The sequence below is a fragment of the Scyliorhinus canicula genome, chromosome 6 (assembly GCF_902713615.1).
Source record: "Scyliorhinus canicula chromosome 6, sScyCan1.1, whole genome shotgun sequence".
In the NCBI taxonomy this organism is placed as follows: domain Eukaryota; kingdom Metazoa; phylum Chordata; class Chondrichthyes; order Carcharhiniformes; family Scyliorhinidae; genus Scyliorhinus; species Scyliorhinus canicula.
In genome coordinates, this window is record NC_052151.1 from 203909219 (window position 1) to 204046740 (window position 137522).

The 137522-nt window shown below is 47.9% G+C and overlaps 1 protein-coding gene across 6 annotated transcripts; it reads left to right on the plus strand.

Moving 5' to 3' along the window:
- Positions 1-26783: 26783 nt before the first annotated feature.
- Positions 26784-113191, plus strand: LOC119967813 (NACHT, LRR and PYD domains-containing protein 3-like). Of its 6 annotated transcripts, none has more exons than XM_038800823.1 (14): positions 26784-26927; positions 27946-28031; positions 31177-31281; positions 39216-39368; positions 43655-43869; positions 51042-51208; positions 60495-60666; positions 60773-60832; positions 68904-70638; positions 90856-90942; positions 97567-97737; positions 99039-99209; positions 111350-111517; positions 112616-113191. In XM_038800823.1, exons 5-14 carry the CDS (start codon positions 43806-43808, stop codon positions 112701-112703), a joined length of 2883 nt encoding a protein of 960 aa, XP_038656751.1. In that variant the 5' UTR covers positions 26784-26927; positions 27946-28031; positions 31177-31281; positions 39216-39368; positions 43655-43805; the 3' UTR covers positions 112704-113191. The 6 variants fall into 6 exon arrangements, with proteins under 6 accessions (XP_038656751.1, XP_038656747.1, XP_038656752.1 ...); XM_038800819.1 differs by having other exon boundaries at positions 43773-43869; XM_038800824.1 differs by lacking the exon at positions 60773-60832 and having other exon boundaries at positions 43773-43869.
- Positions 113192-137522: the final 24331 nt, after the last annotated feature.

A 137522-nucleotide genomic window follows, 5' to 3' on the forward strand; every position in this document is an offset into this window, starting at 1 on the left:
GGTATAACTGGAAGGAATACTGTTTCCTGAGGAAGGAGCTGCGCTCCAAAATGTAGTGATTAGAAACAAACCTGTTGGACTTTAACCTGGTGTTGTAAGACTTCTTACTATATCTGGAAGACATTCTAATTACTGGCTCATCTGACCAGGAACATTTACACAACCTGGCCGAGGTACTCTGGCACTTTGAGGTCGGTATTCACCTCCGATGGGAGGTGTGATTTCAACATGGCCGGAGTCACATCTCTGGGATACCATGTGGACCACCATAGGTGCATCCCTTGGAAGAGAAAATGTGGACGACCCACAGGCTCGCCCAACGGAGCTTCGCTCATTCTACGGCGTGGTGAACTACTATGGGAAGTTCATCCCATGCAAGGCCACACTTAGTGCCTCCCCATCGTTTTTTGAAGAAGGGTCAACCATGGGAATGGGCCCAAGAGCAACATAATGGCTTTCACCATGGTGAAACAACAGCTATCACCCTCCAAACTGCTGACCCATTTCGACCCTTCAAAACCGCTCTAACTGATGAGCGATGCCTCCCCCTAAGGAGGCTGGGGCCGCCCTGGCCCACGAGACAGACGATGGGTCAGAGCCCCTCATCGCTTTTGCCTCATGGACATTGGCTGATGCAGAATATAGATGTGTGCAGATTGAGAAGGGGTGGCCCGTTGCCTTTGCAATGAAAACGTTCCATCGGTATGTCTACGAACACACGTTCACCATATTCACGGACCACAAGCCCCTGCTCAGATTGTTCAAGGAGGATCGGGCATGTCCCCCCCTCTCCCCACCATGCCTACTCGAATGCAGGGTCCGGAACTGCTGTTAGCTGAGAATGAGGAATCCCCCACGGAGATGCATTGAGCTGCCTCCCCTCCCTACCAGGCCGCCTATGCCGCATCTGCCGATGAGGCCATCAGCGCCCTCCTTTATTGGATTCCCTACCGGTCACGGCATTCTGCATCGGGGTTGGGCCGAGACATACTTGCAACTGTCCCGCATCTGCCACATCATACAGTATGGGGCCCAGCACCACGCCTTGCTGGAAGGTCTAAAAGCCGATACATCCAAGGTGCAGGAGCTGAACATCGAGGACGTTGTTATCCTCTGGGGGTATGGTCCGTACTTACAACACCTCCACAATGGACACCCAGAAGTGCCAAAGACAAAGATGTTAGCCCGCAGCCACATTTGGTGGTCCAGAATCGATGCTGACATCGGACGATTGGCCCAGCTCTGCATACAATGCCAGGAGCACCAGATCATGCCTTCGGCGGCACCATTGCACCAATGGGGCGGCGGGGTCGGCAGTGCTCTTGCCTCCATGTCGATTTTGCGGGACCCTTTCAGGGGACAATGTTCCTCATCGTCGTGCATGCCCACTCGAAGTGAATGGAGGTCCACAGAATGCAGGTGACTATGGCTCGCGACACTGTCACAAGTGCGGATTTTGAGCATTCATGTCCGCATACGGAGTGTTTTATCCCCCATGGAAGTCACAGAATTGGATGTCACGGGATAAGGACTGTCCGGTTTCCCCTGACCTACACATAGAACGAACTTCCCAGTAACGGGGCGGGGCTTCCTCTTAAGAAGGAGAGCTCCCACTTATATAAAGACCCTGACCTGAGTGCAGGTCTGGGAAGGAGGCGCTGAGGAGAGTGGAGACGTGCTATATTTTTAATACACCATTATCCAGAATTTTCTACCTGCTGTTAATGCGTGCCACTTCTTGCGGATTCTACACTTCGGGGAGACCAAAACTTCAAATAACACTCCAGGACCTGAATTTTCCGCCTGCAATAGGCAAAACAATTAATGGCCAGCCAGTGTGAAACACACTCTCTGAAATGTTGAGCACTGCCGGGGAGGAAGAGGGGGAAGAGGGTGGGCGACATGAACAGGGAGCTTGTAGGCTGGCTTCCGCATGTGCTCCCTCTGTGCAGCTGTCCCAGAGAAGTGCTGACTCACGACAAATAAATATTGATGTGAAAACTATTCCACTCGTGTCTAGGCAGCACAATCATTCCAAATATCTTAGTCCCCAGATACATTTATTAATTTAACTTTAGCCCTGACATTACGTCTTGCCGAGGATCCAGTTTGCAGCTAAAACATAAAGGCCACCTGGCTAATTGGCTTGCCCGCCAAACATAAAAGCTGATGGGCAATGTAAAATTGCATTCAACTGACCTCTTAAATGGGCCAAGTTGCCTGCTCGATTGTTGGCAGGCGCGCTTCTGACATGCGCACGCGTGCGCCGACCGGAATAGTGTGTGAGTGCACAACAACGTCGCTTAGCGCACCCCGTGCTTTCTCGCACGGTCTCACGTGCTTCCAGGTCTGTGCATGCCTGGACGAGCAATTTATTCTGGCCCGGGTGCTGTCTCCCCAAGGCCCTATATATATATAATTGCAGTAATACATCTGTACTTCTACTTTACTCAAATCCTCTTGTAATGAAGCGCATCATGCCATTTGCCTTCTTAATTGCTTGCTATGTGATTTTGAGATTTGAAATTATTAATTTGAAATAAACTACATCATAAAAGTTAATTCTTTACTGGACGCTTGTGTCATTGGGCCTCCAGGCCCAGTCATTCTCCTCTTCTTTGGGGGCTAGAACGGTGCCAGAGTGCTGTGCGCTGCTCTGGCACCAAAAACTGGCCCTACATGTCCGGCTCGGGTCTGCGCATGCGCACCATGGCCAGCGTTCATCCGTGCATTTATGCCACGGCCGTCTCTGTGCCGGCGCATGCGTGTGGTTGCCGTCTCTGCGCCGGGCCCCGGGCAACATGGTGAAGCCCTACAGGGGCCCAGCGTGGAGGAACATAGTCCCCCCCCCCCCCCCCCCACGCCCCCCTCCCCCCGGAATGAGCACGCCTGCCGATCGGTAGCCCCCGATCGTTGGCCTGGCCACCGTGGAGGCCCCCCCTGGAGTCGGAGCCCCCGCCAGAACGCCGAAATCCCATCGGGTGGGACCATATGTAAACCACGGCGGCGGGACTCAGCGGGCACTTAGCCCATTGAGCGTGGAGAATCACTGTGGGGGCCGCTTTCAATGGTCCCGACCAGCACCGCGGCGGGCGTGCAACATGATTGTTGACCGGAGAATTGGTGGACCGGCGTCGGAGTGGCGTGACGGGATTCTCGTGCCCCACAACCCCCACCCCCCCCCCCCCCCACTCCCCCCCCGGCAATTGTCCAACCCGGCGCGGGCTCAGATAATCCCGGCCTCCGTCTCTGAGCAATAGAGGACCATGAGTTTGGTGTAGGCTCTGAGGTCCTAGTCTTCAAACAGCTCTTTCTCAATTGACCGAAAACTGTTGGAGCAATGAAGGTGTTCAACCTTGTCATTGATATCTGCTCTTGTTAACAGTAGGCAGCCAAGATGTATAAAGCCTTGGATTTTGATACCCGGGGGACAGTGCTGCATGGTGCTGGCGGTTGGTAAAGGACCTTTATTTATGGATGTTTCGCATAAGACCCATGTCCTCATTCATCATGGTGAACATGTTGATGGTGGCTTGGGGCTGAGCCCCAAATGTTTGCAAATGCAAATACCTCTGCATTCTGTAATTCAATGACAGAGGATGGGATGACCTTAGATCTGGCCTGCAAGCATCAGAGTTTCAATTAATTACCAGTTGTTCCATGGTTTCGCTTACTCCTGGCAGTATGATGGAGCATTGCAGCGAGGAAGATCAAGAAGTGCTTTTGTGTGATGACACAATTGGGTCTGTGGTGGTCAGAATTTAAGCTTTCATATTATCGTGGAGCAGACAGAGGATGGTGGCAAATATTTGGAGGCCGCTGAAATAGAGGAGGACGCTCCATGGTGTCGTACAGTTAATGTGTTGCCGGCGTTTGTGAAGTCAACAAAGGCATTTCTCTTGCAGTTGCTGCTTGGCGGAGATAATGTCCATTGTGCTTATTAATTGGTGGAATCTACATTGCAACTCTCAGAGGAGCTGTTCAGCCTTAGGGCGTAGGTGATTAAGAAGGACTCCTTAATGACTTTTCCAGTGGATGCTAGGAGGGAAATTCCTCTTTTGTTACGGTCGGACTTCTCATCTTTCTTGAAGATGGTCTCTGACCCAGCACCGCACATACACCCCACTGATCAAGCCTAAATCCATACCCCATGGACTAACCCCACACCTGCACCTCACTGACCCAGCCCTACAACCCTACTCCACTGACCCAGCCCCACACCAAACACCATTGACCCAGGTCCACGCCTATGCCCCACTGACCCAGCCCCACACACCCACCCCATTGAACCAGGCCCACACCTGCACCCCACTGACCCAGCCCCATACACCCATCCATAAGATGGAAGCCTCCAGTGACCAGATCCTTGGTGGGTGGAGCTGCAACCAGCTGGATTTTCTCCATACAGCAGCATCCAGGTGATTGTTCCCAGTGCAGTAAGTTCACCCAATGGTTAGACCATTGTGCAGAGACATCTCTTCCCCCCCACCCCGCCCCCCCAATCTTCATCATCTTTTCCCATCAAATATTCCCACCTCCATCATTCCATTTCACATCGACTCTTGCTGCCTCCATCATCTTTTCCCATCGACTCTCCCGGTCCATAAGACCATAAGAAATAAGAACAGGAACAGGCTGTTTGGCCCTTGAGCCTGCTCGGCACGGTGGCATGGTCGTTAGCAGAGCTGTCTTACGGCACCAGGGTCCCCGGTTTCAGTTCTGGCCTCGAGTAACTATCTGTGTGGAATCTGCACTTTCTCCCCCTGGGTTTCTCCTGGGTGCTCCGGTTCCCTCCCAAAGTCTAAAGATGTGCAGGTTAGGTGGATTGGCCATGCAAAATTGCCCTTCATTTCCAAAAGGTTAGGTGAGGTTACTGGGTTACGGGGATACAGTCGGGGCATGGACCCTAGGTAGGGTACTCTCTCCAAGGGTCGGTGCAGACCCAATGGGATGAATGCCCTCCTTCTGCATTGTAGAGATTGATGATTCTTCGCTGATTCAACAGGATCATGGTTGATCTGATATTCCTGCACTTTCTGCCGAACTCTTGATTTCCTTACAGATCAAGAATCTATCTCACTCAGCCTTAAATATACACAACACTGCCCCCACAGCTCTCTGTAGCAAGAGTTCCAAAGAATCACAACCTCTGAGAAAAGTAATTCATCCTCATCTCCGACTTAAATTGGCACCACGTTATTCTGAGTCTAGACCCTCTGGTCCGAGACTCTCCAATGAGTGGAAACATTCTCTGAGCATTTAACCTGTCAACCCACTTTCAATGAGATCACCTTTCATTCTTCTAAATGCAATAAGTTGAGTCCCGACCTATTTAACCTTTGCTCATAAAACAATCCCTCCATAATGGGGATCATCCTATTAAACCTTCTCTGAATCGCCTCCAATGAAATAATATCTTTCCTCAAATAAGGAGCCCAAAACTGCTCACAGTACTCAGGATGTAGACTCACCAGTATAGTTGGAGAAAGACTTCCCTCCTGTTATAGTCCAATGCCCTTGAGAAGTGGACCAACATTTAATTGGCCATCCTGATTACATTCTGCATTTTTATCTCTTTATTCGTTCATGGGATGTGGGCTTCGCTGACTGGGCCAGCATATATTGCCCATCCACGAGGGCATTTAAGAGTCAACCACATTGCTATGGATCTGGAGTCACATGTAAACCTAGTTTCTCACTCTCAGAACTGAATATTACATTCTTCATGTTATAGAATCACAGAATCCCTACAATGTAGAAGAAGGCCACTCGCCCATCAAGTCTGCACTGACCTCTGGAAGAGCACCCTACCTAGGCCCAGAAATCCACCCTATCCCCACAACCCAGTAACCCCACCTCACCTTTTTTAGGCATTAAGGGACAATTCAGCATGGGCAATTCACCTAACCTGCACACCTTTGGAGTTTGGGAGGAAACCGGAACACCCGGAGGAAACCCATGCAAAAACGGGGTGAATGTACAAACTCCACACAGATAGTTACTCAAGGCTGGAACCAAACTCGGGTCCCTGATGCTGTGAGGCAGCAGTGCTAACCACTGTGCCACTGAACCGCCCACATCATTACGGTCATTACTTCCTCGGGGATTTTTTACTCTGAGGTAATTTATTAAACCTGCCTCATTATCCATCGCCAGATCCAAGATAGCTTATTTCCTGGCTGGCTTCATGACATATTGCTGTATGAAACAATTCCTCCATGAATCCGTTGTTGTAGCTATCCTTTCCAACTTGATTAACTCAATCACATGAAGATTAATGTCACCCATAACGTTGCTATATTCTTTTTACATGCTCCTTTTATTTGTTGATTTATACATTTTTCTCCAGTGTGGGTACTGTTTGGGGGTGTATACTACTCCTACCAATGTCTTATTTCCTTTGCTGTTTTTTTACTCCACCCAAATGGACCTTAAATCATCATTGTGAGATTGTCTCTCACAACTATCCTCATTTCATCTTTTGTTAACAGTGCTCGCCCACTACCTTTTCCTTCCCTCCTGTCTTTCCAAAAGGTCGAAAATATTCCAGAATATTAAGTTCCCAATTTTGATCCCTTTTATAACCATGTCTCCTTAATAGCTCTGAGATCGTATCCATTTACCTTAAATTGCTCCGTCAGTTCATCTACCTTATTCTGAATGCTTTGTGTGTTCATATACAAAGCCTTAGCTTGCCTTTTTTCTATTTTTAAAAATCCTAACTTTTCTTTGTACAGTGGCCCTATTTGCCTCTTGCCTTTGATTACCTATCTACTCTATTTTGCATTTTACTGTTCTTTCTTTTATTACTGCCCTTGTTTCTATTTCCCTTGTCACTCTGCTTAGGTTCCCATCCCTCTGCCATTCTAGTTTATGCCCTCCCTAACCACACAAGCAAATATTCGGGTTCGGACATCAGTCCCGGTCTTGCCCAGGGGTAACCTGTCCCACCTGCCCCAGAACCGGTCCTAAAGGCCTTAGGAATCTGAAACCCTCCCCCTTGCACCATCTTTCCAGCTACATATTCATCTGATATATCCCGTTACTTCTACTAGCACATGGCACTGGTAGTTATCCTGACATCACTACCTTTGAGAATCAACTTTTCAACTGAATTCCTAACTCCCTATATTCTGCTTTCAGGACCTCATCCCTTTTATTAGCTATGTCATTGGTACCAATGTGTACCATGACCACTGGCTGTTCACCCTCCCCCTCCAAAACATCCTGTAGCTGCTGTGATACGTCTTTGACATTCAGGGAGGCAACCTACGATCTTGGAGTCTCATTGGCAGTTACAGAAATACCTATCTATTCTCCTTACATATGAATCCCCTGTAAGGATTGCATTCTCACACCTTCTCCCCCTGTCCGGCGCAGCAGAGCCAACCGTGGTAAAACAAATTTGGCTGTTACTGCTTTCCCTGGAAAAGCCACTTCCCCAACAGTAACCAAAGCAGTATGTCTGTTTTGCAGGGGAATGGCCACAGAGTGTTCTTGCACTGCTTGCCTAGCCCTCTTACTCTGGTGGTCTCCCATTCTCTTCTTGCCTGTGGACTCTTGGCTGGCGATGTGACCACCTCTCCATATGTGCTGTCCACAATACCCTCTGCCTCACCGATGCTCCAGTGTCCTCAGCCGCTGCTCTAGTTCTGAAACCCGGCCTTCCAAGGGCTGCATTTGGAGACACTTCCTGCGCACATGTTGGTGCCAGGCACTGGAAATGTGCCTGGCTTCCTGCATGGAGAAGGATGAGCAAACCACAGCTTTGAGCTCTCCTGCCATGACTTACCCCTTTGGATTAAACCTTCAAAGGATTCTTAAAATCAAATAATATCAATTACCTTCAGATCCTGCTTTCTTTGAGCTAGTTAATATTACCCTTACAAAACTATAAAGCACAAAATATACACTTTACAAACTTTAAGCATTAATAGTAGTATAAATATTCACCGTCTGTATTCACCCAATCCGCAGCTGCCACTTTCCCCGCATTACATTGAAATCCTAACATCACCTCAGGAGCTCGGCCTCTGGACTGAGTGCCCTGGGCTGTTCGTTTTAAAGCTTTCCCGCCTGCTCTGCTTGACTGTTCCTCACCAGATTCTCTCTCTCTGACCTCCTGTGCTCTCTTTACTTAGAGTCCCTCTTTCCCCATATGCTCCAAATAACCTCACAAGGACCACCGGGGAACCAATGTTGATCTGCCCATAGGACTGGTGGAGTTCAAGCTTCTCAGATAGGGTCAGAGGTCACCCAGCTGGAACTTGTTACAAACAATCATACAAGCCGCCCTAAAGCAAGGCCTGGTGTGGTTTGTTCTCCCAGCAAGGATTGTACTGGGAGTGGATGAAAAAATGAAAATCGCTTATTGTCACGAGTAGGCTTCAATGAAGTTACTGTGAAAAGCCCCTAGTCGCCACATTCTGGCGCCTGTCCGAGGAGGGTGGTACGGATTGCTGCCTTGAATGCTGTAAATAGTTAAATAAACCTCTGTTCTCTTACTGTTGGCTTCCTCCATTAGTAGACTGGAGATGAGGGATAAAGGAAGCTCTAGATTCTCTCATGGAACCAGCAGGACGCTCAGTAATTAGAAAAAAATATATATTTTTATTGGTTTTGCATTTCGCTTGTACAACATTCCTGAAACAAAGTTAAATATACAACACACAGTATAAAACATAATGAAAACGGGGAAACAAAGTAGTCCAATCTAAATACATGGGTAACATATATATAAATTTGAGGTCTGTTGGCCTTAGCCGCCACTCAGTTGGTTATCCCAACTGCATGGTTTCTCTATTTACTGTGGCTCCATTGTATTAGGACATATCGGGGCTGTCAGGTGCGTCCTCCTGTTGCTGCGACCGCCCCTCCTCGATGTCCTTTGATCCCACTGCCCTGCTTCCCCTGTGCTCTGGGTGGTGTTTTACTCCTCCCTTCTGTGGTCCTTCCCTCCCTTACCCTCCACCTCACTCCCAACCCCCCGCCCCCCGCCCTCTCCCTTCTCTTCATCCTTTGTCTGATTCGGTACCCTCTCCTCCTGCCTCCCTCCCTTATTGGTTGCGGGTCACGAACAGCTCCCCAAACCAGTTGGCGAATTGCTTTCATGTATTGCGGATGCCCTCCTCCGATCGTGAATTTTATTTTTTCCAATCTGAGGAATACTGCCGAGTCGGACAGCCATTCTGTGGCCTTGCATCACGCGCCTAGGGCAACGCACTGATCTCCGGCTGAGCAGGAGTCTGCAGTGGGCAATCTGGGAGGCAAAGGCTAGGGTGTCTGCCCCTCTTCCCAGAACGAGTTCTGGTTTTTCTGATACCCTGAAGACTGCCATTAGTGGGCAAGGCTTCACCCTCACCCCCACAACCTTGGACATGGCCTCGAAAAAGGTGGTCCAGTACTCGACAAGTCTGGGGCAAGACCAGAACATGTGGGCATGGTTGCATGGCCCTCCCTGGTACCATTCACAATTGTTATCCACTTCCAGGAAGAACCCGCTCAAGTGTTTTCTGGTCAAGTGACTACATTTAGCTGCATTAGGCTCATCCCTGCGCATAAGGAGGTTAAGTTCAGCCTATGAAATGCTTCAATCCAGAGTCCTCCCCTTATCTCCACTCCTCCCCCCACATTTCCCTTCCCATCCAGTGGTGTCCTTGCCGCTTCTAGCAGTTGTCTGTACATGTTGGTACAGCTACTGTTCCCTAATTCACCTGCGGTTAGAAGTCTGTCCAGTAGGGAGTGGCCTGGGTAGCTGGGGGACCGTTGTGGTCTCCTTGCGGATGCAATTCTGAGACTGTGTAAGGATCTGGCCAGACCCCATCTGGAGTATTGTGAGCAGTTTTTGGACCCATATCTCAGGAAGGATATGCTGGACTTGGAAAGGGTCCAGAGGAGGTTCACAAGAATGATCCCTGGAATTAAGAACTTGTCTTGTGAGGGACAAGTTCCTCAAACGGACACTGGGTCTGTACTCATTGGAGTTAGAAGGATGAGAGGGGATCTTATTGAAACTCACAAGATACTGCGAGGCCTGGATAGAGTGGACATGGAGAGGATGTTTCCATTTGTAGGAAAAACTAGAACCAGAGGACACCATCTCAGACTAAAGGGACGATCCTTTAAACCAGAGATGAGGAGGAATTTCTTCAGCCAGAGGGTGGTGAATCTGTGGAACTCTGCCGCAGAAGGCTGTGGCGGACAATTCACTGAGTGTCTTTAAGACAGAGATAGATAGGTTCTTGATTAATAAGGGGATCAGGGGTTATAGGGAGAAGGCAGGAGAATGGGGATGAGAAAATAGCAGCCTTGATTGAATGGCAGAGCAGACTCGATGGGCCAAGTGGCCCAATTCTGCTCCTCTGTCTTCTGGTCTTATGGAGAAAGTTCCTTAGTTGAATATATCCCACCTCATTCCATTTTAGGAGTTGAAGTTTGTCCGTCAGTTCCTCCAGGGTCACTATCCTTCCGTGTATGTATAGGTCCCCTACTGTCAGTGTCCCCTTGTCCTATCACCGCCTTTTAAAGGAGGCATCCAATGTCGCCGGGTGTTTACAGATGGGGCCAAGGGGGGCATTGCTACTAGTCCGTAGTGTTGTCTGAACTGATTCCTCAATCTGAGTGTGGCTATCAACTGGGCTCCTTGAGCATTGGTTGGGATGGATGAGAGTGCGGCTGTGGCCAGTGTCCGGAGGGATGTCCATGTGCAGGAGTTCTCCACCATTTTTGCTCAATCCGTTCCGGGCTCCTTGACGCATCTCTGTATTCTCTCTATGGAGGCTACCCAGTGGTAGAGTTGGAAGTTTGGGTCTATGTCTTTCTTTTGGATCAGTGATATCAGGCCTGAGCCAGTGTGGGCGGCAGGGCCCCTCTCAACAGCGAGTTATTGAACATGTCCCGCAGATGCAGGGCCAGTGCTGCCGCAAATGTTGTATAGAAATCCACCGGAAATCCGCCTGGACCCGGTGTCTTCCCCGACTGCATGAAGTTGATACTCTCTATGACCTCCCCCAATTCAAATGGTGCTTCCAGGCTCTGCTTCTTTTCCTCCCCAATGACTGGTATATCCAGCCTGTCAAGAAACTGTCTCATCTTCGAGTCCCCCTCCTGGTGCTCAGAAGTGTACAACTCTCAGTAGTAGGTCGCGAGGGGCTCGTTAATCTTATCTGGAGCTGTGGCATATCTACCTATCTTTCACCTGTACTATCTCCCTTGTGGCTGCCTGCTTTTGCAGATGGTGAGCCAGCAGACGGTTGGCCTGATCTCCATGTTCATAAAAGGTCCCTTGTGCCCGGTGGAGTTGTGGGTCTGCTTTCCCAGTGGAGAGCAGGTCAAACGTTTTACTCTCCGTTGGTAGTTCGAAGGTTGGGGCCATGGATACAGGATACATATCCATTGATGGCTTGTGACATCTTCTCGCAAAACACATTATTCATGAGTAGAGCTTCCAAGGGGGATGGTGGGCCCGGCCCGTCTCCAACCTCACATCCACCGAGTGCGGAGCAAGGTCAGAGATTACTATTGCAGAGTATTCCACCCCTACAGCCCTGGACGCACCAATTTTCTGACTAAAAGAAGTCAATCAGGTGTTGACTTTGTGGACCCAGTATAAGAAGGAGACCTCCTTCTCCCTCAGATGTGTGAACCTCCATGGGTCCCCCGCACACCCGCTCCCCTCATCTCCCCCCCACCCCCCCACCCTCCACTTCCATCTGCTCCATATAGGCTTTCAGTTTCCTCGCCATTGCCGATTGCTTCCACAATCTGGGGACGGATTTGTCCATCCGTGGGTTCTGTAAGCAGTTGTAATCAACCACCTTGATGAGTCGGTGGGTGCCTAGGTTGCGATTTCTGTCATGCTCTTTTTGACAAAGTTTTCATTCACAAACACTACTGGTGCCCCATTCAGGACACCACTGACCATAAAAAACCATCCCCCTGAGTCTGTCACTGTATTCATCGCTGTGGCCATCCTCTTATTAAACATATGGCCACACCCCCCCTGGTGGTCATCCCATGGCCCGTTTGGTACATCTGCCTTAGCCAACTCTTTCTTACCCTGAGTCTGTCCTTTTCCCTCAGGTGTGTCTCTTGTAGGAAGATTATGTCGGCCCTCAGGCTTTTCAAGTGGGCAAAGACTGGATATTATGATTGGGTTGTTGAGTGCCCTGATGGTCCAGGTGACTATCCTGATGGGGGAATTTGTCCTCCCCCTCCTGAGGGGTTAGCTATACTCAACACGTGGATGAGACCCCGCACTCCGGGGTTTCCCTTTGTTTGTACCACCTCCTGTAACCAGCATTCTAAACTCCCCCTCCCATATCCTCCCTCCATCTCCCCCCTGACTCCCGCTACTCTCACTGACGACACCATCCCTGTGCCCCTGAGGGCTCCCACCCCCTGCGCTCCATCTCTTGCCCTTCTCCAACTCCCCTTTCTCCCCAATCTGTTGTTCTTCCCTCCTCCTCCTGCCAGGTGCTCCCTCCATTTCAAGAGCTGGGCCCTGGTCCTCCCTCTCATCTTACCTCTGTGTGCTTGCGCACTCACTAGTCAAGTGGCTGCCCCCGGGACCGTTTCCTCCTGTCACTTTAGAATTCAGCAAAGGTGGACCAAGGGATTGACTATGAAGGGGAAAATACGGGACTTCCGGTGGCAGCGATGAAGTAGGAAGCCGCACATTTGGGAGCTCCCGTTTCAAACGGAATTTTCGGCTCTTTTTAGAGCCCAAAACGGAAATTTTTCGACGTCTCCCGGTGGGAGAAGGTGTGCTGATCGACTTTCTCCGCAGTTCATGACTCGAACTCGGAGTGGAAAGGGGGAAAAAACAGCAGCAGCTCCCCTGAAAAAACGGGGGAAGGAATCCAAGATGGCGGCTGGCGGAGCTCCAGAGGAGTGGAAGCAGTGGGCCCAGGAGCAGCAAGCTGCTCTCCTGCGCTGTTTTACAGATTTCATGGTTGAGGTACTGAGCTCTCTGCAGGAAACGAACAAAAGGCTCTTGGAGATTCAGACGACCCAGGGTGCTGCCATCAAGGCGTTGCAGACGCAGGCCACTGAATGAGAGGAGGAGGCCGTGGTCCTCGTGAGTAAGGTGGAGGGGCACGAGGCACTCCACAAGAAGTGGCAGGACCGCTTCGAGGAGCTTGATCACCGCATGAGGCGGAAAAATATGAGGATCTTGGGCCATGCAGAGGGGCTGGAGGAGTCGGACCTGACAACCTACGTGGCTACGATGCTGAACTCGCTAGTGGGGGCTGGGTCTTTCCATCTGCCCCTGGAGCTGGAGGGAGCCCACAGGGTACTCGCCAGGAGGCCTAAGGAGAATGAACCCCCGTGTGCGGTGCTGGTGAGGTTCCACCGGTTCAGTGATCGGGAGTGTGTTCTGCGCTGCGCCAAGAAGGTGAAGAGCAGCAACTGGGAGAATGGGGTAGTATGGATCTACCAGGATTGGAGTGCGGAGGTGGCTAAGCGGCGGTCTGGGTTTAATTGGACGAAAGAGGTGCTTTACAAGAAGAAGATAAAGTTCAGAATGTTGCAGCCTGCGCGCCTCTGGGTAACATATTCAGACCGGCAATATTATTTCGATTCCCCAGAGGAAGCGTGGGCCTTCGTGCGGACGGAGAAACTGGACTTGAACTAGTGGTTGGGGGTTGCGAGGTCGGTTGTAATACTTTATTGCTGGTTTCTGCTGTTGCTGTGTCCTTTTTTTTCTGTACTTTTGCAATTTTGATATGGTTATTTATGGGGGTGTTAGAACATAGAACAGTACAGCAGAGAACAGGCCCTCCGGCCCTCGATGTTGTGCCGAGCAATGATCACCCTACTCAAACCCACGTATCCACCCGATATCCGTAACCAAACAACCCCCCCTTAACCTTACTTTTTAGGACACTATGGGCAATTTAGCATGGCCAATCCACCTAACCCGCACATCTTTGGACTGTGGGAGGAAACCGGAGCACCCGGAGGAAACCCACGCACACACGGGGAGGACGTGCAGACTCCACACAGACAGTGACCCAGCCGGGAATCGAATCTGGGACCCTGGAGCTGTGAAGCATTTATGCTAACCACCATGCTACTGTGCTGCCCAATGTTGTTCTGTATTTTTTTGCTGTGGGGCATTGTTTGAGTTTTGTATCTTGCGGGGAGTGTTTGGGGGGTTTGTTGTATTCTATGTCGGGTTGGGGGCATGGAGTGGGTCTGGTATTTGGGAGCTGCATCAGAAGGGTGTGGTGGGGCAGTGCGAAAGCGCGGGCTTTCCTCTGGTTTCCCGCGCTGCAGGGCTGGGGGGTGGAGACGATGACGGGGGAGGCTTAACTGGTTCTTCCCTGCGCTGGAGCGGTGCCTGGAGGAGGGATAGGATGGGGGATGATCCTACTTTGGGAGGGGTCGGGTTTTTGGCGGGAGTTTCCAGTGTCAGCAGATGTTAGCTGACCCACGAAAGTACAATGGAGGACGGTTCGCGGCTAGGAGGGTTCCTAGCCTGGGGGGGTGGGCGCGGAGGAAAGGGGAATACCGGGTTGCTGCTGGCAGGGTCAGGAAGGAGCTGGTGGGGGCCGGGGGACAGAGGTGAGGTGTTGTCGCTGTGGGGAATGTGTCGGGCGGGGGGTGCGGGCCTGGGGCAGGCAGTCGACGGGCTATGGCTAGTTGACGGGGCAGGGGGGCGGGACGCCCTCTGATCCGGTTGGTCACCTGGAATGCGAGAGGATTGAATGGGCCGGTGAAGCGGTCGAGGGTACTTGCTCATCTGAGGGGGCTAAGGCAGATGTGGCAATGCTTCAGGAGACCCACCTGAAGGTGGCGGACGAGGTCCGTCTGAGGAAGGGGTGGGTGGGGCAGGTTTTCCATTCTGGGTTGGATGTGAAGAACCAGGGAGTGGTGATTTTGGTGGGGAAAAATGTGTCGTTTGAGGCATCGGAGGTGGTGGCGGATAAGGGGGGTAGGTATGTTATGGTTAGGGGCAGGCTACAAGGAGAGAAGTGGTGCTTGCTAGTGTGTATGCCCCAAATTGGGACGATGCGGGCTTTATGAGGCGTATGTTGGGACGGGTCCCGGATCTAGAGGTGGGAGGTCTGATCATGGGGGTGGACCTCAATACGGTGTTGGATCCTTCACTGGATCGGTCCAGCTCTAGGACGGGTAGGAGGCCGGTGGCGGCCAGGGTACTGAGAGGTTTTATGGACCAGATGGGTGGGGTGGGTCCATGGAGGTTTGTGAGGCCGAGGGCACGGGAGTATTCTTTCTTCTCCCACGTACATAGGGTCTACTCTCGGATAGACTTCTTCGTGGTGAGTAGGGGACTGATCCCGAGAGTGGACGAGGCCGAGTATTCGGTCATTGCAATCTCCGACCACGCTCCGCATTGGATAGAGTTGGAGATGGGGGAGGTGCGGGACCAGCGCCCGTTGTGGCGGTTGGATGTGGGGTTGTTGGCGGAGGAGGAGGTGTGTAGGAGGGTCCGGGCAAGTATTGAGGGGTACCTCAAGGTGAATGATACGGGGGAGGTTCAGGTGGGGGTGGTCTGGGAAGCACTGAAGGCAGTGATTCGTGGGGAGCTGACATCCATCCGGGCACACAGGGAGAGGAGCGAGAGGAGTGAGAGGGATAGACTGGTGGGAAAGATGCTGGAGGTAGACAGGAGGTACGCAGAGGCACCAGAGGAGGGACTGTTGGGGGAGAGGAGCAGCCTGCAGGCTAAATTTGATTTGCTGACCACTAGAAAGGTGGAGGCACAGTGGAGGAAGGCACAAGGGGCAGGGTACGAATATGGTGAAAAGGCGAGTAGGATGCTGGCTCATCAACTCCGCAAGCGGGATGCGGCTAAGGAAATTGCTGGACTGAGAGACAAGAGTGGGAATGTGGTGCGGAAGGGGGTAGAGGTGAATGAGGTCTTCAAGGACTTTTACGGGGAACTGTACCTGTCGGAGCCAACGGGGGAGAGGAGGGGAATGGAGAGGTTCCTCGACGGGCTTTCTTTCCCGAATGTGCTAGTTAAGGGGATCGGGCAGATGCAGTCAGGGAAGGCACCGGGGCCGGATGGGTTCCCGGTGGAATTTTATAAAAAGTTTGTGGACCTAGTGGGCCTCTTGCTGGTGCGGACACTTAATGCAGCGTGGGAAGGGGGGACTTTGCCCCGACGATGTCGCGGGCGCTGATCTCGTTAATCTTAAAGAGGGACAAGGACCCCCAGCAGTGTGGTTCATACAGGCCCATATCTCTCCTCAACTTAGATGCCAAGGTGCTGGCAAAAATCATGGCCACCAGGATAGAGGACTGTGTGCCAGGGGTTGTACACGAGGACCAGACAGGGGGCGGCATTCTCCCCTACCCGGCGCGACGGAGGGTCCAGGAGTAGGGGAGTGGCGCCAACCACTCAGGGGTCGGGCCTCCCCAAAGGTGGGGAATTCTCCCCACCTTTGGGGGCCAGCCCCGCGCCGGAGCGGTTAGCATCACTGCCAGCGCATGTGCAATGTGGGGTTCTCTTCCGCTTCCGCCATGGCGGAGGCCGTGGCGGCCGCAGAGGAAAATAGTGCACCCAGGGCACAGGCCCAGAGTCTGAGCGGGGGGCCACGATCGTGGGCCAGGCCACCGTGGGGGCACCCCCCGGGGTACGATCGCCCCCCGCCCCCACCAGGACCCCAGGGCCCGCTCGCGCCGCTGATCCCACCGTTCCAGAGGTGGTTTAAACCTCGGTGGCGGGAGAGGCCTCCCAGCGGCGGGACTTTGGCCCATCCGGGCTAGAGAATCACCGCAGGGGCCTCTCCGATCGGAGTGGCGAGATTCCTGTCGCCGCCACTTCCCGGGTGGCGGAGAATCTCTGCCACGGCGGGGATGGGATTTTCGGCGGCCCCAGGCAATTCTCCGACCCTGCTGGGGGACGGAGAATTTCGCCCAGGGTTTGTGAATGGAAGGCAGCTGAACACGAATGTGCGGAGATTGTTGAATGTCATCATGATGCCGGCGATTGAGGGGGAGGCAGAGATAGTGGTGGCGCTGGATGCAGAGAAGGCCTTCGATAGAGTGGAGTGGGGTACTTATGGGAGGTGTTGGGGAGGTTTGGATTTGGTGCAGGGTTTATTAGATGTGTGAGGCTGCTATATGAGGCCCCAATGCCTTGCATGGCCACGAATGGGAGGAGGTCGGAGTACTTCCGGCTTTACCGAGGGACCAGGCAGGGTTGCCCCCCTGACCCCTTGTTGTTTGCATTGGCAATCGAGCCGTTGGCAATGGCGTTGAGGGATTCAGAGAGGTGGAGTTTGGTGCGAGGTGGGGAGGAACATAGGGTGTCGTCGTATGCCGATGACCTGTTACTGTATGTGGCGGACCCGGTGGGAGGGATGCCGGGGATGATGGAGCTGCTAGCTGAGTTTGGGACCTTTTCAGGTTATAAACTAAATTTAGGCAAGAGTGAGGTGTTTGTGGTGCACCCTGGACACCAGGAGGAAGGAATTGGTAGGCTCCCGTTTAGGCGGGCAGGGGAGAGCTTTAGGTACCTGGGGGTGCAGGTGGCCAGGGACTGGGGGACTCTTCACATAGATAATTTCACCAGGCTTGTAGGTCAGATGGAGGAGGAGTTCAAGAGGTGGGACATGCTGCCATTGTCGTTGGTGGGGAGGATGCAGTCCGTCAAAATGACGGTGCTTCCGAGGTTCTTGTTCCTCTTTCAGTGCCTGTCCAGCTTCATCCCCAGGGCCTTCTTTAGGAGAGTGACTAGCAGTATCTTGTGCTTTGTCTGGGCACATGGGACTCTGAGAGTGAAGAGGGTTTTCCTGAAGCGAGGGAGGGATAGAGGCGGGCTGGCGCTCCCCAACCTTTTGGGGTACTATTGGGCGGCCAATGTGTCAATGGTGCATAAATGGGTGATGGAGGGGGGAGGGGCGGCGTGGAAAAGAATGAAGATGGCATCATGTAGAGGTACGAGCCTGGGTGCCATGGTAATGGCACCGTTGCTGCTCTCCCCTAAGAGGTATACCACGAGCCCGGTGGTGGCGGCGACCCTAAGAATCTGGGGACAGTGGAGACGGCATAGGGGGGAAACAGGAGGCTCGATGGAGGCTCCATTGGGTGGCAATCATCGGTTCATCCCGGGGAACAAGGATGTGGGATTTAGGGGGTGGCAAAGGGTGGGCATCAGTAAATTGAGGGACCTGTTTATTGGCGGGAGGTTTGCGGGCCTGGGGGAACTGGAAGATAGATTTGGGCTTCCCCAAGCGAACATGTTCAGATACTTGCAGGTAAAGGCGTTTGCTAGGCGACAGGTAGAGGGATTCCCTTTGTTGCCCTCGCGGGGGACGATGGACAGAGTGCTTTCGGGGGTGTGGGTCAGAGAGGGGAAGGTGTCTGACATCTAAAAGGTAATGCAGGAGGTGGAGGAGTCGTCAATGGAGGAGCTGAAGGCTAAATGGGAGGGGGAACTTGGGGAGCAGATAGAGGACGGGACTTGGGCGGATGCCTTGGAGAGAGTGAACTCTTCCTCTTCATGTGCGAGGCTTAGTCTCATCCAATTTAAGGTGCTGCACCGGGCCCACATGTCCGGGACAAGGATGAGTAGGATCTTTGGGGATGAGGACAGGTGCACCAGATGTTCGGGGTCCAGCGAATCATGCCCATGTGTTCTGGGCATGCCCAGCACTGGAAGAATTCTGGAAGTGGGTGGCGGGGATGGTGTCGAGGGTGGTTGGATCCAGGGTCAAACCAGGGTGGGGACTCGCGATTTTCGGAGTTGCGGTGGAGCCAGAGGAGGAGGCGAAAGAGGCCGGTGTCCTGGCCTTTGCGTACCGAGTAGCCCGACAAAGGATTCTGCTACAGTGGAAGGATGCGAGGCCCCCAAGTGTGGAGACCTGGGTCAATGGCATGGCGGGATTTATAAAGTTTGAGAGGGTCAAATTTGCCCTGAGAGGATCAGTACAAGGGTTCTATAAACGGTGGCAGCCTTTTCTGGACTTCCTGGCTCAAAGATAGGTATCTTGGTCAAAGATAGGTATCTTGGTCAATAGCTGCAGCAACCCGTGGGGTGGGGGGGGGGGGGGGGGTTCTATATATTTTTTCGCTACGGTTATGTAACTTAACATTGTGTTAATTTATGTTGTTGTTAATATGTTGGGTTGTTCATTGAGGAGGTGCGAAGGTTCATGATTGTTGTCATTATTGTTATTGTTGGTATGTTAGTATGGCTTGATGCTGTTGTATCAATTCAAAATTTTTCAATAAAAATTATTTTTAAAAAAAAAGGGGAAAATACAATTTGAAAGTAAACGAGCCGGGAACATAAAAACTGACTGTAAAAGTTTATATAGGTATGTAAAGAGAAAAAGATTGATAAAAACTAATGTAGGCCCCTTACAGTTAGAAATTGGGGACTTCATAACAGGGAACAAAGAAATAGCTGAGGAACTAAATTTGTACTTTGCTTCTGTCTTCACAAAGGAAGATGTGACTAATGTACCCGAAGTTCTGAGAAGCAGAAGTTTTGGTGAGGAGCTGAAGGAAATTATTATTAGTAAAGAAATAGTTTTGGGGAAATTACTGGGATTGAAGGCAGCCAAATCTTCAGGGTTTGATAATCTTCATCCCAGAGTACTTAAGGAAGGGCCCTAGAAATAGTACATCTATTGGTGGTCATTTTCCAAAATTCTTTGGACTCTGGAATGGTTCCTCCAGATTGGAGGGTAGCCCCAATGTAACCCTGCTACTCAAAAATGGAGGCAGAGAGAAAACAGGGAACGTTTGACCAGTGAGCCTGACGCCGGTAGTAGGGGAGTTGCTGGAGTCAATTAGCAAGGGTTTCAGAGCACAGCATTTGGCAAGCAGTAGTGTAATCAGACAAAGTTAGCACGGATTTACGAAACGAAAATCATGCTTGACAAATGTACCAGAATTCTTTGAATTCTTCTATAAAAACGACCAGCGAAAACTGGTGGATGTGGATTACTTATAATTTCAGTAGGCTTTTGACAAGGTCTCACATCGCAGATTAACTTGTAAAGTTAAAGAGGATGGGATTACGGGTACTGTCTTCAGATGGATAGAAAACTGGTTAGCAGGCAGGAAGCAAAAAATTGGGATAATTTAGTCTTTTTCTGATTGGCAGGCGGTGACTAGTGGCGTACTGCAGGGATCTGTGCTCGGACCCCAACTGTTCACATTATATATTAAAGATTTACATGAGAGAACTAAATATATTATCTCCAAATTTGCAGATGTTACAAAGTTGGGTGGGAGGGTGAGCTGTGAGTAGAATGCAGAGATGCTTCAGCGGGATTTGGAGAGGCTGAGTGGACACTGCCATAATATACATCTATGTATATAATGGGGTGCAGACAGGCAGTGATTGACACACAAGATGCCCAGTAAGCACACAGAACAGAGCAGCCAATCACCAGACAGAACACTACCACTATAAATCCAGAGGGCACTAGGTTTCCCGCTCTCTCTGGACCCAGCCACTGAGACAGTCAGAGCTTGTGAGCTAGCCAGTGCAAATCACCATGTGGTAGCTAGTAAGTCTGGTCAGGCTAGTGTCAGGTCTCCATTCAAGTCAGCATAGTGTCAACCCACAGTTGAATATGTACAATAGTTTAGATGTTAAATAAAATCGTGTTGTATCTCATCAAGAATTGGAAGTCTGTCTCTCGCTACACTGCATCAAGTGCAGTCCAGCTCGACCCAGCCAGCCCAACACATCAGTTACATGCATGGTAAATGCAGTATAATGTGGATGAATGTGAGGTTATCGGCTTCGGTCGCAAAAGGTGAGACTTTGGTGTCCTCATGTATCAGTCGTTGAAGGTAAGTGGCAGGTACAGCAGGCAGAAAAGAAGGCAAATGGTATTGGCATTCAGAGGATTTGAGTGTAGGAATAGAGATGTTTTACTGCAAATGTATAGGGCATTGGTGAGGCCACATCTGGAGTAATGTCTGTAGTTTTGGTGTCCTTATCTGAGGAACGATGTTCTTTCTATGGAGGGAGTGCAGCAAAGGTTTACCAGGCTAATTCTTGGGATGGCAGGACTGTCATATGAGGAGAGACTAAATAGGTTAGGATTATATTCATTGGAGTTTCGACGAGTGAAAGGGGATCTCATAAGAACATAAATCTACTTCCCCTTATTTTGAGACTATGTCCCCTAGTTCTGCTGTCACCCGCCAGTGGAAACAACCTGCCCGCATCTATCCTATCTATTCCCTTCATAATTTTAAATGTTTCGATAAGATCCCCCCTCATCCTTCTAAATTCCAACGAGTACAGTCCCAGTCTACTCAACCTCTCCTCATAATCCAACCCCTTCAGCTCTGGGATTAACCTAGTGAATCTCCTCTGCACACCCTCCAGCGCCAGTACGTCCTTTCTCAAGTAAGGAGACCAAAACTGAACTCAATACTCCAGGTGTGGCCGCACTAACACCTTATACAATTGCAACATAACCTCCCTAGTCTTAAACTCCATCCCTCTAGCAATGAAGGACAAAATTCCAATTGCCTTCTTAATCACCTGTTGCACTTGTAAACCAACCTTCTGTGACTCATGCACTAGCACACCCAAGTCTCTCTGAACAGCGGCATGCTTTAATATTTTATCGTTTAAATAATAATGCCGTTTGCTGTTATTCCTACCAAAATGGATAACCTCACATTTGTCAACATTGTATTCCATCTGCCAGACCCTAGCCCATTCACTTAACCTATCCAAATCCCTCGGCAGACTTCCAGTATCCTCTGCACTTTTCGCTTTACCACTCATCTTAGTGTCATCTGCAAACTTGGACACATTGCCCTTGGTCCCCAACTCCAAATCATCTATGTAAATTGTGAACAATAGTGGGCCCAACACGGATCCCTGAGGGACACCACTAGCTACTGATTGCCAACCAGAGAAACACCCATTTAACCCAACTCTTTGCTTTCTATTAATTAACCAATCCTCTATCCATGCTACTACTTTACCCTTAATGCCATGCATCTTTATCTTATGCAGCAACCTTTTGTGTGGCACCTTGTCAAAGGCTTTCTGGAAATCCAGATATACCACATCCATCGGCTCCCCGTTATCTACTGCACTGGTAATGTCCTCAAAAAATTCCACTAAATTAGTTAGGCATGACCTGCCCTTTACGAACCCATGCTGCGTCTGCCCAATGGGACAATTTCTATCCAGATGCCTCGCAATTTCTTCCTTGGTGATAGATTCCAGCATCTTCCATACTACCGAAGTTAAGCTCACTGGCCTATAATTTCCTGCTTTCTGCCTACGTCCTTTTTTAAACAGTGGCGTCACGTTTGCTAATTTCCAATCCACCGGGACCACCCCAGAGTCTAGTGAATTTCGGTAAATTATCACTAGTGCATCTGCAATTTCCCTAGCCATCTCTTTTAGCACTCTGGGATGCATTCCATCAGGGCCAGGAGACTTGTCTACCTTTAGCCCCATTAGCTTGCCCATCACTCCCTCCTTAGTGATAACAATCCTCTCAAGGTCCTCACCTGTCATAGCCTCATTTCTATCAGTCGCTGGCATGTTATTTGTGTCTTCCACTGTGAAGACCGACCCAAAAAACCTGTTCAGTTCCTCAGCCATTTCCTCATTTCCCATTATTAAAACTCCCTTCTCAACCTCTAAAGGACCAATATTTACCTTAGCCACTCTTTTTTGTCTTATATATTTGTAAAAACTTTTACTGTCTGTTTTTATATTCTGAGCAAGTTTACTCTCATACTCTATCTTACTCTTCTTTATAGCTTTTTTAGTAGCTTTCTGTTGCCCCCTAAAGATTTCCCAGTCCTCTAATCTCCCAGCAATCTTTGCCACTTTATATGCTTTTTCCTTCAATTTGATACTCTCCCTTATTTCCTTAGATATCCACGGTCGATTTTCCCTCTTTCTTCCGTCCTTCCTTTTTGTTGGTATAAACCTTTGCTGAGCACTGTGAAAAATCGCTTGGAAGGTTCTCCACTGTTCCTCAACCATAAAGTCTTAGCTCCCAGTCTACCTTAGCTAGTTCTTCTCTCATCCCCTTGTAATCTCCTTTGTTTAAACACAAAATACTAGTATTTGATTTTACTTTCTCACCCTCCATCTGTATTTTAAATTCCACCATATTGTGATTGCTCCTTCCGAGAGGATCCCTAACTATGAGATCATGAATCAATCCTGTCTCATTACACAGGACAAGATCTAGGACCGCATGTTCCCTCGTAGGTTCCATTACATACTGTTCTAGGAAACTATCGCGGATACATTCTATAAACTCCTCCTCAAGGTTGCCTTGACCGACCTGGTAAAACAAATCAACATGTAGATTAAAATCCCCCATGATAACTGCTGTACCATTTCTACATGCATCAGTTATTTCTTTGTTTATTGCCTGCCCCACCATATCGTAACTATTTGGTGGCCGATAGACTACTCCTATCAGTGACCTTTTTCGCCTTACTATTCCTGATTTCCACCCAAATGGATTCAACCTTATCCTCCATAGCACCGATGTCATCCCTTACTATTGCCCGGATGTCATCCTTAAATAACAGAGCAACACCACCTCCCTTACCATCCACTCTGTCCTTCCGAATAGTTTGATACCCTCGGATATTTAACTCCCAGTCGTGACCATCCTTTAACCATGTTTCAGTAATGGCCATTAAATCATAGTCATTTACGATGATTTGTGCCATCAACTCATTTACTTTATTCCGAATACTACGAGCATTCAGGTAAAGTACACTTATGTTGTTTTTTTTACCTCTGTTTTGAATCTTAACATCTCCAGTTTTATTCCTTTTGTTATTACTGGGCCTATTTACTGAGCTCCCCTCAGTCACTGTACCTTGTACTGTCGCCCTTTTAGATTTTTGACTGTGTCTTCTCTGCCTTGCACTTTTCCCCTTACTTCCTTTTGCTTCGGTCCCTGTTTTACTACCTTCCAACTTCCTGCATCGGTTCCCATCCCCCTGCCACATTAGTTTAAACCCTCCCCAACAGCTCTAGTAAACACCCCCCTAGGACATCGGTTCCAGTCCTGCCCAGGTGCAGACCGTCCGGTTTGTACTGGTCCCACCTCCCCCAGAACCGGTCCCAATGCCCCAGGAATTTGAATCCCTCCCTCTTGCACCATCTCTCGAGCCACGCATTCATCCTATCTATCCTGAAATTCCTACTCTGACTAGCTCGTGGCACTGGTAGCAATCCTGAGATTACTACCTTTGAGGTCCTACTTTTTAGTTTAACTCCTAACTCCCTGAATTCCGCTTGTAGGGCCTCATCCCGTTTTTTACCTATATCGTTGGTGCCTATGTGCACCACGACAGCTGGCTGTTCACCCCCCCCCCCCCCCCCAGAATGTCCTGCAGCCGCTCCGAGACATCCTTGACCCTTGCACCAGGGAGGCAACATACCATCCTGGAGTCTCGATTGCGTCCACAGAACCGCCAGTCTATTCCCCTTACGATCGAGTCCCCTATCACTATAGCCCTGCCATTTTTCTTCCTGCCCTGCTGTGCAGCAGAGCCAGCCACGGTGCCATGAACCTGGCTGCTGCTGCCTTCCCCGGTGAGCCATCTCCCTCAACAGTATCCAAAGCGGTATATCTGTTTTGCAGGGAGATGACCGCAGGGGACACCTGCACTGCCTCCCTACTCTTGCTCTTTCTTTTGGTCACCCATTTTCTATCTCCCTCAGTAACCTTCACCTGCGGTGTGACCAACTCGCTAAACGTGCTATCCACGACCTCCTCAGCATCGCGGATGCTCCAAAGTGAGTCCATCCGCAGCTCCAGAGCCATCAAGAGGTCTAACAAGAGCTGCAACTGAACACACTTCTTGCACGTGAAGGACCCAGGGACAGTGGACGTGTCCCTGAGCTCCCACATCGCACACGAGGAGCATGACACGGGTCTGGGATCTCCTGCCATGTCTTAAACCCTAGGTAAACTTAAACAACTAGAATTTCAAAATAAAAATAAATAAATTAGACAATGAAAAGAAAAAGAGAGACTACTTACCAGTTAAAAGTGCTAGCTTACTGTGTGCGCTGTCTGTCTGTCTTTTATACAGACCTCAGCTAACCGATGACTCAAAAAATACCTTAACTTCAAAGAGAAGAATACAATGTGCCCCTAAACAGGCCTCAGGTGATTGACAGATAACTGCCTCTCAGCAATTGGGGTGGGGGCAGCTTCAACCAATCAGACACTAAGCTTCACACTGCACTTTTAACTGAAAAACAGCAGAATTAGATTTTCCACTTACCTTTGCTGATTTACCTCACTGCACCAAATTACCAAGTTTCAATCCCCACTCTGGATGAGTCTCACTCCGGATGTGTCTCCTGGAAAAGTTTCTCATAGAAACTTACAGAATTCCAACAGAATTAGACAGGAAAGATTCAGAAAGAATGTTCCTGATGGTGGGGAGGTCCCGAACTAGGGGTCATGGTTTAAGGATAAGGGGTAAACATTTTATGGCCAAGGTGAGAAATTTCTTCACCCAGAGTGGTGAATCTGTGGAATCCGCTAGCACAGAAAGTGGTTGAGGCCAAAACATTGTGCAATTTCAAGAAGGAATTAGAAATAGCTTTTGGGGCTAAAGGGATCAAAGGCTATGGGGGGGGGGGGAAGCGGGATTAGTGTATTAAACTTGATGATCAGCCATGATCATAATGAATGGCACAGTAGGCTTGAAGGGCGGAATGCTGTCCTTCTGCTTCTATTTTCCATGTTTCTATGCGAACATATGTGAGGTGGGGGAGAAGGTCGTTAGTGCTGGTGTGGTGGTGGGACGGGTAGGGTTGGAGCGGGGGAGTGGCGATTGTAACGTGGCAGAGTTGAAGGCTAAGTGTGGTCATGGGCGGGGCAGTGGGCTATCTTGAATGAGCCCGGTTCAAGGCGTGATTAAGTGAGACAGAACTGGTGGGAAATGATGGCGGGCTGTATAATGCAGAGTGACGAGTGATTGTGAGGGGGAGCAGGGAGCAACGGGCGTCATTGTACAAGGCCGACCTTATGTTGTTTGTGTTGGACCACTGGAGAATACGGCAGAACCATGGGCCTGTTAAGAGAGGTTTGGGGCCTTCTCCAGGACGTCAGGTGAATGACAGGGAGCGGGGGGCACTTTTGGGGCATTGCAGTTTCAGTTAGTCAGAGAGAGGTTTAGATATTTGGGGCTTCAGCTGATGTGAGAGTGGGCGACGATGCACAGATGGAATCTGACAGTGTTAGTGGAGGAGGTTAAGGGGGATTTTAAGAGGTGGGAAACTTTGCACTCGATGCAAGCAGGTAGGGTTCAGGAGGTAAAGATGAATGTGGTCCAAGGCAGTCTAATGCAAGAAAGCAGCACTCCAGTGCAGTCTCCATCATATTTTTCCACATGGACTCTATCCCATCTCCATTATCCCTTTTCCCAGCTACGTACCCCCATGTCTCACTCCCTCCTTGGTTCCCTTTCTCCTTTTCCTGCCTCATTCTTTAACTTCACTGACATCTCTCTAATGACATTTCATCTCTCGATTACATTTCCCCTCTCTGAACCATTAAACCTGTTTCCACCTTCACAAAACCTGCCGGATCTGACCATCATTTATAATATTTCCTGCATTGAAATCTGGATAAACTAGGCTGAGACTGCATTTCCTATTGGTTCAGAGCTTCTGATTGACGCTGGACTCAGGAATCGGAAAAGCGGTGACATCAGGTCCCGCCCACGTCACTGAGCGGCCGCGAGGTTGTTCGGGTTCTCGAGCCTCGGCCGTTGATCCGCCAATGTGGGCGCGCCGGAGATTTCCGGAGGATCCCGTCATACCTTCACTGCGCATGTGCATTGTATCAGCGGCCGGTGACATGACCAGGAAATCAGAGGTGCTGCGCCATTTGTGGATGCGGAACTTCTGTTTCTGTTGTTGTTACCATTTTCTGATCGTCATCTGATGTGGTCCGAAAAACGTAATTATTTAGTATTATCGTCGGACTATAGAGTATTCACAGGGATGTTATAGAGAGAGTATTAATTTTATACTATATAACAACGACTTGTCCCGACGATTAATGTATTGGAGAGAAAATGGCGCAGTTCTCCCTCCGGCAATGAAGAAATCAAACCCGGGGAGGATGGAGTCAGTGAGATCAGACAGTGTGTAACCAGGGGAGGATGGAGCCAGTGAGATCAGACAGTGTGTAACCTGGGGGAGGATGGAGCCAGTGAGATCAGACAGTGTGTAACCCGGGGAGGATGGAGTCAGTGAGATCAGACAGTGTGTAACCCGGGGAGGATGGAGCCAGTGAGATCAGACAGTGTGTAACCTGGGGGAGGATGGAGCCAGTGAGATCAGACAGTGTGTAACCCGGGGAGGATGGAGTCAGTGAGATCAGACAGTGTGTAACCCGGGGAGGATGGAGCCAGTGAGATCAGACAGTGTGTAACCAGGGGAGGATGGAGCCAGTGAGATCAGACAGTGTGTAACCCAGGGAGGATGGAGTCAGTGAGATCAGACAGTGTGTAACCCGGGGAGGATGGAGTCAGTGAGATCAGACAGTGTATTATTTTCGGAATGGAAGTGCTTTAAAATTTCACCAGTTTTGTTGCTGGAATGTTTTCTGAACTTCAAGTACTTTTAGAACTCTTGGCTCTCGACTACGATAAAGTCCCATTGGATTCACAATATTGGCTCCCTTTCTATCCACAGTAAGAAGTCTTACAACACCAGGTTAAAGTCCAACAGGTTTGTTTCAAACACGAGCTTTCGGAGCACTGCTCCTTCCTCAGGTGAATGGACCCATTCACCTGAGGAAGGAGCAGTGCTCCGAAAGCTCGTGTTTGAAACAAACCTGTTGGACTTTAACCTGGTGTAGTAAGACTTCTTACTGTGCTCACCCCAGTCCAACGCCGGCATCTCCGCATCATTTCTCTCCACAGTTGCAGCCTGATCTGCTAAGTTTTTCCCTCGCTTTGCTTTTATTTCAGATCTCCAGCATCTGCAGTATTTTGCTTTATGGAGAATGATTTTGGGAAAGTGGAAAAGTATTCTCTCGAGTTTGGAAGAATGAGAGGTAATCTCATTAAAATCTACAAAATATTTAGAGGGATAGGCAGGGTAAATGCAGTTAAGTTTTTATCCTAGTTGGGGAGTCCAGAACGAGGGAACGCAATCTCAAAATAAGGGGGAAGCCACTTGGGACCAAGATGATGAGAAAATAGTTTATTCAGAGGGTTGTGAATCTTTGGAATTCTCTCCCTCAAAGGTCTGTGCAAACACAGGTAGAAAGTATGTTTAAAGTTGAAATCTACAGTTTGAGATAATAAAGTTATATGGGGGCGGTTCGGGGGTCGGAAGACATTGAAGTGGATGATCAAGCCCTGATCTTATTGAATGGTGGAACAGGCATGGCATTTTGTTGGGTGGCACGGTAGCACAGTGGTTAGCACTGTTATTTCACCGCGCCAGGGTTCCAGGTTCGATTCCTGACTTGGGTCACTGCCTGTGCGGACTCTGCGCGTTCTCACCGTGTCTGCATCGGTTTCCTCCGGGTGATCTGGTTTCCTCCCACAAGTCCCGAAAGACGTGCTTGTTAGGTGAATTGGACATTCTTAATTCTCTCTCACTGTACACGAACAGGTGCCGGACTCTGGCGAATAGGATTTTTTCACAGTAACGTCTTGGCAGTATTAATGTAAGCCTACTTGCGACTATAATAAAGATTATTGTTCCTGTGTGAGATGAGGAGAAATTACTTCACTCAAAGAGTTGTGAATTTTTGTAATTCTCTGCCCTGGTGATTGTGGATTCTTCATTGTTGAATATGTTTAAGATTTAAATCTCTCAGGGAATCGAGAGATTTAGAGAATGGGCAGGAAAATGGAATGGAACCCAAGACAAACCATGATTATATTGAATGGCAGAGCAGGCTCGACTAGCCATGGCGCCTACTCCTATTTCTTGTGAACAATGACCAAATAATCTTAAATGACTCGACATATTATGTCAGATATACTGGGCGGGATTCTCTGAGCCTGAGGCTAAGTGTTGACGCTGTTGTAAACGCCGTCGCGTTTCTCAACGGCGTCAACATGGCTTCAGGAGAGCCATTCTGATCACTACAGGGAGCCAGCACGGCACTGGAGCGACCCATGCCACTCCAGCTGCCGATCCCCAGCGTCAGATGGGTGCCGCTCCTTTCTCCGCCCTGGCCCTGACACAACATGGCCTAGGGCTACAGGGGCCGGCGCGGAACAAATGGCCCCCAGCCCGAGAGGCCAGACCACAGCGGAGGCCTCACTCTGCTCCGCTCTGTGGAGAATCGGCGGACCAGCGTCGAGATGGCGTGGCGCTATTTGCGCCCGTCCCGCCGATTCTCCGGCCCGGCCCTGGGGTGAGAGAATCCCGCCCACTATCTTCCAAATGAGCGATTTAGTTCAGGTCTGACCTGTCTGTACAAGTTGAAGGGAAAGATCACGGAGCTCCCTTAGAGGAAGTTTAGAGTACATCTCCCAGTCTTGATCTCCAGTAAGAAATTCTAAAAGATAAAAGCCAGATTATCTTCCTGAGTCTTATTTAAATTCTTCAAATTTTAATGTGCAATCCCCCAAACCGAGGAGATATTATCTTGACGTGCACTGGCCAATAGAGCAGGGAAAAGATTTACCTATACTGATCTGGAGTCACATCTGCCGGACTGAACCAGCGACAGATGTGTGAAGTCGGGTCACTGCACACTTGAGACTATAGAACTGCCTCTCCTGTGTATACTGAAACTAATTATTTGTTTTGTGAAATGACGAGTGGGTGGTGCTAGTGATGCACATCAGTAAATGTCAGGTCTGCTGCCAATGGACAAAAGACCCTGGGCAGAGAATCAGCCTTATGAAATGTAATATTTCAGAGATACAAGGAACATCACTATCAACTGATTTTTCATAGAATTCAATACTTTCGTAGCAATTTACACTTTACTGCGCACAGATTTACGTGGTTAAGGCAGTTAGATTTTCAGAGGTGATGAGGGGTATTCCGAACAATATGACTGATGTGTTTCTGTAGATGTGGAGGTGATTAATGTTCTGTACGGTGGGTACTGACAATGAATTCAGTAAATCTGCAATGTCAGTTCTGATGGTGTAAAAAAAAAAATCAGTTATTGGAATTACAACCTCAGCTGAATGTTCAGAGTTAATCATCCTCTTAAAATATCTCAGAACATGTGACGTTTATTTTGTTATGTTTGTTTTCAGTTATTTTCACTGTCTTGTCCCAGGTTACCAACCTGTCAGATCTCAGGAGAAGAGGTGTTGGTTATAATTTATACCTGATAGACCGTGAAACATTCAGTGTATTTAGCAGTCCAGAAGTTGGAAAAATCTAAGAATTTTAATACAATGTCTACATTAGTAAAATAAGATTATAAAGCTGTTGTTTCTGAGCAGTGGATGATATAGATACATCCGAAGGAGCACCCTGCACTATCCCTGCATCCCAATGTACCTTTTGGAAATGAAGGGGCAATTTGGCATTTCCAATCCACCTGACCTGCACTAATCCACCTAATCTTTGAACTGTGGGTGAAAACTGGAGCATCCGGAGGAAAGCCACGCCACACAGATACTGGGACGAAGTGCAAACTCCACACAGACAGTCGCCCAAGGCCGGAATTGAACCTAGGACCCTGGAGTTGTCAGGCAGCAGTACTGCCCACTGTGTCACAATGCCGCCCAAAAACTTACATAGATAAAGAAAACAGAGATTAGGGATGAACGTGAGATTTTTGAGTTGAGAGGCCTTTATTGCAGAACCACAAGGAGCAGAACTTGGGATTCAGATATTTCCACACAATAATCATGACATATTTGAAGGAGGCAAGTCCCATATGCTCAAGGATGCCGATGATGCAAAGTTAGTTCGGCAAGTAAGCTGTGAGCAGGAGACAAGGAGTCTCCAAAGGGACATCAACTGAGTTTGTAAGAAGGTTACAGATAGAGTGTAAAATTCTGAAAATGAGGTTATCCACTTTGGTAGGAAGCATAGAACAACTGGCTATTGTTGGAATGGCGAGAAATTAAATGTTCAGAGGGATTTGGGATTTCTTGTACATGAAACAAGGCAAGTTAAAATACAGATCAAGCAAACAATTCGGAAAACAGATGATATGTTGGTGTTGCTCCAAGAGGTTTGGAATGAATTTTTTTTTTATTCCTTCATAGGATGTGGGCGCCGCTAGCTGGACCGGCATTCATTGTCCATCCAGTAGGGCATTTAAGAGTCAACCACACTGCTGTGGGTCTGGAGTCACATGTAGGCCCTACCAGGTAAAGATGACAGATATCCTTCCATAAAGGACATTAGTGAACCAGATGGGGTCTTATGACAATCGACAACGGTTTCATAGTTATAATTCCGAACTTCTAATTCCAGATTTTATTAAAATTCAAATTCCACCATCTGCCCTGGTGGGATTTGAATTCGGGTACCCAGAGCATTACCTTGGGCCTCCAAATTATTAATCCAGTGACAGTACCATTACACCACTGCCTCCCCTTAATTAATAAATTGAATTAATGGAAAATAAAGCAAGGTAGCACATGGACTTAAGGAATAGTGTTGTAAATTATGATGATAAATAATGCATCAGTACCTGCTGGGTATGGTGCAATACATGTCCTCGGACATTGGAGCAGCAGTGCAGGGGAATATTGGACTACTGAGTTAAAACAGCATTATATTCTTTCTCTTTGTAATCCATCTTGGAATATTCCTCATCAACTAGTTCAACTAATATCATCTGGGGCTGTTTAGCACAGGGCTAATTCACTGGCTTTGAAGGCACACCAAGGCAGGCCAGCAGCACGGTTCAATTCCCGTAACAGCCTCCCCGAACAGGCGCCGGAATGTGGCTTTTCACAGTAACTTAATTTGAAGCCTACTTGTGACAATAAGCCATTTTCATTTTCATTTCATTTCAAGAGGAAATTTGTGCTGGAATTCTGCCCTGTATTGTACGCTATCTTCCACTGGGGGTTGATAACTCTGGGTGGCAATAGGTCACCCCACCCCGCTGACGATTAATTATCTGCGAAGAAGTTGATGATGAATGGTTGCCACCTCCGGGCGAACCCTCACAGTGACCCTCTTGAGGCGATCTTAATCTTCTGTAGACCAAGAAAGCTCGCTGTGTCAGTTAGCCAGGTCTCCTACTTCGGGGCTTTGAGTCCCTCCAGCTACCAGTATTCGTCTCCGGGCTACCAGGGAAGCAAAGGCCAGAACATCTGCCTCTTTCTCCTGGATTCCCGGGTCTTCTGAAAACCCGAAAATCGCCACCTCTGGACTCATTGCCACCCTTGTTTTTAATACTCTGGACATGAAGTCCGCAAACCCCCAGTCGGTGGACCACCTTGAATTGGATCAAGCTGAGCCTGGCGCATGTTGCGGTCGCGTTGATTCTGCTCAACGCGTCCGCCCGTATGCCATCCTCCATCTCACTACCAAGCTCCTCCTCCCACTTACGGTTCAGTTCCTCGATCCATGTCTCCTCTGCCCCCATGAGTTCTTTATAGATGTCTGTGATGCTCCCCTCTCCCACCCATCCCCTAGACACTACCCTATCCTGGATCCCCCTTAGTGGCAGGAGTGGGAAGAATGATATCTGCCTGCGCAGAAAGTCCCGCACCTGTAAATATCTAAATTCATTCCCCCTTGCCAACCCAGACTTCTCCTCCAGCGCCCTCAAGCTGGGGAAGCTCCCCTCTAAAAACAAGTCCCCCATCTTCTCAATTCCCGCCCTTCGCCATACTCGGAACCCCCCCCATCCAAGCTCCCTGGGGAAAACCGGTGATTGTCACATATTGGGGACCAGACCGATGCTCCCACTGCGCCAATGTACCTCCTCCACTGACCCCAGAATTTCAGGACCGCCACCAACGGGGCTGGTGGAGTACCTCACCGGCGGGAACGGCAGAGGTGCCATTATAAATTTCCTCAGGCTCGTGCCCCTACACGAAGCTGGCTCCAAATGCTTCCAAACCGACCCCGCCCCCACCATCCACTTCCTTATCATGGCTATGTTAGCCGCCCAGTAATAATTACTAAAATTCGGCAGCGCAAACCCCCCCCCCCCCCCCACCCACCCGATTCCACTCGAGCATCACCTTCTTCACTCGCGGGGACTTACCCGCCCATACAAAGTCCAGGATGATTTTATTAACCCTCTTAAAAAAAGACCGCGGATGAAAATTTGGAGACACTGAAATACGAACAGAAATCTCGGTAGGACCGTCATTTTGACCGTCTGCACTCTCCCAGCTAACGACAGGGGGAGCGCATCCCATCTCCGAAACTCACCCCTCATCTGTTCAACCAACCGGGATAAGTTCAACTTGTGTAACCGGCCCCAGTCGCACGCCACTTGTATCCCGAAGTATCTGAAACTGTCCCCAACTAACCTAAACAGCAGCTCACTCAGCCGACCCTCCTGACCCCTTGCATGGACTACAAACATCACTCTTTGTCATAATCAGTTTATACCCCGAAAACCGGCGATATTCCCCCAAAATCATCATTATTTTGCCCAGAACTAGCCCCTTCCAGCCCCTTGAAGCTCTCAGAGCAATTACCAGTGGCTCTATAGATAACACAAACAACAGCGGGGGAGGGGAAACCCCTGTCTTCTCTCCCGGTACAGTCTAAAATAGTCCTATTCGTCCTTACACTAGCCTCCGGGGCCTGGTGCAACAGCCTGACCCAGTCGATAAAGCCCCTACCTGAACCCAAATCGTCCCAGCACCTCCCATGGATAGTCCCACTCCACCCTGTCGAATGCCTTTCCCGCATCCATTGCCACAACTACCTCAACCTCCCTACTCTCCGGGGACATCATGATCACATTGAGCAGCCTTCTTATATTGGCCACCAACTGCCTGCCCTTGACAAACCCGATTTGATCCTCCATGATCACATCCGGCACACAATCTTCAATCCTGGAGGCCAAAATTTTGGCCAGCAACTTGGCATCCACATTAAGCAGGGAAATCGGCCTATATGACCCGCATAGCTCCGGGTCCTTGTTCCGCTTCAATATCTACAAAATAGTGGCCTGTGACATCGTTGGGGCAGCACGCCCTGTCCCTTGCCTCATTGAGAACCTTGACCAGCGACGGCCCTAAAATCCCCGAGAACATTTTATAGAACTCTACCGGGTACCCGTCCAACCCCTGGGCTTTACCCGACTGCATTGCCTTCAAGCCCTCAACTATTTCTTCGGCCCCAATCGGGCCCCCAAGCCTATCTAACAGCTACCTACCCACCCTTGGGAAGGTCAGTCCGTCCAAAAAGCATCTCATCCCCTCTGGCCCCATGGGGGGGTCAAGCAGTAGAGCTTACTGTAAAAGTCCCTGAACGCCCTGTTTAGCCCCACTGACTCCCCGACCAAGTTCCCATCCCCATCAACCACCCTCTCTATTTCCCTGACCGCTTCCCTCTTCCTGAGCTGCTGTGCAAGTATTCTGCTGGCCTTCACCCCATGTTCATAAAATGCTTCCCTCGCCTTTCTATGCTGCTCCACTGCCACTCCACTCCACAGGTAACATTCCCGTAACAGCCTCCCCGAACAGGCGCCGGAATGTGGCGACTAGGGGCTTTTCACAGTAATTTCATTTGAAGCCTACTTGTGACAATAAGCGATTTTCATTTTCATTTCATTCAGGTAATGTGGACAAGACCCCGAACTCAGCTTGCAGCTTCCTATGTTCCCTTAAGAGCTCCATCCCCGGGTTCACTGCATACCTCCTGTTTATCTGTAAGATCTCCTTAACCAGTCGGCCCGTTTCTGCCCTATCTGTCCTGTCCCTATGAGCCCGATCAAAATCAGCTCCCCTCTCACGACTGCCTTCAGCGCTTCCCAGACCACCGCTGCTGAGACTTTCCCCATGTCATTAACCTGCAGGTAATTCTGCATGCACTTCCTCAGCCTCTTGCACACCGCCTCGTCCGCCAACAACCCCACATCCAACCTCTATTGCGGGCGCTGGAAGCTCTCCTCACCAACCTGCAGTTCCACCCAGTGTGGGGCCTCCACCCAGTGTGGGGCATGATCCGAAATAGTGATGGCCGAATACCCCATGTCCACCATCCCTGCCAGTAAATCCCTCCCACCTATTGTTCCCTCACCCCCCCCATCCATCGAAACCACTTCCCTCACCAAACCTGCCCCAAACAATCAATTAACATAAGAGGCAACCCAAAAAGAAAAACACATAGAAAACCCCCCAATAGTGTAAATCATAGTGATAAAAGCCCCACCAAAACACTGAAGACCCGCAGAAACCGAATAACTTTTACTTCCCCCTTTTTCAACCAAACTCACCACCACCAGCTACACGGTACATATTCGTGCGACTCGGCCAACGTTGTCTACCTCATACGCTGGAGGAAAGGATGTCCCGAAGCGTGGTACATTGGCGAGACCATGCAGACGCTGCGACGACGAATGAACGGACATTGCGCGACAATCACCAGGCAAGAATGTTCCCTTCCAGTCGGGGAACACTTCAGCAGTCAAGGGCATTCAGCCTCTGACCTCCGGGTAAGCGTTCTCCAAGGCGGCCTTCAGGACACACGACAACGCAGAATCGCCGAGCAGAAACTTATAGCCAAGTTCCGCACACATGAGTGCGGCCTCAACCAGGATTCATGTCGCATTACATTCATCGCCCACCATCTGGCCTGGGCTTGCGAAATCCTACCAACTGTCCTGGCTAGAGACAATTCACACCTCTTTAACCTGGGGTTACCCCTATCTTTGGATCTGTAAAGATTTAATTACCTGCAAATGCTCGCATTCTAAGCATTGTCTGGCATCTTTGAATTTGTCTATATATATGTTTCTGGAACATACCTCTTCATTCACCTGAGGAAGGAGCAGTGCTCCGAAAGCTAGTGTTTGAAACAAACATGTTGGACATCTTACTGAATTCAAATACAGAAGTGAAACGATAATAGAGACATATAAACATCGCTCAAAAAGTTGCAACTTAAAACAAAAAGTTCTCAGTTCAGCACCAGCCCTTTCCTCTTGGCAAAGTCCATCCCGTCTTCGGGTGACTCAAAATAATGGTGTTGGTCCTCGCTTTAACTTGGTTAAAGCCTGCCTTCCCTCTGGCCACCTCCACACTCAGATCCTGGTGGACACGCAAAATGATGTTGTCCCACTTGCAGCTCCGCGTACACTTGGCTCACTGGAGAACACACTTGTCCAAAAATCTGTGGAACCGGACCACCATCACCCTTGGGTGGTCCCCCGGCCGCAGCTTCCTCACCAGCGCTCTGTACGCTATGTCCACCTCCAACGGTCGGCAAAAGCTCCCTCCCCCAGAAGCTTCTGAAACATACTCGCCACAAACGCGCCAGCATCACCCCCCTCTGCCACCTCCGGGAGACCGACAATTCTTAAGTTCTGCCGGCGAGCTCTGTTCTCCAGATCTTCTATCTTCTCCAGCAGCCTTTTTTGCTGATACTTCGGCATCCCCACCTCCAGCTCAACCACCATTTGGTGCTCCTCCTGGTCCGCCAGTGCTTTCTCCAGCTTCTGAATCGTCCGATCCTGGGCATCCAGCCTGCGCTCCAGCCGATCGATCGATTCCTTTATCGCAGGGGTGGGCAAACTTTTCCGTGCAAGGGCCACATTCAGAAATTCACAATTTTAAAGGGCCGCATAGTATATTAAGTAAAATAATTACTTCACCCGGTTATGATTCTGGGCGCCTCATATAGAACATAGAACAGTACAGCACAGAACAGGCCCTTCGGCCCTGGACGTTGTGCCGAGCAATGATCACCCTACTCATGTCAACGTATCCACCCTATACCAGTAAGTAACCCAACAGCCCCCCCATTAACCTTAAAAGAAAAATTAAAAATTAAAAAAAAATTTTTTTTTTTTTTTTTTTTAATGACTTGGTGGGCCGCATAAAGACCTTTGGCGGGCCGCATGCGGCCCGTGGACTGTAGTTTGCCCACCCCTGCTTTATCGGATCAAGACAGTCCCGTTTCTGCCTAGCAAAGCCCTCTTGAATGACATGCATCAACTCCTCCGTTGATGGTTGGGCCGTTACAGCAGGGGACCGAACATCAGCCTTCTGCCGCAGCCTCCACCCAGCCCTTGTCTTCTTATTTCTCCCTTTTCGATCTTTTGGCGTTCTTAGTTCCATACACCAATATGAGGAACCAGTGCCAAGTTGACTTCGCCTTCAAAACCAGCGCTCAAAAACGCAAAAAAGGTCAGGGGGAAAGGTCCAAAAGTCTGGCCAGAGTGGGAGCCACCAAAAGCGCGACTTACTCCCTCATAGCCGCCACCAGAAGTGAGGTCACTCAATGTTAATGAGTGAGATTTATCGACCAAACCTCCCATGGTTTTTGTGGTGGAGGTGCCGGTCAGTGGGATTTCCCGGTGATTGCATCCCTCGTCACCGGGAGACCCGTGCACCAGCGTGGGAGCAGAATATCCCGCTGGCGTGACCAGCCAGTAGATCGCGCCCAAATTTTGTTGTTTCTGTCCCAGGCGTTGCTCAGTGTAGATTTAAAGCTCAGAGAAAGTGTTGGGATTGGATAGTCAAAAATGCCCATAATCTTTGAGGGTAACATTTTGTTGATTTGTTTTCCAATATTGTGGCCTGATGGGCATAATTATTTCATCTGCAATATTGATCACAATCATAGAATTTACAGTGCAGAAGGAGGCCATTCGGCCCATCGAGTCTGCACCAGCTCTTGGAAAGAGCACCGTACCCAAACCCACACCTCGACCCTATCCCCATAACCCAGTAACCACCCGAAACTAAGGGCAATTTTGGACACTAAGGGCAATTTAGCATTGCCAATCAACCTAACCGCACATCTTCGGACTGTGGGAGGAAACCGGAGCACCCGGAGGAAACCCACTCACACAGTGGGAGAACGTGCAGACTTCACACAGGCAGTGACCCAAGCCGGGAATCGAACCTGTGACTATGGAGCTGTGAAGCAATTGTGCTAACCACTATGCTGCCGTGCTGCCCTGCAGATTGGTGTCTTCACCCAAGAGAATTAGGAGGTAGATATGGAACTCAAGGAGAGAGACTGTGAGATTCTTGAGCAAATTGTCATAGGAGTGACAAGGTATTGGACGTGCTGGCAGGTTTAAAAGTGGACAAATCTCTAGGTCCGGATGAATTGATAGGGGCTAAATGGCTGGCTTGTAATGCAGAACAATGCCAGCAGGGCGGGTTCAATTCCCGTACTGGCCTCCCCGAACAGACGCTGGAATGTGGCAACTAGGGGTTTTTCACAGTAACTTCATTGAAGCCTACTTGTGACAATAGCTATTATTATTATTATTATTAATTGTGCTCCAGTGGGAAGCAAGGGAGGAGATTGCAGGGGCTCTGACCCAAATTTTTAATTCCTCTCTGGCCACTTGGTCTGTGGGAGGTAACTAGAGCACCCAGAGGAAACCTGCACAGCATGGGGAGAACGTTCAAACTCCACACAGTCACCCAAGATCAGAATCAAACCCGGGTCCCTGATGCTGTAAGGCAGCAGTGCTGACCACTGTGCCACCGTTTCGGAAGTGGGGTCAAGAACCAGAGATCGTCAGTTTGAGATGATTAGAAAGAGAGTCAAAGGTTAGATGAGAATTATTTTTACACAAAGGGAGTGGTTGGGATCTGGGACACTGCCTGAGAGTGGTGGAGGTAGGTTGAATTGAGGCTTTCAAAAGGGATTTGGAGAAGCAACTGAAGATAAATATATTTCAGGTGTAGGAGAGACTCGGTGAGTTACTCATGCTGAATCAAAATGAGCACGATTTGGTTTCCACATTTTGGTTTCTTCTATGCAGTCACCATTATTTGATTCAAACAGCAATAAATTTCATGTTTTAATGCGGAAAGCCACAGTGCATCATAAACTGCAGTTTTCAATGATGTTGAAATTAGCCAATATATAAAAGAAGCAGGGATTGTATTGCTGGGTAGGCCCCTCCAAATAAACATCAGTTATTCTAGGAGCTTTGAGTGAAACTAACTGGTAATTTAGAAAACGGGAAGGAATTTGTTGGCAACTGAGTGGTTCTATTGTTGGGACAGGATGGACACAAGACAGCTGGTGGCAAAAGGAAGGAAACAGCAGTGATCAAAGGGACACCAGGGCTCTGTTTGTTGTGTGAGATAATTCACACTCTGAATATTTGTCTCCTTTTCTGCTCTGCTTTTAGACCTAACAATGAGGGCAAAGGCCAGAGATGGAAGTAAACAGTGATTGTAGACCGAGGAACAACAGCAGGTGAACCTATGCATGATTGTGAGAGCCCCAACCAGAGGGAAACCTTCCGATTCAAACAGTTTCCGAAGATCGACTGGAGAGAAAGGTAAGAGAAAGTCCCATTTATTCTGATGAACACTAGTCCTGTAGACAGAACGCAAACGCTAAAGGTAAGGCAGGAAATGGCCAAAATGAGCTTGGGAGAGTATGATCACTGAGCACAATTATACAGCAGGAAGCTGTGAAATGGCATGTGAAATGCAATCAGTTTCTGTCTGAAATGACAGTCACAAATGGATCAATAGTGTATTTTGGAGTGAGGGATTTGATTGTCTCCCGTGCACAGCGAGAAACTGGGGTAACATGCAGACCCACCCTTCCTCAAAGACGTAAAGACTAAGAAGGGAATGGGTCTGTAGATGAGGCTAGTGCAGGTGATGTAGTCTACATGGACTTCAGTAGGGATTTTGATAAGGTCTTGCATGGGCAGTTTGGCAAATTCGATCCAAAATTGGCTTAGTGGCAGGGCACCGAAGGTAATGGCATTTTTTTTGACTGGAAGCCTGTGTCCAGTGATGTTCCACAGGGATCAATGTGGGTTCCGAGCTGTTTGTCGTGTACATTAATGATCTGCATGTGAATGTAGGAGATATGATCAGTAAGTTCTCAGATCATAGACTAATCATAGAATTTACAGTCCAGAAGGAGACTATTCAGCCCATCGAAGCTGCACCGGCCCTTGGTAAGAGCACCCTACCCAAGCCATGCCTCCACCCATTCCCCGTAACCCAGTAACATCACCTCACCTAAAGGATACTAAAGGGCAATCCACCTAACCTGCACTTCTTTAGACAGTAGGAGGAAACCGGAGCACCCGGAGGAAACCCACGCAGACACAGGAGAAAGTGCAAACTCCACACAGGCAGTCTTTTAAAAAAAATTTTAAAAATAGAATTTACAGTGCAGAAGGAGGCCATTCGGCCCATCGAGTCTGCACCGGCCTTTGGGAAGAGCACCCTACCCAAGCCCATAACTCCAACCTATCCCCATAACCCAGTAACCCCACCTAACACTGAGGGCAATTTGACCCTGAGGGCAATTTAGCCTGGCCAATTCACCTAACCTGCACATCTTTGGACTGTGGGAGGAAACCGGAGCAAACCCACGCACACAAGGGGAGAACGTGCAGACTCCACACAGACAGTGAACCGAGGCCAGAATAGAACCTGGGACCCTGGAGCTGTGAGGCTGCAGTTCTAACCACTGTGCCACCGTGTCCGCCCCAGATGACAAAAATTGATGGTGTGGTAAATATTGAGGAGGTTAAACTTAGGTTGCAGGACGTTATGGATGGCTGGTTAGATGAACAGAACAGCAGCAAATTGAATGCAACTCTAAAAGGTATGAAGTAATGCATTTTGGGAGGACTAAAAAAAGCAAGGGAATATACAATGAATGGTAGGACCCTAGGAAGTACAGAGGATCAGAGGGACATTGGTGTCCAAAGATTCCCTGAAGACAGTAGGACAGGTGGTTAATAAGGCAAAGGGGATACTTGCCTTTATTAGCTGAGGCACAGAATGTAAGAGCAGGGAGGTTATGATAGGACTGTATAAAATGATGGTTAGCCACAGCTAGAGTACTGCGTGTAGTTCTGGTTGCCACATTATAGGAAGGAAGTGATTGCACTAGAGAGGCACAGAGGAGATTGACCAGATGTTGCCTGGGCTGAAGCATTTCAGCTATCAGGAGAGACTGGATATTCTTGTTTTTTTTTCCTTGGAGCAGAGGAGGCTCAGGGGAGTAACTAGCTCCATTGATAGGGTGGCTAGGAAGAAGTGCAGATTAGATGGGGTTACGGGGATGGGGTGGGAAGTGGTAGGGTGCTATAACAGAGGGCTGATGCATACTTGATTGGCTGAATGGCTCCCTTCTGCACTATAGGGATTCTATGTTTCTAATGGTACAGTACAGAAATGGAGCAATTTCAATTTTTTTAAAATCTGTGCCTTGTTGTCAATCCATTCATAAGTGGTAACAGTATTTCCCTATCTGGACACATGTGAGGAAATGCATTTTGGTAGGTCTAACATAGAGGGGAAATATACAGTAAATGGCAAAACTCTTAGGAATATAGAAAGTCAGATATCTGGGCATACAGGTCCACAGATCTTTGGAAGTGGCAACACAAGTGGACAAGATAGTCAAGAAAGCATTTGGAATGCTTCCCGTCATTGGATGGGGCACCGAATATAAAAACTGGCAAGTCATGCTGCAGTTGTACAGAAGATTAGTAAGGCTGCACTTGGAATATTGTGCACAATTCTGGTTGCCACACTACCAGAAGGATGTGGAGGCTTTGGAGAGAATGCAGAGGAGGTTTACCAGGATGTTGCCAGGTCTGGAGGGCATTAGCTATGCGGAGAGGCTGAATAGACTCGTACTGTTTTCATTAGAATGACAGAGGTTGAGGGGCGACCTGATAGAAGCCTACAAGATTATGAGAGGCATGGATAGAGTGAATGTGCAGGCACTCTTTCTCAGGGTGGAGGGGTCAGTCACAAGGAGGCTTAGGTTTAAGGTCCGTGTGGGCAAAGTTTAAAGATGCGTGAGACAGGTTTGTAGACAGAGGGTGGTGAGTGCCTGGAACGTGCTGCCAGGGGAGGTTGTGGAAGCAGATACATTAACGGTGTTCAAAAGGCACCTCGCCTAATACATAGATAGGATGGACATAGAGCGATATGGCATTAAGAACTGCTGAGGATTTTGGCCAACGGTGCTCTCATGACATGTACAGGCTTGGAGGGCCGAAGGGCCTGTTCGTGTGCTGTATTGTTCTTTGTTGTCCTCTGTCCAGATCCCTCATGATTTTGAATACCTCTTCCAAATTTCCTTTAATGCTTTTTTTCTCTCATGACAACAGTCCTTAGTTCTCTAATCTCTCTTCATAACTGAAGATCCTCATCTCCAGAATCATTCTCGTGAATCTTTACTGCTCTCTCTAATTCCTGATCCCCTGCGAGCAGGTTTGTGGGTGGGAGGGAGTGTAAAATTTCTCAGCTAGCCTTCCTGCCAGATTCACTTTAATACTAAGATGAGCGAGACGCATGCCGTTCCCTATTGGTGCCCTTAAGTGTCCACATATTGACTGAAGGTGGGCCATTTCTCTCTCCAGCCTCAAATTTCAAGCTGGAGGGAGGAGTTCCGGAGCAGACAGATTGCCTAAAAGTTAACCAGGTTCAAACCTTGGATGCAGGAGGTGGATAGGGGTGCATCTCCATCAGCAACCCCTTTTTGACATTGACTACGGCCTCAGAATGTCCCCTTCCCCCCCCCGGCCCCTTGCCTTCCGCTGGGGCTCACCTCCCCTCTGCTACTTTAGACAACCAAAAGTTCCTTACCTGGAACCCAGGGACCTAGCCTCTAGGAACATGCAGTCCGAGACCTGTCCACTCCAGCTTCATTGAAGGGACTAGAGAGCTACCAGCTAGTTAGATGGGCTGGCAGCTCTCTGGGACTGGATTTCTGAGTGAGGGATGGAAGTCCTGTCTCCAGTCAAATGACTTCAGGGTGGTAGCAATGTGTTTTGTAGAATCTTTCCTGTTTATTTCCTGTATTTTCTTTCATCTGTGGACCCATATTCAGGATGTGCCTTTAAGCCGAGGAATGAAGCTGAAGCAGCCTGCTTGTCAGGACATTGTGTTCCTACGTTTTGTATTTTAGAGAGGAGAAAAAGACCCTTCGGCGTCAAGTGAATCTTAGGAACTGGTTTTGGAGGAAGTTGGTTTGATTGGTTGGCTGACAACCTGTGGGTAGGCCAGGTGCAATGTGCTGCCTGACAACAGTCAGTGATTGGTTGCTGCGTGATGTCTTGGAAGTGAATCTCTCTCTCACTTTCACACACACACTTGCTGCTGCAGTAAATAACTTTATTGTTCTAAAACCAGTGAGTGCGAGGCACACCTTTGCTGTAAACTTGAAATAATCCTTAATGTACAGAGAACCATCGCAACACTAGAAGGAAGAAATACCAAAACAAAAGCATGAATGTCAGAAAGGCATTGACTGAAAGCCATCGAAGTGCATCAAAGATCTTTTATCCTGTTAGTTTTATTAATATTTTCTTTACCTCTCAATCACCCTTTCCCTTCTGTGTTGTTTGTCTGTGCGTGTGGAGAGTGGAGGTTGTTGGAAAGGGGTTGGGAAGGTGTTGGGAAAGGGGTGTTAGGTAGTTACATTTTTCTGTCACTTTAATTCCAACGCTATATGTAATAAAATAATCCTTGTGTTTAAATGTTATGAACCTGGTGCCGGCAGTTAATTGGCTCAGCCATGGACCTCCGGTATTTTAAAATAACATCTAATTTCTCTATTTTTGTGACTCTCGGTCAGATAGGGCTGGAATTGACTGCACTAGCCCAGAGTGTCGTGACAATTTCCTTCTGACTGCTGGGTTGGATGAGAAGGGAAACTCTGCCAAGCTGAAACCCCTGGTCTATATTTCTTGCAGAGCATCAGAAATCTGGGAACGGCTGTCACCACAATGGCTGAAGGTCCAAACTGGAGAGAAAATTCAATATCTTCAGGAGCAATGAGAACGGGTACAGGTAGGCTCACAGTATATTTGGAATCATGATTTCTGTCCTGAAGCAAGATGTATGTTTTAAATAGGATCCTGCAGCTCAGGAATAGAGAGCAGGTCTGGAGCTGAGTGGAAATAGGGATGTTAGTGACCATCTGATAGACTTCCATCAGTTGCTTCCTTTCTGGCTCCTGCAGGTACACTTTTTCCTCCCCAACCTCTCCCATCCCAACGTTCGCACACTCTCAGATCATTTCCTGAGTCTCACCTTGCCTCCACTGGTCCCTACACCTACCTGGTCCTGGATGTCCAGGACATAGGCTCTGAGGAATCATCTCCACTGCAGCTTCTGGCACTCCTGGGACTGGAGAGCTGCTGTCCAATCAGAATGGACGCTGTATAACGAGTTACCAGATTGGATATACGAATGTATGACAGAGATGAAGGTATATCACTGACATCACTCTATTATGTTGGACTTTCTAAAGAGAAAGAGGTTGGAACACCATGTCCAGGAGCAACATGCCTGCTCTGTAACCTGTTTAGTTGTAGAACTAATAAACAAGTGTTTATCAGTTGCCAGAGTACGACGACAATGTGGCCAGTAACAAAATACTACGCCTTGAGCCCTCAAACACAATATAGTGGCAATGTTGGAGATGTTGATGTAGAAAATACAATGGTTAAATTAAACTCAGTGGCAGCTCATACTTACAACTGCAACAAAATGAGGAAGTTAATGAGAGCGATAACAATAGAACAGTACAGCACAGAACAGGCCCTTCGGCCCTCGATGTTGTGCCGAGCAATGATCACCCTACTCAAACCCACGTATCCACCCTATATCCATAACCCAACAACCCCCCCCCTTAACCTTACTTTTTAGGACACTACGGGCAATTTAGCATGGCCAATCCACCTAACCCGCACATCTTTGGACATCTTTGGACAATAGGCATACCTGGTGAAGTCCCTGCCCTGTTTGAATGTCTCAAGGACCTGCAGGGAGGCCAAAAGTAGGAGTTATGGAAATTTCCTTTACTATCATGCAGCATCAAGCTTTCATACTGAGGAGCAGAAGCATCTAGTCCGTTCCTTTCTATATGCTTTAGGTTGAGTAACAGATTATATACTCCTGAGGCAGGAACTGGAGGAATCTTCTGCAGACTCTGAGACCATTCTCAAAGCCTTTGGTACCTATTTGGCCCAAAGCGAAACTTGGTAATAGAATGAATTTTTAATCAGAGGTTGCAATAATCTGGGAAACTACGGAATTATTTCTAACTGACCTATATTGCCTAGTTAGTTCTTGCAGATATGGGGCACTGAAGGCTGAGGTAATCCATGATGGCATTCTGTGGGATCCGAAATCAAAAACTCTCCAACTTTCTGCGGATCAAAGATGATCTCACTTCAGATCGAGTGGTCCAAGGAGGCAGGCTGAGCTTAGATAATTTAGCTGGACTGTCATTCGGTGCGACGCCCATGTTGCATGTGACTCTGTTTCCTGAGTAGGCCCATGGGCAGCAGCAGCACCCATAAGAAACCTCACAAAACTGGGCGAAAGGATGGAGCACTTCACACTGGCTGCCAATTTCAGAAGCCTGTGTTGTGGCAGAAAGACCAACATAGGCACCTTGACTGGCCACAACGGGACGCAGAATGTTTCCAGTGAGACCAAACCAAATCAACAATTTTAGTCAAGGTATAAGATGTGAAAGTATTAATGAAACACATTCCTTCCAAGAAATTGGAAATCAAGATGAAGACAATTAGAGTATTGTATTATTTTAATGATAACCATGGCCTTATTTACTATATAAGGGGCTGGTTTAGCACACTGGGCTAAATCGCTGGCTTTTAAAGCAGACCAAGGCAGGCCAGCAGCACGGTTCAATTCCCGTACCAGCCTCCCCGAACAGACGCCGGAATGTGGCGACTAGGGGCTTTTCACAGTAACTTCATTGAAGCCTACTCGTGACAATAAGCGATTTTCATTTCATTTCATTTCATAAGATGCCACATAAGCTTATTGAATGGCAGAGCAGCTCGAAGGATCAAATGTCTTATTCATGCTCCTAATTTCTATGTCCATGTGTTTGTAATGAAATGTTTGTTGTTTAAGGTTTTTTTGAGTTGAAGTGATGTAAATGTAGTTAATGGGTTTTTATTAATGAGTGTTTTGATGTTCAATATTGTTAGGACCCCTCGTGTGAATCCTGGTTGGACTCTTGTTTCTGTTTTAATTCCTGTTCTTTTGGCTGTTATAATTCCTGCACCTGGGCATGCCTGGGGCCCACACCTCTAATTTAGCAAAAAGCTGGAGCAGGAGATGCTGACATAAGTAGTGACACGTCTTGACAGACTTGGCTACCAGCCAATTCCCTATTCTAGAATTCCGGATCTTTTCATATTTGCACTAGTGATAAGGTAAGTGAGCACTTCAGAATGTTCTGGAGAACCCAGGCAAGCCATTTTGCAAAGTAGTTTCACTTTTGTGGTTTAAGACGGAGGCAGCTCAAAGCAGATCTCTCTTCCCGCTCTCAGCTCGTCAATTTAAACTGGTTCCAGCCAATCATTGAATTTTAGAATTTAGAATTTACAGTGCAGAAGGAGGCCATTCGGCCCATCGAGTCTGCACCGGCTCTTGGAAAGAGCACCCTACGCAAGGTCAACACCTCCACCTTACCCCATAACCCAGTAACCCCACCCAACACTAAGGGCAATTTTGGACACTAAGGGCAATTTATCATGGCCAATCCACCAAACCTGCACATCTTTGGACTGTGGGAGGAAACCGGAGCACCCGGAGGAAACCCACGCACACACAGGGAGGATGTGCAGACTCCACACAGACAGTGACCCAAGCCGGAATCGAACCTGGGACCCTGGAGCTGTGAAGCAATTGTGCTATCCACAAGGCTACCGTGCTGCCAATCCTGGGCAAAGTCCCTCCTGTTTAAAAGCCTCCAGGCTGTTGTCAGGACTGGCAAGGTTAGTAATGTGAAACACTCTATCAGCTCAGGCTGGCAACTAAATTACCCTCCAGCCCGCCTGTGAATGTTACACTTCTGAGTAAAAGGCTGGGGAACTGAACCTGACTTTTTCAACTGATAACATGTGTTTAAAGACCTGTTTTCCTCTGCAGTCAGTTCATCTTGTGGAAAGACTACCTGCAGGTCCATCGCCACCTGCAAGAGGAAAGGGTTGTTTAAAAACATCGTAAAATCCTCAGGTGAAGAATTCCTATATTGCCTCAGTGGGTCTGAGAGTTAGACTGGCAGAGGTCCGGCAAATGCGAGTGACACCCTGGAGGGAATTCTACCGCCTTCATTTCCTAATTGAAGACAGCTAATAGGAAAGGCAACCCAGCCGAGGAGTTCGATACTTCATGTCCTTGGATGATCGCGGAACACAAATAAACCACCTCCTCAGCAGCGAAGATCCTCAAATCTCTCATACTTCTTATTCCCAGTTATTTTTTAACCCTTTCTGCCCCTTTTACTTGTGTGTGGCTGCAGGGGGAGGGAGAAGATGGGGGTGGTGGTTTTGGGAATAGGGAGACTAGTAGACCATTGTTTTATTATTTCCATTATATGTGTATCTTTTATTAAGAACAAATAAAAGTTCAGCACAGGAACAGGCCCTCCAAGCCTACACTGACTGTGTAACCTAAAACCTTCTACTCTTCTGGGGTCTGTATCCCTTTATTCCCATCCTATTCATGTATTTGTCAAGATGCCCCTTAAGCGTCACTATTGAACCTGCTTCCACCACCTCCGGCAGCACGTTCCCGGCACCCACTACCCTCTCTGTAAAAAATCTTTCCTCGCACATTTCACCGAAACTTTGCCCCTCACACCGTAAACTTAGGTCCCCATAGAATTAACTCTTCTACCCTGAGAAAATGCTTCTGTTTATCCACGCCCCTCATAATTTTGTAGACTTCTATCAGGTTGCCTCTCAACATCTGTCGTTCCAGTGAGAACAAACCAAGTTTATCCAACCCCTCCTCATAGCTTAATACCCTCCATACCAGGCAACATCCTGGTAAACCTCTTCTGTACCCTCTCCAAAGCCTCCGTATCCTTCTGGTAGTTTGGCGACCAGAATTAAACACTGTATTCCAAGTGTGGCCTAACTAATGTTCTATACAGCTGCAGCATGACTTGCCAATTTTTATACTCTATGCTCCGGTTGACGAAGTTAAGCATACCATGTCTTCGTGACTACCTTCTTCAGCTGCAATGCCAGTTTCAGTGACCTGGATCTGTTCATCCAGGTCCCTCTGCCTGTCAATAATCTTAAGGGTTCTGCCATTTATTGTATATTTCTCACCTGTATTAGATCTTCCAAAATCTATTACCTCACATCTATGTCCATTAGCTTCCAAATAGGAGTAAATCCTGTGTCGAAGAATCCTCTCCAATAATTTCCCTACCACTGTCATGAAGCTCACCGGCCTGTAATTTCCTGGATTATCTTTGCTACCCTTCTTAAACAAACATTAGCTATTCACCAGTCCTCTATGCCCTCACCTGTAGCCAGTGAGGATACAAAGATTTCTGCCAAGGCCTCAGCAATTTCCTCCCTTGTCTCCCTCAGTATTCTGGTAGATCCCATCTGGCCTTATAGAACCTATCATAGATATCATAGAATTTACAGTGCAGAAGGAGGTCATTCGGCCCATCGAGTCTGCACCGGCTCTTGGAAAGAGCACCCTACCCAAGGTCCACACCTCCACCCTATCCCCATAACCCAGTAACCCCACCCAACACTAAGGGCAATTTTGGAAACTATGGGAAATTTATCATGGCCAATCCACCTACCCTGCACATCTTTGGACTGTGGGAGGAAACCGGAGTACCCGGAGGAAACCCACGCACACACGAGGAAGATGTGAAGACTCCGCACAGACACTGACCCAAGCCGGAATCGAACCTGGGACCCTGGAGCTGTGAAGCATTTGTGCTATCCACAATGCTACTGTGCTGCCCCTAGAACTTACAGTGCAGAAGGATGCCATTCGGCCCATCGAGTCTGCACCAAACCAGTTAAGCCCTCACTTCCACCCTATCCCCTTAACCCAATAACCCAACCTAACCTTTTATGGTCACTAAAGACAATTTATCATGGCCAATCCACCTAACCTGCACGTCTTTGGCTTGTGGGAGGAAACCGGAGCACCCGGAGGAAACCCACGCAGACATGGAGAACGTGCAGACTCCGCACAGAACGTGACCCAGCAGGGAATTGACCCTGGTGCTGTGAAGCCACAGTTGTTCTACCGTGCTGCCCACTGATGTTTTTCTACCTTAATGTTTTTCAAGACGTCCAACACCACCTCCTCTTTAATTTCAATGTGACCTGGACTATCTACAAACCCTTCCCCCAGACTCATTATCCACCAAGTCCTTCACGTTGGTGACTACTGATGCAAAGTACTCATTTAGTGCCTCACCCATTGATTTGGGGCTATAAGAGGCATGAAGGCAGGTTGGGGATGTTTGGGAGAGCATACTTTGGCATGGAGGCCAGAGGGCTTCTTTGGGGGTCATACCTTAGGACCGTAGGAATTAGGAGCAGAAGTAGGCAATTCAGCCTTATGAGCCTGCTCCGCCATTCAATCAGACCATGGCTGATCTCTTCCTGGTGTCAAATCCACCTCCCTTTAACCTGTTTTTTAAAATCAAAAATATATCTTTCTCCTTCTGGAATCCATTTAATGACTCAGACTCCACCTCACTAAGAGGCAACGAGTTCCACAAAATCACCACCCTCTGCGAGAAGTAGTTCCTCCTTATCTCCGTTCTAAATCTACCACCTCTCAACCTATATCAGTGACCTCTCATTCTAGATTGCCTTACAATGGGGAACACCTGGTCTACGTTTTATGAATCCCTTTTAGTACCTTATACCTCAATCAGATCCCCTCTCATTCTTCTAACCTCCAGCGAGTAGAAGCCCAAATGATTCAATCGCTCCTCATATGTCAATCCTTTCTTTCCCGGAATCAATCTGGTGAATCTCCTCTGAACTGCATCCAATGCCGCCACATCCTTCCTCAAATAAGGAGACCAAAACTGGACACCATACTCCAGCTGTGGTCTCACCAACAATTTCAACAACACTTCTCTACTTTTATACTCCAGTCCTTTTGCAATAAACACGAGCATTCCATTTGTCATATTAATGACATGCTGTATCTGCGACTTTCTGTGATTCATGAACAAAGACACCAAGATCCCTCTGTCCAGATGCATTTTCAATCTGCTTTCCATTTAGATAATAATTTGCCTTTCTATTATTTTGGCTAAAATGGATAACCTCACACTTACCTATATTAAATTACCATCTGCCAAATTTTGGCCCAATCGCCTAGCCTATCTATTACACCAGTAAAATCTTTATCTCCTCTTCGCTGCCTGATTTCCCATCTATTTTACCATCTACAAATTTTGCGATGTTACACTCTGTCCCTGCTTGCAGATCATTTACATAGATTGTGAAGTGTTGAGGTCTGAGGACAGACTTCTGCAGCATCCCGCTAGTTTGCCAGCCAGAAAAGGACCCATTTTTCCTGACTCTCTGCTTTCTGTCAGTCAGCCAATCCTCAATCCAATCTAGTGCCCCAGTCTCTGGCGATCCCCCAATCCCCGGCAACCCCACCTGATGCAACAGTCTTTTATGCGGCACTTTGTCAAATACCTTGCCATGGGGTTGTTTGAGAGTGGCATATCTTAACATGGAGAGCATGAGGGACCAGAGGGATCTTTTTCCGGGCCATAGCTTGGCATGGGTCATGAGGCTCCATGAGGGACAGGAGGTGGCATTGATGGGGCATGGCTAGTGCATGAAGTGGCAGAGTGTGGAGAAGCTTGGAAGATGGAGGCTTTGCAGGCTCAATCCCGCAGTAGAAATCTAGGCCTTGTTATCTGTATTTTGAGGAAAAATTGGTGAACATATTTAGATACAAGGGATACTCCTGGAGGCTGGAATTCATAAGCTAAAGGTAAGCTGTGCTTGACCATTTTGATTGTTTTATTAGTCACTGACCAAACGTTAATGGAACGTAGCATATGTGGTTTGTACAGGTTTTAAAGTAAAACATGATTCAAATGGCTTCTCGCTTGTTCAGAATTAAAGCGGATTGAGTGTCAAGTTGATAATGTGTTTCATCTTTGTTTATGTTCACAGACCTAAACCCTACATACACCAAATTCTTGACGAAGTGCAATAATTGCGAGCTGTTTAGGTTGACACAATTCTACCGGGACAGACTAGAACAGGCGATTGAGGAGGAGGTGGATGGAGTCAGCAAATTGATAACATACAAGAGGCAATTCAGTGGACAAGAACATGCGGTAAGTGAGAGGGATGCAGATTTTAAAAAATAAATTTAGCATAGTCATTTTTTTCCAATTAAGGGGCAATTTAGCGTGGCCAATCCACCTATCCTGCACATTTTTGGGTTATGGGGGCGAAACCCACGCAAACACGGGGAGAATGTGCAAACTCCACACGAACAGTGACCCAGAGCCGGGGTCGAACCTGGGACCTTGGCGGTGTGAGGCCGCAGTGCTAACCCACTGCGCCACCGTGCTGCCCAAGAGGGATACAAATTGAGTTTGATTATTTTCCGATCACAGAAGAGACAGATGCATGGTTAGATGTGGGAGTAAAATGTCTGTAAGGGTGACTTTCTGCAATGATATTTTAAGTTATTGTGTAGATCGAACGGGAGAGAAAACAGGAACACAAAGTAGGGTAGAAATGAACGACTGGTTTATTACGATAAGCACAAGATCAAAAAAACTACTATTCCTCTCCCCAAAGGATCACATTGCTGGTGTACGCGACCCCGTTATCCGACACCAGCAATTCCGCTGCTGAAAGTGTGTTGCAGCATATCGACTGTAGTCTTTGTTGTCACAGTCTGCACCTTGCGAACTTTGAGCCACTTTGAGTGGGCATCTACCATCAAAATGAATATTGCCCCCTGAAATGGCCGGTGAAATCTATCTGGACGCAGGACCACGGTTTTCCTGGCCATTTTCAAGGGTGTATTGGCGTAGCTGGTGGGGCCTTCTGGTTTTCTTGGCACGGGCAGCAGCGCTGGGCCACCTTCTCAAAGTCCGAGTCAATTCCGGGCCAACAGACACAGCTGAGGCAAGCATCTTCATCTTGAATACCCCCAGGTGTCCATTGTGGAGGTATTGTAACAAGAGCACCCGACTGTGTTCCCGGATGACCACATGTGTCCCTCACCATAAGACGCCGTCCTCTATGCTTAGCTCCAAGAGCTTTGACGGAAAGGCCCGCAGGTCATCGGGCAGAGCTTTGTGCTGGCCCCCTACTAGATCCTCGACAGCTGTGGGTCCGTCTGGGTCCATTCTTTTATGGAAGCCTCCGTGACCAGCAAGGAATCCATGAAGTGGAAGGCCGCTACTACTTCTGCTGCCGAGGCTGGGAGCTGGCGGTTTTGTGGAGAGGGACGGGTGGTTCAATGTATTGGCATGTGGGATTTGTGTGCCTGGGCAGTGTTCCAGAATGTACTTTATGCTGCGAGGAGCAATGCCCATTACTGAATCCTGACAGATGCGAACAGGGGAAATTACCATCCTCCTTGAATAGCCAAGTAAAAGTTTCTGGTCGGTATAGACCGTAAATACACAGAGTTACTGGTGGAACTTGCCAGGTCTTCGTTCTGCGTCGGCCAGTGTGCGCGTCGCGAAAGCTATCTGTTGCTCTGATCCATCGGGCATCCGGTGTGCGAGAATGGCTCCGACGCGGTTGGGAGAATCGGCGCACTTCAGTAGAAGTGTTTTCTCTGGGTCGAAATATATCAGCAGCTTCTCGGATGACAACTGCCTTTTTTCTTCTTGGAATGCCTTTTGGTGTGGGAGATTCAATTCCCATTGTTGCCGTTTTTTAAAAAAATGGTGGAGCGGACTAAGCAGCATGGCGAAGTTGGGGATGAATGTCCTGTTGTAGTTGATAAGTCCGAAGAAGGAACGGAGTTCGATTGGGCCTTCAGGGATTGGAGCTGGCCGGCTGGTCCGCAACTTGTCTTCCACCGGGTGAATCCCCCTCATGCATCTGGTACCCTAAATAAGTGACATTGGGCTTTATTTAAGGGATTTATTGATTCATCCACCCTGCGGAAACATCGGCCGATTCACACTCGGGAGAAGTCATTCACCTGCTCCCTCTGTGGGAACGGATTTCATCGAATATAGGATCAGGAAGAGGCCACTTCACCCTTCGAGCCTGCTCCACCATTCATTATTATCGTGGCTTATCATTCAACTTGACAGCCAAATCCCGCTTTCCCCTCCATATTCTTTGATCTTCTTCGCCCTAAGTGCTATATCTAACTGTTTCTGCCGTGTGGGCAACATTGTGCACAGTGGTTAGCACTGTGGCTTCACATTGCCAGGCTCCCGGTTTCGAATCCTGGCTGGGTCACTGTCTGCGTGGAGTCTGCACGTTCTCCTCGTGTCTCCGTGGGTTTCCTCCGGGTGCCACGGTTTCCTCCCACTAGTCCCGAAAGGCGTGCTGTTAATTTGGATATTCTAAATTCTCTCTGTGTACCCGAACAGGCGCTGGAATGTGGCGACTAGGGGCTTTTTCACAGTAACTTCATTGTAATGTAAGCCTACTTGTGACAATAAAGATTATTTGTATTATTATTCTTCTTATTATTATTATTTAAAAACGCACTTCACCCTGCAGAGGCAGACAGCAGTCTGTTCAAAATGCAGGACGACTTTGGCCAAGTTCTCTATATGTTCTTTTTCTGAGGCCCTGGTGATGAGTACGTCATCCACGTATACGGCACCCTGGGTAGGCCCCGCAGGATGTTTTCTATCACATGTTGGAAAATTGCATAGACTGATGAAACCCCGAAAGTCAGTCGGGTGTTTCAGACAATGCTGTGTGGGTGTTTACTGTCACGTACCTCAGAGAGTCCGGATCTAAGACCAGTTGCAGGTTCGCATGGCTTATGTCAAGCGAATGTTGTTTCACTGCTAAGTTTTGCGTGCAGGTCATCAATGTGCGGGACTGGGAAACGGTCAAGGCGAGAGACCTGGGTTACCGTGTAATTGTAATCCCCGCAGAGACGTAGGGACCCGTCGGGGTTTTGGCACCAGGGCAGCTGGCGCAGCGAAGTCGGCGAAATGGATAGGGCAGATGATGCAAAGCTTTCCAGCTCTGCGTTCAGATCGCAGCGCGTATGATACTGGGTGGGCGCGGAACGAGCGAGGTTGCGGGTTCTCAACCCCACTGATTTTTGCCAAAGCTTTTATCGTCCCGAGGCCTTCCACGAAAACAGCTCGAAACTTTGCCAACACTCCTGGGCGGTTAGGGTACATACGACAGACGCATTGCCAGTCCAATTTTAAGTGATGTAACCAATCGCGGCTCAGCAAGCTGGGTCCTCCTCCACGGACTACCACCAAGGGCAAACATGCAGACTGGTCCCGATATGCGACGGTCAGATGGGTGGTTCCCTCAATGGCCAACGGTTCTCCAGTATACATCGTCAATTGCTCATCTGTGTCTCGAAGATCCGTCTGGAGACCGAACTTGATCATGGTGAATATTCGGCAGTTGATTACAGAGACTTCTGCTCCAATATCGAGCTGCATTCCAATGGGTTGTACATTCACCTTTAATGCAATTCGGATGGGTGCGCCCGGGGAGGGGGGGGGGGGGGGGGGCTGCTGTAACGCAGTGCAACTGCTGGTACTCTTCCCCTTGATCTTCCACATAGTATGCTTGACCTCTAGGGGGGCAGTGACACCTGGGGTTTCGGCAGGACATTGGGCCCTCCCAGGCTTGTTCGCCTTCCGGGCCCTGTTCATGGCACCTAGCCATGTGCCTGCGGCTGTCATCTTGGTGTTATATTTCGAAGGAATTCTTCCAGTCATGTCCAGGTGCGCCGTCACAATGGCCTCTGGTCCTGTGGTCACTCCTGCTTCGCAGAAGCTTGCATTCAGGCCCGGGAGCAGTTGGTCTGATATTGCTCTGGCAAACGAAGTTTAGGACCAACGAGCTCTCTGAAACACAATCCCCCGTTCTGTGCTCTCACGCAAAATGGCAATGTCCACTGCCTTCTGGAAGGTTAAGCTGGCCGACATAAGGAATCTTCTTTGGGTCTCAGCGCCTTGGACCCATAGATGAAACGGTCCCATAAAGATTTGGACAGTGCGGCCCCAAACTCACATGAGGCGGTGAGCATCGTCAAGAACACCAAAATATCAGCATTTGATTCTCCTTGGGCCTGCGAGGCCGAGTGAAAACGGAACTGGCAGACCATTATCGGGAGCTATGGGTTAAGTTGTGCCTTGACGAGGGACACCATGTGGCAAAAGGCTTGGAGTCCGGTCTGTCCGGGTGTGTGAGGTTCTTGATGAGTGCATAGTCCCGCGACTGCCACGAGCAGGATAACAGTCTGGCGTTCATCTCTAAAGACCAAGAAAAATTGCACTCGCTGTACGTATTGGATCTAGTCATCTGCACCGGTGTCGAATTGGTCACGTCTTTCGATGTGTGGCATCTCACCCTTCAGAGTGGAGGCCTCTGTGGGTCTGAACAAAGTGGTTGGCAGTCAAACGTACGGTGGCTGCGGCAGCTCCACTTCACCCTCGTTGCCAGTGTAGAACCCAAATGGGAGAGGCAACACATGATAGGGTAAAATTGAATGACTGGTTTAGTGCGATAAACCGTGTACCCAGGTCAGGGTTTTTTTTTAAAAGAGTAGTTTCCCCATATTAATTAAATGGGGAGTTCATACTCAGCTGTGTAAGGGGGAAATTGAATGGAGCACAGTCCTTGGCCCCCAAGGGTCAAAACATATTGATTAATGATAGTAGTCAGTTCATCCATAACAAACCCACACACAAAGTGAGAAAAACCCCAGTAGAAGATTTAGAACCTGTTTCTCCCAAGAAAGTTAGAGATGTCACATTCCCAATTAATCACATGCTACATTCCAAAATGTTGTTTTCTATTTGACCATTAGCTCACTGAAATGTGGACACAATTTTAACTAAGTGAATGAGTTTTAATTGAGATAAAATTTAATCTATTGTTTGCTAGGATTAGTTTCTATTCACCACAGTTGCCTCCTAGACTCCCCACCATTTAAGCTGAGGCAAATTGTCTCTTACAATCTCTCTTTGTTCTGGAGGGAGAAGAAACAGCGTGGACCTGATTATGCATTTCCAAAACAGGACTGCAGCCAGATAATCACTTGAGGAGGATTGTTCTTTCTTGAACCTGCATCAGTGGTTTTAATTGCAGTTCTGAATTATTTTTTATTAGTATTATATCTTTTAGGATAACTAGTCAATTTATAACATTTCATTCAGGTAAAGAAAGTATAAGTGTCAGTCTTAACACAGTGGGTTTATTGGTTGGTTTAGCGGTGGGCTAAACAGCTGGCTTGTAATCAGAACAAGGCCAGAAGCGCGGGTTCACTTCCCGTACCGGCCTCCCTGAACAGGCGCTAGAATGTGGCAACTAGGGGCTTTTCACAGTAACTTCATTGAAGCCTACTTGTGACAATAAGCAATTATTAGGGACATAAATTGAAATTAGTAATTAGATTCTAAAAAAACAAAGTGTTTATTTTAGTTCATAAAGGAACATCTTAGATTAACCACCTGGGTTTAGCACACTGGGCTAAATAGCTGGCTTTTAAAGCAGACCAAAGCAGGCCAGCAGCATGGTTCAATTCCCATACCAGCCTCCCTGAACAGGTGCCGGAATGTGGCGACTAGGGACTTTTCACAGTAATTCATTTGAAGCCTACTTGTGACAGTAAGCGATTTTCATTTCATTTCAACTCTTGTACAGCGTGGGAACTTCAGGACATGTCATGTGTTTTGGGGAACTGGGTAAGTAGAAAGGGTCTTCAACTCTTGAGCTCAAATTCAGAATTCTTGAGCTTGAGCAGCCACTAGAGTGACGGCGTAGCTTCAGAGAAGAGGAGAGTTTCTTCGTTCATATGTTCCAGGAAATGGTCACCCCAGAAACAGTGAAAGTTCAGCATAGCAGATGGATGAACATCTGGAACAGTAGGAGCCTTCAGGGTGTATGTGATTCCTAAATTAAAACAACGCATTGGAGATTGTTGGGAGGGACAACACTTTTGAGGAGCGCAGACCAGGGCATTATTGAGCAAGGGACTCAACATGGGGAGCAGCAAAGAATAGAAATACAGTCCCAAAGTAAGTTCCATAGTTCGGGGCCCAACAGACATTTCTGTGAGCCATGTGTTTGCTGCATGATGTGTTGCCTCCATGTGCCATGATTAGCATAGAGAGGGTGCAGAATATTCTGTAGGAGATGAGGGTGAGCCATAAGTTGTGACCATCTCGTGTATGGAACGATCTGTCTGGACTGCACACAGAATAATACTTTTCACTGTAATATGACAATAAAGCAATTTGCTTCTCAAGCTCGAAAATCCTGAAGTCGAGACATTTGCTACATACCCGGTCCCCCAAAACACCTGACGTGTCCTGAAGTTCCCATGTCATACAAGAATTTGCAGGTGGCAAGTCTCAGTTGCTCTTTTATGATCTAAAAAAAAAACATCAGTAGCAACGGTAAATAAGGAGAAGGTATTGGAATTCTCCAGTCAGACTTTCAGGAGTTAGGGAGAAATTGGAAAAAAGTAGAACCTTGAAGGTGGTCATTACTGCCACAAAGGTTGAAACAGGAAGTTAAGGAGAATTGCTGCATGGCTTGAGGCATTGTGCAGGAGGGCTTCAGATCCTTGGGGGCCAGGCTTTATTTTATATGATTTTGCTGTTAATTGCATTTGCGTCCAGTGAAGTATTGGGATGACAAAAGCCACTGTCTACTCTTCCCAGTTCACACTGTCTCATCACAACTTCATTTCATGCTCCTCTTCGGCCACTGTCTGACATTGAATCAGACTATCCATCATCTCACATTCAAACCTCGAGTTGAACTGCCAAGCCCATCGAAATGATCATCTGCCTCTATCCTTGTAACATTGCCTGTCTCAAGTCCTGCATCAGCTCACCTCCTGCTGAATCCTCGTACATAACTTAGTTCGCTCCTGGCTGGCCCTCCATTACCTCTAATTTTGAGTAACTCAAAAATTCAGCTGCTTGTCTCCTAATCTTCCTCCGGTCCAGTTCAAATGTTGTTCACCGCAAATGGCTGCTGGTCTTTGAAATGTGTTGTTCAAAATTTCCATCCTACTGTTTAAATATCCTTCATGGCCTTGATCCTCCCTATCTCTGCAACCTCATCAAGCTCTAAAACTCTCCTGTGCCAGTGAAATTCTCTGTTGCTGTGATGATGATCTCTTGTACGCTTCACACCATCACTTGTGCAGTTTCAGTTGTCTCCTTCCGCACTCTCTGAAATTCCATCAATCAATCTTCCTCTGCTGATTAAACCATACAATTTCTGTTTTGGTCACTCACGCTAATATATCTTGCTTTGTATTGGATTCATCAATTGATTCCACCTCTGAAAAGCTGTGGCACATTTCTGGCTGTAGGAAATGCTCCATATAATTCTAAGCTGGTGATGAACACCCTGATTACACAAGGTTCACTAAAAGACATGTGTTCCTGGTTACCGAGAATTTGCACTGACGGGGGAATGTCCAGGATAATGAATTAAGATGTTTTAGTAACTGAGGGAAGTGATCACTTGGTTGGATTTCCATCACTGGCAAATTTATCTGACCAATCGAAACAGTCATTTCTTTTTGATATTTTACCAGTTTCCTGGCTGATTTTCTCAGTCCAGAATCACTGCTTCCCTGCCACTGAGTTCTGACTCACTACTATTTTATTTCTGAGTAAATCAAAGTGTGACAGCAGGGAATGAGTGAGAAACAAGTGGATCATATTTTAAATAGCTAACCTGATGTCATGTTGAACACAGCATGAGAGAGAAAACTAATTACATTAAAATTGCTGTAGATTCTAATTCCTCACACACCTCAAAATATGTTTCTGATTTCTGTTTTCATTTCATCAGGTTTAATTCCTGTTTTTGACTGAATCACGATATTTGCAGAATAGTCACCATGCTCACATAGATCAGCACCCAGCGCAGTGACTATTTTCTGTGCTCAAAACAACCGGGAAATCCCATTACTGAGCAGATTGTTTCTTTCTCACTCTGTGTTCATCTTTCACTCTGCTCATCATTATTAATCATTATTATCCCGGGCCCTCGGGAGGCCATATTCAGGGTGTCGGACCAGCCGGGGTTCGAAACGGGTGCGGAGTCAGATAATGTAGCCTTCACCTCGTTGATCGCCCGAAGGTGGATCCTGTTAGTGTGGAGATCAACCTCTCCGCCGTGCGCTCTGGCGTGGCGGGGGTACCTGCTGGAATTCTTGACGCTTGAAAAGGTCAAATTTGAACTGACGGTGTTGCCTTTTCTGTGGCTTTGCTGTAACTATGGCAATCAGTGAGGTTGCCCTCCTTTCTTTTAATATCTATATTCCAACGCTCAGAGTCGCCAGGTATCAAATGATACCACCACAAGGTTCAACCGGCTATCGATCAAAGAGCCAAACACCAGTTAGTTAGTTCAAGGTCAAGGGTACTTTATTTTCACACACAATTAGTCATGCAACATAAACACCACTAGTTAACTACACCTATCAACTAAGACAACCTGTACTTAACTTCAGGCACCCAGCTTAAGTCAGAGGAACAGTGGCTGCTGTTCGATTCTGGATCTATCGAGTCTGTAGAAGTAACTGCTGCTCAGCTAGGCTCATCCGTCTTGAACTTGGACTTGCTTCTGGTGGTGCTGCGATTGGAGATGGTTGTTGCTGGGGCACCAGGTCCAAAAAAGGACAAACACATAGTGGACTCTCTTCTTATGCTTGGGTGATTTCGCGCTCTTTTGGGCGGTCCCTCAGTTTGGACCCCACTAATTGGATTCCCTAATCACTATGTTCGATTTCAAACCAATAAATTGGGTGTGCCTGGATGTCTGGGTGTGTCCCAAGCAGTCACTAACCCTGTTGTTTACACTTCCCTAGTACAGAGAGTGGCGCCGAAATGTCTGGGACTGTACCAGTCGCTCAAGTACCAGTCCTTTGTCTTGGTGGAGATGGGCCATCAAATGCTAATTGGTCCATCAATTACTAATTGGTCGGGGTTCAATACCGTCTGGATTCCCTACTCCGCAAATATACATTTTCAGGCTCTGAGTCTGCCTGAACCCTGCATTGTCCAATTTACCCACTATGCTTTGCACGCTACTCTGTTCCTCATTGTAAGTGGCCATCCCAGATGGCTACAAGGGGAAGGATGGAGGGGTTCAACATTTCGGGTGCATTATTCATTGTGCACTTTCGAGACTTGGATTACATCGAACATTGGGTGGGGGGGGTGTTGGGGAGAATGGTGACTATGGGTAATTTCTGATTCCTTTTTGTCATTTGTTTATGTTAACATGCGGGCTAATATTTGGGGATTTGGTGGGAGGATGGGATCGTTGTTATTGATATGGGGATTGACATGGCATTTGTTACTGATTATTGTTTATTGTTGGGTGTAAATTTGGGAGACAATGTGAAAAAGGAGGAGAATAAAAATATATTTTTTTAAAATTCATTATTATATATTACAGGAAATTATTAAGCTCGCAGAGATCGGAAACCGGAGGGAGAGTTCCAAATTGCTCCTAAATCTGGTGATGGAGAAAGGCGCTTTGGCTCGAAGGGTGATGTGGGAATCCTTTGTGACAATGCACCGTTCTGTACCAAAGTTGGACAAAATACTGAAAGAAATGCAGGAACTTGGTATGGTAAAATCACACAGTGAACTCAATTTCATATTCAAACACTGCAGTTATTGCAATAATGTTATGCAGATCTGATTTCATGAAATATGAATTGATTCAAACAGATTCTGATTCGTATATGAACACTAAGCAAGATCTTTCCAAAATATCCAATCACCTAAAAGGTAAATGATGAAATGGAGATTGTGAGAATCATTTGTTGAGAGATTGTCAGAGGTTGGACAACAGGATTGAATGTACTTTGGCTTTGTCATAGATTCTCTCCTGCATAAAGTTACAATTCGCATCATCTCTGATGTTTCCTACAATAGAAAGATTCCTATTACTTGTGAAGTGTCGGACACACCTTGCAGGATCCAGATACACTGTGAAACCCTGTACAAGCTTGGCAGGATCCTGATGCACTGTGACACCCTGTACACACCTGGCAGGATCCTGATACACTGTGAAACCCTGTACACACCTGGCAGGATCCTGATACACTGTGAAACCCTGGACACAGCTGGCAGGATCCTGATACACTGTGAAACCCTGGACACAGCTGGCAGGATCCTGATACACTGAAACCCTGTACACACCTGGCAGGATCCTGATACAGTGTGAAACCCTGGACACAGCTGGCAGGATCCTGATGCACTGAAACCCTGTACACACCTGGCAGGATCCTGATACACTGTGAAACCCTGTACACACCTGGCAGGATCCTGATACACTGTGAAACCCTGTACACACCTGGCAGGATCCTGATACACTGTGAAACCCTGTACACACCTGGCAGGATCCAGATACACTGTGAAACCCCGTACACACCTGGCAAGATTCTGATACACTGTGAAACCCTGTACACACCTGGCAGGATCCTGATACACTGAAACCCTGTACACACCTGGCAGGATCCTGATACACTGTGAAACCTTGTACACACCTGGCAGGATCTCTATACACTGTAAAACCCTGTACACATCTAGAACATACATAGAACAGCACAGAACAGGCCCTTAGAATGTGTACAGTGTTCAAATATGGAACATTAATCCATGGAGAAATGTAAAAGACAAATGTTGACAGTAACTTGAAATTTAATGAGTAGCTTTCCGATGGATGTTGGTGAGAGTCTTATTCTTACTCATTTGACACTGAGAATGACCTTTCATACATTATTTTTCAAAGGTCAAAGGTAATGACAGATATATTTGTACTTTCCCAAAGCTGCAATATTAGAAACTCAGACCAAATTTATCCATAGATCAGTTGAAATGCGTTGTAAATGTTTTAGTCTGAACAGGATGTGATGAGGTGGACTGGCATTCTTAACTCGTGCTTATCGTTGATGTGAAGGGGCTGTTATAAGATGGGCTCAAGCATGATACTTTTTAAATGGTGAATAGCTACAAAAAGTGGAGCATCAAAGACATTGGGGAATTTGGTTACATAAATCATTGCAATTTCATGAACAGAAAATAATGAGAAGATCTGATGGAATCCTGACCTTTATAGCTAGAGGATAAGTGTATGAGGGGTAGAGGTCATGCTGTTTAAAGCCCTGGTTCGATGACACCTGTAGAATAACCAGCAGCCCATCGTATTGACAGAACAGCTTAGGAAAGATATATTAGGCTCCAAGTGACTGCAGTGTAGGTTTGATATCCAGAATGATAACTGGGGTGGTATTCTCCCCTACCCGGTGGGACGGGGGGTCCCGGAGGGGTGGAGTGGCGTGAACCACTCTGGCGTCGAGCCGCCCCAAAGGGGCTAGGCCCGCCCCGGAGTGGTTTGCACCGTGCCGGCCAGCGAGGAAGGGGCTTGGCGCCATGCCAATCGGCGCCGAAGGGCCTCCACCGGCCGGCGCGAGTCAGCGCATGCGTGGGAGCACCAGCGTATGCTGGCGTCATCCCGGCACATGTGCAGGGGGCTTCGCTTTCGCAGCGGGAATGGCGGAGGACCACAGCCTCTGGTGAGGAAGGATAGAGTGCCCCCACGGCACAGGCCCGCCCGCGGATTGGTGGGCCAGGCACCCCCCCCCCCCCCCCCCCAAGAACCCTGGAGGCTGCCCGCGCCGCCAGGTCCCGCCGGTAAGGGACATACTCTAATTGATGCCGGCGGGTGGCAAAGAACAGACGGGACTTTGACCCATCGCGGGCCTGAGAATTTGTGGAGCCCCGGGGGCCATTGAGTTGCGACGGTGCCCGCCATTCTCCAAGGCGGGCGGCGCGACTCACGCAATTTTTGGGGGGGGGGCGAGAGAATTTGGAGGACAGCGGGGGCGGGATCACGCCAACCCTTGCCAATTCTCCGACCCAGTGGGGGGTCAGGGAATCCCGTTCCTGAACTCCAAGAGTTTAATTACGAGGAGCGGTTTCTCAGACCAGGTTATCATTCCATGGAATTTAGAAGATGAAGAGAGAAATTGAATCATAGAACTTACAGCGCAGAAGGAGGCCATTCGGCCCATCAAGTCTGCACCGGCCCTTAGAAAGGGCACCCAGCATAAGCTCACACCCTATCCCAGTAACCCATCTGACCTTTTTTTTGGACATGAAGGGCAATTTAGCATGGTGAGTCCACCTAACCTGCACATCTTTGGACACCTTGATCAAAGTTTTCAAGATTTTACGGAGGACTAATAGGGTAGATTGAGAGAAACTATTTCCTCTGATTGTAGGGTCTCAGACTTGGGTGAATCGTCTAAAGATTAGAGCCAGACCTTTCAGGAGTGAATTCAGGGAACACTTCTAATCTTGTGAATTCCATTAAAACATTTGAATAGCAAGGTCTGTTGAGCAAGAAAAATCCATCAAAACCCTTAACCGTCCCACAATTCTGACTTCTATTACATTGATTCACTGACTAAAGCAAGAGTAAAATACTCTGGATGCTGAAAATCTGAAACTAGTTTCTTAAACATTTAACAAGTATCTATGGAGAGAGAAACTGAGTTAACATTTCCAATTGTTGATCATATGGTTCTAAATCAGAATTACCGACATGAAATATAAACTTTGTTCCTCTCTCCATGGATGGTCCCTGATTTTCTTTGTGTTTACAGAATTTTCTGTTCTTACTACGCTAAATAAATAAATAAATAACCTTCATTGTCACAACTAGGCTTATATTAACACCGCAATGAAGTTACTGTGAAATGCCCCTAAGTCGGCACATTCTGGCGAATGTTCGAGTACACAGAGGGAGAATTCAGAATTCTCAGTTGGTACAGGAATTGAACCAGCACTGGTGGCCTTGTTCTGCATCACAAACCAGCTGTCTAGCTCACTGAGCTAAACCAGCCCAGGGGAAATTTTTCCACACAGTTCTGGCTGAGGCGAGAAAACTGACGTGCAGTTCATTGGCGGCACAGTTTCCCTTCTCCCCAGAAAAAGCAGTATTCTGTGCAAAAAAAAAAAAATAATTGGCAGGCATGGCCCATGCCGTCTCAATGGTGGGGTGCGGTTAGAAAAAGCCAGTAACACTAGGAATCCCGTGATAGGATACCAATTAAAAAAATAAGAACTACTCCCACCCCTCCAGGATGAGGGTCTCTTCTCTCCCCCCCCCCCCCCCCCCCCCAGCAATGGAGCCCATCCGAGACAGAGCCCCTTGGCACTGACCCATGTATGCACTACCCCGGAACACTTGCATTGCGTGCTGGCAGTACATCCAGGGTGCCAATGGGCAGGGCCAGGGCACTGCTTGGACTTCACCCCTCTCTCTCCAGGGGCTATACTTACCTGTGTGCCCACGGCCAGTTCCTTTCACCTGGTTCCCATTTTTGAAACACAGTTGTACACGTGATGTACACACATACAAGGGGGGATTTTCCTAATGTGAAGGGTCGATTCAGTGGGGAATTAGATGGTAATTTATTGAAATGAAAGGACAGGAACCTCATTACCTCACCAGCGAGGGGCAGAGAAAATCAGAAAAGGTGATCTTGCCGGCAAGATTCCCTTTTCTGACTAGGGACATATTTTGCATCCACGTCACCATTTGCCAAGAGTCCATTATCAGAGTCTATATCTTCAGAATGACAGTAACCTTTACTGGTGGTTTGGTAACTATAAAACTGCAGATAATCCCCCAGATAACCTTCCTGAGTGCTGGAACAACAATGTATCCCTTTTTATTCTCCATTTCTTTTGTTGCGGAGGTACCTCCTTGCTCTCTGCCTGCTATTGTGCCTCCTTGCCCTTCTCACCATCCCCATGCACAACCCTCCTTTCACATTGCTTGCCTTTGTCAACCCCACTCACCTCACAACAGCACTCCACCACCACCACCCTCCCACCCAGTCTGTGAAAGAGGAGGCTACATGAGTCCCACAGCACTGTGCTATCCAGAGACAGGGTGCGGTACGTTTCAGCGCCGCCGTTTCAGCGCAGCTGTTTCAGCGCTGCCGTTTCAGCGCCAGGACATTTCAGCGCCAGAAAAAAAAAATTCTCCAATGTTGTCATATAGTTACGGCAGAATTTTTTTTGGCACTAAGCAATTTACAAATCTGTAAGTTCATAAAATGAAATAAAACTCAAGTGTTAACTAAATGTTTTTATTGTAAAAGATCCACTTATAAAGATCCAAAAACAGTACATTAAAACAATTTACAAATCTGTAAGTTCATAAAATCAATCATTAAAAGGAAAGTTCATTGGACATTCATTGGATATTCATTGGAAAAAACGCATTTAGTTTGTTAAATTGTGCCCTATTGAACGAAGGTAGTCAATTTCATTCCTGCTGCCATATTCGGAAACAATTTTCAATATCCTCTCATCAGCTTTTCTATATTTAAGTAATTTTAATTGAGGTTCATTGCCAGCTAAACGTTTCTCGAAGTGTTCATCTCTTCCCTTTTGAACATGCTTAAGGACATCAATGAACTTCCAGATAGTTGGGTGTGACATTAACAGTTCACTTTTCAATCTCCTGTTGGCCGCCTCAGCATAGTTATTTGTTCTGTCATCCCCATCTAATGTTCTTTGATACATATTCCACATCTCGGTAGGAAATAAAGGACTTCGTCTGCCTGCTCCTCGGCGATTAGGACGGCCGATATAATTGTCTTCGAAATAGTTTAAAACCGGAATTAACTCCTCCGGTAAATTACCTGCTAAAGAATCCACGTGACTGTCAAGGTCGTCAACTGGCACAAAACATAGGGCAGTTATCATTTTCGAATGTAATGCAAAATCGGGATTGCTCTTATATAAACGCATGAGACCAAAACCAGTTATCTGCCTCAGTATATTTTGAGAGAGATGAAAAAGGCAGCCTCTTACTTCTATATTGGGGAAGGAGTCTTTCATAGCAGTAAAAGCAGCACGTTCAAAATCACAATTGATAATGGCAGGTCCTGCATTTGTAATCATCTCTTTTACCATTGCAAATAACATCATATAGGTCGCATACTGTTTGTTTTGTAAAAGCGCGTACAATACAGGGTGAACTCCGTTATTTTTCCTAACCATGATAATATAAACTTGATAAAATAGGTGTGGTGCTACCGCAAATGTTCCGTCAGCATACCAAGTCGTGGAAGTTGCCATGTGTTCTAACCAACTCTCTCTCCCAAATATAATAATCCGTTCGTTGTTCGTACCACTATCCTTTAAACAGAAATTTTCCTCGGTTTCTGGGGTGGGTTTATACATCATGTATTCATGAGGTAACTGAAGCTCTTGAATCGATCTTGGATTATCGGGGACCTGATTAACTTCGTCTCATTTTCTATGAATAATTTTTCGCATTGCCTGCCTGTTTGGTAACTGTGCCATACCTGCCACGGACATTTTTTCAATGCACTTGTTGATAATCGTACTTGGAGGCTCACAAGTCTTTTCAGCCCGGTCTCTCGCATCAGTTATGACCTTTTCCACTTCGATAGCAACTACAGATGGGGGATGAGTGTTCGTTGATCTTTCCGATCACCTCTCTTTCTAACGTGTGAATGCGGGCCTTGCACCTACCATCCTCATGGCATCGCCAAAACTTAACTTGCTTTTGTTTCTTGCTTTCTTTGTCAAAACGATATATAAAACCTTCATGACAGAACTTCTCTCTGCCTCGCTTGCTTTTCACTGATTCAGCCATGGGTTTAAAGATATGGAACTTACCAAATTTACCAAAAGGAATTTACCAAATAGCTAAGTTAGTATAAAAACTTGTTAACTAAACTCTAACTTTATCTAAACAGTAATCATAATAAAACTCCAACAAAATCTAAAGACAACCAAATAACTAAGTGTAAAAGCTGGTATACCTGTGTCATACCTGTGACCATACTCAAGAATGATTTCTGAATGAATGAGCGCTGAAACGTCCTGGCGCTGAAATATTTGGCGCTGAAATATTTGGCGCTGAAACGTCCTGCCGCTGAAACGGCGGCGCTGAAACGTCGGCGCTTAACTGTCCCATTCCCCCAGAGACAACAGTATCAGGCCCCTTCTGTGATATTCTGTGTCCTATTTTTCAATTGTGCAGAAGTTTAGTATCAATGGCTGTTTCTGAGCTTGTCCCATGAGGACAGTACTTCACAAACTTTACTCCCTGTGACTCCCTGTAACAGTTGAAATTAACGTGACACGAGCAAAAGTAAAATCAGCAATCCTCAGCACCTCTCCCCCACTCCCTACAGCAACACACACTGAAATCAGCCCCTTCTTCCCTTCCATCCAATTCACACTGGAATCAACCCCTCTCCCCTTCCCCCAAAATATTCTTTATAAAATCAATTTACAGGTTGTGGGCGTCGCTGGCTAGGCCAGCATTTATTGCCCATCTCTAGTTGTCCTTCAGAAGGTGATGCTGAGCTGGCTTCTTGAATCGCTGCAGTCCCAAGGTGCACCCACAGTGCTGTTAGGGAGGGAGTTCCAAGATTTACCCAGCGACAGTGAAGGAACGGCGCTATATTTCCAAGTCAGTATGGTGAATGACTTGGGGTGGGGCGTTCCTGGGTACTATGGGAGGCGCTGGCGTAGTGATATTGTCCCTGGACTAGTAGTCCAGAGACTGGGGGCCCAGGTTCAATCCGCACCACTGCAGATGGTGAAATTTGAATTCAATAAAAATCTAGAATTAAAAGTCTAGTGATAACCATGAAACCATTGTTGATTGTCGTAAAAACCCATTTGGTTCACTGATGTCCTTTAGGGAAGGAAATCTGCCATCCTTACCCCGTCTGACCTATGTGACTACAGACCCACAGCAACGTGGTTGACTCTTAACCGCCCCTCAAGGGCAATTAGGAATGGGCAATAAATGCTGGCACAGCCTGCGACTTCCTCGTCCCATGAACGAACACACCCCCTCCCCCAAGTCACACTGCTCAGACTCTTCCTTACCACACCATGCCCCACCTCCCTGCCCACTGCCTCTCTTTCCCCCAACACCGCCACATACCCTCTCTCCAGCTTTTGGTCCAGCAGAGTTACCATCCTGGGGTGAAGGAACCTGAGACAACAGCTAGGTTGCAGCAGGAATGTAGCAAAGTGTGAACTTCCGACAAACCTTTCTATCTCTGCATCATGATGTCCCGTATTTCCTGTAACTGCAGATACGTCAGTTAGTCTGATTTGCCTATTCAGCCCTCCCGCTAAGTCAGTGTCAAAAAACATCCTTGGCCAGCTCGCCATTCAAAGTGTTCCCTACGATTCAAGTGCACAAGATTCAAGAGCATTTTGGGCTGTGTGGCGGCATTGAGTGAATCCATGACTGGGGAGTCCGTCTCCCCTTCACTGTCAGAAAAGCTGCCTTGGAAGAGAGGGAACTCATGATTTCTAACAATGTCTGTGAACCCATTGGGGTCACAACTCACAGCTGAGGACCATCTTCACTAGAACTCCTCCGCATGGCTTCTAACGAGGATCGTGTGAGGATCTGTAATGCATTGTTTGTCGAACAGGACAGGTCACATAGTATTAACCATTAGAGAGAAAATATCACCCATATAGAAATATCCATGTTCCGCCATATGGTGACCATTGGAGAGAAAATATCACCTTAATAGAAATCTCCTTGTTCAATAAAAATTAGAAGAAAGTGAGGATTTAAACTGTTCCTCGGCCACTGGTACCTCTCAGGCAATGATTCCAGAAATTGAGTTTTAATTTGTACATGTACCTCTGTTGCAACTGTGAACTAAAACTTGTCCCATTTTACTGAATGCTGAAATAGACTTGGGAAGTTGTTTTTATATCAAAATAACAAACATTGAAACCCACTTTTTGTCTGTTGTTCTAATTGAAGATGTTCAACATAAACACAAGGAGACACTCCGGGTACAAACTGAAACACTGACAGTGAACACTATCCTCATAAAGGAGAAGGTTAAGATTTTGCAGCTTGTTGACCGATACGCTGAGCTAACGATCATTTCTACTGTTCGAGATCGGACACTTGTAGAACATGAACTGCTGGCAAGAGGCCGAGACCATGAAGAGTGGAGAAAGAAACATCTCCGGAGAGAACTGGAAAAAATCCGAACTGATCAGTTGTTCCAGAGCAGCTTTTCCCCGAAAAAATCTAACCCCGGCAGTTCAGCAGCAGTGAGTGGAGTCCCAGGAATTGGAAAAACAACAATGGTACAAAAGATTGTTTATGACTGGGCCACTGGGAAAATATACCCACACTTTCAATTTGTTTTCAGTTTTAAATTCCGGGATTTGAACACCATTAACTGCAGAATAAACCTCAGAAATCTGATTCTGTTTTTCTATCCTTACTTTGGGAATGTTCTGGGAGAACTCTGGAAGAACCCCGAGGGATTGCTGTTTATATTCGATGGTTTGGATGAATTCAAGGATAGTACTAATTTTGCTGACAATCATAGAAATCCAGAACCTCAGTCAATGTGCACAGGTCCCGAAGGCTGGTGTGAAGTGTCTGACATTGTGTACAGTTTAATACAGCACAAGCTGCTCCCAGGATGTTCAGTGCTAGTGACCAGCCGTCCTACTACATTCCATTTATTGGAAAAGGTTAAGATCAATGTCTGGGCTGAAATCCTGGGGTTTGTTGGTGATGAACGGAAGGAATATTTCAACAAGTTTTTTGAAGATCAGACAGTGGCAGCAGCTGTTTTCAAACACGTGGAGGAGAACGGGATCCTGTACACCATGTGCTACAACCCTTCCTACTGCTGGATCCTCGGTCTGTCACTGGGTCCCTTCTTTACACAAACAGACTGGAGACAGCAGCAAGTTCCCAAGACCATCACCCAACTATATTCCTACTATATTTACAACATTCTGGAAAACCATAGACGAGAGATTGAAAGCCCCCGTGATGTGTTACTGAAGCTTGGTGAGATGGCCTTCACAGGAGTCTCCGAGAAGAAGATTGTGTTTAGAAATGGAGATTTGATCAAGTACAATCTGCAACCTTCCCAGTTCCTGTCTGGGTTTCTGATGGAACTTTTGGAGAGAGATGATTCTGCCCAGAGTGTGGTTTACACATTCCCACACCTCACCATCCAAGAGTTTGCAGCTGCACTCGCCCAATTCTTGACTCCAAATCCCAGGGACATCCAGAAACTCCTCAGGGAAACTAACCGCAAGGAAGATGGGCGATTTGAGATATTTCTCCGTTTTGTTGTTGGACTCTCCTCCCCACAGGCAGCTCGGCCCTTGGAAAAGTTTCTGGATCCATTTCTTCATCAAACAAGTCAAGTCATTGACTGGGTGAAGGAGAAGGTTGAAGGACAAATTGGAAACACAGCAGGTGAAACTGGTAAAAGGAACCTCCTGAACACATTCCACTACCTGTTTGAGTCTCAGAATAAAATGCTGGCTCAGTCTACAGTGGGTTCTATGGAAACACTTTCATTTTGTGAATTGCGATTGACCCCAATTGACTGTGCGGTCCTATCTCAGACCATTGGACTCTGTGATACAATAAAATATCTCAGTCTACAGAAGTGCTACATTCAATGTGAAGGACTCCAGCGGCTGGAACCCATTCTGCACAAATGCGAAGGGCTGAGGTAACTTTGTTTGGTCTATCGCTGGTATTTTCATTGTTGCAAAAGAGGCCAACTCAGAAAAGCTTCACAAAATAAGAAGTGTAAAATTCCAAGGTGGAAAATACAAATTATGCCTTTGCTAACAAGTTGTTTGTTTATGAAGTGGTGACTGAAATGTATGAGTACAGAATTAATTTGAAAAGGAACAGTGATATCTATTAACATAATAGAAATATTCAAAACATAATAAACATCATTGCGGAAAACAATGCTTCAGAAATAATAACAATTATAAACCATATAAACATAGAACATACAGTGCAAAAGGAGGCCATTCGGCCCATCGAGTCTGCACCGACCCACTTAAGGCCTTACTTACACCATATCCCCGTAACCCAATAACCCCTCCTAACGTTTCTGGACACAGGGCAATTTAGCATGGCCAATCCACCTAACCTTCATGTCTTTTGACTGTGGGAGGAAACCGGAGCACTTGGAGGAAACCCACACAGACACACGGAGAACGTGCAAACTCCGCACAGACAGTGACCCAGTGGGGAATCGAACCTGGGACCCTGGAGCTGTGAAGCCACAGTGCCTTTCACTGTCCTACCGTGCTGCCCAACTATAACCAACTGTAAACTATAAGGACGACAGATCACAAGGGAAAATAAGTCCTACTAGCATCATTAATAATCAGATGTTTTTTGGTGGGGAGAGTGAAATATCTTAAATTTTGATAATTGCGTAAAAATACCTTGTCAGGTCTAATTATTTAAAATTTCTCTCAGTTCTATTCATTACTTTTCATTCATTTATGGGATATGGGATTCACTGGCTAGGCCAGCATTTATTACCCCTTCAGGAGTTGGTGGTGAGCTGCTTTCTTCAATCACTGCAGTCCATGCATTGTAGGAAGATCCATAACGTGGACGTTCCAGGATTCTGAACGAGAGACAGTGAAGGAACTGAGATATATTTCCAAGTCAGGATAGTGTGTGGTTTGGAGGGGAACTTGAAGGTGGTGGTGTTCCCATACATTTGCCATTCGTGTCCTTGGAAGGTGCTGTCGAAGGAGCCTTGGTGAGCTCCTGCAGTGCATCCAGTAGATGGTACAAACTGCTGCTACTGTGCGTCAGTGGTGGAAAGATCAAATCGTGAATGTGGAGGATGGGGTGCCAGTCAAGTGAACTACTTTGTCATGGATGATATCAAGCTTCTTGAGTGTTGTTGGAATTGCACTCATCCAGTAAAGTGGAGGGTATTCCATCACACTCCTGATTTGTGCCCTGTAGATGGTGGACAGACTTTGGGAGGTTGGGTGGTGAGTTACCAGCCCCAGAATTTCCAACCTCTTTATATGCTCTTTGTATCCTTGATCCAATTAAGTTACTGGTCAATGGTAACTCTCCAGGATGTTGACAGTGTGGAGGTTTCAGTGAAGGTAATGCCAAGGAAGATGCATGAATCCACTCTTGATGAGATCGTCATCGCCGGTCACTTCGAAGCTTAATCCTGAAGTTTTCAAGTCTTGCTGCATACAGACATGAACTGGTTCACTATTTGAAGGAGTTGTGGATGGTGCTCGACATTGTGCAATCATCGGCAAACATTCCCACTTCTGACATTGTGCTGGAGGGAGGATCATTGATGAAATAGCTGAAGATGGTTAGGCCTGAAACACTACCCTGAAAAACTCCTGCAGTGATGTCTCCAAAATAATAAACAAAGAACAAAGAAAAGTACAGCACAGGAACAGGCCCTTCAGCCCTGCATGCCTGCGACGACCATGCTGCCCATCCAAACTAAAATCTTCTTCACTTCCGGGGTTTCGTATCCCTCCAATCCCATCTTATTCATGTATTTGTCAAGATGCCCCTTAAACGTCACTATCGTCCCTACTTCCACCACCTTCTCTGGCTACAAGTTCCAGGCACCCACTACCCTCTGTAAAAAAAAAAAGCTTGCCTCGTACATCTCCTCGAAGCCTGCCCCTCGCACCTTAAACATATGCCCCCTTGTAATTGACCCCTCCACCCTGGTAAAAAGTCTCTGACTATCCACTCTGTCTATGCCCCTCATAATTTTGTAGACCTCGATCAGGTCGCCCCTCAACTTCCATCGTTCCAGTGAGAACAAACCAAGTTTATTCAACCTCTCATCAGGGGCTGTTTAGCACATTGGGCTAAATCACTGGCTTTGAAAGCAGACCCAGGCAGGCCAGCACGGTTCAATTCCCGTAACAGCCTTCCCGAACAGGCGCCGGAATGTGGCGACTAGGGGCTTTTCACAGTAACTTCATTGAAGCCTACTCGTGACAATAAGCGATTTTCATTTTCATTCATTTCATCATTGCTAATGCCCTCCATACCAGGCAACATCCTGGTAAATCTCTCATGCACCCCATCTAAAGCCTCCACATCATTCTGGCAGTGTGGCAACCAGAATTAAATACTATACGCCCAAGTGTGGCCTAACTAAGGTTCTATACAGCTGCAACATGACTTTCCAATGTTTATACTCAATGCCCGGCCAATGAAGGCAAGCATGCCGTATGCCTTCTTAACGACCTTCTCCACCTGTGCTACCCCTTTCAGTCACCTGTGGACCTGTACACCTAGATCTCTCTGACTGTCAATACGCAAGGGTTTTATCATTCACTGTACACCGACCTGTATTAGACCTTCCAAAATGTATTACCTCACATTTGCCCGGATTAAACTCCATCTGCCATCTCTCCACCCAAGTCTCCAAACGATCTAAATCCTGCTGTATCCTCTGACAGTGCTCATCGCTATCTGCAATTCCACCAACCTTTGTACCTTTGTGTCATCCGCAAACTTACTAATCAGACCAGTTACATTTTCCTCCAAATTATTTAAATATACTACGAACAGCAAAGGTCCCAGCACTGAACCCTGCAGAACACCACTCGTCACAGTCCTCCAATCAAAAAAGCATCCTTCCATTGCTAACCTCTATCTTCTATGAGCTAGCCAGTTCTGTATCCATCTTACCAGCTCACCCCTTATCCTGTGTGATTTCACCTTTTGTACCAGTCTGCCACAAGGGACCATGTCAAAGGCGTTACTCATGTCCATATAGACAAAGTCTACTGCCCTACCTGCGTCAATAATCTTTGTTACTTCCTCAAAAAACTCTATCAAGTTCATGAGACACGACCTCCCCCTCACAAAATCGTGCTGCCTCTCGATAATATGTCCACTTGCTTCCAAATGGGAGTAGATCCTGTTTCAAAGAATTCTCTCCAGTAATTTCCCTACCATTGATGTAAGGCTCACCGGCCTGTAGTTCCCTGGATTATCCTTGCTACCCTTCTTCAACAAAGGGACAACATTGGCTTTTCTCCAGTCCTCCGGGACATCACCTGAAGACAGTGAGGATCGAAACATTTCTGTCAAGGCCTCAGAAATTTTCTCTCTTGCGTCCTTCAGTATTCTGGGGTAGATCCCATCAGGCCCTGGGGACTTACCCACCGTAATATTTTTCAAGATGCCCAATACCTCTTCTTTCTGGATCTCAATGTGACGCAGGCTATCTACACACCCTTCTCCAGACTCAACATCCACCAATTCCTTTTCTTTGGTGAATACTGATGCATGGAATTCATTTAGTACCTCTCCCATTTCCTCTGGCTCCACATAGATTCCCGGCCCTGTCCTTCAGTGGGCCAACCCTTTCCCTGGCTACCCTCTTGCTTTTTATGTACGTGTAAAAAGCCTTGGGATTTTCCTTAACTCTATTTGCCAGTGACTTTTCATGACCTCTTCTAGCCCTCCTGACTCCTTGCTTAAGTGCCTTCCTACTTTCCTTATATTCCACACAGGCTTCGTCTGTTCCCAGCCTTTATCCCTGACAAATACCTCCTTTTGCTTTTTGACAAGGCCTACAATATCTCTCGTTATCCATGGTTCCTGAAATTTGCCATATGTATCCTTCTTCCTCACAGGAACATGCCAGTCCTGAATTCCTTTCAACTGACATTTGAAAGCCTCCCACAAGTCAGATGTTGATTTACCCTCAAACATCCGTCCCAAATCTAGGTTCTTCAGTTCCCGCCTAATATTGTTATAATTAGTCTTCCCCGAATTTAGCACATTCACCCGAGGACCACTCTTATCCTTGTCCACCTGCTCTTTAAAACTTACTGAATTGTGGTCACTGTTCCCGAAATGCCCCCCAACTGAAACTTCTACCACCTGGCCGGGCTCATTCCCCAATACCAGATCTAGTACAGCCCCTTCCCTAGTTTAACTATCTACATATTGTTTTAAGAAGTGCTCCTTACAAATTCTGCTCCGTCCAAGCCCCTAGCACTAAGTTAGTCCCAGTCAATATTGGGGAAGTTAAAGTCTCCCATCACAACAACCCTGTTGCTTTTACTCCTTTCCAAAATCTGTCTACCTATCTGCTCCTTTTTGTCCCCTGGCTGTTGAGAAGCCTGTAGTAAATCTCCAACGTTGTGACTGCATCCTTCTTATTCCTGATCTCTACCCATATAGCCTTGCTGCCCTGTGAGGTGTTCTTTCGCTGTCCCGCTGTGATATTCCCCCTAACCAGTGGCGCAGCTCCTCCAACCCTTTTACATCCCCCTCTATCCAGCCTGAAACATCTAAATTCTGGAATGTTTAGCTGCCAATCCTATCCTTCCCGCAACCAGGAGTCTGTCATGGCAACAACATCAGAGTTCCAAGTACTAATCCAGGCTTTTAAGTCCCACCTGTCTTACCTGTTATGGTAGCATGGTGGTTAGCACAATTGCATCACAGCTCCAGGGTCCCAGGTTCGATTCCATTCTTGGGTCACTGTCTGTGCAGAGTCTGCATGTTCTCCCCGTGTGTGCGTCGGTTTCCTCCGGGTGCTCCGGTTTCCCCCCACAGTCCAAAGATGTGCAGGTTAGGTGGATTGGTCATGCTAAATTGCCCTTAGTGTCCAAAATTGCCCTTGGTGTTGGGTGGGGTTACTGGGTTATGGGGATAGGGTGGAGGTGTGGGTTTGGGTAGGGTGCTCTTTCCAAGACCCAATGCAGACTCGATGGGCCGAATGGCCTCCGGCACTGTAAATTCCATCAAATCTATGTTATACTTCTTGCATTAAAACATATGCACTTCAGATAACCAGTCCTGCTGTTTTCAGTAACATCTCCCTGCCTGCTCTTCCTCAGAGCCCTACTGGCCCTATTTCCTCGTTCTCCCTCAATGTTTTCACCTTCTGACCTTTTGCTTGGAGACATGGGTAGAGCAGGGACAGGAATGGTTGTTGCAGGTTCCAGGATTTAGATGTTTCTGTAAGAACAGAGAAGATGGTAAAAGAGGGGGGAGTGTGGCATTGTTAATCAAGGAAAGTATTACGGCGGTAGAAAGGACGTTTGAGGACTCGTCTACTGAGGTAGTATGGGCCGAGGTTAGGAACAGGAGAGGAGAGGTCACCCTGTTGGGAGTTGTCTATAGACCTCTGAATAGTTCCAGAGATGTAGAGGAAAGAATTGCAGAGATGATTCTCGACAGGAGCGAGAGTAACAGGGTAGTTGTTATGGGGGACTTTAACTTTCCAAATATTGACTGGAAATACTATAGTTCGAGTACTATAGATGGGTCAGTTTTTGTGCAGTGTGTGCAGGAGGGTTTTCTGACACAGTATGTAGACAGGCCAACAAGGGGTGAGGCCTGGATTTGGTACTATATAATGAACCCGGCCAGGTGTTAGATTTAGATGTAGGTGAACACTTTGGTGATAGTGATCACAACTCGGTTATGTTTACTTTAGCAATGGGCAGGGATAGGTATATACCGCAAGGCAAGAATTATAGCTGGGGGAAAGGCAATTATGATGCTATTCGGCAAGATTTAGGATGTATAGGATGGGGAAGGAAACTGCAGGGGATGGGTACAATCAAAATGTGGAGCTTTTTCAAGGAACAGCTACTGCGTGTCCTTGATAAGTATGTACCTGTCAGGCAGGGAGGAAGTTGTCAGCAAGGGAACTGTGGTTTACTAAGGAAGTTGAAGCACTTGTCAAGAGGAAGAAGAAGGCTTATGTTAGGATGATACATGAAGGCTCAGTTAGGGCACTTGAGAGTTACAAGTTAGCCAGGAAGGACCTAAAGGGAGAGTTAAGAAGAGCGAGGAGAGGACACGAAAAGTTGTTGGCGGATAGGATCAAGGAAAACCCTAAGGCTTTCTATAGGTATATCAGGAACAAAAGAATGACTAGAGTAAAATTAGGGCCAATCAAGGATAGTAGTGGAAAGTTGTGTATGGAATCAGAGGAGATAGGGGAAGCGTTAAATGGATATTTTTCATCAGCGTTTACACTGGAGAAAGACAAAGTTGTCGAGGAGAATACTCAGGTTCAGTCGACCAGGCTAGATGGAATTGAGGTTCAAAAGGAGGAGGTGTTATCAATTTTGGAAAATGTCAAAATAGTTAAGTCCCCTGGGCCAGATGGGATTTATCCTAGGATTCTCTGGGAAGCCAGGGAGGAGATTGCAGAGCCTTTGTCCTTTATCTTTATGTTGTCTTTGTCGACAGGAATAGTGCCGGAAGACTGGAGGATAGCAAATGTTGTCCCCTTGTTCAAGAAGGGGAGTAGAGACAACCCTGGTAATTATAGACCTGTGAGCCTCACTTGGGTTGTGGGTAAAATGTTGGAAAAGGTTATAAGAGATAGGGTTTATAATCATCTTGAAAAGAACAAGTTGATTAGCGATAGTCAACACGGTTTTGTGAAGGGTAGGTCATGCCTCACAAACCTTATTGAGTTTTTTGAGAAGGAGACCAAACAGGTGGATGAGGGTAAAGCGGTTGATGTGGTGTATATGGATTTCAGTAAGGCGTTTGATAAGGTTCCCCACGGTAGGCTATTGCAGAAAATAAGGAAGTATGGGATTGAAGGTGATTTAGCGGTTTGGATCAGTAATTGGCTAGCTGAAAGAAGACAGAGAGTGGTGGTTGATGGCAAATGTTCATCCTGGAGTTCAGTTACTAGTGGTGTACCGCAAGGATCTGTTTTGGGGCCACTGCTTTTTGTCATTTTTATAAATGACCTGGAAGAGGCTGTAGAAGGATGGGTTAGTAGATTTGCAGATGACACGAAGGTCGGTGGAGTTGTGGATAGTGCTGAAGGATGTTATAGGATACAGAGGGACATAGATAAGCTGCAGAGCTGGGCTGAGAGGTGGCAGATGGAGTTTAATGCGGAAAAGCGTGAGGTGGTTCACTTTGGAAGGAGTAACAGGAATGCAGAGTACTGGGCTAATGGCAAGATTCTTGGTAGTGTAGATGAACAGAGAGATCTCGGCATCCAGGTACATAAATCCCTGAAAGTTGCCACCCAGGTTAATAGGGCTGTTAAGAAGGCATATGGTGTGCCAGCCTTTATCAGTAGGGGGATTGAGTTTCGGAGCCACAAGGTCATGCTGCAGCTGTACATAACTCTGGTGCGGCCGCTCCTGGAGTACTGCGTGCAGTTCTGCTCACCACATTATAGGAAGGATGTGGAAGCTTTGGAAAGGGTTCAGAGGAGATTTACTAGAATGTTGCCTGGTATGGAGGGACGGTCTTACGAGGAAAGGCTCAGCGACTTGAGGTTGTTTTCGTTAGAGAGGAGAAGGCTGAGAGGTGACTTAATAGAGACATATAAGATAGTCAGAGGGTTAGATAGGGTGGACAGTGAGAGTCTTTTTCCTCGGATGGTGATGACCAACATGAGGGGACATAGCTTTAAATTGAGGGGTGGTAGATATAGGACAGATGTCAGAGGCAGTTTCTTTACTCAGAGAGTAGTAGGGGTATGGAACGCCCTGCCTGCAACAGTAGTAGACTCGCCAACTTTAAGGACATTTAAGTGGTCAATGGATAGACACATGGATGAAAATGGAATAGTGTAGGTCAGATAGGCTTCAGATGGTTTCACAGGTCGGCGCAACATCGAGGGCCGAAGGGCCCGTACTGCGCTGTAATGTTCTATGTTCTATGCTTTGGTACCCACCCTCCTGCCATATTAGTTTAAACCCTCCCGTGTGACAGTAGCAAACCTCGCGGCCAGGATATTTTGCCTCTCCAGTTTGGATGCAACCCATCCTTCTTATACAGGTCATGGTATAAGAAGGATAGCATGGTAGTGCAAGTGGCTAGCACTATGGCTTCACAGCACCAGGGTCCCTGGTTTGATTCCCCACTGGGACACTGCAGAGTCTGTACATTCTCCCCGTGTCTGCATGGGTTTCCTCCGGGTGCTCTGGTTTTCCTCCCACAGGCCAAAGACGTGCAGGTTCGGTGGATTGGCCATGCTAAATTGCCCTTTGTGTCCAAATAGGTTGGGAGGGGTTATTGGGTTATGGGGATAGGGTGGAAGAGGGCTTGTTGGTCAGTGCAGACTCGATGGGCTGAATGGCCTCCTTCTGCACTGTATGTTCTATGTCACACCTGCCCCGGCAGAGCTCCCAGTGGTCCAGATAACTGAAACCCTCCTTCCTACACCAGCTGTTTAGCCAAGTGTTTAGCTGCTCTATCTTCCTATTTCTCACCTCACTGGCACATGGTGTAATCCTGAAATTACAACCCTCGAGGTCCTGTCTTTTAACTTTCTGCCTACCTCCCTGAACTCCTGCTGCTGGACCTCATTCCCCTTCTTGCTTATGTTGTTAGTACCAATATGTACCACAACCTCTGCCTGTTTGCCCTCCCCCTTCAAGATGCCTGCTACCCATCCTGAGACATCCTGGACCCTGGCACCAGGGAGGCAACATACCATCCTGGAGTCTTTCACGTCCACAGAAGCGTCTATCCGTGCCCCTGACTATAGAGTCCCCTATGACTATTGCTCTTCTGGACTGTTAGCCTCCCTGCTGAACATCAGAGCCAGCCGTGGTGCCATTGCCCTGGCTGCTGCTGTTTTCCCCTGATAAGCTATTCCCCCCAACAGAATCCAAAAGGTATACCTGTTCGAGAGGGGGACAACCACAGAGGATACCAGCACTGACTGCCTGCCCCTTCTGGTAGTCACCCATCTCTCTGCCTGCACCTAGGATGTGACCACATCACTATAACTGTGACACTATGACTCTTTCCGCCACCTGCATGCTCCTATGTGCATCCAACTGCTGCTCCAACCGTTCCATATGGCCTGTTGGAGCCGCAGTTGGGTGCACTTTCTGCAGATGTCGCCATCTGGGATGCTGGAAGCCTCCCGGACCTGCCACTTCTCAGTCAGATCACTACACCCCACTGACTGACATTGTGTTAACTAAAAAACCACAACTACCTTCCATTGTGCCAGCGGAGAGTTTTCTCTCTCATTTCCACTGACGCCAGTTTTGCCAGGGCTCCTTAATGCCACACTTAGTGAGGTGCTTCCTTAATGTGAAAGGTAGTCACTCCTCACCTGTTGAGTTCAGCACTTTTGCCAGTGTTTGGATGAAAGCTGTAATAAGATCAGGAGCTGAGTGACCCTGGTGAAGTCCAAACTGAACATTAGTGAGCAGGTTCTACGAACAAACAAATTAGGAGCAGGAGTAGGCCTCTCAACCCTGTAAGTCTACTCCATCATTCAATAAGGTCATGATAAATTAATTATAACCTCAACCCCACATTTCTACCTCCCCCTGATAACCGTAAAAATATTCAAAGACACTGCTTCTACTGCCTTTTGCGGAAGGGATTATAGAGACTTTCAAGCCTCTGAGTGAAACAATTTCTCCTCATCTTTGTTTTAAATAAGCAACCTTTTATTTTCCAACAGTGACCCCTAGTTCTGGATTTTCTGGCAAGAGGAAATATCCTCTCCACATCAATCCTGTCAATATCCCTCAGGACCTTTAAAGTTTTGATCTTCTTCAAAACTATAGTGGATGCAAAGCTAGCTTCTCCAACCTTCCCTCATGAGACAACCCACCCATTCCTGGTATTAGTCTAATGAACCTTCTCTGAACTGTTAACCTACTTCCATAATTCCTTAAATAAGGAGACTTCTTTTTTACTGGGCAGTCCCTCAGCGTCGAGGCTGACATGCTTCCACTCTGGGGAGGTGGGTTCTGCGGTGGCTATAAAGTCCAATCCTAGATCCATAGACTCTGCTACAGGTTTGGCAGGAGCAGGCTGGTAGAGAACCTTTTGTTTTCCGAATGTTTAGTTTGAGGCCCATTCTTTCATGTGCCTCGATGAATGCATCGACAACGGTTTGTAGCTCTGCCTCTGTCTGTGCACACATGGGCATCGTATGCGTACTGCAACTCGATGACAGAAGTTGGGCTGGTCTTGGTTCTGGCCTGGAGCCGAAGGTTGAACAGTTTACCCCTTGACCGGGAGGTAAGCTTCTGGTTGATGGAATGGAGTGTTGCTGCGAGGAAGATGCAGAACAGTGTTGGTGCGATTACCCATCCTTTTTGACCCCAGTTTTCACATGTATTGGGTTTGAGTGACTCCATTGGTGAGGATCACGGTGAGGATCGTGGAGCGGGTGGAGAATGATGACGAATTTCCGCGAATTTTAGGAGGATGTTCCACGATCCCTCACGGTGGACAGAGTTGAGGTTCTTTGTGAAATCGAAGAAGGCTACGTACAGAGGTTCATGCTGTTCCCTGAACGTTTCCTGGATTCAGCGCATGCTGAAGATCCTGTCCATTTTGCCTCTTGGTGGGCTGAAGCCCTGCTGAGACTCGGGGAGGAGCTCTTCGGTCACTGGGTGGAGGCAGTGGAGGAGGATTCTTCCGATTAATTTCCCATGGTGTTGAGAAGGAAATCCCTCTAATTTCCACAATGGCATGGCTCCTTTCTTGAAGATGGTCACAATCACGGCGTCTCTGAGATCACCCAGCAGCACGGTAGCACAGTGGTCAGCACAGTTGCTTCACAGATCCAAGGTTCGATTCCTGGCTTGGGTCACTGTCTGTGCGGAGTCTACACGTTCTCCCTGAGTCTGCGAGGGTTGCTTCCGGGTGCTCCAGTTTCCTCCCACAGTCCAAAGATGGGCAGGTTAGTTGGATTGGCCGTGCTAAATTGCCCTTAATGTCAAAAAAAGGCTGGGTAGGGTTAGGAGGATGGGTTGGAAGTATGGGCTTAAGTGGGGTGCTCTTTCCAAGGGCCAATGTAGACTCGATGGGCTGAATGGCCTCCTTCTGCACTGCAAATTCTGTGATCTTCTTTCGAAACTAGGGTGACCAGGTTGTGGATTCTTGTCAAGAGTGCCTCCCTGCTGCATTTTAATACTTCTCTGGGACTCCATCTACGCCGGAGGCCTTGTTGCTTTTCAGCTGTCGGGTGGCTTGTTCGACCTCACAATCGGTGAGATAAGTTTCCGCTGAGGTGGTCGTGAGCAGCATGTTGCGGAATTGTGCCGAGGGCACTTGCGTCGAAGGCTGTGTCTTCGTTGAGGAGGTCCTCGAAATGTTCTATCCAGGCCTTGACATCCTCTGTCTTTGAGCACCTCTCCATTTTTGACTCTCAGTGGAGTGGGTCACTGGCTAGTCAGACCATAGCTGGTTTTAATTGCTCTGAAGAAGCTGCACACAGTGAGTTGCTGAGTCTCCTGCATCCTTCACACCCACCATCTGTTTTTTAGGTCATGAGTTCGATGTTGCCTTCAGCCTGTAAGCTTGTCTCCTCTCGAGCCGCCAGTTCAGGAATACGTAACGTTTGCGGTCGAGATCCTGGATCTCCTGATCGTTCTCATCAAACCAATATTGGTGATTCCTGGCCGAGAGCCCGAGCTGGTGCTGACTATGGTGGCTTTTAAGGCAGACCAGGCACTGCCAATCTGCGGCTCTGGCTCATTGGTCATTCCCAGGTTAACTGTGAGGCACTGACTGATTAGCTTTTCTTTCTCGGGGACTTTGAGTCCAGTGACATTGAGTCTCCTGCTGCAGAGTTTTTTCTGTCTGTGCCGATTTGGGGCCAGTGTGATGGAGATGGTGGAGCAGATTAGTCAGTCCAGCAGTTGTCGGCTCTGTTCGTGGCACAGGTGATGCTTTGTGGTCCCTTGCTCTAACGATGATATAGTCTATGAGGTGCCATGCGGGTGTGTTGCCATGAGGTCTTCTGCTTGTCCCCCTGGTGGAACAGAATGTTTGTGATGATCAGGCCATGTTCTAAACATTTTATCAGGGGCAGGACACCTTTGGTGTTTGGTTTACCCATGCCTTCCTTGCCTAACTCACCTTTCCAAGGTTTGTATCCCTCTCAACTCCAGCATTGAAATTGCCGAGGAGAATCAGCTTGACCTTCTTTGGGATGCGGGACAACGATTGGCCGAGGCTAGAATAGAATGCTTCTTTTGTCTCGTCCATTACATCTAGGGTTGGGACATAGGCACTGATGGTTGTGATGGGCCAGGGTGAGTCGTAGGGTCATAAGGCACTCGCTCAACCTGCGGGGTTGGTGGGGGGGAGGGTTCGTTGAGACGTCCAGGCAATTTGTTTTTTACAGCGAAGATGACCCCATAGAGACAATTTCCAGTTTGCCTTTCCAGAAGGTGATGTATCCGCCACCTTGTTTTTACGTTGGCGTTCTCCTGCCGGTTGTGCCTCGCTCAGGGCGGCGATGTCAATGTGTGGTATCAGAGTTCCCGGGCTCTGATGGTGGTGCAACTTTCAAGTCTGTTGCTGTTGTTCATAAGGTTCCTGACGTTCCAGATCCCAAAATTCATTGGTGGGTTGGGCAGAAGATGGTGATGAGGTGTAGGTACACCCATTCTGCTGTTAGGGAGGGAGAACCAGTGACAGTGAAGGAACGAAGATATATTTCCAAGTCAAGGTGGTGAGTGACTTGGAGGGGCGCCTCCAGGTGGTGGGGTTCCCAGGAATCTGATGCTCTTGTCCATCTAGATGGTAGTAGTTGTGGGTTTGGAAGATGCTGTCTAAGGAACCTTTGTGAATTACTGCAGTGCATCTTGTAGATGGTCCAACGGCTGCCACTGTTGGTTGGTGGTGGAGGGTTTGAATGTTTGTAGAAGGAGGAGCAATCAAGCGGTCTTCTTTGTTCTGAATGTTGTTGAAGCTGCGGTAGTTCAGGCAAGTGGAGAGTATTCCATTACACTCCTGACTTCCGCCTTGCAGATGGTGGACAGGCTTTTGGAGGGGTCAGGAGGTGAGTTATTCACCTTGGATTCCTAGCCTTTGACCTGCTTTGTAGCCATAGTATTAATATGGCTAGTCCAGTTCAGTTTCTGCTCAATGGTAACCCCCAGGATGTTTATTGTGGGGGATTCAGCGATGGTAATGCCATTGAATGTCAGGGGCCGATGGCTAGATCCTCTCTTGTAGGAGATAGTCATTGACTGGCACTTGTGTGGTGTTAATTGAATTTGCCATTTTTCAGCCCAAGCCTGGATATTGTCCAGGTCTTGCGGAGTCGCGAATGGAGCTGAGTGGCCTTGGTGGAATCTAAACTCAGCTTTCGTGAGCAGGTTATTTCTGAGTAAGTGCTGCTTGATTGCACTGTTAATGACTCCTTTCATCACTTTGCTAATGACAGAGTGTAGACTGATTGGTTGGTAATTGGCTGGGTTCATTTGTCCTGTTTCGTGTGTTCAGGGCACATCTGGGCAATTTTCCACATTGCCAGGTAGATGCCAGTGTTGTAGCTCTACTGGAACAGCTGGGCGAGGGGTGCGGCAAGTTCTGAAGCACAAGTCTTCAGTACTATTGCCGAATATAGTAAGAAGTCTTACAATACCAGGTTAAAGTCCAACAGGTTTGTTTCAAACACTAGCTTTCAGAGCGCTGAGTGCGGCCTCAACTGGGACCTGGGATTCATGTCGCATTACATTCATCCCCCACCATCTGGTCTAGGCTTGCAAAATCCTACCAACTGTCCTGGCTTGAGACATACTCTTTAACCTGGGGTTACCCCTATCTTTGGATCTGTAAAGACTTAATTAGGTGAAAATGCTCACATTCTAAGCATTGTCTTGAATCTTTCAATTTGTCTATATAAATGTTTCTGGACCATATCTCTTCATTTAGCTGAGGAAGGAGCAGTGCTCCGAAAGCTAGTGTTTGAAACAAACCTGTTGGACTTTAACATGGTGTTGTAAGACTTCTTACTGTGCCCACCTCAGTCACCGGCATCTCCACATCATGGTTGCCGAATATTGTCAGGGATCATAGCTTTTGGGTACTCAGTTTCAGTCGTTTCTTGATATCACGTGGAGTGAATCCTATTGGCTGAAGACTGACACCTGTGATGCTGGGGATCGGAGGAGACCGAGATGGATCATTCACTCGGTACTTCTGGCTGATGACATTGCGAATGCCTCAGCCTTGTCTTTTGCACGTATGTGCTGGGCTCCTCCATTATTGAGGATGGGGATATTTGTGGAGCAACCTCCACCAGTGAGTTGTTCAGTTGTCCACCACCATTCACAGCTGGCTGTGGCAGGGCTGCAGAGCTTAGATCTGATTTGTTTGTTGTGTTATCACTTCATTCTGCTTATTACTTGTTGCTTATGCTGTTTGGAACACAAATAGTCCTGTGTTGTAGCTTGACCAGGTTGACACCTTATTTTTCGGTATGCCTGATGTTGCTCCTGGCATATTCTCTTGCACTCTTCATTTAACCAGAGTTGATCCCCTGGCTTCGTGGTAATGGTAGAGTGGAGGATATGCTGGTCCATGAGGTTGCAGATTGTGATTGAATACAATTCTGCTGCTGATGGCCCACAGTCCCTCATGGATGCCCAGTCTTGAGTTGCTACATCTGATTGGTCTGTCCCATTGAGCACGATGCTAATGGCACACAACCCAAGGGAGGGTATCCTCAATGTGAAGACAGGACTTTGTCTCCTCAAGGACTGTGCGGTGGTCACTTCTACCAATACCGTCATGGACAGATGCATCTGCAGCAGGGATTAATGAGGATCAGGCCAAGTATGATTCTCCCTCACCACCTGCTGCAGTCACAGCCTCGCAGCTATGTCCTTCAGGATGCAGTCAGCTGTCTCTGTGGTGGTACTACTGAGCCACTCTTAGTGATGGGCATTGAAGTCCCCCACCCAGAGATATTCTGCGCCATTGCCACGCTCAGTGCTTCCTCCAAGTGATGTTCAACATGGAGGGTATGGATTCGTCAGCTGATGGTGGCCGATACGTGGTAATCAGCTGGAGGTTTCCTTGCCCATATTTAACCTGAAGCCTTGAGACTTCATGGGGTCCAGAGTTGGTATTGAGGACTTCCAGGGCAACTCTCTCCCAACTATATACCACTATGCCGCCACCTCTGCTGGGTCTGCCCTGCTGGTGAGACATACCTATGAATGGTGATAGTGGTATCTGAGGCATTGTCTGTAAGGTATGGTTCTGTGAGTGTGACTATGTCAGGTTGTTGCTTAACTAATCTGAGATGGCTCTCCTGTCTTTGGCACAAGCTCCCAGATGTTAGTTCATGCTTGCCCACATTATACTCCGTTTGCCATATCTTTGCCCACTCGCATATCTATGTCCCTTTGTCGCCTCCTTACATCCTCTTACAGACCTTACTTCCTACCTTTGTGTCATCAGAAAATTTAGCTCCGATCTTCATGTCCTTCATCCAAGTCATTTATTTAAATGTAAAAACTTGAGATCGCAGCACTGATTCCTGTGGCACACCACTCAACACTTCTTGTGGTCCAGAAAAGGATCTATTTATGTCAACTCTGTGTTCTGTGAGCTGGCCAATCTTCAATCCATAACAATAATTTCCCTCCTATACTATGAACTTTTATTTTCTGCAATAACCTTTGATGTGGCACCTTGTCAAATGCCTTTGGGAAATATAAGTACAGTACATCCACCGGTTCCCCTTTCTCCACAGCACATGTGGCTCCTTCAAAGAACTGTTATTGCTGAGTAAGTACTGCTTGATAGCACTGTTGATGATGCCCTGTGTTGCCTTTTGTACCTGCTATAAATATGGCAGTCAATAAGGTTGCCCTTCTTTCTTTAGATACCGATATTGTATTGCTTTCAGAGTCGCCAGGTATGAAATGATAACACCACAAGGTTCAACCGGGTATCAATCAAAGAGCCAAACAACCAGTTCGTTAGTTCAAGATCAATGGTACTTTATTTACACACAAGATTAACTTAGACATGCAACATAAATACTACTAGTTAAACTACACCTAACAACTATGCCAACCTGTACTTAACTTCAGGCACCCAGCTTAGGTCAGAGGAACAGTGGCCTTTGTTCGAATCTGGATCTACTGGGTCTGGAGAAGTAACTGCTGCTTTGCTGGGCTCATCCGTCTGGTAGCGAGCGTTGAACTTGAACTTGCTTCTGGCGGTGCTACGATTGGAGATGGATGTTGCTGAAGTGCAAGGTCCAAAAGAGATCAAACACATGTCATTGTCTCTCTTTATTCTTGGGGAGTTTCGCACTCTTTTGGGCGGTCCTTTGGTTTGGACTAAATTAATTGGGCAGTTCTCGATCACTGCCTTTGATCTGAGCCAATAAAGGGACGGATGCCTTGATGGCTGGCCGTGTCCTAAGCGGTCATTGACCCTGTTGTTTATGCTTCCTGAGTAAAGGGAGTGGCGCCGAAATGTCTGGACTTGTATTGGTTATCTGAGTATCAATCCTTTGTCTTACAGAGATGGACCATTAAAATGCTAATCGGTTGGGGGTTTCAATGATGTCTGGATTCTTTGCTCACAAATATACATTCAGGCTCTGTGCCTCCCTGAATCTTACATTGTCCACATTTCCCTTCAGGCTTTGCGAACGTCCATGTTTCTTGTTGTAAGTGGCCATCCCAGATGGCTTCACTTGCATCACTTTACTGATGATCAAGAGTATACTGATACAGTGCTAATTGATGGGTTGGATTTGCCCTTTTTTGTGTAGCGAAACTACCAGTGCAAATTTTCATGTTGCGAGGTGGATGCCAGTGGTGTAGCTGTACTTTACTAGAGGCGCGGCTTGTTCTGGAGCTCAAGTTTTTTGTACTCTTGCCAAAATGTTGTCAGTTATTGCAATATCCAATGCCTTCAGCTATCAGTTGAATTGGCTGAAGACTATCATCTGTGATGCTGGGAACCCAAGGAGGGGCCAAAATGGTTCAGCCGATCAACACTTCTGGCTGAAGGTGGTCGCAAATGCTTCAGTCTTGTCTTTCGCACTGATTTGCTGGGCTCCTCCATCTTTTTTATTTTTTCTGTCATAATGGACAATTTCACATTTTCCCACATTATGCCCCATTTGCCTAGTCTTTGCCACTCACTTAACCTATCAATGTCCCTTTATAACTTCATTATGTCCTTTTCAGTCCTCTTCACACCTTACTTTCTGACCTGTATCTGTGTCATCAGGATATTTTGCACCATTCATTGGGAGCGATTCTCCAGAAAGGTTTCTAAGTGTGGTAGCGAGCAGGAACTACGGCGAGCTTCCCGGTGATTGACCAGGCAATGCTATTCAATGTCTTTACCCGATTCGCCGGGACCGCACACCAGCCCCCCCCCCCCCCCCCCCCCCCCCCCAACACCCTATTCCCCGCTAACAAGGTCAAGCAGCACTTAAACTTCAGTTGCACAACCAATCCCACTCGCCTGCAACTATGGCACCAAGACGACTAGCCCCAAGATTTGGAGATGTGACTTGGGGAGGCTACTAGATGCGGTCGAGGCCAGGAGGGATGTCCTGTTCCCCAAGGATCCGGGAGGGTGAGCCACAGAGTAGCCAGTGCAGCCCGGGACAAAGCGGCAGAAGCCGTCAGTTCGGGAAGTGTGACCAGAAGGACTGGCCTCCGGGGCCGCAAGAAGGTCAACACCCTACACCGCGCAGCACTGGTGAGTTGGCACCACCACCCTTACCCGCCCCCGAAATCTTCCCACCCTGCGACTAGTCTAATCTGCATTTCACAAACCCTCTGCAGGTAAATGCCTATCAATGTCTTTTTTATCCAATTCTTTAATTTTCATTTCATTCCAACTGCCTGACACCATGGGGTCATGGTCAGTGAGTTCATCCACCCTGCAAACCCCACTCTCATCCAAGTAAGCTGAAGAAATCGCAGACCTATTGGACAATTCTAAAAGCTGAGGCTCCTGTGCTGATGCCCTCACACCACATTTACCTGCCTCACTTGCAGTCACGCGCTCCTGTCCTTGAGCAGTGACCAAATCAGAACACACTGTCCAAAGAGGTGTGACTGCCTCCCGGTCCAAAGAATCCAGTTAATTTCCCCTCCCTGATGCGTCACAGTGTCTGTAGTTCAGCCTCCAGCTACTAAACTCTGAGTCAAAACTACACAAACTTCAAACACAATGCAGATGTGTTTGCCTTGGATCAAACCAGCATGCAGGAACTCCCACATGCTGTAGCTGTGACATATCACCTGTCCTACCATCCTTAATGAGCCCATAAGATACAGGATCAGAATTAGGCCATTCGGCCCCTCAAGTCTGCTCTGCCATTTGATCATGGCTGACATGTTCCTCATCCCCATTCTCCTGCTTTCTCCCCACAACCCCTGATCGCATAATTAATCAAGAAATCCTCTTATTAACCAAGAACACCAGATTTGTGTTTGAGGTGTTGTTCTCTACAGACCATGAGCTAGAAGGTGGAATTAGACAGAATAGTTCTTCGTTAGAACAGAAGAACTAGGAGCAGGGTAGGCAATTTAGCCTCTCAAGCCTGTGGTACCATTCAATGTGATCATGGATGGTCTCATCATGGCCTCGACTCCCCCGTTGCCCATTCTCCTTAACCCTTCAACCCATTACTAATTAAAAATCTGTCTAACTCCTCCTTAAATTTATTCATTGTCTCAGCATCCACTGTACTCTGATGTAGTGAATTCCGCAGATTCACGACCCTTTGAGAGAAGTAGTTTCTCCTCAACTCTGTTTTAAATTAGTCTGGCAAATCTTTGAGGGGCACCCTCAATAGCAAGAGTGTCCCTCCTCAAACTCGGAGACCAAAACTGCACACAGTACTCAATGTGTGTCCTCACCAAGGTCCTGTATAACTGCAGCAAGACATCCCTATTCCTGTACTCAAGTCCTCTCGTCCTAGCCTTGTGTATTAACCTTCTATGCGGCACCTCATCAAACACCTTCTTGAAGTCCAGATATGCTACATCTATAGGATTCCCATTGTCTACTTGGCTTGTTACATCTTCGAAGAACTCTAGCAAATTTGTCATACCCTTCATAAAACCATGCTGACTTTGATGGATTGAATTTTGACTTTACAAATATCCTGACCTTACTTCCTTTATAATGGATTGTAACAATTTCCCAAGAACAGATGTTAAACTATCTGGTCTGTAATATTCTATATTCTGCCTCCCTCCTTTTTTGAATAAAATTTGAAATTTTCCAGTCCACTGGAACCATTCCCGTGACCAGGGAATGTTGGAATATCATAACCAATGGATCCACTATCTCTGCTGCCACATCCTTTCACACCTTAGGATGTAGGCCATCAGGCCTTGGGGATTTGTCTTTCTTCAATACCAATAGTTTGTTGAGTATTGTTTTCCTATTGATCCTGACTGTTCTAAGCTCCACCCTTCCTATTACCCCTGAATTACAGGTTTTTATAGGGATGGTATTCGTGTCCTCCACTGTGAAAACTAAGGCATAATATTGATTGAGCTTCTCCATTTCGATGATTTCCCACCATTGTGTTTGACTAAATTATTTAAGGAGTTTTTTCAATTATATATTTGACTTTGTTTTTATGTTTTATTAATTTTACACCGATTGCTTAGACTATTTTGAACCTTGGAAATACAATAAATCTCAGTCACTTGCTACATACTCAGCAAATCACTCGCCTCTTCGCCTGTAGCAGAATAAGACCATTCCCTGAAAGTTGAGATAGTTAGAACACAAAAACCAAAAGAGAACCACTTTCCCTTCCTTCCCAAACTCCCTTAATTATCCATCTCCCAATACGCTATTCTAGATTGCACTTCTTGGAGTTTAGCAAATAAGACGATTTCTCTATGACATCCCACTTCCCCCTAATGCTATGGAGGCTTTGTCACAAACCATACAGTCATTCTCAGCGATGACTGCCAATGTAATTCGAAATGAGTCCAAAATCATCGAAACCCCCTCCATTCCCACCCCCACTGTTTCAAAGTGAACAAAAAATCCATCTTAACTTGAATCAGCTTCCCACCAGTGGTGGATTTCTTACCTGAAAATAAACCCAGCTCCTGTGTCTCACCCCCAAGGTTAAAATTCAGCCCATTTCAATGTGTTTCTCACTCTCTCTGTTTAGGCTGAGTTGCAATAATCTGGAAGATTCGGGAGTGAAACTGCTATGTCCAGCTCTGATGAAAACGAACTGCAAAATACGGAAACTGGAGTAAGTACCAAACTCTGTGAGATTGCATTTATAATAAATGGATATCTGACTACATTATTATTAGTGTGAGTAAGAGTGTCATTAATAAATATCACATCATAATTACTGACACTACAGGCACGATCTACCGGCCGTGTCCTGTCAGAACCTCTCTGAGGCCTGTCCCAGGATTCCCAAAAACTGTATGACCGTGAGATCTGGTTAGATCTTGCGAGGTGTCATAATCGTGGATGGGGCTCAGTCTCGCACAGCTAAATGAGTTAAGAAGCTACTTAGCCGTGCTCACGTCGGATCTAATGGCCACCTCTATTGAGCTCGATGAGGAGACCCCGCCGGACGCTGTTCAATACTGGTCCCCGCAAATAGGTCCCAGACAGTACAGTACCTTGTGGGGGCAGTCTCCCAGACCATCAGATGCTCTCAGCGGTCGGCCTCGGGACAGGGTGACACCCTGGCACTGCCACCCTGGCAGTGCTGGTCTGCCAGAGTGCCCAGGAAGCACTTTTGTTAATATTAAATTCTTCACCCGGTAGACTGGCCTCAATAAAATGAGAGATGGATCCGTAGGTATAGTATCATTTAATAATAACCAACATGCAAGACTGACTCACTCCATAGGCCCTCAGAACACACAGCCGTCTCCTGAGAGTCCGGAAGCGAGAGAGGATGAGAACAAAGGAATCACTGCAGATATAGTTCAAATCACATCAAGATTCGCATACAAGCTTCCCATAGGTCATTCTATACACCTCCTGACCTGGCCATATATCCTGATTGGCACACTTCGCATTCCTCACCCCTGGGCCTCTTGTTACCCAGCACCCTTTTCACCATTCTCTGCACGAGGCTACCCTCCTCCCTCTCTGGCCATGCTTTGCCCAATTTCTTTGTTCTTTGTCTGTGAACTCACTACCATCAGCCCGGCTCTATCATCTACACTATTCTAACTAATAATCCTATTTTATATCACATTCGTTTGTTCAATTCCTCACTTTGAACTAGCATTGCCAAGGTGCCAGGCTCGCATTTTGTTCACGTCGAGATCGGGCCTGGGGGTGTCCTGCCCGTGTGAGCTGGGGTGCCGGGGGGGTGGCTCGATGACACCCTTATGGGTGAGTTTGGGGGGGTACCCAGGGGCTGTGTCGGAGGTGCTGCGCTTGCCTAACATCTGTTACGGCTTCAACTGCTGTTTGTGGGAGAGAGTTCCAAACTTCTACTACCCTTTGTATGAAGAAGTGCTTCCGAACATCTCCTGAACGATCTGGCCCTAATATATAGTTTATGTCCCCTAGTTTTAGAATCTTGAACCAGTGGAAACAGTTTATCTTTTTCCAACCAGTCTTTTCCTGTTAATATTGAAGACATCGATTAGATCATCCATTAACCTTCTAAATTCTGGCGAAAACATGTTTAATTTGTGTAATCTCTCCTTGTAACTTAACCCCTGTAGTCCAGGTATCATTTTTGTAAACATGCACTGCAATCCATCCAAGGCCAATATATCCTAAACAGGGGCTGTTTAGCTCACTGGGCTAAATCGCTGGCTTTGAAAGCAGACCAAGGCAAGCCAGCAGCACTGTTCGATTCCCGTAACAGCCTCCCCGAACAGGCGCCGGAATGTGGCGACTAGGGGCTTTTCACAGTAACTTAATTTGAAGCCTACTCGTGACAATAAACAATTTTCATTTTTTCATTTCCTTGCTGAGGTGTGGTGCCCAGAATTGCTCAATTCCAATTGGCTTGAACCTGGATTTTATATAGCTGCAGCATAACCTCTGTGTCTTTATTTCCCAATCTTCTAGATATAAAGGCTAGCATTCCATGCGCCTTTTTGATTATCTTTTGCAATTGTTCCTGGCATTTTAATGATCTATGCACCTGAAGCCCCCAAGTCTCTTTGGACATCCACTGTACTTAACCTCATTTGGAAAGTAACTTGCTCTATCTTTTTTTGAACCAAAATGGATAACCTCACACTTGCTTACATTGAATTCTACCTGAATTCTATTTAATCTCATTTCATTTCTTCATCTGGCACAGTTTTGCACATCACCTCGTCTGTCAATATCTCCTTTCAGTTTTATGCTATCATCTAGACTGTCTACAATGCCACCTAGCTTTGTATCATCAGCAAATTTGGACATATGACTTTCTATGCCATCATCAAAGTCGTTAATGAGTAATATGAATAATTGAGGCCCACCACAGATCCCTGTGGTACACCACTAGTCACATTCTGCCAATTAATGAGTACTCACCCATTATCCCCACTCTTTGATGCCTGCCACTCAACCAGTTTCCTAACTGTCAATAATTTGCCCTCAACTACGGGGGTTCCACCTTAGTTAACAGTCTTGTATGTGGAACTTTATCAAATGCCTTCTGGAAATCCATATAAATAACATCCAAAGACATTCCCCGTCCACTACCTTAGTCACGTCTTCAAAAAATTCAATGAGGTTTGTCAGGCCTCACCTTGCCTTCATGAATCCATGCCAGCTCTCAGATTGACCAAAGATATTCAAGGTGTTCGGTTACCCTATCCCTGATTATATATAGACTCCCGCAATTTCCTCACCACAGATGTTAGGTTAACCGGTCTTTAATTCCCTGGTTTCTCCCTTTCACCCTTCCTAAAAAGTGGAGTGATGTGTAATTTTCCAATCCAGAGATTTTATTCCCGAATCTGGGGAAATCTGAAAGATTATTGTTAGGGATTCTACATTGTGCTCCCCCACTTCCTTTCACACCCTCGGATGGAAACCGAGGTCTGTGATTTGTCACTCTTCTTCTAATTTTCTAGTTACTGACGCTGTTAATTGTATTAAGTCCCTCGACTGACTATAGTTTTTTCAGAACATCTCGCAAATTATCCTCCTTTTCAACTGTAAATACTGAGGCAAGTTCAACAATTGTTGTCTGCCATTTCCCCCTTTTGCTGCACTTCAATCATTTGTCCATGTCTGCTCAACTTCTCGACAATTTTCATCCGTATTGATGGTCTGATCTCTCATTCGGAGGAAACATGGTGTCCTCTGAACCCGAACAGCCTGGAGGAACACCGCCAGAGAAGCATCAGTGAATTGGGGTGTAACCTTTAATCTGACTCCTGCCATTTCAGCCTTTGGTCAGTAACTAGGGCTCCCTTGAAAATGAAATGAAATGGAATGAAAATCGCTTATTGTCACGAGTAGGCTTCAATGAAGTTACTGTAAAAATCCCCTAGTCACCACATTCCGGCGCCTGTTCGGGGAGGCTGGTATGGGAATTGAACCGTGCTGCTGGCCTGCCTTGGTTTGCTTTAAAAGCCAGCGATTTTGCCCAGTGTGCTAAACCAGACCTTTCTGGTGACTCCAGGGCTACTGCCTTTGATCGTACTGCTGGCTGCCTTTAAACGTGGTGCCGGCATTGCTTGAGCCGAGACTTCCTACAAGCGGTAGGAACAGAAGTAGGCCACTCGGCCCATTGAGTCTTCTCCGCCATTCAATAGCTCATAGTTATCTGACATAATCCTCAATTCCACTCGCCTGCCTTGCCGTGAGCGGGTAAAGTCTGAAATACATGATCTGAAAGTGTGGTGGAGACAAGTTCGATCGAAGCATTCCAAAGCGAATTGAACTGTTATCTGAAAGGAAGAATGTGTAGGGTTACGGGGAGAAGGTGGGAAACGACACTTAGTGAATTGCTTATTCGGAGAGCCAGTGTAGATACCATGGGTGAAAGGGTCTCCTTCTGCTCTGTAACAATTCTGTGATTTTGCATGCGCTGCCTAAGGCTTTCCATGCACCTGTCAAACATTAATTGTCTGGCTCTGGCAATATTGTGTATAGATAAATAGAAGATAGGAGCAGGAGGAGGCCTTTTGGCATTCGAGCCTACTCCGCCATTTATAATGGAAGATCATGGTTGATCATCCAACTGAATAGCCTAATCCTGTTTTTTCCCCATAGTCTTTGATTCCATTCACCCAAGTGCTATGCCTAGCCACCTCTTGAATATATTTAATGTTTTAACATCAATTACTTCCTGTGGTAATGAATTCCACAGGCTCACCACCCTTTGGGTGAATAAATGTCTCCTCATCTCTTTCAGAAATGGTTTACCTTGAATCCTCAGGCTGTGACCCTGGTTCTGGACACACCCACCATTCGGAACATCTCGGGCGGTATACTCCGAACCAGCGCCGGGTCGGCGAATTCCGTGACGCCGCCAGGCTGCCGATTCTCCGGCGACTGGAGAATTGGCGCCAATGTTCGGTGCATTCGCTGCGATGTCGCCCCCGGCCGAATTTGGCCGTCCCGTCGGCTTTGTTTGTGACTGGTCCTACCCAGCGGGACCTCTGCGTACTGGCTGCGGGAGCCTGGGGAGAGAGGGGGGGAGGGGGGGGAAGTGGGGGGGGGAGGGGGGGGGGGGGGGCTCCACGGTGGCCAGGTCCGTGATCAGGGGCTACTCATCAGTGAGCGGACTAATTCCGGGAACAGGGACCTATGTTCCTCCGCGCTGGGCCCCTGTAGGGCTCTGCCATGTTGCCCGGGGGCCAACGTGGAGAAAGCAACCCATGCACATATGCGTACCCACGCCACCCGTGCTGGTGCCTGTATCGGGAACTGGAGCTGCATGAGGCGTTCCAATGCCGTGCTGGCCCCCTGTGCGGCGCAGGATCGCTGCTCCTAGCGGCCAGATGACGCCGTTGTAAAACACGCCGCCTTCTAGTACAGCATCAACACTTCGCCCCATTATCGGAGAATCCCGCCCCTCGTCTTTCATTCTCTCATCCCACAGTATAAATATTTCCCACTTTCTACGTCTTTTATCTGGTCATCTGTACTCGAAAAGCTAGCTCTTTGCTCTCCCTACAGATGCTGCCGGACCTGCTGAGATTTTCCAGCATTTTCTCTTTGATTCCGGCATTTGCAGTAATTTACTTTTTTTCCCTGCATCGTCCCTGTCTAGTCCTGTTAGAATTTAGTGTCTATGAGATCCCCCTCATTCTTCAGAACTCTAGCGAGAAAAATCCTAATCTAGTTAATCTCTCCTCATATGACAATCCCACCATGCCTGGAATCAGTCTGGTAAACCTTTGCTGCACTTCCTCAAGAGCAAGAACATCATTCCACGGAAAAGAAGACCAAAATTGCACACAATATTCTAGGTGTGGCCTCACCAAATCCCTGTATAATTGCAGCAACACATCCCTGATTCTATATTCGAAACCTCTCAAAATGAAGGCCAGCATACCATTCGCCTTCTTTACTGCCTACTGCACCTGCATGCTGACCTTCAGTGACTGGTGCACAAGGACACTAAGGTCCCGATGCATACTCCCCTCTCCCAATTTACAACCGTTCAGGCAATAATCTCTTCCAGTTTTTGCTTCCTCACACCTATCCAAATGATACAGCATCTGCCATTGATTTGCCCACTCGAACAAACTGTCCAGATCATGCTGTAGGATCCCTGCATCCTCTTCACAGTTCACACTTTCACCCAATTTAGTATCATCTGCAAACTTTGAGAGGTTACATTTTGTTCCCTCATCCAAATCATTGATAAATATTGTGAAAAGCTGGTGTCCCAGCACCATCCCTGTGGCACCCCACTAGTTACTGCCTGCCAATTTGAAGAGGACCCATTAATTCCTACTCTTTGTTTCCTCTCTGCCAATCAATTTTCTATCCACCCCAATACACTTCCCCCAATCCCATGTGCTTTCATTTCGCACAATAATCTCTTATGTGGGACTTTATCAAACGCCTTCTAAAAATCCAAATATGCCACATCGACTGGCTCCCCCTTGTCAACTATACTGTTTACATCTTCAGAGATTTGGTTATATCTTCAAAGAATGTAACCATTGGTTATCATAGTTGTTTTGGTGACTAGAGTATGATGTGGAATGATGCTAATGTCGAGGGTTTGATCCCCATACCGGCTATGGTAGTTCATGGAGTCCCACCTCCTCCCGTTGTCCCACATTTCCCAAGTAAGAAACGTCTCTCTCTAATGGAGAGAGATACGGAATGGGCCTTTGTGGACTATGTTAAATTACCTAACCCTGTCCACACTGCCACATGTTCAGCTTCTGTTGGGGCTTTTCACAGTAACTTTGTTTGAAGCCTACTTGTGACAATAAGCGATTTTCATTTTAATTTCATATCAGTAAATTCCCAGCCATTATCTTCCATAAGCTCCATTCCAGAGTCATAGACTATCCCATGTCTCTCCCACGTGACTCAGGGTAAGGACATGGGTACCGTAATCCATTTTGCCATTTAATCACTCCTGCAATTCCATTTTGTTCTTTCATGTACACTGACCACTCCCCCCTCCTCCGCATCAATCTCCCTGTCACTTAAAACTATTTAATTTGCTGCTATTTCTCAGTTCTAATGAAAGCTCATCAAACTGAAACATGAACTGTTTCTCACTTCACAGATACTGCCTGATCTACTGACTAATTCTTACATGTTCTGCATATATTTCAGATTGACATCATCAATAATATATTGCCTTCTGTAAGAATGGAAGTTGTGTTTATTGCGTGCCCCACCCTGTACGTTATTATTGTTAAGAAACAGTATGATTTATCCTGATTCCGGCTATTTTTCTCTCTCTGATCCTCAGTCTGAGTGATAATGCTCTCACAGATTCTTGTGCTGAGCATCTAGCCTCTGCTCTCATTACAAACCAGTCACTGACAGCTCTGCAACTGAATGCTAATAATCTGGGAGATTCAGGAGTGAAAAAACTGACTGCAGCTCTGGTGAATCCGGAATGTAAAATACAGAGACTGAGGTCAGTACCAGACTGAGAGATTGTGTTTAAAATGATTAGATATTTTGGGCACTGGTACGTATAATAAATAAAGTCTGCCCATTATTATCAGTGCCAGTAATAGGGTCATAACGTATATGGGTGCAGTCAGAGTCAAATTGTCAATCCGCTCCTAGTTATTTGCCCTCAAAGGCAGCCGCACCTTTCACACTTTTCCTTCTGACTCCAGAAGGGTGACAAAGGTGCAGTGCAGAGTTATCATAGAATTTACAGTGCAGAAGGAGGCCATTCGGCCCATCGAGTCTGCACCGGCTCTTGGAAAAAGCACCCTACCCAAGGTCAACACCTCCACCCTATCCCCATAAGCCAGTAACCCCACCCAACACTAAGGGCAATTTTGGACACTAAGGGCAATTTATCATGGCCAATCCACCTAACCTGCACATCTTTGGACTGTGGGAGGAAACCGGAGAACCCAGAGGAAACGCACGCACACACAGGGAGGATGTGCAGACTCCGCACAGACAGTGACCCAAGCCGGAATCGAACCTGGGACCCTGGAGCTGTGAAGCAATTGTGCTATCCACAATGCTACCGTGCTGCCCTGAGTTTTCCCAAGTTCTTCAGTCAAGCGCAGGAGAGTCAAGGGTAAGAAAGCTATGCCCTGTTTTTTTAATGGGGTTGAGAGCTTAGAAAGGGAAGGGGGTGAGGGTGTGGTATGGAAGGCAGTCGTCCGGAGGATTAGCATTATAATTACCTAGAAGTTAGAAGTGGTTTTAACTGGTCAAACTTTTCTGGGTAACGGTGGCAGTGAGACAGATTCATCTGAAATTTACACTTGAAATCAGAGAACCTGATGGTTTGAACTTGGAATCATAGAATCCCTACAGTGTTTAAAGAGACCATTTGACCCATCAAGTCTGCACCGAAAGAGCTTCCTAACCAGGCCCATGCCCTATCCCCGTAACTACATCTATTATTTTTGGACACTAAGGGGAATTTACCATGGCGAATTCACCTAACATGCGCATCTTTGGACTGTGGGAAGAAACCGGAGCACCGAGGAAATCCATGCAGACACTGAGAGGATATGCAAACTCCACACACAGTCACCCTCCTTTCACAGATACTTCCTGACCTACTGAGCATTTCCAGAATATTTATTTCTTTTTCACATTTGCGTAATCCTTTATATTTGATTTTATTCTTAGAAATTATGTTTCTTGAATGTTTCACATTGTACATTATTGTTATTAATAATGTTCTTTAAAATACTGGTGATTTACTCTGAATCCTGTTACTTTTCTCCCTCTGATCTCTAGTTTGAGTGATAACAATCTCACAAATTCTTGTGCCGAAGATCTCACCTCTGCTCTCAGTACAAACTGGGTAGTGAAAAACTTGGACCTGGGTTGGAATAAACTGGGAGATTCAGGAGTGAAACTTCTGTCTGAGGCACTGAGGAAACCGGACTGTAAAATATGGCAATTGCAGTAAGTAGAAGAATGTGAGATTTTGGCCTGAATTTCTCACCTGTCGGGCGAGTGCACTTAGCGGGCCCTGACACCAGTTTCAATCTGACTATCCAATTAAATACTCTGACTCCTGTTGTCTCTCTCTGAACCCTTTACTAGGGATGTCAGTCCCACAAATCTTTGTGCCAAGGGTGTAGGCGAATAATGTGATTGTGCACTCTATGTCGCCCCCTCTTCCACCTCTGGCTCTCCCCGAGTCACAGCATCCCTTGATTTATGTGAAAGAGAATAGGGATTAGATGACAGTGAATGGAAGGTGAAGAAGCCACGAAATAGCTTATAGTTGTTAATAACAGATGACATTAGCAAAGTACATAGAAGTGACCTTGGTTCAGAAGACCAAGATGTAGAATTAGATTATTTAATGATAAGAAGTAATGACAGTAAGGAGTCACTTGTGCAAGTATTTTATAGGACCCTTGCACTTGTCATACTTTTGGATGGAGTACACAGGAAGAAATAATGGGGGCTTATGAAAAAGGTACTGCAATAAACACAGGTGATTGGTTGCCTGGAAGCTGAGTGCTTGTTTTCCAGACAATTTCTTAGAGCAGTATGGCCTAGTGCCAAACACGGAATAAAATATTTTACAAAGAACAGTACAGCACAAGAACAGGCCTTTCAGCCCTCCAAGCCTGTACCGGTCACGATACCAACCTTTCAAAAATGTTAACCTTTCCTTGTGCCATTTCCTTCTGTACCCATCTGAAGTATCTTAAGGATTTGATCCAGTTTTATTTAATTTACGGTTGCCGGTTGTTGGTGAGACATTGCTGAAACTCAGTAGAAAAGCAAGTTTAAAACTTGTCAGGTGCAAATAAGAATTGTTTTATTCAAAGTTCATTGGTTACAACTTGGAAATGATTTAAAAGGTAGTTTGTAGACAATTTGATTTTCTTCAAAAATTCACAGGAATTATCTTCTGAGACAATAGCCTGAACACAACTTTAAAAGTCAAAGGCTGAAGTTAAAGTATGAAAATGAAATAGGAATACAGAACTCTTTCTAATTCTCTTCCTTTACTCTCTCTCTCTCTCTCTTTCTGTCTTGTTCTCTTTGTCTCTCTGACTTGTCTGTCTTCTTGCCTCTAGTCTTCTGTCTCTAGTCTCTTCACGCCTCACTAAAAATGGTGGTCAAATCATCCATGGATATACTCTTTGATATCTGTCTTAAGCGATCCGATCACACCCCAATATAATCCTAATTGGTTTAAGCTATATTCAAAACACATTTGATTTGATAAAAAGCCGTCCATCATGACAATGTAACGCCACTTCTAATTGTTGCTTATTGGTATGTTTCTCATGGGATATTGTGCTTTATCAAAACCAGCAAAAACTGGTCTAATGCTGACCTACCTATTGCCACCATGGAGACCTCATGTTATCTCATCTTGCTAGGCTAGGCATAATTCAGAACATACAACTCAAACTGTCTTTTATAAGATTGTTTCACTGAGAATGTTGGAATCAAATATATACATATATATATTATATTTGAGTCGATGTTTTAACTGTCCATTTATTAAAAACAAGGCAATATAGTTCAAGATATTTTTTTAGCTTGTATAATTTATGGGATATGATTCAACCTAATCTCGAGCGGCGTGAGAACCGTACAATACTCCATCCTTATCCCTCGTTGCTATGGATTCCGCCCTTGCCCTTGGAAAAATGTGATGTTTTTATCAGACTTCTGTGTTTTGCAAACTCATGACTGAGTTTGGAAATTGTATGGTTCTTTCATTTTAAAACTGGGAATTGATATTTCTGTCTTAAACAGTCTTCTTACCTATATTAAGTGTATTTAAAATATCTGACTTCTACACCATCTTATCCATATATTTGTCAAGATGCCTTTTGAACGCCGTTAACGTATCTGCTTCCACAACCTCCCCTCCACCCTGGGAAAGAGTGCCTGCCCCTCATAACGTTGTAGACCTCTATCAGGTCACTCCACAACCTCCGTCTTTCGAATGAAAACAGTCCGAGTCGATCCAGCCTCTCCACATAGCGAACACCCTCCAGACCAGGCAACATCCTGTAAAACCTCCTCTGCACCCTCTCCAAAGCCTCCACATCCTTCTCATAGTGTGGTGTTGCTGTTTTTAACTGAATACCGATCTGACAGTTATTAATGATGATATTACTTTTCAGAGTCGCCAGGTAGCAAATGATACTGCCACAAGGTTTTACCAGATATTGACCAAAGACCAAACAACCAGTTAGTTAGTCAAGTTCAATGATAGTTTATTTACACACAAGAATTACTTCGACATGCAGCATAAAACACTACAAGCTAAATTACACCTAACAGTACAACAACCTGTACTTAACTTCAGGCACCCGGCTTTATGCAGAGGAACAATGCCTTTGTTCGGAGCTTGCATGGCTGGGTCTGGAGAAGTGACTTTGTTTCTGCTGGGCTCATCCATCTGGTAGTGATCGTTGGTCTTGAACTTGTCTTCTGGTCCTGATGCTACACTTGGTTTGAGGCATAGGTCGGTGCCAAGAGAGACTGAGCGCCGGGGCCAAGAGAGATTGAACACATGACAGTGTCTCTCTTTATCCTTCTGGGGTTTCACGCTCTTTTAGGCGGTCCTTAGCTTTGGACCCAATAATTCGGCATGCTTCGATTATTTCCTTCGATTTTGGCCAATACAGGGGCGAGTGCCTTTATGGCGGGGCTTGTCCTGAGTGGTCATTGACCTTGGCTTTTTGGCTCCCTGAGCAAAGGGATTGGCGCTGATGAGTCTGTTTCTGTATCTGTTACCTGAGTACAGGTCTTTTGATCTGGGCAAATGGGCCATTAGAATGCAAAGTAGCTGGGGGTTTCGATCGCGTCTAGTTCTCTGAGTTGCCAATATACATAAGCTCTGAGCGTCTGAGTCGTGGGTTGACCATTTTTCCCATGGTCTTTTGCAGGTGGCCATATTTCCCAGGATCCTTTGTAAGTAGCCATCCCAGGTGGCTACAGTGGCGACCACAATTGTGCGCAATATTCCAAGTGCGGCCTCACCAAGTTTCCAAAGAACTGTAGCATGACTTGCCAGTTTTTATACTTGATGCCCCGTCCAAGGAAGACAAGCATTCCGTATGCTTTCTTGACTACGTTGTCCACTTGTGTTGCTACCTTCAAAGATCTGTGGACCTGCATGCACAGATCTCTCTGACTCTCTGAAATATATATATTTCCCCTCTATGTTAGACCTACCAAAATGCATTACCACACATTTGTCCGGATTAAACTCCATTTGCCATTTCTCTGCCCAAGTCTCCAACCTATCTATGTCCTACTGTATCCTCTGACAGTCCTCAACACTATCTGCCACCCCACCAACCTTGGTGTTATCTGCAAACTTACTAATCAAACCAACTACATTTTCCTCCAAATCGTTTATGTACACTACAAACAACAGAGGATCCAGCACAGATCGCAGTGGAACACGACTAGTCACAACCTTCCATTCAGAAAAACACCCTCTTACTGCTAACGTTTGCCTTCTGTGACCGAGCCAGTTCTGTATCCATCTCACCACCTCACCTCTGATCCCGTGTAACTTCACCTATTATATCAGTCTGCCATGAGACATTTTGTCAAACACTTTACTAAAATCCATGTAAACAACATCCACCGCCCTTGTGCAGGTGGTAACATGTAAGCCTGGACAGAGGACTAGTTAATTAATAGCAAGCAGAGAGCGGGGATAAATGGGGTGTCTCGGCACCTCTCTCCTTCTCCCACCTCCCCGCAAACATCTGGCCCAGCTCACTCCACCATTTCCTTTTAACTTCATCCAGTGGGATTTGTTTCATCCACACAAGATGTTGCTCATTCTGGGTGAGTGTGCTTTACACTCATTTGGCTCTGTTTTATTCCTAAGCTCTAGAGTCGCAAGGTATCTTTATGATACCGCCACAAGATTCAAGTTCAAGTTCAGATCAATGACTCAATACACCAGTTAGTAAGTTCAAAGAAGACACGTTTATTATTACACAGTTATTTGCTACTCCTGCATATAAACTAAGACTAAACTGTTCCTACCACTACTAGGCCAATACTTATCTGGAATAATGGAACTGCCGGATCAGGGAACAATGGCATCTTGCTTTGGTGTGGACTAAAGGGGTCAGGAGTGTCTACTCTCGTAGCATACGTTGTATGACACTTACTTGTCGGTGTAGCAATTGGCCAGGCCTCTCCTTCTCACGTCCAAGTTACTGGAGAACTGCTGCAAAGGTGTTCTGCTGGGAGGGTCGGCTAAGAGAGAGAGCTGGGGTCTGGGTCTCTGTCTTATACTGTTTTGGGTTTCGCGCGCATCTGGACGGAGCCTCTACAAACTTGCAATCGATTGGGTCTCTTCCCAATCGATTGATTTGAATTTCCCCAATAACGGGGCTGTCCCGCGATCACTGGGCGGTTCTTGGGGCTGTTTGTATCTTATTGTCCGGGGCTCGTGCTGGCGCTGAAGAGTCTAGCTTGGCCTTTGTTATTCTTAATTGTGTTCATTGTGCCCGGGAATCACCGGGAATCGCTCAATTAATATGCACAGCTTGTTAGTTTCTATGCTGTCTGGTTTCTTCACAGACAGAATCCACAGAGAGGTTCTGCAACCTGCTTGCCTCTCTGTCATTGTCCAATTTTCCTTGCATGCAACTCAATGTTCCATTTTATGTCGGGAAGTGGCCAGTACAAAGACAACTACAGATAGCCAATATCTTCATTTCCCCAACCTCAACAAAAGAAAGAACCTATCCATCAGGTTCATCCACGAATCTATCCATCCAAGAATCTGCAGGCGGCACAGTAGCACACTGGTTCGCACTGTTTCGTCACAGCACCAGGGTCCCAGGTTCAATTCCTGCTTGGGTCACTGTCTGTGCGGCATCTGCACGTTTTCCCCTTGTCTGCGTGGGTTTCCTCCGGCGGCTCAATTTCCTTCCGCAAGTCCCTAAAGACGTGCTGTTAGGTAATTTGGACATTCTGAATTCTCCCTCTACGTACCCACATAGGCGACGGGGGGGGGGGGGGGGGGTTCCACAGTAACTTCATGCAGTATTAATGTAAGCCTACTTACGACAATTATAAAGATTATTATTACCAACGACGGTGAGGGTGCCAAGGGGAAGGAAGAAATTTCCTTTGTACAAAGTCATGTACCTGATAATACCGAAACAAGTTAGTTCTTGGAAGCGGGTATTTGTCCAACCACCGCTCAAGACCAGCGAACATCCCAAGTATAAATAAATCCCTGAACTGCTCTAGCCCCTCCTTCCTCCATGCCCAAACGAAAAGTTCAAGACTGCCAGTACAAACTGATGATTTTCACAGACTAGGACCAACAACATCATGGCACGCTATATGCTGCAAAACTGTCTCCATATTCTCAAGGTGGCCACCACAACACGACTGAAAATCTATTTTGCCGTGGGAAATGGAAGAATAGCCGTGACCAAGTCTTTCAAACTGGTACCTCTGACTCCGTCCCCCTTTACCAGCCCTGCACCTTCTCAATATTCACCACCCAATAACAGGTTGGGCAAAGCTAGCCGCCGCCCCCCCCCGCAATTGCTTATCCCTTTGAAAAAACACCCTGTGAATCCATGGGATCTTGCTTTCCCAAATAAAAGAAGATATAATTTTATTGAATTTCATAAACAAAGATTTGGAAAGGAAACACTGGAACAAAAATAGAAACCGTGGGAGAATATTCATCTTTACCGACTGAACTATTCCTGCCTGGATATTCACCTTTCCCAACTGAACCCTTCTCGTCAAGGTCAGCGGGGAGGTTTCCCCACGTCTTCAAATCAACCTTCAGCACATTAACCAGATGCGTGAAATTAGTTTATGCAGCGAGGCCAATTATTTCCAGATAACGGAAGCTGGACCTGACCAGGCAAAAAGACAATCTCCCCAGATCAGCTCCCCTCCCTGGGAGATTCACCGGAAAGCATTTGCTTTTGCCCAAGTTCAATTTATATTCCGAGAAGGGGCCGAACATCCTGAGCAGCTTCATTATCTGCTCTGCACTGGAGGGAGGATTTGTTACATACAACAACAAATCGTCTGCATACAATGACACCCTATGCTCCCTTAGCACCCCCCATCTCGCTATCCCCTCCACTTTGTGGATGATCTTAATGCTATGGCCAGAGACTCAATTGCTAAGGCAAATAATAGCAGGGACAATAGACGTATTAGCACTCACGGTGGGGGCCCTATATAAGAGCTGGATCCAAGATATGAATCTAGACCCCAAGGCCAAACATGCCAAGGATCTCGAACAAATAACCCCATCCCACCGTATTAAACGCCGCAGTCAGTGAGATAGGCATCTCCGGCTCAGACTGGAGAGGGCAAAAAACAACATTGAGCAGTCACCGATCATTGGCTGACAACCGCCCACCATGCCTGCTCCTCTGATATAACCTCTGGATGACAGGGCTCTAAGCGCATTACCAAGTTCTTCGCCAACAAGTTTGCATCTGCGTTCAATAATGAAATAGGCCGATACGACCCACACTCTGTTGAATCCTTATTCCTTTTTAAAATCAAAGAGATTGACGAATGTGCCAATGTCCCCTCGGACATGCAATTATTAAATATTTCTACCAGCACAGGGGCCAGCTGCCCTCAAACTTCTTATAAAATTTGATCGGAATACATCCAGTCTCGCCACCTTACCCAATTACATCAAACCCATGCATTCCATGACCTCCTGTGAGGTCAGTGCGGACACCAATTCCTCAGTTGTCTCCTTTACAACTGGAATAGACAAACCATCCAAGAACACCAACATCGATGATCTCTACTTTGGGGGTTCCAATTTATAACGGGTACGATAAAAAGCCTCATGAACCTTTGCTGGGGCAGAGGCAAACCTGCCACCCAAGTCCTCCACATGCAATTTTTCCCGAGGAGCCACCTGTCACCTCAGCTGGTGCGCTAACAGGCGACTGGCCTTTTCCTATGCTCATAAAAAGCCCCCTACGTCGGTCGAAAGCAACCGAAACCCCAACGTAAGTTCTTTCTACTTTCCAATAACTCCGGTGTCTGACTAATGGAATATTGGTGATACACCTCTAGGGTGGCATCCACCAACCTCTGGCTCTCCACCCTTTCAATCTTTATCTATCACATAAGAAATAATCTCTCCTCTAATGAATGCCTTCAAAGCCTCCCACAACATGGAAGGTAAAATCTCCTCACTTCTATTAAACTCCAAATACTCCCTAATGACAGAGAAAACCCTCTTAAGAATCCCTTATCCGACATCAATGATGTCTCCAACTGCCATGGGGGCGCTGAGCAGGCTCCAACCCCATAAAATCCACAAAATGTGGAGCGTGATCTGAGATCACTATCGCCGAATACAAGCCCCTGCAGCAGAGACCTATCCACCACAAATAATACAATCCTAGAATATACCTGATGTACCTGGGAAAAGAACAAAAACTCCGTCTCAACCAGAAGTAAAGATTTCCACATATCTGCTCCCCCATCTGTTCCATAAAGGCCAAAAGTGCCTTTGCCACCCCGGAGGCCTCACAGCCTTAGGTCTCAATTTATCCAATCGAGGATCCACTACAGAGTTAAAGTCCCGACCCAGGATGAACTAGTATGAGTCCAGATCTGTGATCTAAAGAGGCAACTCATTGTTAAAAGCTGTGTCATCCGGGTTTGGGACATATATATTGACCAACACCAGCAGGGTACCTGGCAATGTACATCCCGTTGGGATCCGTCAAAATCAGAGCCACCGATAAAGATTAATCAGGATCGCTGCCCCCTGGACCCTACTGTGAAATCCTGAGTGAAACATTTTCCCCATCCAATCCTTCCACAACCTCATCTGACCTTTAACCCGCAAATGAGTCTCCCTCCAACAGCAACTCAGAAGCTTTCAAACTCCTATGGTGCGCAAACACCTTAGATCTCTTTATTAGACCGTTCAACCACATCAAGTTCTATGTGACTATCCAGACAGCGGGTTGTCCACCCACTCTTTCCTCCCCCCCCCACATTCTAGAGTCAGCCATTCCCTCCTATGGGGCAGTACAGCAACACCTCAAGAAAAGCCCACCAAGATGGCCGCTACATTCCCCAACACGACTGAATGAAGGTTCCCAGCCAGTCAGAAAATTAACCAACTCCCCCTTCTCCACCACCCACCAACACCGCACCTAAACAGCCCCCCCAAACCCAATCAAAAACAAAACCCCTAATTTCACAGTTTTAACCACCCCCCTCCCCCCAACTGTATGAGCTGCCGATATCCCTATTGCGTCATTCAGTTTCAGAAAGTCGGTGGAGGATATTGTTTAGGTTACACAAATTCTCTCGCTCTGTGGCTCCTTTGACCAAGACGTCGTCCAAATACACCACCAAACGTTGCGTTGAAAAATGGCACAAGCCGATGACACTCCAAAAGGCAGTCATATATACTCAGAAAGGCCCCGGTGCATTTTAATAGTCACATAGTGTCTGGGTCCAGCTTAAGCTGGTGATGTGCGTGGTTCATGCAGTGCTTAGTAAACAAATGACCCCCCAACCACTTTGGAATACAAATCTTCAATTCACGGTATTGGGCACTTGTCCAAACGGGAGGCTTTATTCATAGTTAACTTATAGTCACTGCATAGTTGATGTTTTCTCTGGCGGACGTATGGGAGTTCCGGTGCTGCACAATCAACGAACCGCACCGGCCAGATGATCTGAAGGCTCTCTAGTGGGCCAAGTTTCATCTCGACTTTTGCTAGCTGTATGTATGAGCACCAAGTGGGCCCGGAAGTACTTAGGCTGTATATTTTTGCCATGGCTCCCTTGATCTCACCCAGGCCTGCTTGAAAATCCTCATGGTATTTTCCCAATATCTTATATTGCCCTCTGATGCCCATCTGAAAGATGCGGCGCCAGTCAAGGCGGAGGAATTGCAGCCATTCGCGACCCAGTAATCTTGGTCTGGAGTTTTATTGATTGTTTTATTGTTCATGTTCTGATTTGATTTGATTTATTATTGCCACATGTATTATTATACAATGAAAAGTATTGTTTCTTGCATGCTATACAGACAACGCATGCCGTACGTAGAGAAGGAAGGAGAGACTACAGAATGTAATGTTAGTCATAACTAGGATATAGAGAAAAGGTCAACTTAATACGAGGTAGGTCCATTCAAAAGTCTGATGGCAGCAGGTAAGAAGCTGTTCTTGAGTCGGTTGGTATATGACCTCAAGCCTTTGTATCTTTTTCCTGACGGAAGAAGGTGGTAGAGAGTATGACGGGGGTGCGTGGGGTCCTTAATTATGCTGGTTGCCTTTCCGAGCAAACGGGAGTTATAGAGTCAATGGATGGGAGGCTGGTTTGCATGATGGACTGGGCTACATTCACGACTTTTTGTAGTTTCCTGCGGTATTGGGCAGAGCAGGAACCATATTAAGCTATGATATAACTCGAAAGAATGCTTTCAGTTGTGCATCTGTAAAAGTTGGTGAGAGTCGTAGATGACATGCCAAATTTCCTTAGTCTTCTCAGAAAGTAGAGTCGTTGGTGGGCTTTCTTAAGTATACTGTCGGCATGGGGGAACCAAGACAGGTTGTTGGTAATCTGGACACCTAAAAACTTGAAGCTCTCGACCCTTTCTACTTCGTTCCCATTGATGTAGATAGGGGCATGTTCTCCTATGCTTCCTGAAATCAATGAAAATATTTTTTGTTTTGTTGACATTGAGGGAGAGATTATTGTCGTCGCACCAGTTCACCAGATTCTCTATCTCATTCCTGTACTCTGTCTCGTCATTGTTTGAAATCTGGCCCACTACGTTGGTGTCATCAGCAAATTTGAAAATCGAATTGGAAGGTAATTTAGCCAAACAGTCGTAGGTGTATAAGGAATATAGTAGAGGGCTGAGGACAGAGCCTTGTGAGGCACCGGTGTTGAGGATGCTCGTGGAGGAGGTGTTGCCTATCCTTACTGATTGTGGTCTGTGGGTTAGGAAGTTCAAGATGCAGTCGCAGATGGAGGAGCTGATGCCCAGGCTACGGAGTTTGGACATTTGTTTCGTAGGAATAATAGTATTGAAGGCTGAGCTGTAGTCAATAAATAGGAGTCTGAGATAGGTGTCTTTGTTATCTAGGTGTTCCAGTGTTGAGTGCAGGGCCAGGGAGATGGTGTCTGCTGTGGACCTGTTGCAGCGGTAGGCAAATTATAGTGAATCAAGGCAATCCGGGAGGCTGGAGTTGATTTGTGCCATGACTAACCTTTCAAAGCACTTCATAATAATGGATGTCAGAGCCACTGGACGACAGTCATTAAGGCATGTTGCTTGGCTGCGAAGTACAGTGAAAAGTATTTTTCTGCGGCCATGGGACCGTACACAGTACGTACATAGTAGAGAAAAAGAATGATCGCCAAAGTACATTTACAAATAGCGATTAGTCGCAGTGCTGACAAGGGTCAAACAAAGCAAATACATGCGCAAGAGCAGCATAAGGCGTCATGAATAATGTTCTGACAGGGAACAGATCAGTCCGAGGGAGAGTCGTTGAGGAGTCTGGTAGTTGTGGGGAAGAAGCTGTTCCTATATCTAGATGTGCGGCTCTTCAGACTTCTGTATCTTCGGCCTGATGGAAGGATCTGGAAGAGGGCAAAGCCTGGGTGGGAGGAGTCTCTGACAATGTTGTCTGCCTTCCTGAGGCAGTGGGAGGTGTAGCCAGAATCAATGGGAGTGTGGCAAGCTTGTGTGATGCATTGGGCTGAGTTCATTACACTCTGCAGTCCCTTGCGATCTTGGGCCAAGCAGTTGCAGTCCCAGCTGTGATGCAGCCGGATAGGATGCGCTCTATGGCACATCTGTAGACGTTTGTGAGTCGATGCAGACATGTCGAATTTCTTTAGCTTCCGTAGGAAGTAGAAATTTTGTTGGGCCTTCTTGACTGATGCATCAACTAGGCTCCTAGGGGCTGGTTTAGCTCACTTGGCTAAATCGCTGGCTTTTAAAGCAAACCAAGCAGGCCAGCAGCACGGTTCGATTCCCGTACCAGCCTCCCCGGACAGGCGCTGGAATGTGGCGGCTAGGGGCTTTTCACAGTAACTTCATTGAAGCCTACTCATGACAATAAGCGATTTTCATTTTCATTCATTTCATTCATATCTGATGGGTCGCTACCACTCAGCAGATGAGCTCTTATTCCACAAGGCTTTCGGGAAAGCTAACCGGTCCTCCCGGTAGGTATGGTGCAGGTTAAGTTCCCCACCCCTCAGTGGGAGAGCTCATATTCCATGAGACTTCAGTCCCTCCCCGTAGGTCTTGTGCAGGTTATAAAAACATATAAAGCTGTAAATTTTTAACTGCGTGCAGCACTCACTTTGCCAAAACCCATCAGGATATTGATCCTTTTATGGAACTGCAACTACATGTCCCACCTTTGCTCAGCTCCTTGGCAATCTCCTTTCTCCTCCAGTCCTCAGGGAACAGGACCTCCCTTTCTGAGCCCAAGCAGATTGAAGGAGCACCTCCAGAGAGGCCTCAGTGAATTGGGGATAAGTTTTTGATCTGCCTTCATATCGTCCGGTAAAGTGACAGTCATGGTCTTCAGCATGGCTACAAACTCTATTCCTGTGTCACTGGCCATCCCTTTTGTCATTTAACAACTCCTTCAATTCCATTCTGTTCTTTCCTTTCTCCCACCATCATGCCCCCAACAACTGTAAATGCTTAAAGCCTGTCAATCATCTGCTTCTTCCTAGTGAATGAAAATGAAAATCGCTTATTGTCACGAGTAGGCTTCAAATTAAGTTACTGTGAAAAGCCCCTAGTCGCCACATTCCGGCGCCTGTTCGGGGAGGCTGTGTTCTAATGAAAGCTCAAATTGTAACTGTTTCTCTCTTCACAAACACTTGCCTGACCTGCTGAGTATTTGCAGCATATTCTATTTATATTTAATTTACACCATTAATAGTATTTTTCCTTCTATCTGAATGAAAGTTGTACTTTTAGAATGTCTCATAATGTACGTTATTATTATTAATGATATTCTATAAAACAATGGGGATTTACCCTGATTCCTGTTCACTTTTCTTCCTCTCATCCCCAGTCTGTATGAAAACGGTCTCACAGATTCTGGTGCCAAGGATCTTGCCTCCGCTCTCAGGACTAAGGAGTCACTGACGCATGTGTACCTGCAGGGAAACTCCTTCACAGACCAATCTGTCCCTGCTCTCTGTGACCTCATACTGACCTGCAGAAATCTGTTACTGATCAAGTGAGTGTTTATGTTTATTCATTGAAATATAAATGAAATGAATTGAAAATCGTTTATTGTCACAAGTAGGCTTCAAATGAAGTTACTGTGAAAAGCCCCTAGTCGCCACATTCTGGCGCCGGGATTTTATAATATAAATGGGCCTGAATCTTCCAAGCAGCGGCAACGATAAGTAGGTTGCCGCTGGGCACAAAGATTCTCCCAACCTGAAACTGCTGCGCGTTTCTTCCGGGATATACAGCGCAGTGACCCTGTTGTGCGCCATCGGAGAAGAGAGGGTACACACCCTATTTACAGCATTAGCTGCTGTACGGTAAGGTTAAAGATCTGATATTTCAATTACTGTTAGTTAATGGTTGAGTGAACGTGTTTATCATTGAACTGGGTGGGTGGTTAGCTGGGGGTGTCAGGAGAGTGGCTGTATTGGGTCGGTTGGTTAGTCAGGGAGAACGAGACGTCAGTAGGGAGATTGATAGTCTGGTGGTCAGACGGCTGGTCGTGTGATAGTGGTGTGATGGATGTTGACTGAGGTGGGGGGGAAGGTGTTGAGCTTATGGGGTAGTGAGTCAAGCAGGGAGTTAATTTGGGATGGCTCAATGACATAGTAAGATCTCAGGGCAGTTGAGTTGGGGAATTCAGTCAGAATCAATCAGTGGGGTAGTTGTGGGAGGTCAGGAGGTAGTTGGGTTGCTGGGGTGTTTGGGGGATTGTTGGTATCGATATGGGTGCTAGTCTGGTTGTGGAATGTAGTACCGTGGTCAGTGAGGAGGAGGGGGTGTGATTGGGGGACTCTATTGTGGGGTTACGCAGGTATTAGACCAGGTTTTACACAGCCCTGCTGCATATCTGTTCCAAGTCTCAGACATTCACACGTGGTTCTGGGCAGCAGGGAAGGGCATTTCCCAATAAAAGTTTAAACCTCTGAGGAAACTTCCACGTAGGTCTGTGTGGTAAGATTTCCTGATGCACATCTTCTGTTGTATGCCTGGTCTTTGATGATACAGAGACCAGAAGATTTGTCCCATTAACCATAATCTCCTGTTATTTACACTGTTGTTCAATCTGTTTACTTCCTGTTTAATCTTTAATCTGTTTCAGCTTGGGGAGCAATCAGTTCAGTGCAGATGGAAAAAAAACGCTGAAGTCACTATGGGAATCCAGGTCGGGACTGAAAGTGATGGCGTGAACATATAAATTTATAGACATCAATACTCTCATTATATGACCATTTTTCTCTGATTTCCTGTCCCTCCCCTTTAACCTGCCGTGCTCCAGGTTGAAATCCTATTGGCCTATTCCCAGTTTCCAGTTCGAGCTGAGTGAGTGTCATCTCCCATTGTGATGTCAGAGTTCCAGACTCCGCCTCCCGGCCCCACAGCGCTGCTTCTGCAGGAGATCCGGGGCTGAATGTTCCCCAGTGGGATCCGTGGGAATTGTACAGGCAGATAAAACCCAAGGTGGGAATCAGTCTGGGCTGTAGTGGGGCACTGACAATTACACAGTGTTTTGCAGACTTCCGATTGCGGTGATGCGGAGCTAAGCCGTACTTTCGGTAGTTCCCGCTATTTTTGGTCTTTTGGGCTCTTTTAAGGGCCCGCAGCGGTGCTGGTTGGACTAGTCCTCATGATGTCGGCTGACTTATGGAGGTGCAATGGAAGCGGTTATGCAGCTAGTGGGGGGTCTTAGGGGGGGGGGGGAAATAGGGGGGGTGTACCGGGTTGCTGCTGCAGGGGCCGTAGGGGAACTGCTGGTGCAGGGGGAGGTTGGGGGTGGGGGTCTGCCACCGTGGGGAACGGGCCTGGGGGGTTCTGCGGGCACGTGGTGAGCCGAGGGAGAACTATGGCTGACCGGCGCAGAGGGAGGGGAAAGACCCCCCAGATTCGGCTGGTCACATGGAACGTGATGGGGCTGAAAGGACCGGTAAAGCGGTCCCGGGTCTTGTCGCACCTGAAGGGGCTGGGAGCGGATGTGGCTATGCTCCAGGAGACGCACCTTAAGGGCGGATCAGGTGAGGCTGAGAAGAGTCTGGGTTGGGCAGGTGTTTCACTCGGGGCTGGATGCGAAGAATCGAGGGGTGGCGATTCTAGTTGGCAAGAGCTTGTCGTTTGTTGCGTCGAGTGCGGTGGCGGACATTGGAGGTAGATACCTAATGGTGAGCGGGTGGTTCTGGTTAATGTGTACGCCCCGAACTGGGACGATGCGGGCTTCATGCGGCGAATATTGAGCCGGATCCCGAACCTGGAGACGGGGGGCTTGATCTTGGGTGGGGACTTTAATACGGTGTTGGATCCAGCTCTGGATCGTTCGAAGTCTAGGATAGGCAAGAGGCCGGCAGCGGCCTCTCAGATCATGGATCAGATGGGAGAGGTAGACACTTGGAAGTTTTGAGGCCGGGAGGTAGGGAGTTCTCCTTTTTCTCCCATGTCCACAAGGCATATTCCCGGATTGACTTTTTTGTTCTCAGCAGGGCGCTAATTCCGAGAGTGGTGGGGGCGGAGTATTCGGCGACAGTCACATCTGACCATGCTCCGCATTCGGTGGACCTGGAGCTGGGGGAGGGGAAGGATCAGCGCCCGCTGTGGAGGTTAGATGTGGGGAAGTATGTGGGCGGGTCCGTAGGGGTACAGAGGGGTATTTGGAAGCTAATGATAACGGGGAGGTGCAAGTTGGGGTGGTTTGCGCTGAAGGCGGTGGTTAGAGGGGAGCTGATATCCATTCGGGCGCACGGGGGGAGGGGGGAGAGGGTTGAGAGGGAGAGGTTGGTGGAAAAATGGTAAGGGTGGACAGGAGGTATGCGGATGTCCCGGAGGAGGGGCTTTTGAGGAAGCGTCGCAGTCTCCAAGCGGAGTTTGATATACTGACCACCCGGAAGGCGGAGGCGCAATGGAGGAGGGCGCAGGGGGCGGTATATGTTTACGGGGAGAAGGCAAGTCAGATGCTGGCCCACCCACTCCGGAAGCGGGAGGCAGCGAGAGAGATAGGGGGAGTCACAGATGCAGGAGGGAACTTGGTGCGGAGTGGCAGGGACATTAATGGGGTGTTCAAATCCTTTTACGAGGGGCTGTACCGGGCGGTGCCCCCTAGGGAGATGGGCGGGATAGACCGCTTTCTGCATAAGCTGGAGTTCCCAAGAGTAGAGGATGAGCGGGTGGAGGGTCTGGTGGCGCCAATCGAGTTAGAGGAGCTGATGGAAGCACTGGGGAGCATGCAGACAGGGAAAGCACCGGGACCTGACGGGTTCCCGGTGGAGTTTTATAAGAAGTTTTCAGATCTGCTGGGCCCGCTGCTAGTGAGGACCCTGAATGAGGCGAGGGAAGGGGGGGCTCTGTCCCTGACGATGTCTAGAGCAATAATCTCACTGATCCTGAAGCGGGATAAGGACCCCCTCCAGTGTGGGTCTTACAGGCCGATTTCGCTCCTCAACGTGGACGCAAAGTTGTTGGCTAAGGTACTGTCCAGGAGGGTGGAAGATGTGGTCCCGATGGTTATCCATGAGGACCAAACGGGGTTTGTGAAGGGGAGGCAGCTGAATGTCAATGTGCGGTGGTTTCTTAATGTTATGATGATGGCGTCGGCGGATGGGGAGGCGGAAATAGTAGCATCGATGGATGCTGAGAAAGCTTTTGACAGCGTGGAGTGGAGCTACCTGTGGGAAGTGCTGAGGAGGTTTGGGTTTGGTGAGGGATTAATTAGCTGGGTGAGGCTGCTGTATAGCTCCCCGGTAGCGAGTGTGGTGATGAATGGGAGGAGGTCGGAGGACTTTCGGCTGTCCCGGGGGTCGAGGCAGGGGTGCCCCTTGTCCCCTCTGCTCTTAGCGTTAGTGATTGAGCCCTTGGCCATGGCGGGATTCGAAGAACTGGAGGGGGATTGTGCGGGGGGGGGGGGGGGGGGGGGGGGGAGCACCGGTTGTCGCTGTACGCAGATGATTTGCTGTTGTACATTGCGGATCCAGCGGGGGGGATGCCAGAGGTGTTGAAGATACTTGGGGAGTTTGGGGATTTTTCAGGCTATAAGCTCAACGTGGGGAAGAGTGAGCTGTTTGTGCTGCACCTGGGGGACCAGGAGAGGGAGATAGGAGAGCTCCCGTTGAAGAGGGCGGAGAGGAGCTTTAGATATCTTGGGGTCCAGATAGCTAGGAGCTGGGGGGCCCTGCATAGGCTAAACTTTTCGACACTGGTGGAACAGATGGTGGAGGAGTTCAGGAGGTGAGATACACTGCCACTCTCTTTGGCGGGTAGGGTCCAGTCAGTTAAGATGACGATGCACCCGAGGTTTTTGTTTCTTTTCCAGTGCCTCCCCATATTGATTCCGAAGGCCTTTTTTAAGTGGGTTAATAAGAGTATTCTAGGATTCGTGTGGGCGCGGGAGACCCCGAGAGTGAGGAGGGTTTTCCTGGAGCGAGGCAGGGAGGTAGGCGGCTTGGCGTTGCCCAACTTGTGTGGGTATTACTGGGCTGCGAACATGGCAATGACTCGTAGGTGGGTGATGGAGGGGGAGGGTGCCGCATGGAAGAGGTTGGAGGTGGCGTTCTGTGTGGGTACGAGTTTGGAGGCATTGGTGACGGCCCTGCTCCCACTTCCCCCGGCAAGGTACTCTACGAGTCCGGTAGTGGTGGCTTCCCTCAACATTTGGGGGCAGTGGAGGAGGCATAGGGGGAAAGTGAAGGCCTCAGTGTGGGCCCCGATACGTGGCAATCACCGGTTTGCACCAGGGAGAATAGATTGTGGGTTTTTGAGTTGGCACAGGGCAGGCATCAGGCGCATGGGGGACCTTTTCCTTGATGGGAAGTTTGCGACTTTAGAGGAGTTGGAGGGGAAGTGGGGCCTCCCCTCTAGGAATGCTTTCAGGTATATGCAGATTAGGGCGTTTGTCAAGCGGCAGGTGGCGGAGTTTCCGCTACTGCCGCCTAGGGGGTGCAGGACAGGGTGCTCTCGGGGACGTGGGTCGGTGAGGGTAGGATCTCGGCAATTTATGAGGTGATGCAGGAGGAGGAGGAGGCCTCGGTGGAAGAGCTGAAAGCGAAGTGGGAGGAGGAGCTTGGGGAGGAGATCGACGATGGAACGTGGGCGGACGCCCTGGGGAGGGTGAACTCGTCCTCTTCTTGTGCACGGCTCAGCTTAATTCAGCTGAAGGTGCTGCATAGGGCGCACATGACGGGGGCCAGGATGAGCCAGTTCTTTGGGGGAGAAGACAGGTGTGGGAGGTGTTCGGGGGGCCCGGCGAACCACACCCACATAGAACAGTACAGCACAGAACAGGCCCTTCGGCCCTCAATGTTGTGCCGAGCCATGATCACCCTACTCAAACCCACGTATCCACCCTATACCCGTAACCCAACAACCTTCCCCCCTTAACCTTACTTTTATTAGGACACTACGGGCAATTTAGCATGGCCAATCCACCTAACCCGCACATCTTTGGACTGTGGGAGGAAACCGGAGCACCCGGAGGAAACCCACGCACACAGGGGGAGGACGTGCAGACTCCACACAGACAGTGACCCAGCCGGGAATCGAACCTGGGACCCTGGAGCTGTGAAGCATTTATGCTAACCACCATGCTACCCTGCTGCCCACATGTTCTGGGTGTGTCCGGCGTTGGAGGGGTTTTGGAAGGGGGTGGCGGGGACTTTGTCCAAGGTGGTCGGTTCCAGGGTGGAGCCAGGTGAGGGGCTCGCGATCTTTGGGGTAGCATCGGAGCCGGGAGTGCAGGAGGCAAGAGAGGCCGGTACCCTGGCCTTTGCGTCTCTAGTAGCCCGGCGGAGGATTCTCTTACAGTGGAAGGACGCGAATCCCCCGAGCCTAGAGGCCTTGATTAATGACATGGCCAGGTTCATCAGGCTGGAGAAGGTCAAGTTTGCCCTGAGGGGGTCGGTACAAGGGTTCTTCCGGCAGTGGCAGCCCTTTCTCAATTTTCTGGCGGAGGGTTAGAGGGTGGTCAAATCTCAGCAGCAACCGGGGGGGGGGGGGGGGGGGTTGTCAAGGGGGTTTGTTTTTGCAACTGTGTGTTTGCTATTTTCTTCTTCTTTGTATTGTTATTAATTTATTGCTTTGTATTGGGGGGATCCTTCTTTCTGTTTATTTCTACACCTTGTTTATTGTTGGGAGAAAATTTGTTGAAAAATTTGAATAAAAATTATTCTTTTTTTTAAATGACTGTGTTTTGGTGGTCGTGGATAAAGTACCCAGGGTTCCCCCTCAGTATCAATACCCAGTGACCCTGCTGGTAAGTGAATGCATGTGGGTTCAGGATAGCGACAAGGTCTGTTCAGTTGGAATAGATTCCACCATCCAATAAGGGCAAACACGTACTGCATGGGGTGACTCAGATAGAGTATCCTGTTTGTGAGGTTCCAGTGGATTGTTTAACTGGGAAATTAGACTGAAAGTATCAATGCTTTTCTGCCTTTCCTAAGTGAGATAACAATAGTTGTTGAAACAATGTATTTATTGCACACAGTTCTAAATAGCTGGCATGGCGCACAAGACAGGAGTGTGTCAAATAAAGAGGTTGACCTGGTAATTTCACCTGTCCACTCAGAGTAACAGGTTGTGGAGGTTGAGTGACCCAGTGTAAACTACACTGTAGTAAATGGGCAGGATCCATGCAGGGATCCACAGTCTGAACTCCTGTGGGCCTAATGCGTGGACTGTGGTCTAAACAGAGCAGGATCACCAGCATTTTAACAGAGAAGATAGTTCAATGTTCTGGCTCAGGTTCCCTATGATGTAACTCTGTTGAATTGATGCTATTTTACAGATACTGATGGACACACTGTATATCATAATATTTCCTACTTTATTTTACATTCACCATCAATAGACAGTTTGCTTATTAACTCCTCTGATATAGTAAATAGTGAAGTTTCACTGTATTCATCAGACTTCACAAATCACGGAATGGGAAACATTAATTTAGTAATCAGCAATGACTAGGAATAACAAGATTAGGAATAACAAGCTCACAAGAAAGATGACCCGGTTTTAGACTGACAGATCAAGGGACAGAGGGATAAAACTGTTCAATGTAAATATCACAACTAAAAAATATCAAATTAATTATCATACAGTGAGGAATTAAGACTTTTATGGTAAAAGAACAGGGAACAGGAATAAAAATAAACATTTTATAGCATCAATCATGTTCTTATGTGATGTGGTCACTCGCACCCAATTAGTGCTCATAGTCCACAAATCGCGATGAGATAAATGGGCATTGAATGGATTGGGTTTCAAGTATCAGGAAGATAGTGTATTGGTTAAGTTGCTGGACTAATAATCCAGATGTTATGCCACAGCCTAGAAGACCACAGGCTGCTCTCCCATTTGAGAGAGAGCTGACTGGTGTTGATTCAATCTGAGAGTCACCACACCTCAGGCAAGGAGCAAAGTTGATCTCAGCCAGTACGAGAATTGAACCTGCGCTGTTGGCGTTGCACCACATTATGAGCCAACCGTCAAGCAATTGAGTTCATTATGACCCAGAGAGAGTGAGGTTAGATGACAGTTTGAGAATTTTAATTCAGTTTAATAGAAACTGGATTTTAAAAAGGAACTGTTGTCAGTGTCATTAATCTGTCTTGAGTTTTTGGAAAGCAAACGTGCTGTCCTTATCTGTTCTGTATCTGACTCCAGACCCCCTCCAATGTGATTGGCTGTTATGTTAGCTGCCTCTCAAGTGCCTTTGTATTCTGCTTAGTTTTATCAGTTCCAACAAAGATTCAAGAAGACGGCCCAACAGCAATATCTCAGAGTAATTTCAGTCGACAATATAGTGACTTTACCAGTGACACCCACAGCTAGGAAATGGGTGGAAAAGAAACTTGTCACTCAGTTGTAAAACTGATGTTTCAGATCCTTTCATAGAATAGAATTTACAGTGCAGAAGGAGGCTATTCGGCCCATCGAGTCTGCACTGGCTCTTGGAAAGAGCACCCTACCCAAGGTCAACAACTCCACCCTATCCCCATAACCCAGTAACCCCACCCAACACTAAGGGCAATTTTGAACAGTAAGGGCAATTTATCATGGCCAATCCACCTGACCTGCACATCTTTGGACTGTGGGAGGAAACCGGAGCATCCGGAGGAAACCCACGCACACACGGGGAGAACGTGCAGACTCCGCACAGACAGTGACTCAAGCCAGAATCGAACCTGGGACCCTGGAGCTGTGAAGCGATTGTGCTATCCACAATGCTACCGTGCTGCCTTGAAATGGAAATTGAAATGTTTCTGTGAGGCTGCTGATTTGAAATGTCAGCTTCTCACCACAGCAGCAAGTTGAGGGATAAATGGCCATGCAGATAAAAGCAAATTACTGCAGATGCTGGATCTGAAACCAAAAAGAAAATGCTGGAAAATCTCAGCAGGTCTGGCAGCATCTGTAGGGAGAGAAAATGCTAATGTTTCGAGTTCAGATGACCCTGTGTCAAAGCTTCCACCCCACCCCCCCTCCCCAATTCCATACACACACATACACACAAAAAACACAAACGGTTATAGAACATAGAACAGTACAGCACAGAACAGGCCCTTCGGCCCTCGATGTTGTGCCGAGCCATGATCACCCTACTCAAACCCACGTATCCACCCTATACTCGTAACCCAACAACCCCCCCCCCCCCCCCCCTTAAGGAGATCCTCTCGCAAAAACTTTTATCTGCCAACAACGAAGTAGCAAACCTTCAAAGGGGTGCTGAGTCCGTGCCAACCAGCTAATGTGGGGCATGACTGGTGATCACCATTGCTGAGTATCCCGAATCCATCACCATGGGCAGCAAGGACCTACCAACCTCAAATAAGTCAATCCTAGAATAGACATGGTGGACTGGAGAGAACGAGAAATCCCTCTCCCCCGAGTGTAAAAATCTCCTTCCCCCACCACCCATCTACACCATACCCAAACAATCAGATAAACTATAGATAAAACCCCAAACATGCCCCTCTCCCTTACCACACCTCAACCATCCCATTAAAAAAACCCATAAACTTAAACTAAATGAATCCCCGCCCCCTCATATGAGCCACAGATAACCCCATCTCCTCACTTCTGTGAACAAACAAATCTAACTAATGGAGTTGCCCCCGCATAGTGCCTTCAATAACCTTAAAATTCCAAAATACCCACCTACAGTTGTATCGGACTTTGGTTAGGCCACATTTGGAATACTGCGTGCAGTTCTGGTCGTCACATTACCAGAAGGATGTGGATGCTTTAGAGAGGAGGTTCACCAGGATGTTGCCTGGTATGGAGGGTGCTAGCTATGAAGAAAGGTGGAGTAGATTAGCATTGTTTTCGTTGGAAAGACGGAGGTTGAGGGGAGACCTGATTGAGGTCTACAAAATTATGAGAAGTATGGACAGGGTGGATAGCAACAGGCTTTTTCCAAGAGTGGGGGTGTCAATTACAAGGGGTCACGATTTCAAGGTGAGAGGGGAAAAATTTAAGGGAGATGTGCGTGGAAAGTTTTTTACGCAGAGGATGGTGGGTGCCTGGAATGCTTTGCCAGCGGAGGTGGTAGAGACGGGTACGATAGCATCATTTAAGATGCATCTGGACAGATATATGAACTGGTGGGGAAAAGAGAGAAGTAGACCTTGGAAAATAGGCAACAGGTTTAGATAAAGGATCTGGATCGGCACAGGCTGGGAGGGCTGAAGCGCCTGTTCCTGTGCTGTAATTTTCTTCTTTGTTCTAGCCGCTTTCGCTCAAAATCGATTTATAAATTCCAAGTGAGAACAACAAAATCAATAGACTTCGTCATAAAAAGTAACAGTCCCATCTCTACCTCGTCAACCATGAATAGGAATGAACAGAGAAATAGAAAAAAATTCCCAAATGACCCTCCCCCTTTTCCAAACCGTTTTCCTTCAATTTGGATACAGTACACTTACTACAATTATTAACGACTCACTTTCGACTCATTTCATATAAGGTTGTTCTTTTCCTTAATTTTTCCTTTGTATATGAATGAATCTCACTCTCAAAGCCAGCTGCCAAATCATGCCCCCAGTAACTATGACTGATGACTTGTAACCAGAGCACAAGACCTGTCTCGAGATGACATTACAGAGAGACAGGAGCCAATCACACAGGATAGGGGCAGGAATTTGAAACCATGTGGTGGAGAAATAGGCTCAAATTCTAATTCAGGATCTATTAGACACTTTCACCCGCTAACTGATGGAGTCAACAAACAAGCGATATTGGAATGTATTATTTTGAATTATGTTACACTATTTTCCTACAATATCTTTGGGAATTCTTCATCTATTGTGGACTGTGTGACAAGTGAGAATTCACAAATATTTGGAAGGTGTAATTAGGGCGGAAGATCAGCCGGGAAGTGTTTGAATAAATGAGAAGCTGTGAAATACATGAAATGGGGAAGTAGGGGAGGAGGGGGTGAGGGTAGGGGGGGATGGGCAAAGTGGGGTGGAGGGGGGGGGGTACCGAAAAGGAGCAGCATGTCAACTGTAACTCATCTAATTTTATGAAGTGTAAAAATGTAAAAAATTAATAAAAATATTTTCAAAAAGAAATAGGAGCAGCTGAATTATGTATTTCCGGGTCTTATCTTAGGCCCATTTTTTCACTGTGGATGGTTGTTTGGTGTTTGGCTTTGGGCAGTGCCCTCCTTTTCCCTTCCCACTCCGTCGCTTGGTCTCCCCTCCTATCTTTTCCACTCTTCCCTCCTTTTCCACTCTTCCCTCCTGTTGTCTGCTTGTCTTTTAGGGTTCTTTTTTGTGTGGCCATGTGTTGGCCCTCTGGTCCGCATGTTGGTCTCTCTCCGGCCTCCCTCTTGCTGTTTCCCATAGTCTCTCCCCACCCCCCACCCGTTGCCCCCCTCTCGTTCCTGTCTGTTTTCTGTAATCCTGATGGCTCCCGTGCAGCCCATCCCCCCCCCCCCCCCTCCCCCCTCAATCAATTGTTGGCTTCAAACAGGTTGGTGAATGGCCCCAATGCTTTGTGGAATCGACCTTCAGACCCTTGGATGGTGTACTTGATCTCCTCGAGGTGGAGAAATTCCGCCAGGTCTGCCAGCCATCTGCAGTTGTGGGTGGTGCTGCTGATCGCCAGCCGAGCAGGATTCTCCGGAGGGCGATTAGGGAATCAATGATACAGGCACCAGTCCTCTTCCCCATATGAAGTTCTGACTGTCCGATACCCCGAAGACTGCCACTCTCGGGCATGGCTCCACCCTCACCTCCCAATCTTGGACATTGTCTTGAAGAAGGCTGTACAAAACCCAACTGGGTCTGGGACATGTCCAGAACATGTGGGTGGCCGGGCCTCCCTGGCAGCGTCCACATTTGTCCTCCATCTCCAGGAAGAACCTGCTAATTCAGGTTCCTTTCTGGTGTGCTCTGTGCACCATTTTTAGTTGCATGAGGCTTAGCTTTGCACAGGAGGAGGTAGAGTTGGTCCTGTTCAGTGGTTTGCTCCAGAGACCCCACCATAGCTTTTCCTCCCATTTTCCCCTTGTTTCATCCAGTGGGGAGCGTGTCCTTTCTAAAGGTTGTCCGTATATGTCCCCGCATATCCCCTTTCCCATACTGTCTGTATCCAGTAGCTCATCCAACATTTTGTCTCTTGGGGCCCTTGGGTATCATGTCATTTCCTTGCAAAGAAGCTTTTTGACTTGCAGATGTCAGAGTTCCTTCCGATCGGTAGTTTCCGTGTCTCTGTCAGCACTTCTTGCCTGTCCCCTATCTAGAAGTCCCTAACCGTCAGTCTCCTACTCTTAAAGGTGATGTCTAGCTGGTGGGAACCTGTGGTTGCCGCAGATAGGGGTCATGGTGGACCACTTAGTTCCAGGTTCTCAGTGCTGCTACTACCACTGGGCTGGTTGAGAGTTTTGCTGACGGGGATGGGAGCACTGTCGTGGTGAGGGCACGGAGGGTCATTCATATGCTGGAGGACTCCTCCATCCTCACCCATTCCGTGTTTCGTTCCTTCACCCATTCCTTCACTCGGCCACGGCTGTCCATGGTTCTTATTCTTTGCAGGGTTGTGTTAGGGATTCCTGGATTCATTGCCCCCTCCCCCTGCAATACTCACACAAACGCCATAATCACTTTGACTATTGCTTGGAAACAGGCCGTGGTGATGTAAATCAGTATGGACCTGAACAGGAAGAGGAACCTGGATAGTACATTTGTCTTGATGATCAGCACCATCCCCGCCAGGGAAAGCGGGAATACATCCCATCTCTGTAGATTTTACTTTCCCCCGCCAGACTCGTCCGGTTCAACATTTGGATCCATGTCGTCAAGGGCTTTCTGGATCACCAGGTAGCGGATTTGTTTCAGGCAAGTTTGAATGGTAGACCCTCCAGCTCAGATTCTCCCCCTCTCGGGTTCACTGGGATAACTTTGCTTTTGCCCAGGTTGAGGTTGTAGTCTGAGAAGGCTCCGAAATCTCCCAGAAACTTTGTGATTTAGTTCATGCCGTTTTGCAGATCATCCGCAGAGAGTGAGACTCTGTGCTCTTTGGATTTCCTTCCAGCCTCTCGTGTTTCGCAGGGTGATTGCTAGCAGCTCGAATGCCAAGGCGAACAGGAGGAGGGACAGTGGCCTTGTGCCTCTGTGCAACTAGAAGTATTCAGAGCTGGTGGTGTTGGAGCGAACACTCACGTTGGGGGTGTTGTACAGGAGTTTAACCCATGAGGTAAACTCTGTCCCTCACCCAAACCCTCCAGTGTCTCAATGACGCATTTCCACTCGGCTGTCAAAGGCTTTTCTGTATCCAGGGAGGCGATCACTTCTGGTGTTCTCTCTTCTGGATGGGATTAGTATCACATTCAGCAGCCGTATAATGTTCACAGTTAAATGTCTACCCTTAACAAAAGCCTGTTTGGTCCTCTGCGACCACCTCTGGTACGCAGTTCTCAAGTCTCTTGGCCAGGACATTTGCGAGTATCTTCACGTCCACATTGAGCAGCAAAATGGGTTGGGTCTTTTTTTGGTAACAGCGATATGGTGGCCTGTGTTCGTATAGGAGGCAGGGTGCCTCTCACTACTGCAAACATTTCCCGCAGGTGCAACGTGAAAGCTGGAGTGAATTTTTTGTGGAAGTCCCCCAGGAACCCATCAGGTCCTGGAGCCTTCCCCGCCTGCATGGAGTTGACCTCTTCTATGACCTCTGCCAGCTCCCCTCTGTCTATCGTCCCCCAAGACTGGCGTATCCATTCCGCTGAGGAATTGTTTCATCCCCAAGTCCCCGTCGGGGAGCTTGGAAGCGTACAGTCCCCAGTAGAAGGCCTCGAATGTTTTGTTGACCTTTTTTGGTTCGGCTACCAGTCTGCCTCTGCTATCCTTCACCTGCGCTATTTCCCTTGTGGCTGCCTGCTTTCTCAGCTGGTGAGCCAGCAAGCGGCTGGCCTTCTCTCCGTGCTCATAAAAGGTCCCCCATGTCTGGCGGAACTGGTGCACTGAATTCCTGGTGGATAGGTTAAAGTCCATTTGGGGTCCACGATTGGGGCCTCGGAATATCTTCTGTCGACCTCCAGCATGGAGTTAATTCGTTGTTTTCTATCTGCCCTCTCTTCCCTATCTCTACCTGCCGTGCAGGGGTGGCACAGCGCCAGGGCCCCAGGTTCGATTCTCGGCTTGGATCTCTGGCGGAGTCTGCACGTTCTCCCTGTGTCTGCGTGGGTTTCCTCTCATAAGTCCCGAAAGACGTGCAGTTTGGTGAATTGGACACTCTGAATTCTCCCTCCGTTTTTTCCGAACAGGTGCTGGAATGTGGTGACTACGGGCTTTTCACAATAACTTCATTGCAGTGTTAATGTAAGCCTACTTGTGACAATAAAGGTTATTATTAATTTCACCCTAATCACAGCCTTCAGTGCATCCCAGAACGTAGAATATCAGACGTTCCCGTTCTGGTTGTTCGTAACATACTCGTCTATGGCCTGTGATGCTTTCGGGCAGAAGACCTTGTTGGCCAAGAGGGTCATGTTCAACCTCTACGAATTCCTTCCCACTTGGGTGCAGGAACCACAATGGGTCCACTGTGATCTGCTCCATAAACTTTCTTAGTTGCCACACCATGCCTGGTGTTTTGCCATTTCTGGGGTTTGATCTGTCCGTCACATAGTTAAAGGGTCCTGTACACAGTTAAAGTCCCCCCATAATCAGCCGGTGTGAGTCTGTGTCAGGGTTTTCCAGTCAGGGTCGCGACCCACAGTTGTGTCGCGGGCGGGTGTCAGCAGAGTCATGGAACGATCAGGCGCGCCATTCCTGCATTGGTCCCGATCGCAGGAGGAGAGCCGTTCTTTTACTTTGAGAATGACGGCCAAGTTGGAAAATCCGGCAAATCCGGCAGAGAGTCAGCAATTGTTGGTGGTCAGCGGGGTAGAGCGAGAAACATAAATGTTCGCGGCTCGGGGCTCACCCCTAGTTTATGTGAAATGTCTGAGTGTCGGCTGGTGTCCGGGAGGTTATGTGCCCAGCGCTCGGGGTGAGTGAGACTCCGTGCTTTAGGGGAGATGGGACCGCTCCATCATCATGGGCAGGAGCTAGATCTCCCCCTTTTGAGAATTTGGAACCAATTCCTGGTGCACCTGTATCCGAGGCTCGGTGTGCTGCTCCCCTACCATTCCCCTGGTGCAGCTCCTCTCTGTGATTTATCCTGGGAAACTAGGCTTGTGTGGGCCTAATAGTTTATCTGCAAGACAGCACGGTAGCAAGGTGGTTAGCATAAATGCTTCACAGCTCCAGGGTCCCAGGTTCGATTCCCGGTTGGGTCACTGTCTGTGCGGAGTCTGCAAGTCCTCCCCGTGTGTGCGTGGGTTTCCTCCGGGTGCTCCGGTTTCCTCCCACAGTCCAAAGATGTGCGGGTTAGGTGGATTGGCCATGCTAAATTGCCCGTAGTGTCCTAATAGTAAGGTTAAGGGGGGGAAGTTGTTGGGTTACGGGTATAGGGTGGATACGTGGGTTTGCGTAGGGTGATCATTGCTCGGCCAAACATCGAGGGCCAAAGGGCCTGTTCTGTGCTGTACTGTTCTATGTTCTAAGACAGGCCCTGGTGACTGAGCTTCCCACCCCACGTTTGGGGTGAGACACAACTGCTGATTTGTGATTTGATTGTGGGGGTTACTGGGCTGAGGGACTGTATTTGGTAAAGACCTGGACGCACTAAGGGCCGGGCTCAGAAATTAGTCAACGTGGTTATTCTCAGTTGTTCACAACTTTTTACATTTTCTTTTAGTATCTGAGATTGCATTTTGAAACTAATTCCCTGTCTCCACTGAAAAGGACTCCCCTCTTGTGATATAAAGCGAACAGCTATCACCACCTCATCACAGGCAGCACTGTCTGCTCTGTGGCTGACTTTCCTGGACCCTTTGGTGTAAAATGACATGAACCCTGATAATCGTATTTGGGGCAGGAGAGCGTAATGTATGGAGAATTCAGTGTTGCTTCCATTTTCCAGCTGCTGGCAGGCACTGCAAGTGAACTGCGAAGATGAATGGTTTTCTTAAAAGTAAGAGATGGCCAGAGACTCAAATAGGCAGTTTACCTATTGACAGGATTTCACAACAGAATCTGCTGGAGAGCTGCCAGGAGAGTCCAGGGCAGGACAGAGCTGTGCTAGTGTTAGCTCTGTGCAGAGCTACAGGGCCTCTGGTTAACAGCCTACAAAGAAGAAACTTAACTCGGGATCAAAGCAGTATAAAGATGATTTCTTGAGCTATGGTTTTGTTCTTCATGAGGACCTACATGTGCGAGGTTGGTGAAAGATGAAGATGGCACAAATGAATTGGTTGAAGTCTGCACTTGATATGTGCATTGTCCTCTCCTCTGCACCTGATTCAAGTGAGATCGTGATTGCATTAAAGATAAGCAAATGTGGTGTTTGTCACGAAGGTCAGCCGGCGTGGGCCACGAAGTTCAGCCAGTTGGTAAAAGTGGGTCACGGGAAAAAAAGTTGGAAAAACACTGGACTATGTCGGGGATTTCTGCCAAGGTCTTCTTTATAAACTCCGTGTCAGACCATGATGGACCGTTCCCCCTGGCTCAGTAACAGTATTTGCTGCAGTAAACACGGTCCTCTTGCTTATCAAAATAGCTATCTGCTTGCCCTTGTCCCATAGCAGGAATGGTAGGTCTTTCCCACCCACCCCTTCCAGACCCGCAGTCAGTCTTTCTGCCTCAGATGCATTCTTGGAGGAAGGCTATATCGGTTTTCATACTTTTCAGGTGGGTGAAGACTCTGGATCTCTTCACTGGACCGATTAGGTCGCCTAACGTTCCTGTTGATAATCCTGGTTGCGGGGGGGGGGGGGTTTCTATCCCCCCTTCCTGCGGGATCAACCATACTTACTGGTGAATGCACCCCTTCATTCCGGGGTTTCCCTTTGATCGGGGGCCACCCAAAATGGCCGTAATCACCGTTCTCACCTTAAAGCCGGGCCCCTGCGCTTCGAGGATTCCCTTTGTATAGGGACCCTCCAAAGTGGCTGCTTGCGGTGTCATCGTGTTCAACTGTCTCTGTGCGCTTAAGTCTCGCCTCTCTCTGTTACCATGCTCTTTACCGATATCTCACCTCTCTTTCCGCACCCTTCACTGAATTCTCACCTCTCTCTGTCTCCTGAAGTCTTGCCTCTGTCCCCGAGCTCCTTACTGGTCTTGCCTTTCTCTCTGAATCCATGCTCTTAACTGAAGTTTTGCCTGCTCTCTGTCTACATTCTTTCCTGAATTCTCACTTCTCTCTATCTCCACTCTTTTTACTGGCCTCGCCTCTATCTGTCTCTGTGCGTTTTACTGAAATCTCGCCTCTCTCTCTCTGCCTCCGTGTCCTTACTGGAGTTTTGCCTCCCTCTTTCGTTGTGCTCTTTACTGAAGTCTCACCTCTCTGTTTCCATGCTCTTTACTGAAGTCTCGCCTCTCTCTCTGTCCACAATCTTTACTGAAATCTCACCTCTCTCTCTGCCCATGATCTTCACTGGTCTGGCCTCTCTCTCTGTCTCCACGGTCTTCACTGAAGTCTCAGCTCTCTCGCTGTCCACGTTCTTTACTGATGTTTCACCTCTGTTTCTCTCTTCCGTCATTGTTGCTGAGTTACAATCCTAGAACTCCATCCTAGAATAGCACAGTAGTGTGTACCTACACTTCATGGATTGTAGTGTTTCAAGAAGGCAGCTCACCACCACATTTCCAAGGGCACTTAGGGATGGGCAACAAATGGTGCTCTCCTCGTGCATGGATGAATGTAGCTCCAAAAACACTCAAATAGCTTAATATCTCCAGGACAAAGCAACCTGCTTGATTGGACCCCATCAACCATCTTAAACATTCAGTCGTTCCTCCACCTTTGCAGAGTGACAGCAGTGTGTACCATTTACAAGATGCATTGCAGCAACTCACTAAGGCTCCTTCAGCAGCATCTTCCAAACCCTGCGCCCTCCACCATCAAAAGAAGCAAAAGAATGGGAACACGTCCAGCTGTAAATTCTCATCAACGACTTCTCTTCCTGTCTGCCAAAGGTTGTCCACAGTTTACTATTGCTTGATGATCTACTTATATAGTCTATCTAAGGGTTTGCAGTTGAACTTCATCTCCAAGATTGATGTGGAAGCGCTTCCAGGTTGAAGCTCACTAGTTCCTTCTGGGATTGCCAGCAGTCGTCTTGTGTGAAGCATGGCTGCTTAGGTGTGAGGAATGGATGTGATCTTGAAAATGGCGGCGTATCTGAAATACTGCCTCTCTAACACCTAGCTCCTTGTGACATCACAGAGAAGTCACTGTGCTGTTAGAGAGGAAATTCCAGGATCGTGATTCAGCAACAGTGAAGGAATGCTGATGTCAAGTCAGGATGGTGAGTGGTTTGGAGGGGAATTTGTACGGGGTGTTTTCCCTCGGCATCCGCTATCCTTGTCTTTCTGGATGGTAGTGGGCGTGAGTTTGGAAGTTGGAGTCTAAGTAGGCTTGGTGAATTTATGCATCAGGTCTTGTAAATAGTACATACTGCTGCTACCTTGTATTGGTGGTGGAGGGCATAAATGATTGTGAAGGAGATGCCAATCATAAGGGCTACTTAGTCCTGGATGGTCAAGTTTCTCAACTCTTATTGGAGCTGCACTCATCCAGGTAAGTGCAGAGGATTCCATCACACTCCTAACTTGTGCCTTATGGATAGCGGCTACGCTTTGGAGAGGCAGGAGGTAAGTGATTCGCCACAGGACTCCTAGCCTCTGATCTGCTGTCATAGCAATGGTATTTATATGGACCACCCAGATCAGTTTCCAGTAAATGGTAATCCCCTGGATGTTGATCGTAGGTGATTCAGCAATGGTAAATTTAAATTCTAATTGTGCTCATTTGAGACTTTAACCATTTTGGCAATTGGTGAAGTAACACAGGAAATCATCAATGAAGTGTAGATTAATACCTATTAAGTGCCAGGAGGAACTTGACTGGCATACTACGGCTCTTGTTTTCCAGTTCAGCCTTAGCCACAGATTGACACTCGGTCTCTGTTCTTTCTCTGAAACTTCTGCTTACCTGTGTACAGTAGCCTCTTGCTGCATAGCTTGCACAAGTGAAAGCTTCTGCTTATTAACTCATTCCAACACGCAGCGTATGGTGTGATCAATAATGTCATTGGATTTTAATAATCCTAAATGAGGAGCTGCTAATACCTACTTTTCCTTAGGGGTGTATGATCAATCTGGAATTGGTCTGGGTGGGCATGATTAGTTTCCAATTGGTTTCTCAAGGGTAATTATGACTATTGATGTCATAGTCCCCTGGCTGTCCCTCTCAGGTGTCAATTACTTGTGGGACCATCACTCTCATTAACCTTTGTTTCTGTTACTTCCATGACTTCTTGTTAAGATATATGAATTTTTATGATATCTTCCTTCTCCATTTGTCCAGGATGGGGGAAAAATGCTGTCCTGCACTCGTGATTGATATCTTCAGCTCAACATCGCATTTAATTAGTATTAAATCAGATTCCTGGACTTCCGGTTGCGGCTATGCGGAGCTATTTAGGGACGTTCGGGCCGTTTCGAGGGCCCCAAACGGCGCTGTTTTTACGCATCCCGGTGGGGGAAGGTGCCTGGAAGAACTTGCCCCACACTATATGGTGCTCACCTGGAGTGGGATGAAGAAAAAGGCTGCAGCAACTCCCAAAAAAAAAACGGGGGAAGGAAAACAAAATGGCGGCCGGCGCAACACCCGAGGACTGGTGGAAGTGGGCCCAGGAGCAACAGGCCTCGCTCCTACGTTGTTTTGCTGAGCTGAAGGCTGAGCTGCTGGACTCCATGAATGCAACTACGAACAAGCTGCTTGGGACCCAGGCGGCCCAGGAGGAGTCTATTCGGGAGTTGCAGCAGCAGGCCGTCGAAAGGGAGGAGGAGGCCGTGGTCCTCATGGGGAAAGTGGAGTTGCACGAGGCACTTCATAAAAAGTGGCAGGACCGCTTGGAGGAGCTGGACGTTCGCACGAGGTGAAAGAATCTGAGGACCCTGGGCCTGGCGGAGGGGCTGGAGGGGTCGGACCTCCCGGCATATGTGACCACGATGCTGAGCTCATTGATGGGAGCGGGGTCCTTCCATTTGCCCCTGGAGCTTGAGGGAGTGCACAGAGTGATGGCCAGGAGGCCCAAGGCAGGTGAGTCCCCGAGGGCGGTGCTGGTGCGGTTCCACCGATTCAGTGACCGGGAGTGTGTGCTGCGCTGGGCCAAGAAAGAGAGGAGCAGTAAATGGGAGAATTCGGTAATGAGGATCTACCAGGACTTGAGTGCGGAGGTGGCTAAGCGGCGGGCCAGGTTCAACCAGACGAAGGCGGTGCTTCATGACAAGCAGGTCAAGTTTGGAATGCTGCAGCCCGCGCGCCTGTGGGTGACATACAAGGACCGGCACCATTACTTTGAGTCCCCAGAGGAGGTGTGGGCCTTTGTACAGGCGGAGAAGCTGGACTCGAACTAGGGCCTGGGGACATACTTTGGCCGTCGTTGTTTCTGCTGTGGCTGTTTTGTTTCAACTGTTTCAACTTTTTTAACTTCGACATGTGTGTTATATATGCTGGTTTTCGGTTTGCTCTGTTTACGGGTGAGTTTGTTTGATGGGCATGGTTGTGGGGTAGGTGGGGAGTGTTGGGGGTTTGTGTTCTATATGTTCTCTTCTGTACGGGGCTGGGGATTGAGGTGAAACTGGATTTTGGGGAACTGCGTCAGAAGGGTGGGATGTGGCAGTGTGAAAGCGCAGGCTTTCCTCTGGTTTCCCGCGCTGCAGGGCAGAGGGGGGGGGGGGGAGCTTGCGGTGGGGGCGGGGCCTCTACGGGTCTTCTTTCCCGCGCTGCAGCAATGCGAAGGAGGTGTGACAAGAGGGTGATGACCCCATGCCGGGAGGGGATAGGTTTTGGCGGGAGATGCCGGGGTCAGCAGAAGTCAGCTGACTCACGGAAGTACCATGGAGGGTGCGTCGCGGCAAGGAGGGGTCCTAGCCTGGGGGGGAGGGGTGGGGGGGGATACCGGGTTGCTGCTGGAATGACTAGGAAGGAGCCGATGGGGGCTGGGGGGGAAGAGGAGAGGCGTTATCGCCATGGGGAACGGGTCGAGCGGGGTGTGCTGGCCTGGAGCGAACAGCTGCCAAGCTATAGCTAGGGGGGCGGGTTGCCCTCTGATCCGGCTGATTACCTGGAACATGAGGGGGCTGAACGGGCCGGTTAAGAGAACCAGGGTGTTTTCCCATCTAAGGGGGTTGAAGGCGGACGTGGCTATGCTCCAGGAGACCCACCTGAAGGTGGCGGACCAGGTTCGTCTGAGGAAGGGGTGGGTGGGGCAGGTTTATCATTCAGGATTGGACGCGAAGAACCGGGGGGTGGCGATTCTGGTGGGGAAGAGGGTGGCGTTTGAGGCGGCTGAGGTGGTGTCGGACAAGGAGGGCAGATACATCATGGTGAAGGGTAGGCTGCAGGGAGAGAAGGTGGTGCTGGTGAACGTATATGCCCTGAATTGGGATGATGCTGGCTTCATGAGGCGATTGTTGGGCCGCATCCCGGACCTGGAGGCAGGGGGCCTGATCATGGGGGGAGATTTTAACACAGTGCTGGATCCCACACTGGACCGGTCCAGTTTAAGGACGGGTAGGAGACCGGCGGTGGCCAAAGTGCTGAGGGGATACATGGACCAGATGGGTGGGGTGGATCCCTGGAGGTTTGGGAGACCGAGAGCGCGGGAGTATTCCTTTTTCTCTCACGTCCATAGGGTTTATTCCCGGATAGACTTTTTTGTCCTGAGCAGGGGACTGATTCCGAGGGTGCAGGAGGCCGAGTACTTGGCCATAGCGATTTCGGACCATGCCCCGCACTGGGTTGATCTGGAGATGGGAGAGGCGCGGGACCAGCGCCCGCTCTGGCGCCTGGATGTGGGGATGCTGGTGGAGGAGGAGGTGTGTAAGAGAGTTCGGAGAAGCATTGAGGGGTATCTGGATACCAATGATACGGGGGAGGTCCAGGTGGGTATGGTCTGGGAGGCTCTGAAAGCAGTGATCCGGGGGGAGCTGATCTCCATCCGGGCCCACAGGGAAAGGAGGGAGAGGAAGGAGAGGGAGAGACTGGTGGGAGAGCTCCTGGAGGTGGGCAGGAGATATGCGGAGGCACCGGAGGAAGGGTTGCTGGGAGAACAGCGTAGTTTGCAGGCCAATTTTTTTTTTTTTATAAATGTTTTTTATTGAGTTTTCATATTTTATATATGACAAATTACAAATTATTAGAGAGAAAAAAAAACACAAAAATTTAGCATGAATATTTACAGGTAAGCATCTTCATAACAACGATTGTGGCCGCCCCCTTTAGCCAGCATACATATTTTACATTCCCCAATATGGCCGAGGCACATGTTTATAGGCATTTATTTATAGTTTGGTTTTGGGCCTTAGCTTGCCATCAAACCCCCATACCGAGCCCGTAGCCCCCCCTCCTTCCCCCCCCGGCTACCTTCCCCCGATTCCCGTCCATTTTCCCCTGATTCTTGGCCACCCGACTATTCTTCCTCTTGTACGTTGGCCACAAACAGGTCCCGGAACAATTGCATGAATGGCTCCCACGTTCTGTGGAAGCCGTCGTCTGACCCTCGGATGGCGAATTTGATTTTCTCCATTTGGAGAGATTCCGAGAGGTCGGACAGCCAGTCTGCAGCTCTGGGCGGTGCTGCTGACCGCCAGCCAAACAGGATTCTACGGCGGGCGATCAGGGAGGCAAAGGCAAGGGCGTCCGCCCTCCTCCCCAGGAATAGATCTGGCTGGTCTGAAACCCCGAAGACCGCCACTATCGGGCATGGCTCCACCCTCACCCCCACCACTTTGGACATAGCCTCGAAGAAGGCTGTCCAGTACTCCACAAGTCTGGGGCAAGACCAGAACATGTGGGCGTGGTTGGCCGGGCCTCTTTGGCACCGCTCACATCTGTCCTCCACGTCCGGGAAGAACCTACTCATACGGTTTCTCGTTAAGTGGGCTCTATGTACCACTTTTAGTTGCGTCAGGCTGAGCCTTGCGCACGTGGAGGTGGAGTTGACCCTATGCAGTGCTTCGCTCCAGAGTCCCCATCCTATCTCCATCCCCAGGTCGTCCTCCCATTTCTTTCTTGTTGCGTCCAGTACGGTGTCGTCCCTATCTACCAGTCGGCCATACATGTCAATACAGTTCCCTTTCTCTAGGATACTTGCGTCCAGTAGGTCTTCCAGTAGTGTCTGTCGTGGCGGTTGTGGGTACGTCCTTGTCTCCTTTCATAGGAAGTTTTTGAGCTGCAGGTACCGTAGCTCGTTCCCCCCAGCTAGCTGAAATTTCTCTGTCAGTTCGTCCAGTGTTGCGATCCTGTCGTCCGTGTATAGGTCCCTGACTGTCAGTGTCCCCCCCGTCCTGCCTCCACCTTTTGAAGGTGGCGTCAGTCAGTGCTGGTTTGAACCTATGGTTGTTGCAGATGGGAGCCTTGTCCGACATTTTGTACAGGCCAAATTGCTGCCGCAGTTGGTTCCAGGATTGGAGGGTGGCTGTCACCACTGGGCTGCTGGAGTGTTTTTTGGGTGGGGATGGGAGTGCTGCCGTGGTGAGGGCCCGGAGGGAGGTTCCCATGCAGGAGGCCTCCTCCGCACGCACCCACTCGGCTTCTGGCTCCTGGATCCATCCCCTTACTCGCTTGGCTGTTGCCGCCCAGTGGTAGAATTGTAGATTCGGGAGGGCTAGCCCCCCCCTGGATTTTGTTTTTTGTAGGACCTTCTTTGGGATCCTAGCATTTTTACCCCCCCCCATACGAACGCCATGATAAGTTTGTCCAGCACTTTGAAAAAGGCCTTGGGGATGTAGATCGGAATGGATCTAAGCAGGAAGAGGAACCTGGGCAGTACGTTCATTTTGATCGTCTGGACTCTCCCCGCGAGGGAGAGCGGGAGTGTGTTCCATCTTTGCAGGTCCTTTTTAACTTCCTCCGTCAGGCTGGTGAGGTTCCATTTGTGGATCCGTTTCCAGTCATGGGCTATTTGGATCCCCAGGTAGCGGAATTTATGTCGGGCTTGTTTGAACGGCAGCCCCTTTAGTGCTGCCACCCCCCCCCCCCCCCCCCACCCCCCCCACTGCGGGTGTACTGGGAAGATCTCACTTTTGCTCATGTTGAGTTTGTAGCCCGAGAAGGCTCCAAACTCTTTCAGGAGAGCGATGATTCCGTCCATGCTGCTTTGTGGGTCCGAGATATAGAGGAGCAGATCATCCGCATAGAGTGAGACTCTGTGCTCTCTACCTCCCCTTGGGATCCCCCTCCAATTTTTTCCTGCCCTGAGCTCGATTGCTAGCGGTTCGATTGCTAGTGCGAACAGCAGCGGGGACAGTGGGCATCCTTGTCTGGTGCCCCTGTGCAGCTGGAAGTATTGGGAGTTGGTATTGTTGGTCCGTACACTCGCCATGGGAGCATTGTATTGGAGCTTTACCCAAGCAGTGAACCCTGTTCCAAGCCCGAACCGCTCCAGTACCTCTATGAGGTATTTCCATTCGACTCTGTCGAAGGCCTTTTCTGCGTCCAGGGAGACGATCACCTCTTGTGTTCTCTCCCCGGAGGGGGTCATTATCACGTTCAGCAGGCGCCTGATGTTCGCGGTAAGCTGTCTACCTTTAACGAAGCCCGTCTGGTCCTCTGTGACCACCTCAGGTACACAGTCTTCTAGCCTTTTGGCTAGGATTTTGGCCAGTATTTTGGCGTCTGCGTTCAGCAGAGATATGGGTCTGTATTACCCACATTCCGTTGGGTCTTTGTCTTTCTTAGGTATCAGCAAGATTGAGGCCTGTGCTAACGTGGGTGGCAGTGTGCCCCTAGCTAGCAAGTCTGTGAACATCTCCCGCAGGTGCGGGGCCAGCGCTGTCGTGAATTTTTTGTAGAAGTCCGCCGGGAATCCGTCCGGTCCCGGCGCCTTCCCCGTCTGCATGGAGCTAATGCTCTCCATGATCTCTCCCAGTGCTAGTGGTGCTTCCAGATCCCGTTTTCTGCCCTCTCCCACGACTGGTATGTCCAGTCCATCAAGAAACCGGTTCATCCCAGCCTTCCCCGTTGGGGGCTCTGAGGTGTACAGCTCTTGGTAGAAGGCCTTGAAGGTTTCGTTAATCCTCTCTGGTTCTGTTTCCCACGTGCCTCTGGTACCTCTGATTTGCGCAATTGCAGGCCAATTTTGACTTGCTGACCACCAGAAAGGTGGAGACACAGTGGAGGAGGGCGCAGGGCGCGGTATATGAGTATGGAGAGAAGGCGAGCAGGATGTTGGCGCATCAGCTCCGTAGGCGAGATGCGGCTAGGGAAATTGGTGGAGTGAAGGATGGGGGTGGAAATGTAGTGCAGAATGGGGCAGAAGTAAACGGGGTCTTCAGGGACTTTTACGAGGGATCGTACTGGTCGGAACCTCCGAGGGGGAGAGAGGGGATGGAGAGCTTCATGAACAGGCTATGTTTCCCAAGGGTTCAAGAGAGGCTGGTAGAGGGGCTGGGGGCGCCGATAGAGTTGGAGGAGCTGATCAGGGGGATCGGACAAATGCAGTCAGGTAAGGCCCCGGGGCCGGACGGGTTCCGGGCGGAATTTTACAAAAAATATGCGGACCTGGTGGGTCCCCTGTTGGTGCGAACCTTCAATGAGGCATGGGAGGGGGGGGGGCTTTGCCCCCGACGATGTCGCGGGCACTGATCTCTTTGATCCTAAAACGGGATAAGGACCCCTTGCAGTGCGGATCATATAGGCCAATCTCGCTCCTTAACGTAGACGCTAAGCTGCTGGCGAAGATCCTGGCTACCAGGATAGAGGATTGTGTACCAGAGGTAATTCACGAAGATCAGACAGGATTTGTCAAGGGGTGGCAGCTCAACACGAATGTGCGGAGACTGCTCAATGTTATCATGATGCCGGCAGTGGAGGGGGAGGCGGAGATAGTGGTGGCGCTGGACGCAGAGAAAGCATTTGATAGAGTTGAGTGGGGGTACCTGTGGGAGGTGCTGGAGAGGTTTGGATTTGGGGAGGGATTCATCAAATGGGTGAGGCTGCTTTATGCGGCTCCGATGGCGAGTGTAGTCACAAATGGAAGGAGATCGGAGTACTTTAGGCTCTATCGTGGGACCAGGCAGGGTGTCCCCTGTCCCCCCTGCTCTTTGCACTGGCGATTGAACCGCTGGCCATGGCGTTGAGGGAGTCAGGGAAATGGAGGGGTCTGGTGCGGGGTGGGGAAGTGCACCGGGTATCGCTGTATGCGGACGACCTGCTGTTATATGTGGCGGACCCAGAGGGGGGAATGCCGGGGGTGATGGAGCTGTTAGCGGAATTTGGGGGCTTCTCAGGGTATAAGTTAAATTTAGGAAAGAGCGAGGTATTTGTAGTACACCCGGGAGATCAGGAGGAGGAAATTGGGAGGCTCCCCTTCAGGAGGGCAGTGAAGGGTTTCAGGTACCTGGGGGTGCAGGTGGCCAGGAGTTGGGGGGCTCTTCATCAGCTTAACTTCACCAGACTAGTGGAACAGATGGAGG

Bases quoted from the DNA above. Each gene is read 5' to 3' on its own strand.
- LOC119967813 (XM_038800823.1), top strand. From the start codon at position 43,806: ATGGCTGAAGGTCCAAACTGGAGAGAAAATTCAATATCTTCAGGAGCA. The intron at 60,833-68,903 runs GTAAATGATGAA...TTCTAATTGAAG, and splicing joins AATATCCAATCACCTAAAAG to ATGTTCAACATAAACACAAG. The intron at 70,639-90,855 runs GTAACTTTGTTT...CTCTCTGTTTAG, and splicing joins CACAAATGCGAAGGGCTGAG to GCTGAGTTGCAATAATCTGG.